General features: G+C 44.0%; 1 long non-coding RNA gene and 1 pseudogene across 1 annotated transcript; one reads left to right on the top strand and one right to left on the bottom strand.

Moving 5' to 3' along the window:
* Positions 1 to 8,350: 8,350 nt before the first annotated feature.
* LOC146809850 (uncharacterized) lies at positions 8,351 to 110,571 on the top strand. Its single transcript, XR_014966493.1, has 6 exons — positions 8,351 to 8,652; positions 20,574 to 20,635; positions 51,414 to 51,533; positions 79,662 to 79,811; positions 92,225 to 92,290; positions 110,462 to 110,571. It is a non-coding gene; the product is annotated as an uncharacterized LOC146809850 (long non-coding RNA).
* On the bottom strand, positions 105,942 to 106,408 carry LOC146809851 (large ribosomal subunit protein uL23 pseudogene; annotated as a pseudogene).
* Positions 110,572 to 110,895: the final 324 nt, after the last annotated feature.

Genomic DNA, 110,895 nt, shown 5'->3' on the forward strand with positions numbered 1-110,895 from the left:
CTCCTTGGACAAGGTTGCTCTATGTGAAACTGCCAAAATTAAAATGTGAATTCTACCTGTCACAGATGCTCTTATCTCATCCTACAAGAACTAAGGACAAAGCATTGAGCATTTGATTTCAGAGAGAGATATCCATAAAGGGCCCGATGTACGACCGTTTACTGCAGTCGTAACAGGAGATCGGCCCGTTTACGACAGCAAAAAAGGGTCCTGGCATGTGGCATGTACAAACGCTATTTTGCGAGTCACTGACTTGCAAAATAGCGTTTGCGACTCTCACTATTAGGAAGGGGTGTCCCTTCCTAATAGTGAGTCTCAGTGCAATCTACTATTGTTTTGCGGGCACAAAACACTTGCAGTTTACCACCTACTTCAAGTACATGGTAAACCACTCGGAAACAGGAGGGGGTCCACAGGATACCCCTTCCCCTTTGTGGGTGTGATGCAGCGCGGAAACCTGGGTAACGGGAATTAAGACAAAACCCCGTACCTAATATTTCCCCCTTCATCACAGACCAAATATCACATTAACACATTCACTCGTACAATCATTGGTGGGGCCCATAACACCAACATTCACACTTCGCTTCTCACTGGCCTGTACTTACGGGAGGAATAACTGTTTCCAAGCGCTGATATGAAAGGAATACCTTATAACCTATAGAGAGAAACTTATTTACACTTCTATACACTAATACCTTTATTACTGCACATCATAAATCTAAACATTAAGATACTCCTCCCACGTGATCGACGGATCAAATTAGTTGAATTGAGTTTAGTGATTTAGTCCAGCTAAAGCTTACTCAGAAATCCTGATCTACTTCCTTTCAATAAACGACCAAACACATTTACTTGTTAATCAATATTTTGGTTTATCTAAATAATGCAAGAATTTTAGTTCCATCTAGTAAATGTATTAATCATTACGCAAATCACAAAACACCATATTTGCCTATTCTGGCTATCGGTCGTCCTCAAAGTCATCAAATTTAGTCGTCAGCACGCTACAGTCCCAAAGATCAGGTCAAGGACCAGAGACGTGAAAGCATCAATTAATGCCCATAATTTTCAGGAAGTCCGTAATTCATCAAGAAATTGGGCAGCGATTCAGTCTGTCAAAGATTCAGGAATGCAGCAGTCTTGTCGCGTCACCGTCGTCTCCGTTAGCATGGAAATATGCCATTCAGCAGCAGAACTATTCCCTCTCTATTCCCTCTCTACTCTACCGTCTTTTATAATAAAAGTAATGACAAAATGTAACATTTGCTTAATTTGGGCTCTTTCGATTGGTTGGTTGAGATCGTCCGTTTCGGTTTCACACAGTCCATGATGTCATATTGTCAGGCATGATCCATCCGGTTCCTTGTATAAGTCCTTTGTTTGAACATTTGGCAAGCGTCCCATCGTGACCTTGCTTGGGTACACCGAGCCTGGGGTCATCACGAGGCTACTGGTACGGGTGTTTGGTGCAAGCACACTTGGTCTGCAAACTCGTGGAATGGTGGCCATCGCTTCGAGTGGGTCAGTCGGCCATCTTGTTTTTAGGCCCAAAGGATAACTTAAGCGAAACAAACACAAAAAGTAATTAAAACATGGAAATTACGAATAAAATGTTAAACCCTCACTAATTCCCCTATGTGCTCATAATTATCTAGCATATGGCGACATTTAAAGCGTTCATATTCACCCAGTGATGTCATCTGGTGCAACTTACGATAACGTCACAAAAGCAAGATATATCATGCGATATTCTATTTTCTAATATTAGTATGCGTACATAGGTTAATTATAAATTATTTAAGCCATGCAAAATGCAAATCCCATGTATGTTTTCATACATTAGTAATGTTGGTTAAATTTCACACAAACACATTAATATTATTATAATTAATAGATTATTCTAATTAGTATAAACATGCAGACTGGGGGGATATACAAAGTTTTGTACTACCCGCTCCATCAGGTGCTGACTAACATATTTTTTTAAAAGCAGGCAGTGGTCCCAGGGACCACTGCCTGCCCTTAAAACATTAATCTGAAAAGCTACATTTTTCTATCATAAATGCACTCCATTTTCCTTTAAGGAAAATGGGCTTCATTTATTTAAAAAAATGCTTTATTTAAAAAGCAGTCACAGACATGGTGGTCTGCTGACCCCAGCAGGCCACCATCCCTGGGAGTGCTTGCCATTCCCAATGGGGTCGCAAATCGGGCTTTCCTCATGAATATTGATGAGGCATGCAATTTGCGACCCCATTGGGACTCGGAAACAGTGTCTGAGACACTGTTGTACATTCACTTTTGCAATTCGCAAATTGTGAGTCGCAATTTGACGCAATTTGCAACTCGCAAAACTGAATGGTCGTACATCTGTCCCCTAGTGACAAAATTGCACAGAGTGAAACTAGAAAATCTGGAATGAATCTCGGCTTCCCTGCTTGACCAAATTGTGTGATCCTCAGCAAATTTTATTTTACCGAGCCACCTTTTTGTTCATTATCATACATCAAGACACCTTCGAAAACAAGAGTTCAGGGTGTGTGCTGTGCAAAAACCTGTGCAAAAACCTGTCTTTTTTTCTATTTTAGTAGACTATACATTTGTTTCCTGCATAAAAGCATCTAGCCCACATATAGGATGTACATGGCATCTGGCTTGCTTCTTAGCTCACTTATATCGTTATCTCAGTTCATGTTAAAAACTCTCACTTCTTATAAATACTTTTCAGTGCTGTGATATAACCTGAAATGCTAAGGAGAAACGTTTCTGTCTTATAGAATTTCACTTTATTTTTTTTTTAAACACTTTATCATACTCTAACATCTACTTTGTGTCATGGTTTGCATGCGAAATACTTTTAAGGCTTGCATCAGCTCTCCCTGTTTAGTACTCTACTTTGCCAATAAAATTCTGAACAGTCGAACAGCTTTTTAGAGGAGCCATGCTACCTCATAGAAACTACTAGTATGGTGTGGTAGCCCCTATTACAGAATTCACACAGAAAAAAATGGTAATAAACCCACTGCCATCCTCCTCAAGATCTCATGCAGTGGGACAGTAAACACCTCTCAACTATTGAGACAGCAATTAAACATTCGTAGGGCTGCTTTTAGTTCACAGATCATCCCTGCTCCTTATCTCTTAGAGACTATAGTCTAATAGAGTTGTGCTGCTCTTCCTAACGCTTCTTACACCGGAGCCTGAGGAGGCAGCAAACTTCCTTCAGGCTGCTCAATCCCTCGTTTCACAAGTGCAGCTTAATAGGGCAGTAGTCGCCCATTCAGGTGCTGTTAATACCTCCCACAGTGCACCTTTATGGGCATTAAGCATACACTGAGCTGTCCTGTTCGCCTCAAATCTCTGTCCTAAACTCCCAGCTTGGCTCTGCTCTCGAGGGTCTCACTCTGGTGATTGTCGCAGCCCAGGTAGGTGCAGCCTGATTACTATGATGACGTGGGCACGTTATAGGGAGATCATGAAATAAGGCACTATACTCTTGTTCACTGGTCTGAGCCGGAAGGTCACGAGCGACCTTGGCCCCTTTATTTATGCTCTCTGGCCACGCCAGGCCAGAGATTGATACATTGTGTGTGGGTCCTTCCGGGCCCGGGATATACTGAAATAAACTAGTCTGCTACATCCCATCCCAAATCAGGTCTTTTTCCCCTTAGTGTTAGAACCACGTCACCATGCAAACTCAGCCAGCTTGTGGTTCGTCGAGGGTTTGGCCTGAGGTTATACTTATAACAATGGTGGTTATTGCTCAACCCTCTGGTGGAGCTGGCTGTCTCTTCCTCACTGATCATCACTTGAGGGTTGCACTCCACCACAGTGGCAGATGGAACTTGACCTCGAGGAGAGTCATAGGTGAGGTCGGGTTCTGTGTATCCAAATGTAGTGTCAGGGCCTGATAACTGCTCGGGACCCTGCTGTTCGACACTTGGCCCGGGTACTTTCTTAAACCATGAGATGTTTCTGGTTATCACTTCTCCATTCCGCTCAACAGTTACGGCTGTCCCTTGGACTGCTCGCACAGTCCATAGCCCTACCTCATATGGGGTGCGGAACTTTCCTCCACTCCTACGATTCCGTATTAGGACCGTGCATCCTGGCATCAATGCTCGGGCTTTTGCCCGCCTTCGGTAACTTGGTTTGTCATTGTTCGTTGTTCTCCGAGCTTGGGTGTTTGTGGGGTTGTATGGCTCAGGCTTCCAGTTATCAGCTATCATGCCAGCATCAGCTATCATGCCAGCATCAGCGACCATGGAGACCTCTGTGTTGTGCAGTGAGGTGTACTGCGGTATTCCCGTAGAAACTTCTGCAGCTCAACTTTGGGGTCAGTGTGCTCAGCTACTGCTATGCATAGAATCTTATTGATGGTCCGCATAAAACGCTCAACTTCTCCATTGGCTTGTGGCCACTGCGGTGTGATGCGGTGATGTCTTAACCCCAACCGGGAGAGAAATTCTTTGAATTAATTGCCTTGAAATGGAGGTCCGTTGTCGGTCTTGATCACATGCGGTAGACCAAATAATGCACAGATTTTTCTCAATACTGCTTCCAGATGGTTGAATGTTGTGGATGGCATGAATTCAACACATGGATATTTCGTGTAGCTGTTGACTAGCACTGCTGTGACCCTCCCGTCAAGGAAACTCCCGAAGTTAAGGCTCAACCATGAGCAGGGTGCTAGGGCAGGATCCTCGGTTATCACGGGAGCTGGTGCTTCTGCGCTTCCCGTGAGTTGGCATGCTCTGCAGTTCCTGACTATATTATCTACGGCTTCCTCGAGTCCCGGGAACCACAGCTTCTCTCTCATCCGGGATTTCCTTCTTCCTGTACCCTGATGACCTTCATGCCCTAGTATAGTTGTGCGTTCTTGTAAGCCTTGAGGGATAATGATGCGCGATCCCCGCAGCAAGATGCTGCATTCAGCAATGCTGAACTCATCCCGGATTCTCCATATCTTCCCCAGTCGGAACCTGTCTGTTTCGTTCCAGCCTTGGACGTCTTGGAGGAAACCATTCCAAGATCCTTTCTGTATTGCGTCCATCACCCTTTTAATGACCATGTCTGACTCCATGTGGGACTTGATTTCATCCCTTGAGATTGCTTGTGGGCATGACCATTGGGAGATCATGTTGACAAACTCCTCTGTTTTAGGCTCCTGATCAGAATCCGCCTCTGCTGGCTGTGCTGGATGAAGCGACAAGAAGTCAGACGGATTCTTGGCTCCGGGTCGGTATACCAGTTCCAATTGATAGTGTTGGAGTTGTATCTCCCAATGCTCGATTTTGGGTGAGGGATGAAGCACTTTCCCTTTGAGAGCGGGAGTAGTGGTTGATGGTCCGTCACTACTCTAAACGGATGGCCGCTGACATACAAGTGAAAATGGTTGCAAGCCCACTTTATGGCAAGCGCTTCCCGTTCTATCTGGGAGCAACGAGCCTTGGTCACTGTTAGTGCTTTGCTAGCAAATGCCAATGGCGCCCAGGTCCCTGGTTCCATCTCTTGAGTTAACACAGCTCCTAGCCCCACTGGGCTAGCATCCACTATCAATTCCATCGGCTGAGTTGTGTCAAAATACGCCATGGTCGTGCTGGCTAGCAGTGCCAACTTTACTTTCTGGAATGCCTCCTCTTCCACTCGAGCCCATCGCCAAGCAGGGTCTTCTTTTGTCAAGATACGTAGTGGTTCTGCAATCGTGGCAAGGTTCGGGATGAACCTCCCGCAGTATGTCGCCATCTCCATTAAGCTTCTGACTTCTGAGGCCGTGGTGGGTGCTGGGGCGAGCTAAATCGCCTGCTATTTCTTGGGGTCCGCCTTCACTCTATCTTGACTGAAGACGTAACCAAAGAATTCAATAGACCTTTTGAAAAATTGGCATTTCTCTTTGTGGAGGGTCACTCCATGCTCCGCTAGACGTTTCAAGGTTGCTCTGAGCCGACGATGGTGATCCTCAAGGGTTGCTGAGTGAATTAAAATGTCATCACTGACATTGATGACGCCTTGCAATCCCGACAGGACTTCCTTCACTGTGTTTTGGAATATCTCAGCTGCTGAGGATATCCCGAAGTTTAGTCTTTTATACCTCCGTAGGCCCAGGTGTGTTGAAAACATAGTTATGTACCTGCTTTCTTTGTCTAATTTCAGCTGGTGATACCCAGTGTTTCAGTCCAGCTTGTAAAACCACTGTGACCCGTTAAGGTCTGCTAGTATATCATCGACCGTCAGCGTCAGATGCCTCTCTCTTTTAATCGCTTGATTGGGCATCCTCATATCAATGCATATTCTGATCTTCCCAGGTTGTCTGGGCTTCTCGGCGATAACCATGGGGGACACCCACGGGGTCGGACCTGTCACCTTTTCTATGACACTTTGCTGCTTGAGCTTCATCAGTTCCTGTTCTACCAATGGCCTCAGATGGAAAGGTATCCTACGATGTCGTAGAGCGACAGGTTTCACCGCCGTGTCAATATGTAACTTTATGGGTGGTCTTTTTATGTTCCTTAGCCCTTCGAATAGCTGTGGGAATAACTCCAGGATATCTTCGGTTTGAAGGGTTTTTACTGCGTTGGTGAATTTAACTAGACATAGGTCTTCAGCAGTATGACCCCCCCAAGCAGTATGTCCGCTACCCAGTCAACTATATGGAATGTTGTGGTGACTTCCTGGTCGTCTGCTTGGACTGGTACGGACATCTTGCTTCTCATGGGAAGTGGGGTCTGGCTTCTGTATGTGAGAATCTTCACCTTGGATGGCCTTAGTGCCGGCTTTGGTTTCAACGTTTGATAATGTTGGTATCCCATAACATTCACAGATGCTCCCGTATCAATAAGGGCTGTGACAGGTGTCCCGGCTATCTTAATGGCACATGTTGGTTGCGGGCGACGTCTTTGCTTAAGGTCATTCACGAATGACACGAAGTGGCATTCTTCCTTGCCCTCTGATGATGAGTCTTCCAGGTAGTGTCGACGGTGTGTTGCTAGAATTGTTGTTTTTGAGTTTGCGGGTTCATCCAGTGACAGTTGCTTCACTTTTCTGTATGGTGGTTTACGTCCTGAGGTCCCTCTGTGCCTAGCGCCTCCTCGGCACACACTCGTGAAGTGGTTGGGAATGCCGCATTTCGTGCATGTTTTTCCTCTTGCCGGGCAATTGTCTTGTGGGTGTTCTTCCTTCCCACAATATCCGCATTGTGGTTGTTGCGAATTCCTGTTGGGCCACCTCCCTCGTCCTCCGCGAGTTGTCGCACGAACAGCATCCACTCGCTCAGTCTTGATGGTCACTGCTTGTTCAGTTGTTGAGTTGAGGGCGGCTTCCATCGCAGATGCCCGGACATCTGAAAGCTCGTGTGATCGAGCTAGGATGAGTATATCTTCAAGAGATATGCGAGGTTGTCGAAGGATGAGAGTCCGCAAAGTTTTATTCAGGCATCCTTGGATGAGTTGCGCTCTCACTTCTTTCACCTGGTCATCCTCAGTGCACGTGCTGGCTAGCTCCCGGAGGCGAGTGTGAAATGTGTCCATTGGCTCTCCCTCTCTCTGCCGAGCTTGTCGTAGTTTAAAACGCTCGTAATCTGGGTTGAGCTGGGGTCAAAATGAGCATTCAATGCCCTGACCGCTGCGTCGTAATCCGTCTGTGGCCTTGTATTCGGTAGATGTGCAAACAGCTTATATATCTTGTCTCCCGCAAAATGCAACAGGAGTGACCTCTTTACTGCCCCATCGGTTTCTCTGGTGGCTATAAAGTAGTTGTTGAGGCGGCCTATCCACACCTTCCATCTGGGTGACGCCGTTGTGGGGTCAATTAATTCACTGAATGGAGGAAGTGCACTGACTTGTGAATGCAAATGAGTTGGTGGTGCTACAGGGGCAACAGGCTGTTGAGGTGGCACTGCCGCTGCTTGGTCAACCATGGCTGGTGCTTATTCTGCTTTCGTTTCTGTTACCCCTAGTTTTTCTCTTTGTGTGGTTGCAGTACAGTTCTGGAGGTTACTGCTATTATCTGGTGCTACTTTTAGCCTTATTGGGGTTTATTGCTGATGCTCAACTGGCTTGGAGTGTGTTAGTCACTGATTTGCTGCCATTTGCTGCACTGCATGCCCTTGCTCTTATGTTGGATTTATCTGTTGCTGGCTGTTCAGCCTTCTGCCACTTGCATTGCTTAATGCTTGATGATTTTGTAGTGCCTGATCATACCCACAGCGCTAGCGATGCACTCATGCCTTTCCATTGTGCCTTCTCTCATACAGCGCTAGCAGTGCGCTCGTGTTTGTCCCTTTTATTTACTTTTCCCTTCGCCGGGTCTGCAGGGGTTAATGCACATGCGAGCACCATCCTCGATGCAAAGTGTTTGACTGGCCGTGTCCGTGAGCAGCGAGCGTGTCTTCTCCCTCCACAAACGGGCGCTGGGTCTCTGCTTGCGCTTTGATGGTAGCGCTGTTAGCAACGCCGGTGACCTAGTTACCTCTGCGCTCCTCGGCACTTGCAGCAGCAGGGCTTCTTCCTGGGATAGCTGGCGCGTCTCCTCTTCGGGCCGCAGAGTGCTCAAACTCCGTCAGCAGGGCGATTTCACCACTTGTGGATTTCAGAGTCGCGGGGGTCGTGGGCATGACGTGATCCCACCCTCGTCGCCAGTGTCGCGGCCCAGGTAGGTGCAGCCTGATTACTATGATGACGTGGGCACTTTATAGGGAGATCATGAAATAAGGCACTATACTCTTGTTCACTGGTCTGAGCCAGAAGGTCGCGAGCGACCCCGGCCCCTTTATTTATGCTCTCTGGCCACGCCTGGCCAGAGAGTGATACATTGTGTGTGGGTCCTTCCGGGCCCAGGATATACTGAAATAAACCAGACCACTACAGTGATGAGGGAGTGCAGGCTCCTGCTGTATTCCCCCAGGCAGTTCGAATTTCCCCAGCCTTGCACCACCAGGGAGCTGCATACAGACACTTGTTAAAATATGGACAGCCTGGAACTCCTACCCGCACCTCCCATGGAGCTTGTAATGTCATTGCTGCTTCTCTCTCCATGAAGGAGTCTCAGAGGCTGTGCCTTCATATTTGTGTTCCAAATTTATCTCACACATACAAATAAACACTCATACACACATGCACATACACACACACACTGGCACATGCTGGCAAACAACAAAAACATGCTCTCACTCATACAAATGACACAAGGTGGAGACACACCGGGGTTAATCTTCAACACGCACTTCTCGATTCACCAAACTTCCAGTTTCAACAAACAAGGCTGCCCTCTTGTCTTTGTTGTGGCTTCTGATGGGGCATTAGGGCACATGACTGACAGGCCCAAATCACCATTATCTGACATGCGGCACTGCCATGTCAGATATGTATTGTGTCTGTGTAAGGACGGTCTGTTCCGGTCCACGTATGTCACATGCCCAATACAGCCCGGGGAGCCCTCTGCAGACAAATGATTGGCGAGATTGCGTGTTTTCATGAAAAAGCTGTAATATGGTAGCAATGAGATGCAGAGCGGGTAGTGATGGTTACGGGGGTTCACAGCCCTTGTGCTCCCCAAAAAAAGGAGCCACCACTGAATATGTGATATTAATATAGCTTAGAACTTTGGTTGTAAACTATATATTTTGCGTAATTGTATGAAGCCCAGAGCGAACCCACCAAGATAGCAGAGAGATTAACATTAGAGGATGAAATCTTTTTGATTACAGAGATCGGGGGCTATATTGTTCACGCCTTAACCCTGTTTGTCCCACAGTGCAGCGTTCACTAGGTGTGCCGGGTGCCAAGAGGGACAGTGCACTGTAGTGCCAGGGGCATAGCTTCCGGGGTGGTGTTACACCCCCCAATAAATACATTCTGTAGCAAATAGTTGGCTACACGTGCTTTAAATCGAGTATGGTGGCATGGTGTGTGTCAGATTTCACTTGAGATTTTTACATACACATACAGACAGAAACACACAAACACACAGACACACTTCTCAAAGTTCAAAAGGTCTTAAAAATGGTTATTTCACAAAACCATAAGGGCCTGATTTAGATTTCGGGGACGGGTTACTCCATCACAATGGTGACAGATAACTGTGTTCACCAAAATATAAATCCATTGGATATTATGGGATTTATATTTCGGCAGATGGGCTATCCGTCACCGATGTAACAAGTAATGTTCTCTGCTGAGATCAAAATCAGGCCTTAAGTTATAAATAACCCTCCAGTCCACCCTCCTCTCCCCTCTAATGCTCCTTAAGGCCTGGTCCTGCACTGATTCCTATATAAAGTATTTTAACCAGTGTGATTGTTGGGTAAGCTGAAACTCATCCCACCACCCAATCTTACATACCAAGCTACGCCCCTGCATATGGCATATGGTGATCTGCTCCCTGGGCAACCGCAAACTCACACCTGCCCTGGAGACAACACATTCAGTCAAGGTGGGCCTGCTGCTTGAAGCTGCTAGGCTGCTTTTCACAATGTTGGTGACACTTGAAAGGTTGGTGACTGCACTCAACTGGAGGGGGATGTCTGGGGACTTCCATTGGTTCTTCTTTTCCCCTTACAGGAGTAACCCTCAAGGGACATACTCACTGTGCACAACCTCTGTGTGGTGCTCATTTAGCACACCTGTCTTTGCCTTCTTAGCATGGAGCCACGCCCCCATGCTAGGAAGGGAACACAGCCTTGGCTCTGTGTTTTGGATGAGGCTGCCCAAACTGTTAAGGCCCCTTCTAAATACCAAAGTGCCCCAGGGGTGCAGGAAGCGGGCGCACAGGTCCCGGGCAAGTTTATGTAATAAGGCAGCTGATGTGCAGTATGTGGCATGGAAAAAAACAGCAATATGAAGGTATAAAAAAATAATTTAACAGTCATCTTCAGGCATTGTGTCAGTTTTTATTAGGCATCCATCACATGACATTCTGCCTTACGTTTGATCACAAGTGCAGATGATGTTGGAGAATTGGAATCCGGCACGCCTTCTCCGTCCAAGATCAGGACTCCTTGGTCAGGTCTAGCCCTGGTGTTCAACGTCTTACACCCAGCCAGGGCACGGACAGGCCGCGATATGGACACTCCGGGGCCGGAACGGACGTCACGTGGCGATTTACACGATGATGCGCTCACAGCCCGCAGCCCTCACACTCCGCCATGAGCGCGACCCAGCTCAGCCCACAGCAGCTCTATCACACCAGGTACAGCCTCCGGGCAGGACTCGATCCACTCCTCAGATGATGGGAGATCATTTAAGTGCTATTTACAGCAGCCACACTCCCGTTTACAGGCAGATTATAGACGGATGGTGGAGCCCTCTAAGAGAGCGGCCATTTCGCAGCTCGGCTAGACCACACCCTCATATTCAGAAGGTTAGTTACATATCTGGGACAGCAATGCCTAATGGCAGAAGAGGGCCCAGAGGACTAAGCAGCATTAGGGGTACTGTGTAAGTATGAACATGGGACAACGAACTGGAATAGAGAAAGGGAGGAAGGGAACAAATAAAGGGGGAGTGCAGAGTGACAGATGGAACCCCTGCAAAACATGTTGACTCCCAACAGTCACTGCAACAGTACTGGACTGGACTGGTTAGGTATAATTTTTATAACATGGCCTAAAAACGGTGAATTAAACAACCTCACATGAAGTGGGAATCAATTAGATTTGTGGTAATATTAATCCTTCGCAATAATTTAAATATGACTGAGGTAATGCTAAGCACCAAATCGACTTGTTACACAGAAGAAAATCCCATTTACCTCTTTATTTACAAAAATCCAGTGCATAATACGTATCATCTCAATTTCATTTCATTGCACAAGACACACATGTTCATATAAAGAATGCCAAGTTCTAAAACCTGAAACTCTAAAGTATTAATACCTGCACAATCGTTTTCCTATCTTTCTTAACTTCAGAAAGGGAAGGAACAGTCAAAATCTATTCACAGGCACATTTGAGGCATCTTTGTCAACATTCCTTAGGGGGTTAATATGGCAGTAGGATTGTTGCACTGTTTGGAATAAAGCGATACCAAAGGGGATGATGGACGGAGCGTTTCAGCAAATCAAACACTCACCCGAAACCGGTCCTAGGATGCTTGTTTCCAGTCCATGGAGGACCTGGCTTGGCAGTTCGGGCTGGACTGTTCACATGAGGCACAGGGTCAAGACTGATTTGCATATGGCTGGGTCCAAACTGGAATGGCATGGTGAGCAAAAAAACGATGGATTTAGGCCCAGATCTCTGTACTGGGGTGAATGCATGACATTGTTCTGCATTCTGTCCATCAACTGTTGTGTTTGCACTGTTTGGAATACACAAATGATTGGTGCATTCGGGTTATCATGAGTGTGCTTAAATTGTCATTGTTATTAATTAAGATTGCTACAGTATTAGTGCATTCACCATATTGAAATGGCCAAGTTAAATTAATGTATGTTCTGATGAAGAAGTCTCTTTATGAGAAGTACTGAAACGTTGACCAATATCCCTTAGCACTTGACTTTCCAGAAAATGAAGCAGTACAGAGTCAATTGTTGAGTCTTTTGCTGAATGTGGTACTTGGTATCCAATTTGAGAGTCTGCAGCACAGATGTCCCAGGGCAACAGAGGTAAAGTACCCTGATGTATAGGGATGGGGCTTAGTAATTTCCGATTTCCCTGAAATTATCTTAACCAGAACGTCTTCATTTACTTTCCTTTTGGTGTTTAGTGAAGTGCTGGAAGGTGTATATTGTAAACGCCAGAAGCAGTGCTTTGAGTACATTATAGAGGTACACACGCTTTTACTAAGCACATTGATAAATGATGTATGATAAATGATGAATATTTAAAGAGTGGGTATCATCTGTACTTAAGATAAATTTCATATTTGTGTGTGCATGCTGTGACTTATCTGTGTTTGAGTACACACCAATGACTGTATTTATTTATTTATAAGGTACATATGAGACATTATCCTGCCCATGTACGTCACATAACAATTGACACAGATGCTGTGCGTAAGCAACATCATATGCATCTTCTACTGTGAAGAATACTGTTTCAGTGTGCATTCATGATACATTTATTTTTTATTTTGGCTCCCTTCTGTAGCTCATCATTGTTGGTATTTCCCTGATAACCAATCTTATGACCTCAATGGAGAAACTATGATCTCTGTGCCATTTGAGATGGGTCAATAGAATTTGTAGTAAACCCACAAGTTGGGTGCAACATAATTAGTATTCGGAAGGTTAATTATTATTTCATTGCAGATACACAGGTGATATTCCATTGATGCTTTTGTCAGGGGCGGCTCCTCCACTACGGCGGAGGAGCGTGGCCCCGCTGCTTTCTCGCAGTGCGAGAAAGCCCAAACATAAAATGGTAATAACTTTTGGCTATTATCATTTTATGTTTCATTCCGCATTGCGGGGGTGCGGGTGGGTGGAGCTGCCCGGAAGGGCAGTAGTGATTTGCCCACTCCTCAGTACACATGACTGGTTTGGTCAGCCCTCTTGGGCCACCCAAACCACACATGCAGTCTATGCACTTCTCCATGCAGGCTGCATTGCAGCCAAGATGGAGAACATGCAATCACCTACAACCCCTGGCTGGGTGGCATCCCAACCAATCACAACGCACCACTGAAGCTTTGCGGTTGGCTGAGGGGAGGTAGGCTGCCTGCTCACTGGTCCTGCCGGAGGCAATAAAGCAGGAGCAAACCGAGCAGTGAAGACGCAGGACTGGGGAAAGGTACATTTTATTTTATTTTATTATTGAAAATCTTGGGGATATTCATCACATGGTGACAAAATTATTAGCAACACAACAAACATAATTCTTTTGGAACAGCTGAGCTCACTAAGCCTACATAGCGGCAACTGCCAAAAGGAAATATATACAACATTTTAGCTTTCATCAAAAAAAATCAGAGAAATTCACTGAGAACACCAAAGGTTAAAGCAACCTTACAGTTAGACCTTGTAAAACAAAACAAATCAATGCGATTCACCAGTTACAGTTTACTGAGCTAACTATAACGTTCACCCACAGCATGTACTGCTATGACCTCACATATTAATCATTTATGAAACATTGATGAGATCTCAAATGACCTAATGGATGACATCATACAATCATTGTGCCGATGTATCAAAAGGTGTGTGACCGCTAAGTAATTTAACACTGTAAAGGTATGGCCACACTTCTATTCACCTCTATGGGATTACCTCTTAAAGACTTCACATGCCATATAATATTAAGACAATAGTTTGGCAGGTATACATTTCTTACTGTAATTACACTTTCCTTCGGGACTTATGGACAGTGCTACATAGTTTAGTAAACTAGACTACACACATAGGCATAATTGCATGCACCATTACAGCCATAGTTACAACACCCCTACATTCTACCTTATTTGATAATCTGTAATACAATATTCAGGAAAGTTCTGGAAATAAACATTCATACTTTATAAGCATCCTTGCTACATAGAATGTGTCTATAGCAGCGTATTGCAACTATTTAATATAGGCATGTGCCTTCATATCCATTGGTGCTTTATCAATTGTATAAAAAGGTTTGGCCTTTCTCACAAATCTTTGAAACAGGCTTTGGCTCTAAGACTCAATAGATGTGTAGTACATGTGCTGGGTTTTTCTCCTCGTTGTGCATTCTCTGGGCTTGGTCAAAGGAGAAAGGTTTGTTCCTCCTGGTGGTTTGAGAAGGAAATTGTTGGCTCTAGCCCACGAGGGCCATTTGGGCCAAACTCTCACACAACGTCGGTTGAGAGATAACTTCTGGTGGCCGGGTATGGATGCTCAGGTGGTGGACTGGGTGGTGAATTGTCCTACTTGTAAGGAGGGCGAAAAGAGACTTAAGGTTGGTCCCAGCAACTCTCAAACTCACATACAAAACCCTGGTTCACCGTGGCACAGTATTTGTTTTGACTTTATTGGTCCAATGGGTGAACTTCATGAGAAGGACAGGTATGCCATTGTTGTTGTTGATGTGTATTCAAAGTGGTTGGTGGTGGAGTTCACCAACAACATTACGACTGAAAGTACGATTGAGTTTTTGGGTGTTTTGTTTAGAGATGAGGGTCTTCCGTCTGTGCTCATCACGGACAATGGTACACAACTCACCTCTTTGGAAATGCAGTCTTTCCTTGAGGGTTGTGGTGTTATTCATCATCGTACCTCCTTGTACAACCCTCAGGGTAATGGGATTTGTGAAAGGGCTAATAGAGTGGTGAAGGGCATCATTCAAATGGCTTCCTCTGAGGGTCTCATTGTAAGGAAGATGGTCAATGAGATGTTATGGGCCTATCGCACTACATCCTTGGTAGAGGGTCAACTGTCACCTTTTCAAGTTATGAGAGGGCGCACTCCTGGTTCCGAACTTGTTCCTGCTTGGATGAAGCGGGTGGTGTCTTTGCAAAAAAAAACCACTGCCGTTGTTTCTTCGTCCACTCGGCGTCCTTTCCGGGTGGGTGATTTAGTTAAGGTCAAGAGTGGTAGAATTGCAAGAGGGTTGTCTAAGTTCAAGGGTCCTTTCACTGTGAAGAAGGTCTTGGATAATTGTGTCATTTTAAACAATGGGGAGTGTTGGAATTTCAGACGAGTGGCTCTTTATGAAAGGGGTGGGTCTCTGGCCAGCGGGTGTGAATCTTCTTCAGGGGAAGGTAACAGTGGTTATCTTTTGGCTACTTTGCCACACGATTCTAGCTCTGTGTCTCCTGCTTCTCATGTGGTTGGTGGGTGGGGAGATTCGAGTTCCTCGGGTGTTCACTCTGCTCCAGATTCTATTCCTCTTCCTTTGCCTTTGCCACGGGGTCGGGTTCAAAGGTTCAGAAGAGCTCCAGCATATTTGCAAGATTTTGTGTGTTGAGGTGTTTTTTGTTTTCTTCTTTCTCTTTCTTTTTCTCTTTTCTTTTCATTAGAAAGAAAGAAGATGTGTAGTACATGTGCTGGGTTTTTCTCCTCATTGTGCATTCTCTGGGCTTGTGGAATGTTCCTGTTACTATGTTCTAGGTTGCTTCATGGTTCTGTGTTCTCTCCTTTGGCAGTTGCGTTTGGCTTCTGCTGTGGAGAGTCCGCTCTTGTGTTTCCCGTGTAACTAAATAAAGCAACCTGTAAAGAAAGCTGTTTTGGACATCGTTTTATCTACAACAAGATGCAAACAAGCATCTGTAACACAAATTTGTCTTGTTTAAGACTGAATAATACTTCTACTTTAACCTGTATTGATTTTGTTAGAATCGGGGTCTCCAGTTGGTAGTGATTTTCACCCTGTCCAAATAGGGACCCCTTTGCTAGTCAGAGTAAGGGAGTCACACAGCTAAGATAACCCCAGCTTTATCCCTTGGTAGCTTGGCTTGAGCAGTCAGGCTTACCTCAAAGGCAATAGGGAAAGCATTTGTGCATACACAAACAGTAATACAGTGAAAATGCTGCAAAATGACTCCACATCAGTTTAGAAACATAGTCAATACCTATCTGAACGAAAGAAGGCCAAATTGACAAAACTCCTACAGACACAATTCAAAATTTCACTTTTAAAAGATTAAGCAAGTTTTGTCAATAGGAATCAATGGATGCTTTTGTTTTAGCACAAATTACCTTATATGCATCAAAAATCAAAGAGGGTGCAGTTGAGGTGGCAGAAAAGCAAAGCGATGCATTGGTTCCTTACTACACAGTAGAGGGGATGTGTCTGTTCCTTAGTGCCAAGGGAAGTGATGCGTTGGTTCCATACTACTAGGCAGGGGAGGTGATGCATCGGTTTCCAGTCACACAGTCTTGGTTCCTTACTGCAGTGAGGTGTTGACGAAGAATTATTGCCCAGGGACGATGCGTTGAAAATTCAGATGCACTGCATTGATGCGACTGTGGGGAAGCAGACACTGCGTCAATTTTCTACCACAGAGCAGATGCCGCATTGATTTTGGGTAGTGATGCATTAAAAATACAGCCACTATGAGTCGATGTGTGGATTTTCTCCTTCAGATCACCAAATTCTACTACCAGGGGCCCAGGAATTGGATTTGGCACCACTTGGCAAGTCAGGACTGTCTCTCAGAAGAAGAGCCCATGTACTTGCAGGTGAAGTCTTTGATGGTCCTGAGACTATTTAACAGGATGCAAGCATGCACAAGCTATTGCAGAATCTTGGAAGCAGGATGTAAAAGGCAAGTCCAGTCCTTTCGCTCACAGGACAGAAGCAGCAGGCCAGTACAAACAAGCAACAGACATTCGTTCCTGCAGCATCCATCTCTTCTTCCTGGCAGAATGTCCTCAAACCAGAAGTGTTCTGATTTTGGGGGTGTCAGAGGTCCAATCCGTATACCCCTTTCTGCCTTTGAAGTAGGCAAACCTAAAACAAAATTCTTTAAGGTGCAAAAGTGTTAGAAATGGGGGTCTGAAGTTGGCAGAGGTAGGTACCTTTGTCCAATTGGGGACCCTTCTTCCTAGTAATGGTAAGGGAGTTACACTCCTACAATAGTCCCTGCTCATCCCTTGGTAGCTTGGCATGAGCAGTCAGGCTTATCTCAGAGGCACACAACCAACAGTAATACAGTGAAAGCACTACAAAAAGACACCACACCAGGTTAGAAAAATATCCAATATTTTTTTATATCCAAAACAAGACCAAAAACAATAAGAATCCAACATACAGTACTTTAAAAAAAATATACTTTGCAAGATATCCTTGAAATTGCAAAAATACCTAAAAAATCAAAGTTTGTATGAGTCGGTAGCTCCGTCCGGGGCTACTGCGCAGCTGAAAACCACAGACAGTTCCAGCCGACTGCATTGGTACGGGCCAGCGAAAGCGTGGACAGACTCAAACAGTATTTTTCTTGTTGCGGCTGGCATGATGGTACGAGCCGGTCATGGCAAAAGTCGCAGTTGTGCTTCCAAATGGAAGCGGTGCAGGGTGCGGTGCCCTGTTGACGCGGTGCAGGCAGCGGCTCGGTGGCGATCATCCAGATGGCGTCGGTGAGACCAAGGCTTATGGTGCAGGGCGAGGCGGTGTGCCATGCAGTGCTGGCAGGTTGCGGTGCAAGCGGCAGAGCAGGTTAGCGGGAGCTGGCATTGGTCATCCCAGATAGCTGTGTGGGACAAGGCGGTGCGTCGTGAAACTTGAGAGCAATGCCACAAGCCACAATGTTGAAGTCAGCAGCAGCGAAGGTGTCGGTGAGACCAGGATGGGGAAGTGAAGCAAGGGAGTGCGGGGTGCAGTACCCACAAATCATGGTGCACGCAGCGGCTCGGTGGCTGTGGCGTCAGTCGTCTTCGTCGGTGAGGCCAGTGTGGCGGTGCGAGATGTGGACAGTGCCTTCTGTGGTGCCCTCTGGACACAGAGTCAGCGACGAAGTGGGTGACGGGGTCGGTTGCATAGCCCTTCGTGTGGCAACTGAAACAGTGGTTCCAGATGCAGTACCCAGACGTTAGTGAAGTCTTTGCAGTCCCTGACACTTCAAAACAGGAGGCAAGTGCTACTTCAGGCCCTTGGAGATACTCAGCAAATGTAAAGAAAGTTCAGTCCAGTCTTTTTACTGCCCAAGGCAGAAGCAGCAACTGCCGGCCAACCTAACAAAGCAACAAACTCAAAGTGCCTTTGCTCTCTCAGGCAGAGTGTGTCTGTGCTTAGTCCAAACCAGTTTTGGTCCTTTCTGGCCCAGCTTCCTGGCAGGAGGTGGAGACAGCATTGTTCAAGGCAGACAAGGCCCATTCAGGTGCAAGGAAATCTCCTACCACTACTCTAAATTCAGCCCAGGTCTATTCAGCCCAGCCCTGACTCATCCAGACTCTCTGGAGCCACTGCCAATCCCCAGCCCCTGCCCCTGTCACTCCACAGCCAGACCGTCAATCCACAAACCCAGCAGAGGCACACAGTATGGCTAAGCAAGAAAATACCTAGAGTCAAGGCATACTAAACTCCATTTCCCTATCTTGTCCCAATGGGAAGTTATGCTTATAAGATATTAGAGGTAAAACTCCCATTCTTTCCTATGGGACAGAAAGCCTTGCAGTGGTGAAAAGCAAAATTCACCAGCAGGACATCTCACACCAGTACATTTCCTACCTTTAACATACACAGCACCCTGCCCACAGGGTTACCTTAGGCTTATCTTATGGGGGAGTTATATGTAAGAAAAGGGAAGGGAAGCTTAGGGCCTGGCAAGTGGGTGCACTAGCCAGGTCGACATGGCAGTTACAAACTGTGCGCAGACCCTGCATTGGCAGGTCTGCGATCCCTTTTCAGGTCTACTTATGTGGGTGGCACAGTCAGTGCTGCAGGCCCACTAGTAGCATTTAATTTACAGGCCCTGGCACACTCAGTGCACTTTATTGGGGGCTTACCAGTAAATTAAATATGCCAATCATGGAAACACCAATCCACATTAACAATTTCTACATATAGCATATGTACTTTAGCAGTGAATAGCAGTGGTAAAGTGTCCAGAGTTCTAAAACAAACAAAAACCGGACAGGATAAAATAGGAGGAAGAAGCAAATGTTTTGGGGATAAGGCCCTAGAAGTAGTTCATTTTAGAAATGTTTAAAAAATAGACCAATTTGAAAATAATAAAACTAGGGTATAGACAATCTGGCATTTCATTTATGTGTTCACTTATTGATAAAGTGGTTCCAGGAAATGCAAAGTCTGCTGTCCCACCCACCCAAATGTACTAAAATGAAGTACACTACACTGAGAGTCCAGTGAATCCCCAATTGGTATACAGAGGTAAAAGCAGATAATTCAAATGCCCTTTTTGTGGCAGCATGGGCAAGCAGCTAGGCTTATCAAAGGGTAGTGCTAAGCATTTGTTGAACTCATAGAGGCAATAACTGAGACACATACTCAAGAATAAATTTGAGAACAATTTATAAAACTAGTATTGACTTTTATGTAATTTTTAAGACCAAAAACGTCAATCTAAAGTAAGTACTTTAGAGGTTATGATTTTTCAAAGTTCGGAAAATATATCACTTTTGTGTGCAATTAGATACCATTGAAGTCAATGCGATAAAGTGTAATAATATTGTTTCTCATTTGTATATGATTTTGTACCTTAATGTAGCTTTGTATACGTTTCCTGTCTTGAAACTCAATAAAAAATGTAAACTACGAACTACAGAAGGGGCTGCCCAATACGCTTTGTGTCCCGGGGGCGGTATGTTTAACACAGCCCTTAGACAGGTATTACCTTTGAACCGATAGGAACTTGACCATAGCAAATAGATAAAGGTAACTATGAATGGCAAAACAAATATAAGCATCAAAGGTTTAAAAAATTGAAATCTAAGCTTCAGGTTCAAGATAAGACCCTGCTAGAGTACAGCAACAAAGGAGCAAGGTTTCTGCACTCCGCATCTATTAAATCCATGGTCTAGCAGTGTAAATACATTTTTTCTGAAATATCGAGATGCTGAGCGTGACTGACAATCAATGTGAACTAGCAGCTAAATCTATATTTTTTATATTATTTTAGATGTTGAAAGTGAAGTTAAAGAATCCTCTTGAATAGGAATGTAAAGTTTCTAATTTTACTGCCTATTTTTCTATCTGTTCTCTCTGTACTTAGATGCCACTGAAACTCGACTTGGCCTGACAGGGCAGATACGTTTTGAACATTGCAGCTCTAAAGTAAGGAACGATTTACTTACTGGCTACTGATTTAACCTTGACCAGGTGCCTACTAATGAATAAATCATGTCTAATGAAAGCTTTAAGGAAACTATTTTTTTATGTATAACATTTATGTAGTACATGCACAGTACAGCACAGCGAAACCTATCTCAAAGGGCTGGCCTTTAATAGGGAAGGGATGAAGGGGGAGAGGCATGTTTTTAGATCTAGCTTATGGAGGAATATAAGTCCAGCCCTATCCTGTGCATCACCAGAGCACAACCCCAGTGGTTGCCAGGGAGAAGAAGGCTTGTGCAGCGAGTTTTCTGGTGGCCAGCTGGAGGTCATTATGGGGGATGTAGATTGGCGCACATTTTTCTGACTTCCGTCCTATGTGTACATTTATGAATAATGTCCAGATATATGTATAATATATTCTTCACTCCATAGGAAAATATTTGGGGTCTCTAATGGGATGGAAGATGTGGTCTCTTTTCTTTTGTCCTGGTACCAAATTCGTGCATTCAGACTCCCCGCAGCTGACCTTGCAGTGCCCAGGTATAAAGCCCTGAAGTAATCCATTCTTGGATAGAGGATGACACTCTAAGAACTGGTCTCAATTTAGCACGTATGTGGCTTATATTTCAGGCAGAGCCATCAGGCAAACGTTTTTTAATAATGCGAGGTACATGGCGTCTCATGGTCACAATGTAGAAGGTGTATACAAGAGAGCAACAACACATGATGAGGCGGGGTAAGGGATTTTTTTCCATCTTTGTGTTTGTCCCAAAAAGAACTAGTTCTGTCTAGCACATTGATCAGCTAAAGACATGTGTTTCCCATCCAAAGATATGATATATGAGATGCTGGCCAGAAGGGCACACCATTTGTCTTGTTTCTTCTTGATTTATCCCTGAATCTGTACTTCAACAGCATAGGAGACATAAAGGAAACCACATTCTCCGATCATGGTCATTAGAGGATGTATGCATATGCTAAACATACACAATGATAGTCGTGAGCTTCGAGGAACTTCACAAGCAGTGACTGTCCATTTCTCGGTGAAAGATCCCATTTTTAATGTCAGCTTGGGCTGGGTCGGTAGGATCTGAGCCATACCATTGGCACCTTCCACCGCTTGAAAGCATTGAAGCCGTAGTGAGCGGTCGACACAATAGGACGAGGCAGACAAATCTAGGATTGAAAGCTAAAGACCCTCTTCAGTGACTCCTACACAGATAGTCTCAGTGTCCCCTATGACAGCAGATTCTATCCAGTGTCTGGGGTGGAACACGGAGTACTCTGCAACTTCCCTTCTGCTGTTTGTCTATGCTGAAAGGGGGGGTTATTATGGGCTGAGACCTCTTTCCACATATCGTCATGGGTGCCTTACTTAGCAGTCACCCTGATTCGTCCCGATCCCGGATGAATCTGATTTTCCCATTAAACGAGCATCGGCAAAGCAAATCTGTCTTGCTTTCCAATGCTTTGTGTTGTGAGCTGCAGGCTTTGTGAATGCCAGATGCTTTTAAAATGCTCCAGGATTGGCAAAGCCAATAGTGGCGACCAGCCATTTTGAAAGTCTATTTTTTATACTTTGATGATGGCTGCTACATTGCACAGTACTTGACTAACACTCATCCATCGCAAATATCCGTTGTATTAATGGTAGCAAACGTTTCAGTTATAATAAAACATTGAGAAGAGCATCCACGTGATCTCCATTTGGGATTCTGTGATCAAGCAGACGGCCATGCTGGCTGGAGAACCACAAGCGTTATCCTTGGACCTCATGTCAATTGATTCTTCCTGAGTGGCAACAGAGGGTCTGGATGGTCACCAGGTTACAGAAAAGCCACCTAGCAATGTGTTCTCTACGGGAACCTAACAAGAACTACTATTCTAATACCAGACTCATGACCTTAAGGAATGTGCCTGTCTTGTAAGTCTGCTCTCCAGTTTTAAGATCTGTGTAGGTCTGGTACAAAAAAAAGCTTCTGCTGCCTGACAGAGCTCATATATTAATAAATACAGAAGTAGATAGAAGTGCGCTTTATATCATCCCACTCAGCCGTTGCTCATGGAAAAGTGGTACACAGTTGGGATCATCCCTCAGGACAGCATAGTTACAGAAAAACAAAGGGTCAGCCCACAGGACAGCATAGTTAAAGAAGGGCGAAAGGATCAGCCCACAGGACAGCACAGTTAAAGAAGGGTGAAAGGGTCAGCCCACAGGACTGCATTGTTACAGAAGGGCAAAGGGTCAGCCAACAGGACAGCATAGTTAAAGAAGGGTGAAAGGGTCAGCCCACAGGACTGCATTGTTACAGAAGGGCAAAGGGTCAACGCACAGGACAGTGTAATTAAAGAAGGACAAAGGGTCAGCCCACAGGACAGCATAGTTAAAGAAGAGCGAAAGGGTCAGCCCACAGTACAGCATTGTTACAGAAGGGCAAAGGGTCAACGCACAGGACAGTGTAATTAAAGAAGGACAAAGGGTCAGCCCACAGGGCAGCATAGTTAAAGAAGGGCAAAGGGTCAGTCCACTTCAGCCTTTGGTTTTTGGGGAATGGCATTCCCATGTTGACCATTAACCTGGACGGTCCTTCGGTGTTTGAAGAGCCCCTCAGCAGGTGTGATGCCAGTTTGCCTCTGTTCTTGTGAGTTCAGCATGGGAAGGAGTGAGCATTGACAGTCAAACCAGTGCAGCTGGAAGACACTGCCCTGGCCCCACATACAGCTCACTGGAGCAGCATCAATGGCACTCACTGCCGAGCAGAACCCGTGACACTTTCTGGCACAGAGAGACTATTGGCCCTTCTCCATCTGCATCACACGCAGCGGGTCGCTGGCGCCGCCATGTCCCATTCTTCAGCACACACGTTTTTGGCAGTGCTTGCTTTTTAAAATTCGTGGCATTGTGCATCTCCGGCAGTTCTTTAAAGTAGGACACACGACAGTCTCCGTCGGCAAAGAAAACGTGTTTACTCTCTCCCTCCCTTGCCCAGTTGGCAATAACTGAAAGAAGCGTAGCATTTTAGTTCTGGTCTTCTGAAGTCTCAAAATGGCTTTTACTGTTAATGAAACGTCCGTCGTTGGCAATGCTTGCGCTGTGCCGCTTTCTTCTCCGTCACAGACTGTTCTCCCAACATGAGCGCCAGGCAGTGTTTTTCGTGTTCTTTTGGTTCTTGCATAGTTTGTGGCCAAAACTATTGTCATATTGCCTGTGGTGTAGCGCGCCAGGCTCCCTCTAGATGAAAAATTAGCAGCTTCAAACCTTTGTTTTGACCTACTTAGACCTCATCAATGTAGTATGCCACAGTGAGTAGGCACCCATGTTTGGGCACACCCATCATGCACATCTTTCTGCGAGGCGCAGCCGGCACAGAGGCACAGGAACTGGTGCAGGGCTAGCCACATGCAAAGCCCTGTCCCCACCACCCTCTGTGTGAATCCGAAGTCCTTGCACAACTGGCTCTGTGGTATGGGGGGAAGACAGACAGCCTGGCTTCACACACAGACCTGCATCCAAAGCCTAATGAACACGGGGGCTTGTTTATGAGACACTTGCATTACTTTTGCACCACGTAATGTGCAACATGTGTGACACAGGGCTCCCAATCCGATTTATAAAGCCACCCAAAGCCATCCTGCGTGCCTTTGAGTGGTCTCATAAATCTCAAGTAAGACAACGCAGTGCAAATCACTGCTTTGCCTTTAGCTGTGCTGAGGAGACATTCCATGGGCGTTGCGGCCTATTTTTCCAGGTACACCTATGGATTTTGATGCCGACTCAGATTTCTAAAATCATGTAAACCTTGGGAAGCATCAAATCTGTAAACCTCTGAGGTGAGGCATAGCAAGGAGAAATATGTTTATTTCTCCTCGTTTTTTCCTCTTTGTGTGTATGCTGCATTCTGCATGAAAATGCCTCTTTTTATAAGAGAAGGTGTCCCTTCCTACACAAATACAATCCAACATGCATGTTGGATCCAGGGTGCCTTTGATGGCACTAGACTTAAGAAATGCTCAAGTTCAGGGAGAAAGGACAGGAATGCACCTTATTGCATACCTACGGTGCAATCCTGCCCTTTCACTTTGGCATAGGAAAGCACATTAAGGTGCCTCACTGAGCTGCCCTATGCCACAATCCCATAAATAAGGTCAATGGTCTTCAGCTGTGTGGCCTGATTCAGCTGCATGAGAGCTGGTACAGGCACTGCACAAAGAGCCAGCTGTAAAAGGGTAAATACTGTGCACAGTCAGCTAGGAGCACACTAGGCTTGGTGAAATCTGTGTACAGCAGGTTTAAAGGCACAGGTCTGACTCAAAGCCAGTCTGCAGACCAGGCCCTGCACATAGAATCCATTTCACATGACTGATGGCTGTCCACAGTGGCTCTATTGGCACAGGTGCTTAGAGAGGGATTAGCTCCAGACCAACCCCTTCATTCAGAATCTACTCTCCATGGCTGTTCAAAGCCATACCTATAATTGAAAGGATTTAAACTGATGGAAGAATTTTGGTTATGATCATTACCTTCTTTCTTTGAGGTTGCTATTTCTTTCCTTTCTATGATAGTGTACAGCGTTAACATAGGACAACTGGTTGAACATGTCATTTTGAACCTTGTCTTCAGAATCACTATTGCGACCAGAACTCCTGGATGTGGCCAAGCAAATTAACACATGTTCTACTGCTACATCATTGGAGTCCATGCAGTCTTCCTATATTGGGAAGCTGTTCTCTGAAAACTGAGGTGCTGCTCTGCTCTGATAAGGGCCTTTTTAGTCTGTAATGTTAAGAAGGCATAGTTAAGGTTGACACCGCACTCCATAGGAAAATCCCAACTTTGCATGTTAAAAAATGTTGTGCCACCTTGACAAATTTCCAATAAACTTTGGAGAAGAGGCATGCCTTTCAACACTACATAATTTTAAAATGCTTCAAATGTTATGGGGTGGTTCTAAAATGTGTGATGTTTCTAAACCACATAGATTTTCTCATAGTAAATGTTCTGTGAACAAAACTCTGAAACTGCTGGAGGAGTCTACGCTAAATGTACACTGCACAACGACTTTCCCATTATTTGGTAGCTTTTATTGGTTTGCTAAAAAATGTTCCAGCTATTCCTGAGAAATACACCAAAGTCTGAGTATGTGCTGCACACCAATGAGTCCTATAAATTCAGGGCCTCATTTGGTGTAGGGCAGTGGGGCAAGGCACTTATCTGCAATGCCGTACGCCAAAGTGCAAGAGCAGTAATGCGCCGTATTACAGCATACAGTGCAATGCTGTCCTCTCTGCCTGTGCTGGTGCTATTTTGGCAGCCTAGTGGCAATGTAGGCACCCTTGCACCATGGTGCAATGGTGCCGCTGCTGCTACCAGCATTTTTTTTGTGCAGGAAGGGGCACCTTAAGGCACAAAAGCAATCCTACAAGGAGCTTTCCTCTTTCCATGTTAACTGCAGAATGCAGCACTCATGGAAAGAGGAAAAATGAGCAAAGTCGACCAGTATGGTTGAGAGCAGGGCTCAAGTGATCGAGAGGAGTCTGGGTGCATTGTCGGGCTTCGTTAAGAAGTTGGGATCAAATACGCTTGAACCAATCAAAACTGTCTACCAAGTAAAGACAGTATCTGCTGTCTCCTACGGGGTAGGCATGTGCGGTATGACATCCCTAGATCTATTTAAAAAATATAAGACAGATGTTTCAAGGGCATAGTTCGGCTCCCCAGATCATCCCCAAATTACATCAGTCACTTAGAGTTTGGATTGCCTTATGTGACTGAATGCATTAAGTTAGCACCAATAATGTTATGGCCCTCTATATGGTGCAGGGATACGGTTAGCTAAACACCATCTATTATTAAAAAAATTGCTTAACATAGATAACTCCCACAAAATTACTTGGCTTCAGTATGTGAAGTCAACCTTGGTTGCAATGGACATAGAGAATTCCACATTGCGGAAGATTCCAAAGCGTGAACTTAAGACCTCCTACTTAAATAAACTGCCTTTGATTGTCAGGAAGTTAACCGTACAAAGAAACATGTTACCCAATATCAATAAACACCTTCAATTCGAGGGGGGGGAATATTCTTATTTAGGAATCACCAGCATACAACAGCACAGATGCATTTTAATAAGATTCCAAATGAATTTAATCCCTCTGATGTTAGGTTTTCCAGCAAAGAAGATTAACAACTCTTTGCTGGAACTTGTCACTCTGCCCTAAGGTTTCAAAGCAGTTAGATCTCCACATAGTTTTAATTTTTAGTTTTTATAAAGAAGGACGTACAAGATTAATTCTCCCTATTTTGAGACGTCTTAATTTTAAGCAATGCTGTGTAGCATTTTACTTTTCAAAGAGACTCACCGACCCTTTTTAATGCTGGTCAATAGTTTCTTTTTGTGGGCCTGTTTTGGAAGAAGGAAAACATTGCACCTTAGCACTTTATAAATTGGCATTTTAAGATTTTCTCGTCCACAAGCTGTTATTGATTAACTTACTATTGTTCTATTGTATTGATTAGCTAAGGGCAAATCCCACCCTATTTTTTCTTATATGTGTTTTTGTACTTTTATGACCTGTATTTTAATGGATCGAATAAAGAATAAAGAAGGAAAGAGGAGAAATAAACATATTTCTCCTGGTGACGCCTCACCTCGGGAGACGTATGGATTGGACACTTCCCCAGTTTTACATAACTGCTGCAATGCCAATAGAACGCCTCCCAGGCTCAGAGTGATGTGATGCATCGATTTGCGCGGCGTCATCTCACTCATGATTTATGGCGCCACTCAGAGCCACACCAGATGGCTTTGCTTGGCTTCATAAATCATGCATTTACAACTTTCCATGGTGCAAAAGTGACGCAGGGCTCTCATAAAGAAGCACCTTAGTTTTATGTTGCAATCGCAGATAAAAATAATGAAAAAATAAGCAAACATTGAAATTTAGAAAGTAGTTGCACATGTGCAGTACATACTCATTTCCTCCCTTGGGACAAAAAAGGAAAGAAAAGAAAAAGCTGGAAGGGTAGGAGACCCAAATTTGCTATATGGATAAATGGACCAGCCGAATTATGCACTTCTCCCCATAGCCTGAACAACAAGCCTTGAAGAAATATAAATAAAATGTAACCTGGCCATGACCTGGGGAATGAAGAGGCTATAGATATTACCAATCCTAGCCCAAAAACAGGGTGGTTAATTTGCCCCCCCCCTCAATATTGCCTAATGGTTGTGGAGCAGCATGTGCATGTACCATCCTGCCCTGCCCAAGGATGTGGAGGGCACTGTTTCTCCTCCCACACAGATGAAAGACTACAGTAGGTTTCCTAATGCCCCCCACCTCCATTGCCTACACATGGAGGGGCATTTTCTCCTCTCCTCTGCTTTGCATGTTTATGGGTGTGGGATTAGCTAATACTATACCCCGAAATTTATCTCATGGCGAGGCAATGATTTCAAGCCCCTCCTTTCCACACTGTCAATGTGTTGGGGGAGTTTTATATTCACATTCACTAGTCTTGGCCAAGGGTAATGAGAGACATTTTTCATCTGCTCCTCCTCATCTTGCTTAGGAATGAGGGGAAGTGAAAAAATAGGATGGAGCAGCAGCCAGACGTCACACTCCTTCCTGACAGCTCAATGCTATCCCATAGCTCAGCTCTGGGAAAATTATGAGCACCTGATAGGAGTTCCAGTGCTTAGATCATAGTTGTCAAATTGGCAGCTTAAAATCTGTTTTTACCATTGAAGAGGATTTTTAATGACAATTTCATAGACACCAAACATGAAAGCTTACCTGTTTACCATAAAATAAATGTATTTATAAGATATAATAAGGCAACACAATGTTATCCTATGGTATAGGTAGGCCTTCCAGTAGTTACAAAACATCTTTAGGAGTTTTACACTACCAGGACATGAAAAACGTAACAATTAATGACCAAAGCTTATATCAAAATGCACCTTGGCCTATGTTCCATGGGGTCTATCTCTGGGGTGACTTATACGCAGTTGAGTTTAGGGCTTTGCAAGGGAGTTGTATTGCCAAGTAAATTTGGCAGTTTAAATCTGCATTCAGGCTGCGATGGCAGGCCTGGGACATGTTGTTAGGGTCTACTGAAATGAGTGGCACAATAAGAACAGCAGGACCAATAGTAGCATTTAATGTATAAGCCCTGTTTATATGATATTCCACTCTGCAATTGACTTATAAGTAAACTAAATCTGGTGTAAGCCAATTGTACCAGGTTTAGGGGAGTAAGCACAAGCATCTTGGCACTGGTCAGCAGTGATAAAGTGCACAGAGTCTTACGGTCAGAGAAAATGAATTCAGCAAAAGTGGAGAGCAAAAGGTTTTAGGGAAGGTCTAACACCCACAGTCAGTAAGGCACAAAATCACCATGACATACACACAACAACCATCAGATGGGTAAACAACCACTGTCACAGACCCACCATCAAAGATCTACACACTCCCAGTCACAAAGCACAACATGATGCACCCATTAACAACATGATACTCCAATACAACCACCGTCAAACACATGTACACTCACCTCTTGAAATGACAAATTAGTTGAGGCTGACTAATATGTTATAGCTGAAATCTTAATTCAAAAAGTAAGATAATACATTCACTTCATTTTCCCACCTATGCATATGGATGGAATGTGTTAGCTGTCCTCTACACTGTTAATAAGTGAAGTAGCTATACCGACCACCCCACACCTTGCCTACAAATGGGCTTATGCAAAAACAACAATTGATGGACAGAATGCAGAACAATGTAATTCATTCACCCCAGTACAGAAATCTGGGCCTAAATCCATCATTTTTTTGCTCACCATGCCATTCCAGGTTGAACTCAGCCATATGCAAATCAGCCTTGACCCTGTGCCCAATGGGAACAGTCCAGCCCGAGCTGCCTGGCCAGGCCCTACCTGGACTGGAAACAAGCATCCTAAGACCGGTTTTGGGGTTCCACTCCTCATCAGCCAGGATAGCTTGATTCCAGTGGCATGGAGAGCACGGACTCGGTGGACAGGGCAGGTCGATTGATGTGCATAACAAACGTAAACTTCCTAACATTGTAGGAGCAATTTGTTATGCTTACTCCACCGGGTACTGTTGATGCCTGGGGATTATACTGAATAGGGTAGATCCAGACATTCTAACCAATAAGCACCACTACTGTGAGTAATACCACACAGCTCATGTGATTTTTTCCTTTTTTGGTCCTGAAGAATCGCATGGATATTTGTCCAACAGCGAGAAACATGTTGACCTACACTTAACAGACCAAGGATACACTATATGAGACAGTATACTCAATCTAGTACCTTGCTCTCCATTTTTAACTAGAGTAGGAGACCCCCAGAATAAAAAACATATTTACCTCGGTACTCCCAGCTCTATTTTAACTCACCCCATCTACACAACATTGGCCCCACATCCGCACTTCACCATACGGCATTGGATAAAAAGATCTCCGTTAAAGAGCCCCTAATTTTAGGGAGCCCGTCGGGTATTGCACCACCGACCGGACGAGGAGCAGCCCAGATGATGAAGCATGACACCTGCAAAGGTGTGTGAGGGGATGACTATCCAAATGATGGACTCCCATTAATATTCCCTTTACATGGGGCCCATGGGACCACTGTCTTCCGTGATTCTATAACTTCTTCTTTACAAGGAACAGCATAAACTTATTCTTGATTACAATAGAGAGCACGGGACCCATGCGTCCCACTCGGGGTGACAAATGCAAAAACAACAAATGATGGACAGAATGTAGAACAATGTCATACATTCACCCCAGTACAGAGGTCTGGGCCTAAATCCATCGTTTTTTTGCTCACCATGCTTTTCCAGTTTGAACCCAGCCATAGGCAAACCAGTCTTGACCCTGTGCCCAATGGGAACAGTCCAGCCCGAACTGCCAAGCCAGGTCCTCCCTGGACTGGAAACAAGCATCCTAGGACCGGTTTCAGGGTTTCACCCCAAACCAGACAGGATAGCTTGATTCCAGTGGCATGGACAGCACAAATGGACTTACATATATAGCATTAATTATTAAATATGAGATAAAAAGAGAGTGAGCAAGAATGTTTGGTGCTGGTGTTCCACCTGTTCTTAAGTATTCCTTTTATTTGAATACCCAGGTGACACAATAATTAAGCATGTAAAAGCAGAACTGGTCATGTATTTGAGAAACCTGGAGGTGATGCATTTGAATCTCAGTAGATCCACTCAGTATTACATCTTTCAAACATAAACAAAATAAAATCATTGTTTGGGCTAATACTAATATTTGCAATTGTGGCTGGTGAATTTACAAAGTGGTGAGGCTTAAAAAATCTTTGATCTTGACTTAGCAAGACAGCAAAGAGATTTAACTAAATTGGTTCAGGTGAGTTTGGGGATCAGGGGTATTCTGTCCAAAAAACCTTTGACAAACAAACAGAGCGAACATCACAATTATTTCGTACATTGACCTAAAAATCCAGATACCTGGCTCAGCTTGACATCTTCTTTGAGCTTCGAGACCAAATAAAAACTGTGCTTTTAAATGACATTTGCCTGGCACTCACTCTTTAACTACAAGTACCAAGAATGGAATACATTTACTCAACCTATGATGTTAACAGGACTTACAGATACCCACCTAGCTGCTGAATTGCACAATGTGAAACTTAAAAACCAGGAATAAATCCCAGTTTTCCTGCTTGAACAAATCGTGCACTCTTAGGAAAATATTTTATCTCAGCAAGTCACCTGTTCTTTCATTATTGCATATGAGAGCAGCTTTCAATATCTCTTGTGTTAGATTTAATAGACTATAATGTTGCTTCATCGTATACTTAGAATCTAGTTCACCTATAGGCATATGAGGTGTGCATTACAACAGGCTGCCCTATCAGTATCCTAATGGCATTTACATTGGGGGTGAGGGAATGAGTGCTTTTAAATTCATGCTTAGATTCATGTTTAAGAACACAGGAAGCATTGTGGCCTAGTGGCTGTAGATGCCAAATATGCAGCATGGGGAACATGGGGAAGTAGTTTCAAATCATGACAAATCTCGCTGTGCTGAAATGAGTAGCATAATAAGTGCCTTTGTAAAGTGTCCTTGTCTTCTTGGACACGGTTCGCTCTATGTAAAACTGCCAAAAATAACTTAATCTCCCGGTGCCTAACAAAAATGAATGTGTCGCCATGTAATGCAACTGGTGCTATGTAAAGCGCTCTGATACCTGCTTTGGTCAAGTTTGCGCTATATCAAACTCTGTAAAATAAAAAATCTGTTACAGAATTCACACAAACAAGCTGGCTATAAACCCACTGCCGACCTCCTTAGGATTTCATGCATTGGTGCAGTAAACACCTCTCTACTATTGAGACAGCAATTAAACATTTGCAGGCAGTAATCACCCATTCTGGTGCTGTTAATACCCCCCACAGTGCACCTTAATGGCATTAAGCATACCCTGAGCTGCCCTGATTGCCTTATGTTACTGGCTCTGTTCTAACCTCCTCACAATGGTGGTGAGGGAGTTCTGGCAGCTCTCCGGGCTTGTGCTGTATACCCCCAGGTAGCCCGAATTTCCCCAGCCTTGCACTACCATTCAGTGGCGTACGGAAACCTGAGGGGGCCCCCCTGCAAGGTATGTGGAGGGGTCTTCTCTAGCGTCAATCAGGAGCTCTCCGGCCAGAGTACTGTGCTGAGGGGGCCCCCTGGGGCATGGGGGGCCACCTTTGCGGGGGCTGTGAGGGCCTATGTTACGCCACTGCCACCAGGGACCTACACACACTTGTTAACTATGGATAGCCTGGGAGCCTGGGACTGCTATCAGCTCCTCTCATGGAGCTTGTGATCTGTCACTGTGCTAAGGCATTGCAGCTTTTCTCTCCATGAAGGAGCCTGAGAGACTATGCCTTCATAACTGCATTCCAAATGTATCTCACACATACAGTGAAACACTCATACGCACATGTACATTCACACGTACTGGCACATGCTGGCAAGCGTCATAAACATGCTCTCGCTCATACACGCAACACAAAGTGGAAACTTACATGGGGCAGTCCTCAACACGCACTTCTCGATACCCAACTTCCAGTTCCAACATACTCTGGTGCCAGAGTGATGCTTACACCATTATGCTCAATCAGAAACTCTGACTGGGCAAAAAAGGCTGCCCTCTCACCTTTATTGTGGCCTCTGATGGGGCATTAGGACGAATGACTGACAGGCCTCAAATCTGTAAAATGTTAGAAATGAGATTAAGAGAAGGGAGTGATGAATGGGGGCGGGGTCACAGCCCTTGTGCCCTCTATAGAGGAGCCACCACTGAATATTTGATATTAATGTAGCTTTGAACGTTGGTTTGCAATTTTATATAGCACAGAGCAAACCAAAGAAGACAGCAGAGAGATTAATATTAGAGCATAAAATCTGTTTGACTACAGAGTTCGGGGGCTATATTGTTCACGCCTTACCCCTGTTTGTGCCACAGTGCAGCTTTAACTAAGTGTGCCAGGTGCAAAGAGGGACAGTGCAGCGTATTTCCAGGGCATAGCTTCAGGGGGGTATTATACCACCTGAAAAATATATATTCTGTTGTGATTAGTTGGCTACAGGTGCTTTAAATCAAGATTGGCAAGGTGTACATACACATACAAACAAAACACACACATACACAGACATACATTTAAAAGTCTTAAAAATTGTTATTTTACAAAACCATAAGGGCCTGATTTAGATTTCGGGGACGGGTTACTACATCACAATGGTGACAGATAACTGTGTTCACCAAAATATAAATCCATTGGATATTATGGGATTTATATTTCGGCAGATGGGCTATCCGTCACCGATGTAACAAGTAAGCAATCTGCTGAGATCAAAATCAGGCCTTGAGTTATAAACAAGCCTCCAGTCTGCACTCCTCTCCCCTCCTACTGCTCCTTAAGGTCTGGTCTTACACTGATTCTCGTATCATGTATTTTACCAGTGGGATAGCTGGGAAAGCTTAAAGCTCACCTCCCCCACATCTTACTGACCAAGCTACGCCCCTGCATATCGATGATTGTGAGCTGCTCCCTGGGCAGCCGCAAACTCACACCTGCCCTGGAGGCAACACATCCAGTCAAGGTGGGCCTGCTGCTTGAAGCTGCTAGGCTGCTTTTCACAATGTTGGTGGCACTTGAAAGGTTGGTGACTGCACTCAACTGGAGGGGGATGTCTGGGGACTTCCATTGGTTCTTCTTTTCCCCTTACAGGAGTCACACTTCAAGGGCATACTGGCTGCACATTTAGGACACCTGTCTTTGCCTTCTTAGCATGGAGCCACGCCCCCATGCTTGGAAGGGAACACAGCCTTGGCTCCGTGTTTTGGATGAGGCTGCCCAAACTTTTATGGCACCTTCTAAATACCGAAGTGCCCCAGGGGTGCAGGATGCGGGCGCACCGGTTCCGGGCAAGTTTATGTAATAAGGCAGCTGATGTGCAGTATGTGGCATGGAAAAAACAGCTATATGAAGGGATAAAACATTATTCAACAGTCATCTTTTCTCCTTACGTTTGAACACAACTGGAGTTGATGTTGGAGAATTGAAATGTTTTGCATTTTCCCAAAGATGCAAAGTGTAAGATGTATCTTTGTACTGGGGCATTGAATTCCAGACCTTGAGAGGCACTCCCAGAGAAGTCTGATCTCTTTTATTTTAATTAATCGGGTTTTCAGTTGAAAATTGTTTGTGTTTGCAGTGAGGCAGTACTTCCCAAATTAGTTTGTGTGCTTGGTAGTTTGCTGCAACCCTGTGCAACAATACCCCTACGACCCCTACGACCTCTATGTAGAGGCGAAGGTCTTGGTATGATGATCTAATGCTGTGTTTACATAATGCAGTTGAAATACGTCAATGGTACACCTAGTGCAATCTATGTATAATTGACAGAAACTAGGTGGTTGTGCAGCAGTGACTTGGAGGAAGCAAAAATGCCAAAACAATATAGGGGCATATCAACAACAACTGGCGATAATTATCGCTAAGCGCACTTAGCGCTAGGATAATTATCGCCGGCTAGCGTGAATTTTTATCGCTGAGATAGCGTGCTATTAGCAACGCTTATCTCAATAGCGATAAAAATCCTCACGCTAAGTGGCTAACGTGAGATTACCGCTGGAAACCCAGCGATAATCTCACGTTAGCTTGTTGATAGTGAGGTTCCGTGTGGGACGGAACGACACTTTTTGAGTGGTGACGAATATGGATGAGTTGGGTATCTACGAACCGCAAATGACGAGTATAGTGGGTGTACGCAGTTTCGCTACGCAACCACGTATGGTTCGTCTTATTTTTGGGTTTGTTCATCTGAACCCTCGGGTTCCATTTTAGATATGGCATCCATTTTGTTTCTTGCCCTCAAGTAGCCAGCGAACGGACTTTGTCCGCTTCGTGACCCTGGGACTCTCAAGCTTACACGAGGGACACGTGTTCCGTTGAGTATGACTTTTATGACGAGGGAAATGACACGACGAAGGCAGATGGCCCCGCTCAAGGCTCATCTTGCCGTGCCGGTCTATTGTTTCAGTCATGCATGCATTAGACACGGGGTCTCTGATCCCGTTATCAAGTTTCCTTTATTACTCCTAACACTCTTCTTTAACCTGTTGTGCATCCTTAACCTTTCTTTGCATCTGTTTTTGTCCCTTCTCCTAATGTGTTTATGGTCAGGATGGAATGTGTTTTATTACAGAGAAGATATGTTTTTACAGTTGGGAACTGGCAATACTGTTGTAATTATATTCCGGCCTCCTGAAACATGAACGCGACCCTTTTGAAGTTTATTGTGGGAACTGAGTTGTAATCTTTGTTCACCATACTGTTCTATGGGAGAAACGTGTATAAAAGGAGCGATCCACTTTTGCAAATTGAAGCAGTCTCCGAGAACCTACACGCTGTGTACTTCTTGTGACCTCTGTATCCCTGCAGTAAAATAAACGCTGATCTCTGACGTCGCTGGAAGTGTCCCGTGTCTCTGTGTTTGGTACGCCAGAACAGGTAACCCACGAAGGTTTCAGGTGTTGGTCCCCGGCACCGCTGGGTCTTAGAAAAACCCAGTCCTTCAATAGGGACAGACAAACTTAGCCATGATATCCTCCTTCCATAGGATATCATGGCTAAGTCAGAAAAATACCAGACGTAAAAAAGCAGCGTTAACCGCGGTTAGCGCTGCTTTTTTTGTCTCTTAACAGGGTTAGCGACATTCTTGATAATAGGAGAAATGTCGCTTAGCGACATTTCTCCTATTATTTTACTCTGGAACGCCCCCTTTGCATCTCATTAGAGATGCAAGGGGAAGCGTAGAGTAAAAGGGTGTTAACATGCAGATTTGCATGTTAGCACCCTGTTGTTGATAGGGTGCTAGTTTTATCTCTGCTTTTTTGGCCTTTAAAGCAAAAAAGCAGAGATAAAGCCCTTGTTGATATGCCCCATAGATGTCTGTCTTTCGCTAAATCATGATGCCTACCAGCTTTAAGTCTGGGTATGGCTGACACAGCATTTGTACTTCTTCCCTAGCTAAATAAAATGTGTCACATGACTCCACATGTTGGTGTAAGCATTTTCAGGTTAATTACTTATGTTGGACAGCATTGCCTCAAGGCAGAAAAGGGCCCACGGGACTAAGCAGCATTAGGGGTACTGTTTAAGTATGAACATGTGATCCGGAATAGAGAAAAAGAGGAAGGGAACAAATAAAGGGGGAGTGCAGAGTGACAGATTGAACCCCTTCAAAGTATGTTGACCCCCAATAGGCGCTGCAACACTTCTAGTCTGGACTGATTACGTATACCTTTCATTACACTGCCTCAAAAAAGGTGAATTAATCAACCTCCCACGAAGTGGAAATCGATTAGAATAGTGATAATATGAATCCTTCGCAATAATTTAAATATGACTGAGGTACTGCTAAGCACCAAATTGACTTGTTACACAGAAGAAAATCCCAGTTACCTCTTTATTTACAAAACTACAGTGGAATGAATACTTGCACAATCTTTTCCTGTCCTCTTAACTGTAGAAAGGGAGCTAGGAACAGTCAAAACCTATTCACGGGCCCATTTGAGGCATATTTGTCGACATTTCTTAGGGGGTTTAAATGGCATTGGGGTTGTTTCACTGTTTGCGATACACAAATGATTGGTGCATTTGGGTTATTCTAAGTGTGCTTAAATTGTCATTGTTATTGATTAAGATTGTTACAGTATTAGTGCATTCACCATATTGAAATGGCCAAGTTAAACGAATGTATGTTCTGATGAACAAGTCTCTCTATGAGAAGTACTGAAACGTTGACCAATATCCCTCAGCACTTGGCTTTCCAGAAAGCGAGGCAGTACAGAGTCAATTGTTGAGTCTTAGGCTGAATGTGGTACTTGGTATGCAATTTGAGAGTCTGCAGTACAGATGTCCCAGGGTAACAGATGGAAAAAACCCGATATATAGAGATGGGGCTCAGTAATATCTGATTTCCCTGGAATTCCCTTAACCAGACGTCTTCATTTGCTTTCCTTGTGGTGTTTACTGAGGTGCTGGAAGATGTCTATTGTAAGCTCAAGCAGCAGCGCTTTGAGTACATTATAGCGGTACACATATGTGTGTGTGCATGCTGTGACGTATCTGTGTTTGCTTCCAGAGTGCACACCAATAACTGAATTTATTTATTTATAAAGTACATAGGAGACAGGATTCTGCCCATGTACGTCACATAACAATACACACAGATGCTCTGCGTAAGCAAGATCATATGCATCTTCTACTGTGAAGAATACTGTTTGAATGTGCATTCATGATACATTTTTTTATTTATTGTGGCTACCTTCTGTAGATTAATATTGTTGGTATTTCCCTGATAGCCAATCGTATGACCTCAATGGAGAAACTGTGATCTCCGTGCCATTTGAGATGGCTCAAAAGAATTTTTAGTAAACCCACTAGTAGGGTGCAAGATAATTAATATTCGGAAATATAAAGATTATTTAAGTTCAGATTAACAGGTGTTATTCCATTGATGCTTTTGTCAGGGGCAGTTCCTCCATTAGGGCAGAGAAGCGTCGCCTCACTGCTTCCTGTCCAGTGCGAGAAAGCCCAAACATAAAATGGTAATAACTTTTGGCTATTACTATTTTATGTTTCTATCCGCATTGCGGGCGGGTGGGCGAAGCTGCCCAGGCAGGGCAGGAGTGGTTTGCCTACTCCTTAGTAGACATGACTGGTTTGTTTGGCCCTCTTGGGCTGCCCGAAACACTTATGCGTACTCTGCACTTTTCCCTGTATGCTGCATTGCTGCCTACATGGAGAACATGCAATCCCCTATAGCCCCTAGCTGGGCGGTGTCCCAACCATTCACAATGCTCCACTGGAGCTTTATGATTGGCTTAGGAGAGGGGAGGGAGTCTGCCTGCTTCCTGGTCCTGCTGGAGGCAAGAAAGCAGGAGCAGACCGAGAAGCATAGACGTGGGACCCAGAAAGGTATGATTCATTTTCTTTATTATTGAACCCCCCTCTCCGCGCCAGCCCCCCGTCCCTTGGCAACCCTCACCCATCTCCACCACCCCACGCACACTCGCACCCCCCCACCTGTGACCTATGCTGCCCACGACGGGCTTTTGTATGTCAGGCAATGTAAATATATCTATATTTGTTAGCCCTGCTAATCTGAAGTAATATTTCTGTGTGTTTAGGTTCCCAATTTGAGACATTTTGACACCGGGGTTGGGTAGCCTGGGGCCTATAGGGGATTAAGGAGGGGGCCGTGCAATACTTGGAATATAGTAATATTGGGCCCACTACCTCTGGAGGCTCAGGGAGAGGGGCCATGTGACCCCCCCACCCCCCGCTACATGCAAATTTCGTCCCTGGGGTGGGCTTCCGGGTGCCTTTAATGACTCGTGGAGAGGACCGCATGTCCCCACTTCCTTTTTCCATGCACACAGTGCTAGGGTTGGGCTCCCAGGGGCATTAACTTAATGAATGCAGCCCAGCCGCCATTTTCTTTCCTATCCTGCCCTATTGCTTCTATTTTTGCCAATTCGCTTTTCTTTTTGGCCCCAGAGGTGTCTCTCTGGGTCCCCCCCATGGAACCTAGGAGGTCAGGGTATCCGTACCATGCACCCTTATATTATTTAACATTTTTTACTTCAGGACAGGAGACTAAATCCTAGAGTCCTCTAGTGGCTGCTAGCAACATTTATTTGATGTTGCTGGCAGCCAATCAGAGCACTCGCTCCTAGTCCGACTCCTGTGGGAGCAAGATGGCGCAAGAGAAATAAAGCTCCCTGGGCCAATCAAAAGGCTCTGTTTTTACATTAGTGCTCCTGCAATAGTTTCTCAGACTCTCAAGGACCCAACAGTCCAGATATGCGATTATTTGTTAACCTTTATCTCTCAAAAACTATGGAACAGTTTTACACCAAATCACAAAAGTACAATCTGCAAACTAAGATCTAGCTTCCTGCCAAATGCTGTGTTTTTCCATCCAGCAGTTTGTTGTAGCCTGTCTTTAAGAAGTTTATGGAAAATGCATAGGGATTTTGTGTTTTGGGATTCCTCTTTATTCTCGGCCCCCACTTGATGGATCAGCATGAAATGTTCCATGCACAGCCTAGTCACAAAGCAGCACCTTTTTTGAAAATTTTAGGGAGATTCAACAAATGGTGCAAACATTACTAGCAACACAAAAAAACACATTTCTTTTGGAGCAGCTGAGATAACTAAACCTACCTAGTGGCAACTGCCACTAGGAAATATATACAAAATGTTAAGCTTTCATTAAAAAAAATCCTAGAAATTCACTGAGAACACCAAAGGTTAGAGCAACCTTACAGATAGACCTTGTAACACACAAAAAATCAATGAGATTCACCAGTTACAGTTTACCGAGCTAACTATAACGTTCACTCCCAGCATGTACTGCTATGACCTCACATATTACATCATTTATGAAATATTAAATGACATCATTGATGAGATCTCAAATGACCTAATTGATGACATCATACAATCATTGTGACGCCGTCTCATAGGGCTTGTGACCGTAAAGTAATTCAACACTTTTAGGTATGGGCACATTTCTATTCACCTCTATGTGATTACCTCTTAAAGACTTCACATGACATATAATATTAAGACAAGAGTTTGACAGTTATACATTTCCTACTGTAATTACGCTTTCCTTAGGGACATACGGACAATGCTACATAGTTTAGTAAACGACACTACACACATATGCATAATTGCATCCATCATTACAGCCATGCTCACAACACCCCTACATTCTACATTATTTATTAATCTGTAATGCAATCTTTAGCAAAGTTCTGGAAATAAACATTCATACTTTATAAACATCCTTGCTACACCAAATGCGTCCATAGCAGTATATTGCAACTATTTAATATAGGCAGGTGGCTTCATATCCATTGGTGCTTTATCAATTGCAAAAACAAGTTTTGCCCTTTCTCACATATTTTTGGAACATGCTTTAGTTTTAAGCCTCAATTATTTTAAACACACCTCTGTATCACACATTTGTCTTGTTTAAGACGAAAAAATACTCATACTTTGACCTGTAATGATTTTGTCAGAATCGGGGTCTCTAGTTGGCAGTGATTTACCCTGTTTAAGTAAGTACCCTCACACAACTCAGAGCAAGGAAGTCACACAGCTAAGATAACCCCTGCTCTCCCACTTGGTAGCTTGGCTTGAGCAGTCAGGCTTACCTCAGAGGCAATATGGAAAGCATTTGTACATACACATACAGTAATATAGTGAAAATGCTGCAAAATTAGTCCACATCAGTTTAGAAACACAGTCAACACTTATCTGAATAAAAGAAGGCCAAATTGACAAAACCACAACATACACAATTCAAAATATCACTTTTAAAAGATTAAGCAAGTTTAGTCCATAGAAATCAATGAATACATTAGTTTTAGCACAAAGTACCTTATATGCATCAAAAATCAAAGATGGTGCAATGCACAGGGGAGGTGAGGTGCCAGAAAAGCAAAGCGATGCATTAGTTCCTTACTACACAGTGGAGGGGATGTGTCAGTTCCTTACTGCCACGGGAATTGATTTGTGGGTTTCATACTACTAGGCAGGGGAGGTGATGCATCAGTTTCCAGACACACAGTCTTGGTTTCTTACTGCGGTGTAGATGAAGAATTTTTGCCCAGGGACAATGCGTTGAAAATTCGGATGCACTGCGTCGATGCGACTGTGGCGAAACAGGTGCTGCATCGATTTTCTACCGCAGAGCAGGTGCTGTGTTGATTTTGGGCAGTGATGCATTAAAAATACATATTCAAAATAAAACAGGCACTGGGAGTCGATGCATGGATTTTCTCCTTCAGATCACCAAATTATACTACCAAGGGCCCAGGAATTGTATTTTGCACTGCTTGGCAAGTCAGGACTGACTCTCAGCAGAAGGTACTTGCAGGTAAAGTCTTTGATGGCCCTGACACTTTTTAACAGGATGCAAGCATGCACAAGCTCTTGGAGAATCTTGGCAGCAGGATGTAAAAAGCAAAGTCCAGTCATTTCGCTCCCACAAAAGAAGCGTCAGGCCAGTACAAACAATCAACAGGCAGTCCCTCCTACAGGATCCATCTGTTCTTCCTGGCAGAAAGTCCTCAGCCCAGAAGTGTTCTGATTTTATGGTGTCAGAGGTCCAATGCAAAATGGGGGTCTCAAGTTGGCAGAGGTAGGTACCTTTGTCCGAGTAGGAATCCTTCTTCTTAGTCAGGGTAAGGGAGTTACACTCCTACAATAGCCCCTGCTCACCCCTTAGTAGCTTGGCACGAGCAGTCAGATTGTCTCAGAGGCAGTGTGCAAAGCGTTTGCATATAACCAACAGTAATACAGTGAAAGCACTACAAAAGGACACTACACCAATTTAGAAAAATATCCCAAAAAGTTTTACACCCAAAACACGACCAAAAACCATAAGAATCCAACATACAGTACTTTGCAAGACACCCTTGAAATTGCAAAAATACCTCAAAACCACAGTTTTGCGAGTCAGTGGCTCTGCTCAAGGCTAACACGATGCTGTAAACCACAGAGTCTAACAGTTTCAGCCAACCGCGTCAGTACGGGACAGCGAAAGCTTGGACAGACCTGGTAACAGTACCTTTCTCGTTGCAGCTGGCACATTAATGTGGGAGATTCGTTGCAAACAGCGCGGTAGTGTTGGAAAATAGAAGAGGTGCAGGATGTGGTGCCCTCTCAATGCGGTGCAGGCAGTGGCTCAGTGACAATCGTCCAGACAGAGTCAGTGAGACCAAGGCTTGCGGTGCAGGGCGAGGCGGTGCTCGATGCAGTGCTGGCAGGTTGTGGTGCAAGAGACAGAGGCAGTTAGTGGGAGCTGGGGTTGGTCAGCCCAGACGGCTGTGTGGGATGAGGCGGTACGTTATGAAACTTACGAGCAGTGCCCCAAGCCAAAATGCGGTCACTGGTGTTGAAGTCAGCAGCAGCGACGGTGTCAATGAGACCAGGATGGGGAAGTTAAGTGAGGCGGTGCGGAGTGCGGTGCCCACAGGTTGCGGTGCAAGCAGCGTCTCAGTGGCAGAGGCATCAGTCATCGTTGTTGGTGACTCCAAGTTTGCAGTGCGAGATGCAGACGGTGCCTTTGGTGCTGCCGTCAGGACGTAGAGCCAGCAACTGAAACAGTGGTTCCAGAAGTGGTACCCATTCGTTGGTGAAGTCTTTGCAGTCCCTGAGACTTAAGACCAGGAGGCAAGCTCTACTTCAGGCCCTTGGAGATACTCAGCACAAGTAAAGAAAGTTCAGTCTAGTCTTTTCTTTGCCCAAGGCAGAAGCAGTAACTGCAGGCCAACCCAACAAAGCAACAACACAGCAAAGGGGAAGTACTCCTCTTGGCAGCACTTCCAGCTCTACTTCTTGGCAGGTTCCTTGTTTCCAGCAAGCTCTAAAATTTGGGGTCTGGGCCCCAATATTTAGACTCAAAATGCCTTTGCTCTCTCAGGCAGAGATTGTCTGTGCTTAGTCCAAACTAGTTCAGTCCTCTCTGGCACAGCCTCCTGAAAGTAGGCGAAGACAGCATTGTTCAAGGCAGGCCAGGCCAGGCCCATTCAGGTGCAAGGAAATCTCCTACCACTACTCTAAATGCAGCCCAGGTCTATTCAGCTCAGCCCTGACTCATCCAGACTCTCTGGAGCCACTGCTCATCCCAGCCCCTGTCACTTTACAGCCAGACAGTCAAACCACAAACCCAGCAGAGGCACACAGGATGGCTAAGCAAGAAAATCCCTACTTGCTAAGAGTGTTATTTTCAAACACAGACCAGGAAAATCATACAGGCACACTTAACTCCATTTGTCTATCTTGTCTCAATGGGAAGTTATGCTTATAATATGTTATAAGTAAAACTCCCATTCTTTCCTATGGGAAAAATAGTCTTGCAGTGGTGAGAAACGAAATACACTGTAATTCACCACAAGGACATCACACACACCAGTACATTTCCTACCTTTAACATACACAGCACCCTGCCCACAGGGGTACCTTGGGTCTACCTTAGGGGTGACATATGTAAGAAAAGAGAAGGGAAGGTTAGGGCCTGGCAAGTGGGTGCACTTGCCAGGTCTGTGGTAGGCAGCCAGTTGCAGGTCTGCGATCCCTTTTCAGGTCTACTCATGTGGGTGGCACGGTCAGTGCTGCAGGCCCACTTGAAGCATTTGATTTACAGGCCCTGACACCCTCAGTGCACTTTACTAGGGGCTTACCCATAAATCAAATATGCCAATCGTAAACACCAATCTGTAGTAATTATTTATACAGAGAGCATATGCAGTTTAGCAGTGAATAGCAGTGGTAAAGTGCTCAGAGTCCTAAAACCAACAAAAAACGGTCAGGAACAATTAGGAGGTTTTGGGATAACCCTGCGAAAAGGGCTATTTCCAACAACAAGACCCAGCCTTTCCCTGAGGTAGCTCCAGACACATTACAGAGGGGCGGAGACAGCTTTGAGTGAGGTCAGGCACAGCCCTATTCAGGTGTCAGTGACAACTCCTCCTACCACTCTAGCTCAGGAAGACCCATTAGCCTGGTGACAGCCCATCAGGATAGGCAAGGCATACCTCAGCTCCATTTCTGTGACTGTCTAGAGTGAATGCACAAGAGCCCAATGTCAGCCAACCCAGAAGTGGATTCCACAGACAGGAAGAGGCACCGAATGGTTAAGCATGAAAATGCCCACTTTCCAAAAGTGGCATTTTCAAACATGCAATTTAAAAAACAACTTCACCAAAATTAGTATTTTTAAATTGTGAATTCAGAGACCCTAAACTCCAACTCTCAATCTGCTCCAAATCAGAAATTACACTCAAAAGATATTGGACCAACCACACGTACACACATTAGCTTTATGCTGTATATGACTATGGTATTATACTTAGTTCAGTAAAGGGTCAATCATGAATTTGTTTTTTAAACATTAGTATTTATATTATTTCAAGACCTAACTATAATGTAACAATAACCTTCTGTTTTAACAGTGAATTTAAAAGTGTTCCCCTGAGCACTCTTCTCTTATAGTCATCCAGTCATCCAAAGAATCAAGGTACCAGTCTATGAAGATATTTAAAAGTAACTACACGGAATGCTGAGGGACTGAGCCAGCTGGCAGAAAAGCAGGTAGGAGATAGGACAAGAAAGGTGCCCACTCCGCGGGAGTAGTGTGGTGCCTTTACGGTTTTTGTAAGGGTGTCCCGGGCTCCGGCGCCACAGGGATTGCTGGGGGACTGAGTCCCACCCCAGTCAGCCACTCGAAAAGTAGGTAGGAGATACGCCAGAAAAGGGGCCTTACATGGCCCTACGCTGAAGACTGGTGCTGTGGGAGTAGTGTGGTGCAATTACGGTGTTGGGAAAGCTGTCCCTGCCTCCCACGCTGCAGGGAATTATGGGGGACCGAATCTCACCTCAGACAGCCACCAGAGAAGCAGGTGGCAGATACGGCAAGAAAAGGGGCTTGGATGGCCCTGAGCTGAAGACCCGCGCTGCCGGAGTAGTGAGATGCCTTTACGGTGTTGGGAAGGCTGTACCTGCCTCCTGCGCTGCACGGAATGCTGAGGGACCGAGCTCCACCGCAGCCAGCCGCCAAGGTAGGAGATGTAACAGGAAAACCGGCCTTGGACGGCCGTACGCTGAAGAGTGAAACTCATAACAGAGGACTCAGTGCATCCAAATATGTACCCTCTTCACCAAAGAACCAAAGCCCGTAAAATGTGATAATAGTCACACCCGGTAACCAAGCATGAAAGTATAATTCTTGCCGGCATAGTACCACACCTACCTTCTCTGCAAAAATCTAATCCAGCCTGGAAACAGCAACACAGTGTGATCACTGGCTATATCTATTAGATATCTGAAATACATATGTAAAGCATATTGATAGAATACCACCAAAAACTTAAGTCTGAGAATTCTATTTTCAATTTAACTGCTCTTGTTATTAATGTTACTCAAGCCATCAGTGACTCAACACACAGTAGTCTCTCAAATCAGCAAACTTTTATCGGGTTGGGGTGTTCACATATCACATTCCACCCTGAATCACATCTAAAAACTAAGCCACATATAAAACTTTTCAGTTTATAAATAATGCAAACATTTTTTCACAGAATCAAGGCAAACTGTCCAACACTCACTACATTTACCTTCAGGACAGGGAAGTGGTCTGACTCCACTTGTAAGAACATGTATAAGTGGTGTTCTATGGGGATGCCATCTTGGGTCAAGGAGTTAAGCTTAGAAGGTTAGAAACCGGACTATGCCATAAATATTCTGATCCACATGTAAACACACTCCAATCTGATTTGCTGTGTGGGCACCATCTTGGAGCTATAGTTTTTGTCCAAATTTACGTAGTTGATTTATCAATTGCACAGGAACACATGTGAATCACTATCAAAATAAAGCCAGTGAGCCCAGGGACATATTAAGGATTTTGAAGGCCCTGGGTCAAACGTATTTAGGGGCCCCTGTTCAGAACATCTTTGAATTTATGATCCAATTTCACCTCTTTCATGTCCCTTTTGGCCAGGTCACACTCAATATTCTAAATGTTTTTACATCTAATATTCAGGAATAGTGAGGTGTGTTTTCAATATACACAACAGCAGTTCAACAATATTACTGCAAATAATCTCTGAGACACCCTTCCATTTCTCATATGTGAGGTTCTGTTTTGATCAATAATATGTTTTTTATGGGTATTTTTCTTATTCACCTGTAGGGAGTATGGTTTTAAGTGGTTGTACCTACAATTACACTGGAATGCATGTGAATCACTATCATAATAAATCTGGAGCGTCTCCGCAAATTATATTATCAGTATTGTATTTACCACTAACATAATATTAGATGTTTATCAGTAACGATCAGTCTTATTGAACAACCTGATGTTAAGTATTTGTTATAGAAGGACTAAGGGAGTTCAATAAATGGATCAATAAACAAAAGCACCTCTGTTCCTCAACTAAGCTCCCAAAGTAAACTCTCTTTCTGTTCTATCAAATTATTGTAACATGTTAACTACACAGTACAAAATCCTGAGATGGCCATAATTGCCTGTCTCAGGAATTTGTGTTATGTAGTTAACATCATATTACTTTACCCAGTGCTTAATTTGTGCCAGTGCTTGCCAGTGCTTAGCACCGGCACTTACTTTTCAGGGCCGGGTCTACACAAGTCTGCATGACTGGACAACATGTTTTATATGGTGTTAGCTTACTGACTCGGCGCAGAGTGCTGTTATAACTTCTGGGTCTCTCCCAGTGAGTGCTTCGTTGTGATATGTGAGCCGGAGACTGTATTGAGCAAAGAGTACTGCATAATTTCAGACAGTCAGTGCATCATCATCAATCATATATGTGTGATGGCGTCACAATGGCGTTAGTTCAGTGTTGCTGCCGGTGGTGGGCGGGAGTCAGACCAAGAGTCAGACACTGATTGGGTTGGGCCTAGGCTGGATTTGGTTGTGCACGCTGCGTGCAGATGTTTTTCCAATTGCCGCGCCCGGCACAACCACGTTGAGGGCAGGCTGCAGTGTGCAGCAGTAGCAACAGGCGGTGGGCCCAGTAGTTAATAAAGGTAGTGGCAGTGCCCCGCAGCCCCGGCCGACCATGAGTGTAACAGTAAGTACTAGTATGTAGCACGCACGCCATAAGCAGCAGTCATCATGCCAAGCATCCATTTACTTTTTTTGGCGCCGTGTTGGCTCCGACTCCATCGCCATCATCAAGATTCGATGATGCATTGGGCCTGGCTGGCCTGCTGTTGTCCCGGCCCACGGTAGTATGGTAACGGTACACTTAATAGCAGTACTGTTTAATAGAACACTTTTATCAGAACGGGCCAGGACCGGCCGGCCAGCCAGGGTTAAGTTGTTAAAGAAGCCTTGAAGTACACAGGGCCGGCCGGCCGCCGGCCGGGTTGCGGGTTTAAAGTTAAAGGCCCTGCCCGGCCCCTGCCTAGTTTGAACGTATGATTCATATCCTCCCTCAGTGCTTAAATTAACAGTGGCTCCGCTTTTACTGAATAATGCCATGAATAGCAGTATGTTGAGTAGGGCAGGAAGCGCGGCGCGCGCCGATTGTTTTCTGAATGCCACGCCCGGCTGGCACACCCTGCCGCACCCCGCCAGCCATCATCGGTCCCACGACGTTGAGGTTGAGAGCAGAGCAGGCAGCAGCAGCACACCAGGCAGGCCTACCTAACTCTATAATCCGGTCAGTCAGTGTAATAAATAAGGCAGTGCCCTGGCCGCCCGGCCCTCCACGGGAAGTAATATTATACTAACTAAGCAGGTCACTCCATGCCCATTGCCAAAGGAACGCTGCTTTTTTTTGTTTGAGCGTGGTGGCGTGACTGTCAGGCACTGTGGTAGCTCCGGCACCGGCTCCACAAGATTCGGTGATGCCTGCCCTCCCTGGCCTAGATGGCACTGGAGACTGGGACTGGAGAAGTCACGTAAGGAGAAGGGCTTATTGCATTGTTGGGAGACAAGACTGTGATGAGTGTGCTCCTATGGATGGTCACACTATCATTATCAAAGCTCTGGAATATTCTGTAGGGTCAGATTTACATTTCTCTTTTCCATCAGTGCAGAACTGCAGATACACTTGCTGCTGTGCCGACCAACTTTTGCTTGCAAAAATATTTAGCGCCGAAAAGTAGATGCAAGTATACCGTACAATGGCAGCTGCACACTGACCTAATTTACCGCTTTGCTCAATCCGTAATTTTGGAAAATTATTCACTATGGGCAATTAACCATGACTGGCAGTGTTGCAGCCAGGGTTCTGTGGAGTTAAGAAGTTAAAGGTTCTGCCCTGCCCTAGGCTTAAAGTATCCTCCTCCTCCCCTAACAGTTCATCTTAAGAGTGGCCAGTAATCAAATGTGCCATGAAAAGATGTTCAATAAACTGGTTGATTGCCTTCTTTTCTAACAGTAAGTAGTGCACACCTCTGGCTGGCACACATAATAAATGAGCCCATAGAGTAGACGTAGGTAAAGCTCTTTAATCGTGCCATTTGTGCTTGTAAAGTATTGTAATCGTACCTTAATATGTATTAAAGAAGACAATGTGCAAAAACAACTGACTGGAGTAGGTCCGTCAGCCTGCAATTTTCTGCATTAATTTAATTAGTTATATTGCATGACCTAGTGGCTTTCAGCCCTTGTCCTGGTGAGGGGGGGGGCGGTGCATGCTGGGGGGGCTAATGAATACCGTGCACCACCTGAGCATAATAGCATTTGATTAAACAGGAGGCCCCGTGGATAGTGGACTCCGTGCCACTGGCTTTCTTTGTTTCTTTATTTTTGGCGGAGGCTGGCAGAGCTGAATTGTCTACTACAGAAAAACCTTGGGCTTAATTACATTTATTTATGCCTCTACTTTCTTCACTTTATTATTACTACCAACCTGGTAGAAATAATATAAAGTGAAGAAAGAGTACCAGCCGCAGAAGCGTGGTAGCAAGGGATGTTGGAGGTGAGGTGAGGTGAAGTGAATAACTTAAGTTAGAAGACGGTAGGGAGGAAGGGTAGGAAGCAGAGGGAGACAGAGGTAAAGAGAGGTGGGGGCGTGGCTTGTCGCCGAGCGAATGGCGGCACCCGGGTGAGGCTCCGCGGTCCTTCGAGAAGACTCGACGCTTTGAGGTCAGCTGCTGCCCGTCTGAACCTATCTACGGGCTTCTGAAGGCTTCGGGCATGTTTTCCGGCCCCTGCGAACTTCTGTGGTGGCATTTTTATCCCGATGTGAGTTATCTGACGGTCCCGCATTTAGCGCGACCGCCATTTTGAAATATACGCGTGAGCGCGCATCGGTTCACAATGGTGCTGAAAGCTCATATTTACCCGCCAAAGTTATTTTGCCCTCTGCCAAAATCGTACCACTGCTAACTGGCAGCTTTTTATGAGGAAATCTGTGGCGCTTTGATGCTGTAGCCCTTTTCTTTTGTTTTTTTTTGCTATTTCTCCACATTTCTGCATCTCATGTATGCAGCATTCAGTTTGGTGACATCTTCATCTCTTCACACCACGTCCTCAGGAAGCAGCACCTTTCTACCACGGTATTGTCCTCTATTTTCAGCAATTTTTTCTAAGAGGGATGTTACTGACTAGCTCCTAACAAATTATTTTTGTGGTTTGCCATTTAATTAACTGCTATCTGTTTGAAATACTGGGAATACTAGTTTCAACAACCCCCTTTTTTTGCATTTGGCATATCAGCGCTTTGCGGTTGGCATGATAACTGGCAGCCAGAGACTGTACTGACTAGAGGAGTCTTTCCTCCTCCGCTTTGACAGCATTTTTCTCGCGCTACATGCCTTGTCTGTTGTATTTGGTTCCTGGTACATTACACTAGCACTGTCTCGGAGTATGCTAATTGTGTTTTATGGGTAGAACAAATATACCCGGCCCATCTTTCTCCAAACCAAAACGCATCTTTATGAATAATTCAAAGATTTTTTCTGAATTTTCTAAACTGGAAGTTTCTTTAGCTTTATTTGCTCAAAACCTGGATACCACAATGGAGCTTCCACCTACTGCTTCAGGGAAATCCAATACTAAACGCTTGAAAAAGGATCCTCCGTCGCCGCCTAAATCATCATCGCCAGTGTCAATGGAGCTACTTTTGGAGGAAATTAGAGCTTTGCGTCCATTTATGGAAGAGACTAACACTAAACTACAAGTATTAACGGACAACTGGTCTCAACTTGAAGCAATGGTTTCGTCAGTTGAACATAATGGGCCCGATTCACAGAACTAACTTAAGACAAAACCCTAAACTTACTACCATTTTGGTATTCACAGAAGGCACTTACTCATTTTGGTATTCACAGAAGGCACTTACTCATTTCGGCATTCACAGAAGTTAGGAGTCCTAACTTTAGGACTCCTAAATGCCTTCTGTGAATACCGAAAGCCTTAAAATTAGGATTTTTCTCAGTTTAGTAGTAGTACAGTTAGGACTCCTAACTTTAGGACTCCTAAATGCCTTCTGTGAATACCGAAAGTCTTCAAATAAGGATTTTTCTCAATTTAGTAGTAGTAAAGTTAGGACTCCTAACTTTAGGACTCCTAAATGCCTTCTGTGAATACCGAAAGCCTTAAAATTAGGATTTTTCACAGTTTAGTAGTAGTAAAGTTAGGAGTCCTAACTTTAGGACTCCTAAACTGAGAAAAATCCTAATTTTAAGACTTTCGGTATTCACAGAAGGCATTTAGGAGTCCTAAAGTTAGGACTCCTAACTTCTGTGAATACCGAAGTGAGTAAGTGTCTTCTGTGAATACCAAAATGAGTAAGTGCATTCGGTGAATACGAAAATGGTAGTAAGTTTAGGATTTTGTCTTAAGTTAGTTCTGTGAATCGGGCCCAATGTTTCCTCTTTTAAAGAGACCTGTGCCACTGTCTCTCATCTTCATTCTCAAGTATCTACACTTCAGAAACAGGTCGAGGATTTGGAAAATTGTAGTAGACGTAATAATCTACGTATTTACGGCCTGGGAGAAGGTCTCGAAGGGACAGACTCTTTTGCTTTTTTTCAAATTCTTCATCCCTAAGTTGCTCCATATGCCAGAGGGAACGTCACTCAATATTCAGTGAGCCCATCGGCTTGGTCGTCTTCGAGCTCACACTACACCTTCATCAAGACCACGAGGAGTCATCTTATACTTTCTCGAGTATACAGATTTGTTAAAGGTTTTCTCAGCGGTCAGAGCCTCTTCCAAAATCACATGGTCAGGCTCTTCCTTGTACTTTGCACAAGACTATGTTAAAGCTACCACTAACCAACGCAAAGCTTTTTTGAATATGCGAGCTGACCTACTCCTTGCCTCTTTAAAGTCAAATACAACAATAGAACAACTACATATGAAGATCCTCTGCGGCTACAAAGCTTCATCAACTCATGTAAATCGACCGACATGGATTCCTCTGGTCTTGTACCTTCTTCTTAAAGACTGCCATATTTCTCTTTTGAAATGCTGAATTCTCTCCCCCTCATTTCGCTGTTTGGCAGTTTAAATGTTGCTTTCTCCTGTTATTGGCATATTTGAAGAAGTGCACCCCCATAAATTTCTTGTTTGGGTTCTCATTTATTAATGCTCTTACTTATTGCTGTTTGAACTTGTTTTTATAAACTATTCTAATATTTGTTTTGCTTTGTTGCCACAGATCTCCTATCCTTGTTTTCTGATGTTTTCCCAACCCTCCGCCTCGCTGACCCCTGGATGTATCGTCCATTCCATGTGGTTCCATCCCCTCCCCGCCTTCATCTGGTCTCTCCTTTTGTAGGTATGTTTTCCTCCTATAGTTTTGTCATTTTTGTTTTTGTATTTTTCTTGTTTTTCTCCCCTTCATGCATTCTTTTTACTCTCTTTTTCGGTATTGTTATGTCTTTCTTTTTCTGTGCAATTCCTCCTGTTATTCCTCCTGATCTATTTTTTCTTTTTTTCGAGGTGGCTTTTTCTCAACTTTTCTTGTTGTCTACTTCTCTTATCTCACAACCAATTTCCTGTCTTGTTCATTTGCGTCATAATTCCAGCTATACATCCTTCTGTTTTTCAGCTCTTCCTTAGAGCACTGTCCATCTTTTTTCACTGTTTTCTATTTTCTTTCTCTCTTGCACTTGGGTCCTGGTAATTATACTCAAGATCTTGTTTTCTTTTACTGTCTTCTCTGACCCTCTCTTTCAATTGATTTGTCGTTATTCATTTCCCATGCTCTTCTTTTTTGTCTTCTGTCCTCTTACTTTACTATGCAGCTGAAATTAGTGTCCTGGAATGTTAGAGGGCTGAACTCCCCCATAAAACGACAAAGAGTTCTAACCCACTTAGCTAAGTTGCATGCTGATATTGTATTTTGCAGGACACTCACCTAACGGAGAGTGAGTCGTCAAAACTTAAAAGAGGTTGGGTAGAAGATGTTTTTTACTCTAACGGTGATGGTAAACGTAATGGTGTCATGATGCTTTGTCATAAATCACTCAATTACTAATTTATATCAAAAGACACTCATGTAGAAGGTCGCTGGCTTCATGTTAAATTGATGTTGCAGGATGTTCCAGTCTCATTCCTAAATGTCTATGGTCCAACTGGTGGTGATTCCTCTTTTTGGTTCTCAATTTCCCAACAGATTGCCCTCTGCAGGGAAGATAATTTTATCCTAGCAGGGGATTGCAATCAGGTTTTTGATCCTTTTATTGATCGAAACTCCAACGTTTCATTTATCCCCAACAAATCACATAAATCTTTCATCCATGCTATCACACAACATAAACTCTGGAGGTTGTGTAACCCCACCACCAGAGAGTACACTTTTTACTCCCCTGTGCATCATTCTCAAACATGCATCGATTACTTTTTCGTTTCTCACCATCTTTCACAAGCACTTTTGAATGCAGAAATAGGACCTATATTGTTATCTGATCATGCCCCAGTTTCCATTGATTTGGACATTTTACCCAAAGTCAATGCGCCCCGAAGATGGAGATTCAATAATTCCCTTCTTTTGGATCCTGCATTCTCTTCCTCGTTTTCGGCCTTTTTTGATGAATACTTTTCCATAAACGATACTATCTCATTACCTTTCTCAACTATTTGGGATGCCTTTAAGGTCTCAGCGAGGGATTTTATTATCAGTTTTGTGACCAAGAAGCGTAATATTGCACGCAAATGCTCGAAATCCCTCTTTCATGATATTAAGAGTTTGGAGCATTCTTTTTATACATTCAACTCAAAAGACCTTCTTGATGCCCTTATTAGAGCAAAACTAAAATTTAATAAGGAATCAACCGATAGTGCCTCATTTTACCTCCTGAAGTCTAGTGCAAAATATTACGGTGGGCAAATTAAGGCCGGTAAAACTTTAGCTAATTACTTGAAAGTTAAACAAAACAAACTCAATATTGATTCTATATTTGATGATAACTCCATCTTAAAATTTAATGATACGGAAATTCTGAATGAATTCGCCCTTTTTTACAAGTCACTGTATGCTTCTGAAGCGAACCCCGCTAACCATATTTTTTCAAATTTCTTTTCAAACATACACAAAACCCAGCAAAACCTCCCCGATTTCCTGTCTTTGGAAGTAGACATCACACAACAAGAACTTTTGGCCGCACTCCAACATTTACAAAAAGATAAGGCACCTGGACCAGAGGTTTCACTGTCGAATTTTATCTTCATTTCTATAAATTATTAGTACCTAAATTACATCTTTTGATCAACTCCTTCAATTCTTCGGGGAAATCGTCAGGTTCTTTCTCAGAAGCTCATATATGTCTGATTCCTAAGGATGGCAAAGATCTGAAATATTGTAAGAATTACAGACGCATTTCACTGGTTAACATAGATTACCAAATTTTTTCTAAAGCACTAGCCCTTCGTCTCGACCCTATTGTACCAAATTTATTGGGTAGGGAGCAATCCGGTTTTGTGAAAGGGCGAGTCATTAATGACAATACAAGACTGTTTTTTAATATTTTATCCAAAGCCCCGCATTTTAAACATCCTCTTGCTGCCGTAGCGCTTGACGCGGAGAAAGCATTCGATAGAGTTGAATGGAAATATTTATTCTATATTCTCTATTGGTTTGGTTTTGGTCCAAAGTTTATAGCCCTAATCTTGTTTCTTTATTCCAGCCCACGTGCCGCTGTATGTGCTAATGGCCTCATTTCACCGTTTTTCGACCTTGGTAGAGGTGTGCGTCACGGCTGCCCCCTATCTACTTTTCTCTTTAATTTAGCCCTTGAGCCCTTTCTCTCAAGGATCCGTCAAAACACACAAATACACGGCTTTCAGACCCCTGAAACTCATGTCAAACTGGCAGCTAACGCTGATGATATTCTACTTTTTATTTCGAACCCTAGCAAATCAGTTCCTGCCTTTCTGATGGAAGTTCAATCCTTCTCACTGATTTCAGGGTATAAGCTGAACAGCGATAAGTGTGAAATCTTACCTTTGACTAAATTCACTTTTAAAGCCGATTTCACCCCAACGAATTTTACTTGGAAATCCTCTCAGATCAAATATTTAGGTCTGCATTTCACACCCACAATCAAAGACACAGTTACTTTATGTCTGAATAATTGTATTAAAAAACTCTCTGAACTCACTACCAAATGGCACCCACTGTACCTCTCTTGGTGGGGCCGTTTATACACAATAAAAATGATGCTCTCCCCCATGGTTCTATATATTATCTCCAGTATTCCGGTTCCCATCCCTCCAAAATTATTCAAATCGATCAATTCAACATTGTCTTCCTTTCTATGGAACAATAAAAACCACATATGTCTCTTTCCAAGCTAATATGTCCTAAAGTGGAGGGAGGGGTCAACTTTCCCAATTTTCCTGCCTATCAAAAAGCTTTTTTATTAAGACAAGCCTCCTATTGGCTACTGGACCCTGCGGTGGATTGTCCCTTATGGGCATCGGTTGAACGTTCGTTTTTGTCCCCTTTTTCCTTTCAAGAATACCTCTCTTTTTCCCAAAAACCCCAAACACTTTCCACTCCCCTATTTAAATTTACTTCCAAACTTCTTTCCCCTCTACTCCCTTTAGTTCCTGACAATCTCGAATCCTTTCTAGCCTCCACCATTTGGCACAACAAAATGTTATTGATAAACAACAGACCCTTTTATTGGAAGTCCTTGAGGCAACGTGGATTGATCTGGGTCCATCAATTATTCTCAAACAATGAATTTGTTTCTTTTCATTCGCTTCGTCAGTCTTATAATTTGCATGCCGCTCTGCTTCCTAAGTACCATCTTCTGTGTCGTACGGTGCTTGGAGTACATGCTCAATTAACCAGTGATTCCAGTACTTCACATATTGCTGATGTACCTACTGACCTATCCATTCTTTTACGTACTAAACCTAAAGCCTCTGCTCTGTACGCCCTTCTCCAATCAAGAGGTATCTCAAGACAAAAATCCACAACTGAATCCACCTGGGAACGAGACTTTAATGTGGTATGGTCCCTACCACTGTGGAATAAGATTTGGACTAAAATACGCAAAACCTCCAGAACAGCCAGTTTAAAACAAACATTGTTTTACATCTACAATAGGCTCTTAATATCTCCTCACATTTTAAATAAAAGATTTCCCACTGTACAAGGCACTTGTTGGACCTGCACATCCTCTGATGCTGATCTGTTCCATATGCTTTTTTCATGTCCTCTTGTACATAATTTCTGGAAAAAGGTCTGGTCTCAAATTAACTTAATTTTTGGCACCAGTATTCCGTTCTCTATTAAAGACATTTTCTTGGGAAGCCTCTCACCAGTCTAGGATAAATGCGAACTTAATGTCAGAATTGTTGATTCACTAACAGCAGTTGCTTTTCAGCAGATAACGAGGAACTGGAAAGACTTCACAAAGATCTCGTACAAGGCTTGGCGGTATGATATATGTGATCATCACAGACTGGATACTTTTCTTTTGTTTCCTTTACAAATGGCCATGAAGCGAATTCAGTTATGGTCACCTGTCACAAAATGTTTTGATAAATGTGCTTTGCAACACCTTTTGCCTAATCCATCTCAGCAGGAAGTGCTTAAACCCCCATGACTCTTTTTGATGTTTTTCTAGTGTTTTCTAAATATGGTTTGCGTTATACCTGACGTTCTTTTCGTTCTGGTTCTTTAAGCTCCCTTTTCACTTGTATTTTTATGCTGGAATATTTATGTGATATAGTGTTTTATGATCAATAATCTATATTGTATATTGCCACCTCTTTACCTTTACCTTTAATAAAATTTGTTTCTGAACTAAAAAAGAGGTAAAGAGAGGTGAGGTCAGATACCGAGAGCAAGATGAAGAAGATAAATAGAAAGACAGGGTGTTGAGGGAGGGATAGGTGGAGAAAGACAATCAGAGTTAAAGGCAGACAGGGGGTGGAGCAGGGCTTTAAGTGGGATGAAAAAACTGGGGGTCTCTCTAAGGGGTGTGGCCAATGTAATTAAGGGCATGGCTTAAAAACAGGTATGCTAAAAATCTGTGCTTAGCATAGTGTGCCGCCCGACTTGTACTTTGCTGTTTCTGTCATTGCATCCAGATATATGATACAACAAGTAACATCATACCTGCAACAAGTCAGGACTATTGGCTTTGTCAATGGGTGTTAACCGCGACTATGGCTTGTACATAATATTGAAAATGCTTCCATTTACAGCCCTGGTGACACCACGACAATGTTGCTGCTCCTGAGTTTCAAAAGGTGAAGGGAAATCCAGAGAGAAAATGGCTCTCTTTAAAGGATTTCCTTTCCCCTAGAATGCTCACCTGGTATAATGTCATGCCATAACTTCTCCACTAGTGATAAGTGCGCAGTGTGAGCACGCACACATTGATGTGCCTGCTGTCACTGCAGTCCGGAAAAAAACGACAGACTGTGCCAGGGCACAAAACAAAGCCCGCTGGAGACCTGTTTCAAGGCCCCCTTTAAAAAACTACATGTGCTCAGCACCGGTGAGACCTAGCCCACTTAAAGCCCTGGGGTGGGGTGAGAGATTTAGAGAGATAAAAAGAAGCAAGTAAGAGAGAGAAAGTATACTGGGGAGGGCCTTGAGAGGTGAGGGCCAGATTAATTGCCCACTTTTCCTTGAAGAATCTGTAGGTGACAAACCACCCCAATGTATACAACGTTGTGTTCCTCATCCTCTCTTCAAATGCAAATGCCCTCCAGCCCAGTTGATGAGTTGATGAAATTTAAACCCTGGTGGCTTCAGCCATGCATGCGTGCGTTTGTAATCTGTCAAGACAAGACTGCCGTGTTGTTTAGTGCTGTGCATCAAGCAGCAGTATTTATGTACACACATGTATGAAATGTTCATTATTGATTTATAACTTTTAAAAGTTTGCAAGCGCAAGTAATGCACATAACTAGTGATGGCAGCACATGGCAGTGGGGGGCAGGCCACAGCTTGTGATTCACACTTGGGAATCTTCCACTGCTGCCACTGCTTTCTCTGAGTCTTGTTGTGTAACTTTTCTTTGCGTTAGGGAAGCTTGCGCTCTTGTTGTCAAAGCTATACCTGTGTTATATGCTGCCGAAGCCAAAATGATTTACTCAGTCTCTATGAGGGAGAGGGCCCAGGGGTGCTCCGGTGTGGTGATGCAAAGAGGTGGAGGTGGAGCATGTGTACAATTATGGGTAGGTTTCCCTCCCACACACAGGTAGCTGCGTGCGTGTTGTATGTGCATGTTGCCTGTGTGTGTTGGTTTGTGTCTGGCTCGGGTACTTTGAAGCTGAAAGCTAGTAAAGTCTATATCTAATTCCCACAAGCCCAGCAGTTCTGCTGCCTCAAATTTCCATAGAGCCATTTTTAAACTGTGGAATTTAAAATTTTCTGTATAGGTGATACAATGTTTTTTTCCAATCCTGACCCAGTTTGCTTTTAATACAATGAAATTCCACGTACTGGAATGTCGGGAGCTCCTTTTAGGACAATTGAATGCTGATGACCAGTAACGACTGGTATAGATCTAAAACATTCCAATGTTTCCACTATTCCGGTTTTTGCCTTCTGTTCCTTGCTCCCCTTGTTTGTTTTAGAACATCATAATGTCATTGGGCAGAAATGCTGCTCTAACAGCTTTATTAACCTTCTGTGTATGCCAATACCACTTTTTAAAGGGCCACCCTCTCTCTTATAAGCCTGTGTTTTATTTGCCAGGTAGTGAAGTCCTTCTGCTCTCCTTGCAGTGTGCACCCTTTGCCTAGTAACATTAACAATGACACCCGCCGCAAAGCAGACAAGGTTTCAGATTCCTATGAATGCTATTTTCATAATAGCAGTCAATTTAGTGTAATTATGAGTGGCATTTCAACAACTATGAATTACACTTTCTGGCGAGCAAAATCAAGCAATGAAGATGAGAGAATCATACAAGTATGAGACATTGCACCCATTTGTGCAATGTGATTGTCAGAATCATACGCTTTGAGCTGAATGATTTGAGCACCTGCACTTCATATTTTACAAATTAAGCACTGACTTTACCTTCAGTGGTAAGTTATAGTTAGTGTTGTCTGACTAGCAAGCTGAAAACAATGTGTAATGAGGGCTGCTACTTATGATAATGTGAAGGTTATGGATAAATGTAAATAAAAGTTATAACTATACCTTTAGATGTTTTTACATTTTGTGTAGTTTAAGCTTGGCTTGTATAGGGAAAATAAGTTTTCTTAACTAAAACTCAGCTTTAACCTTTTTTTATCATTATCAATGTTTTTAACATTTTTATATGTTTCAAGACGTGGAATCCATTGCTGCAAGTGGAGAGTTGATATGTGGAGTGTCGTGCAGTTCAATGAAGGAGTGTTTTAAAGTATATTATCATAGACTGGAGTATTGTAGATTTTAATCGAGTGTAGTAGAGTGGAGTAGAGCATCACGTTGTAGCGCAGTGTAGTGTAGTAAAGTGTTATCAAGTGGAGTGGCATGATGTCTCATATAATGGAGTCAAGTATCGCAGGCTGGAGCTGTGAGATGTACAGTGGAATACCATGCAAACAGTACATTAGGGATTTGTAGGCTGTCATAGAGCGGAGAAAAGTGTTTTAGAGGGGAGTAGGTTGAGGTAGAGTGTCACAGAATGGAGTATCATCAAGTGGATTATCGTAGAGTACAGTGGAGGAGAGTGTTGTACAGTGAAGTGCAGTGTCATATGGTGGAGTGGCGTATAGTAGAGAGAAGTTGAATGGCATCCTGTTGAGTCTCATACAGTGTAGCACAGTGGAACAGAGTGGAAAAGCATAGAGTGTTATAGAGTACAGTAGAGTGAAGTTCTATACAGTGGAGTAAAGTATCACACAGTGCAGTGGTGTAAAGCGGAGTATAGTACAATGGAGTAGGGTGGGATATAGTGTAGTAATGTGGAGTATATTGGAGTGGAGTACACTGGAATGGGGTAGTGTAGAGTGGAGTAAAATGTTATAGAGTGGAATAGCCTTTCGTATACTATAGTGGCATGGAGTGCAGAAGAGTGGAGTGGCATAGCATACAGTCAAGTAAAGTGTCATAAATGTACGTACTGTGTTGTACGGTAAAGTGTAGCATTGGAAAGGGGTGTAGGCTAGAGTAGAGTGGTATGCAGTTTAGTTGTTTTTGTAGAGTGGAGTGGTGTACAGTGCAGAACAGTCTTATAGAGTGTTGTACAGTGGAATGGCAGACAGTGTTATTGAGTACAATGGCACTTACCGGCATAGAGTAGAGTGGCATGCAGTGGAGTAGAAATGCAGTGGAGAGGAGTACTGTGTCAGAGTACAGTGGAGTAAAGTGGGGTGCAGTGGCAAACAAAAGAGTTGAGTACAGTGTCATTTAGTGGACTTGAGTATCATAGAGTTGAGTGGAGTATTGTGTTGTACAGGGACATACAGTATAAGACTGTGTTGTACAGTGGAGTGAAGGGAAGTAAAGTGTTGGAGAGTTGCAATAAATGTAGTAGAGTGAAGTAAAGTGAAGTTGTAGTGTGTGAAACAGTGGAGCTGTGTAGAGTGGATTGCTGTATCGTACCGTAGAGTGAGGTAACATCTCGTACAGTGAAGTATATTAGAGTGGAGTCGTATAACGTAGTGTGGAACAAAGTTCAATAAAGTGTATTGGTATGTTCTAGAGTAGAGTGGTATGGAGTGGAGAGTACTGGCATATCGTAGGTAGTAAATTGTTAGAAATTGGGTTGGTCTCGTATAGTAGATTGTAGTGCTGTTTTGTATAGAAAGATGTGTATAATGGAATAGAGTGTTATACATTGGAGTGCACAGGCATAGAGTGGAGTATAGAGTTGGACAATGGAGTGTACAGGGATAGAGTGGAGTAGAATGTCATAGAGTGCCATAAAGTGTGGTAGACTTTTATAGAGTGCAGTTATATAGAGTAGAGGAAAGTCTTATACAACGAAGTGGCATACAATGGAGTGGTGTACACTGTAGTTGCATAGAATGGATTACCGTAAAATGGAGTAGCATGCAGTAGGATAGCATACAGTGAAATACTATACAATAGAGTGTAGAACAGTGGAGTTGCATAAAGTGGAACAGCATAGAACGAGTGGTATAGAGTGGAGTAGCGTAGAGTGGAGTAGTGTACAGTGGATTAGCCTAGAGTGGCATGCATTAAAGTGGCACTGCGTAGAGTCAAGGAAACGGTTATAAATTGGAGTGGCATCTCATACAGTAGACTGGAGAGCTAGGTCAGAAAGTGTTGGAAACTGTCATGGAGTAGAGTGTTGTACAACAGAGTGTACGGGCATTGAGTTGAGTGCAAATTTGGACAGCGGCATGCAAAAGGATAAAGTGGAGTACAGTCTAGTAGACTGGCACAGAGCTTAGCAGGGTTGTATAGAGTGGAAGCAAATAGAGTGGAGGAGAGTACACTGGAGTGGCATAGAGTGGAGTAACATAGAGTAGAGTAGCATAAATTGGAATAGCATAGGGTGGAGTAGCGTAGACTGAAGTGGAGTAAAGGGGAGCGGCGTAGAATGTAATAGCGTATAGTGTAGCAGTGTGCATTAAAGTTGTGTAAAGTGTAATAGCGTGCAGTGGAGTAGAGTGCAGTGGCATACAGTGAAGTGGTATAGACTGGAGTGGTGTACACTGGAATTGGGTGGAATGTAATAGCAAATGGTGGAGTGGCGTACAGTGGTGTGGTCTTCAATGGAATGGAATAGAATGCAGTGGGGTAGAGTGGAGTGGTTTACACTGGGGTGGTGTAGAGTTGAGTAGCATACAGTGGAGTGTCATACAGTGGAATAGCATAGAGTGGAGTAGCATACAGGATAATAATGTACAGTGGAATTGCATATGCTGGAGTAGCATAAGGCATACAGTGTAGTGGTATACACTGAAGAGGCGTAGAGTGGACATGTGTAATAGCGTGAAGTGGATTGGCATACAGCGGAGTGTTGTGCAGTGGAATGGCATATAATGGAGTGTTTTAGACTCAAATGGTGTACATTGGAGTAGGGTCCAATCGAATACAATAGAATGAAGTGGCATAGAGTGGAGTCAAATGTCATAAACAGAAGTGGCGTAGAGTGGAACAGCACACATAGGAGTGCTGTGGAGTCAAGTGGCTTATAGTGGAATAGAGTAGAGTACAGTGGCATCCAGTAGAATGGCAAATAGTGGAATAATGCATAGTGGAGTAGTGTCCAGTGGAGTGGTGTACAGTGGAGTGACATAGACTAGAGTGACATATAGTGCTGGTGCATACAGCATTATAGCATAGCGTGGAGTCTCATACAGTGGAGTAGCATAGAGTGGAATAGGGTATAGTGGAGGGGCTACAGTGGTGTTGACATTTAGCTGCAACGTAGATTGTGTTGAGCAGAGTAATGCAAAACAGTGAAGTGCACTCCCTGTGTTTCTCCAAATTTACCAATCAACAAAGGGCCACGCATGATGGCCTTGCATTCCTTTGTATACATGACTTAAGTATTGCATGGCCCAAGCAACTCCAAAAATTACGCAAGGGTAATGCAATCAAATAATACAGGTAGGCATAAGTGACTACTTTGCAGCATACCGTGGTACATGGCGATGAGAAGTCAATATATAATTGAGTAATGGCTATTTTTTTGAGAATTAAAAGGCAGCTATATTGTTTTTATTACACTTTGGCTGTGTTTAGTGTTAGATCCTTTGATATAGGTAAATAGTTGGCCCCTACCTATTGCCATTTTTATTGAAGTAGTAATAGGAAGAGGAATTTAGTCATATTTATTCAGAGTAAATATGTTTAAAGTAATGTATCGCAACAGGTTCACAAAATTAAGGTTAGCAAAAGCACTGCAGTGACAGATATCACTACGTTTAAATGCCTTAGAACTTTAAAAATACTTACTGTACTTAACTGCAGTACTAAAAGACATCATCTCTGCATAGTATTTTATAATCCTGCCAAATTTCATGTAAATCCATTCAGCCATTTTCATGCTATATCAAATACAATAGTCAATGGAAAATGCAATGGTGGAAAAATGTGTTTTGGGACCCCATTTTATCTTTCCACACCTTAAACCATTCACCACAAAAATGTACATTATCTCAAAATGTAGAAAATGCTAAAGGACTGGAAAGTTTTGTGGTGATTCGTCAAATGGGCGGAGAGTTATTACGGATCTCTTATCCAAGGAATTCATAACTTTGTGAATTCTAACTATAACTAGAGTGGCAATTATATTTAATGTGATTTCTTTTTTTTATCTATTGTGTTTTTTACATATTTGTTTAAATATTTACATAATTATGTCAACATAAATATGTCTTTAAGTTCTTCATGTAGTAATTCTGAAACTTTAAACAATTTAAACAGTCTAGTTGATTTGGTGGGTTTACTTGCTACTTTTAGTAGATTGTGCTAAATATGAAGCCCAAAGTGAAGGAAAACCAATCATTTATCTTATAAAAATTAAGATTATTTGCTGCTCCTAGTGGCCAATTATCATGTACACCATATAGTAGTTTGTGTAGCTCACTGATAGGTCACTTTTCCATTTTGTTGCACAGGAGCACATAAGGAAGATGTTTTTTTGTTTGGCTTGTTGGCCACAGTTTTATTTTGTGAGTCAGAGAGCATGCAAAGAAAACTTTTGTAATTTAAGATGTATTCTATTTGTTATGTGTTTGTTTATAGGTTTTCATTAGCATGTGCCAATAAATTGGTCTTTCAGTTGTTCATGTAGTAAACCTGAAATTTTAACATGTACTCTAGTTCATTTTTGGGCATCCCTGCTACTTTTAGTAGGATTGTGCAACATATGGATCCCAAAGTGAATGAAAGGCAATCATTGGTATTGCTGTAAAATTTAAGATTATTGTTTTCCTAGTGGGCAAATATCAAGTCCACTAAATAATAGTTTGTGTGGCTCACTGCTAGGAATTTTCTTTTTATTTTGTTGCCCAGGTACATATAAGACAGATGGTTTTCGTTTGGCTAGTTAAAACTGTTTTTTTTGTGATCCAGAGAGCGTGAAAAGAAAACATATGTAGACTGAGATGTATTCTATTTGTTATGTATTTGTTTATAAGTTTACATGCAACCATAAAGGGGTCTTTCAGTTGTTCATGTACTAAATCTTAAAAGTTACATATGAGGTCTAGTTTATTTTTTGGGCTTCCTTGCTACTTTTAGTAGTATTGAACTACAAGATATCACTAATTTACTTAACCTTATAACTTTAAAAACACTTAAAGGTCGATTTCAATTTTTTTAGGAAAGCATTCAGACCAAATCGGTTCTGGAATGCTTTCCAAACGACTCGATCGTGGGAGTCCGACCGAGCGATGTTGATGCATACGGATGCCTCTGGATACGATTCAGTCGGAATCCAATTCACTTCAATGGGAGCCTGTGTTCTGAAAGAAAACACATGCTCCCATTGAAAAAAGGGGTGGTTGGGGAAAACCTTGCACCCTGTGGCAGGCCACACTGCATGGTTTAACAGGGGGGTCCCTTGGGTACCCCCATGGGCCTGATTCGGAAGGCTCTGTGTGTAGGCGTGCCTGCTACAGGCCCCCAAAGTCAGAGTCCAACAGCCGATTCATTTCATAACAACTGATTCGAAAAGGCTGCCTGAATGGGTGCAAATATATTAGTGGACAAAAATCAGAGAAATACCCATCTCTGGTCACCTCTGCCACTCTGTAATATATAAGGTTACAGTTAGGTTCTATTCAGGTTCAGATTTTACACACACAATACAATAGAAATTCAGCAGTTATAAGTATCTCAAGTAACTATAACTCAAGCCCTATGGTAAGGATAACTCTCATCCTCACCATGCACATATTTCTCAACAATACTTTCACTGCAAATGTAGCAGTGATATTATCAATGATATCATAGAAGATGTCATGCCTGATATAATAGGTACAAAAAAGTAGGGGGGACCTAATAACCCTCTAGCACCTGGGCTATGCCACAAAACATATGATAAAGGAGAAAAGCTCTAGCAGGACAGATGAGCTGACTTAAATAACAAACCACTTATTATTTGTGGTCTCTGGCAGAATAACGTGCCTTCTGTGATTATTTCATGTTCCCTGGCCGCTAACTATGCAATCATTTATTGACAACTGTAAAGGTATTGCTGTGCAGAATCAAGGAAAATCGCAGGATGGTATTATTCTTCAAAATGTTTTACTTAATAGAGTCATATATCTAATAGTCAAATAGTGACATATTAGAATAGTCAAATAGTGAGTTACAATTCATACATTCATATTACAAAATCAATTCAAAGTAATAAACATTGATAACACAGATTAAAGACAAAAGTATAGGAAAAGAGTCTAGAGAAAATAGGTGAAATAGTTATCTGGGAGTATGGGGCTAGACCAATGTATAGCTATAGAAGGATGTGCCAATAGCAGGTCAAGCTGAGTAAATTTATACCTCATCTTACACTCCTTCTGGGGGGTGCACAGAAAACCCAGAATGTAATGAGGGACTGTCATCTCCACTGCTACTCTGGTCACTCTACATATTACCCCATACACCTCACCCCTTTATGGCGGAAGCTGTGCACAACGCCAAGCCACATGGCAATAATCTGCGTTTGTCATTCCACATCTAATGCATCTCAGTATTCTCACTGGGTTTGCTCTATGTAGCCTGCCGGGGTCAGATAGGCCTGATGAAGAAAATAAAAATGCACTAATTTAAAGTGGATATTGCTTGCTACATCACGCATTTGTGCATGCACCCAACGCCATTCTCCATTCGTCAGTGGAATATCTACCTCTCTATTCCAGGTCTCCTCCCCTTGCCACAAATGTCATCCTATCCGCTTTCAGTGCCACATTCCAGGATGACCCCAAGGACATGTGATCATTGATGCTCCTCCAGAAAGTTGGGCCAAATCCCTCACACAGTGCTTGAGATGCTAGCATACTGTAGGAAATTACGGCCGTCGACCCCGTAGTGGGTCTTTATCTCTGTTAAGTCCATGAAGTTACCATTCATATACAGATCACCCGCCCTCTTGCATACCCCTGTGATCCAGCCCTCAACATTCATGGCCTCATGGATATGCCCGAAGGGGCACAACCACCATTGCAGTAGGAGTGGGTCATAGGGCACCCTCTTAATAACCGTACTAACCACCATGCCCCATGCCCTAGCCACATTCGCAACGCAGAAGGGGGTGTCTGGCAGCAGATCCCTGCTGCACATCAGCAACTGGGGAAGCTGATCATCAACGCAGTTCGTGCTAACAAGTTTTTTCCCCCAGTTTGGTCCCCATCGCACAACATCGCCGCATACTGCAGAAGACCAGACACATAATACAAATGCAAATCAGGAAGCTCCAGTCCGCCCTCACTCAAATCCAACTTTGGCATGTCGAGTCTCACCTGGCTCCTCTTCCCTACCCACATCAATTGCACTAGTAGTTTATCGACTCATTTAAACAAGCTGGAGGGCAATGACCAGAAGGAAATCTGCATCGAGAGGCAGCAGGGGAGGAGAACCCTTTTGCACAGGGCCACCCTACCCATGACTATTAATAGCAGCGTGGTACAAGAATACTGCAATCCCTTCAATATTTTCCCCATATTTAGAGCATACTGGAGTCCGCTATTGTGGGTAATCTGAATACCTAAATACAGAAAACTATGTGTTTCCCATGTCATTGCCACATCCGGAAGATGGAACACCTCTCTACCCACCAGTCTTTCCAGAGGGTAAAGAACCGTCTTATGGCGATGGACTCACAACCCGGACCCTCCACTAAACTGCTCCTGCAGTCGCATCAGGAATGGGATGGAGTATGCCGTGTCCTTCAAATATACAAGCATGACATTCACGTACATGGAGACAACATGATAACCTTTCCCTATTGAAACACTCCAATCAGACAGCTGCTCCCTTAGAAATTTAGTGAGTGGCTTCATAGCAAGCACTAACAATAGCGGGGAAAAGGGACAGCCCTGTGAAGTGCCCCTTTCAATACAGTATGGTTCAGACACCTGAGGCCCCAATCGCATGGGCAAAGAATAGAACAACCGGACACATGTCACAAACTAGGAACGCAACCCCATACTCCTCAAGACCTCCCACAAATATGACCATGCAGGGTGTCAAAGGCCTTCTCGATTCCCAATGACACCAATTCAGCATCAATTGGGGACTACTGCATTGCATGCATTGGATAAGCCAGTCGCACAAGGTTCAATTAGTAACCCGTCCCGGGACAAAACAACACTGGTCATACCCCACCAGATGCGCAATAACCCTTCCCAGCCTCAACGTCAACACCTTCGCTAGCAGTTTCACATCTACTTTCAACATGGACAAGGGCTCTATGAACCTGGATCCACAGGGTCCTTACCTGGCTTAGGGTGCCTGATAATAATTGCTTTCCGCATATGCAATGGCAGCTCACCCTTGTTTTGGGACTCTAAGAGGGTTTTCAACAGTGTTGGGAGAAATGTGAGGACACGCACCTGGTAATATTCCACTGGGAGCCTGTCAGGTCCCAGACATTTCCCCCTGGTAATCTCTCAAAGTGTCTCTAACAGGTGAACTAGTGTTGTGTCCCCACCCAAACCCTCTGCCTGCTCTGCTGTTAGACGCTGCAATGCTACCTGCACTAGGAAGTCGGTAACTGTTGAGGCCATCCCTCATAGTGGGGCAGAGTAGATACCAGCAAGGTGAGCATGCAACCATCCCACCACGGCTGACTAGCCCACATTTATCATGCTGTCAGGGGCTCAGAGGGTAAAGATTGTAGGGGGAGGGAGCTCCCTTCTAAGCAACCAAGAAAGCATGAGCCCTGACCAATCTCCCTCCCTGTATAGGAGGGAGATTGGTCAGGTTGGAGATACTCTTTTTGGACAATACTGTCCAGCCTGTCCCAGATCTTCATCGCAGTCCTATGTGCCTCTGACAGTGCTGCATCATCTTCTTTCCTTCCCTGCGTTTGACTCTGTAACTCAACTAGCCGCGATTCCATCTCACCCAGTTCCATCTCACCCACCACTCTAGCTTTTTTCTGAAGCCATAGGGCTTACCCAGGCCAGCCCCTCTGACAAACATTTTAATGCCTCCCATTCCATCCCATGTGCATTGGTCGATCCCCAATTGGTCCAGAAAAAGCCCTCCAGCACCTTCTGCATATCCATGGCATATTTGGGATCTCCCAAATATTCAGGTCTGAATCTCCATAATGGAACAGCAGGGCACAGCCCCCACATCCCACACTCCAAGAGCTGCGTCGCATGGTCAGAAAGGAACCACAACTGATATGACATGTTCCTGTTGTCCGGAACACCCTCACCAGCGACAAGGAATCTATTAACCCCTTCCGTGCTCAAGACGGCTCCCGGCCGTCCTAGCACCCACCCACAGGGGAAGGGCTGGAGCTCCCCCCATGAGCTGCCCATGTACGTGCCCCCACCGGGGATTGGCAGGGGAAGCCCTTCCCCTGCCTCCCCCGACCCCCCTTCCGCATCATCAATGACATCAGCGCGCGAGGCACGCTGACGTCATTGAGGGATTCCCAACGCGCTGGAAGCCATTTGCTTCCAGCACGTTGGAGAACACGGAGGTAAGTTTCTCCTCAAGGGAGGGAGGCAATTTAAAAAAGAGGCATCAGGGGAAAGGAAAGGGTTTTCCTTTCTCCTGATGCCTCTTTTGAGCATTCCTGCTGCACGATCTTGCGATTGTGCAGCAGGAATGCCCACTAGACACCAGGGATTTTTTTTTATGGAAACTGATTAACTGTTTGTGGGGAGCGGCCCCTTGGGTAAGGGTCGCTCCCCTGTTTGGGGGCAATTTGTTTTGGCTGTGTCTGCCCCCCTAGGGAGCAAATCGCAACATTTTCTTTAAAATAAAGTGGCCCACTAGACCACCAGGGATATAATTATGGGGAGTGGCCTCTTGGGCAAGGGTTGCTCCCCTTGGGGGCGTTGTTTTTGGCTGTCTGCCCCCTGTGGGGCCAGATCCTGCCCTATTTATTTATTTAGTGACCCACTAGACCACCAGGGATTATTTTGTGGGGAGTGGCCCCTTGCCCGAGGGGCCACTCCCCCTTGGGGGCAATGTTTTTGGCTGTCTGCGTCCCCCTAGGGGGGCAGATCTCGCCATTTTGTATGTAGTTGCCCACTAAACCACCAGAGATTAATTTGTGGGGAGTGGCCCCTTGGGCAAGGGTCGCTCCCCCTTGGGGGCAATGTTTTTTTGCTGTCTATTCCCCCCCTAGGGGGGCAAATTTCACCATTTTTTATTTAGCGGCCCACTAGACCACCAGGGATTAATTTGTGGGGAGTGGCCCCTTAGGCAAGGCTCGCTCCCCTTTGGAGAGCATTAATTTGGCCATTGGGGGGGCAGATCGGCAGATTTGTTTTTTATATGGCCACTAGGCCGCCAGGGATTGTTTTTTGTTATGTTGGGGAGCAGCCCTTTGGGCCAGTGTCGCTCCCCTTTATGGGAGAATGATTGGGGCCACTTCTGCCCTCTTTGGGTAACAGATCAGCAGTATGTTTTTATGCCCATCTGCCCCCAAGGGGGACAGAAGCCACTAGACACCAGGGTTTTTTTAATTTTGGTGTTGGGGAGTGGCCTCTTGGGCAAGGGTTGCTCCCCTTTTACGGGGGTGAAGATTATATTTATACTGTTAGGCCCACCTACCCCTTAGCTTGGTTGGTGGATTGTGTGCAAACTAGGCTGGTGCATTATTTGCATATGTGATTGTAATGTTTTTTTCTCCTTTTTATTCTAGTGTTATGCTATTGATTCCTGTTTGCGGTTTTGGCAGTGGTTGTTCTGCAGTTTTGCGTAATTGCATTTAAAACATTTTTGGTGTGTTTACTCCAAATGAGTATTATTGTCGTGTATGAATGATTTTTTTTTTAAGTGGTGTCATAATGGCAGCATATTTGTTAGTGTTCCGAGCATGAAATTCTTTGCGATGTATTTTGCATTGTCATATGTGTAATTTTTTTTTCTTTTTCTTTTTTAGTGGGATATTGTTGATCCTTACTGTCTCTGTGCAGAGTAGGTGGTGGTGAGTCTAGCGGCGTCTGTCAAGTGAGTGGTATAGTGTTGGAGTATATAGGTTTTTGTGATAAAGATATATTTTGTTTATTTCTTTTTTTACAAAGGGTTTGTTGTTGTTGACTTTTTTGACAAGTTACCTTTATTAGTAAGCATTATGGCTAGCCATAGAATGACTGCTCAGCAGGTGGTTGGTATGCTTTTTGAATCTTTCTCTGAGCAGGATTATGAGACTGACAGTGTGCCTGAGGGAGAGGAGCGAGGGGAACATTCAGGCAGTGAGTTTTCTCTCCACATGGAATCATCGGATGATGAAGCTAGTCTCAGTGCCATTGAAACTACTCTCGGTGTGGATGAAGCTACTCTCAGTGCGGACAAAGTGCCTGTTTTAGAGGAGGACACTGCTGTGCCGATGGTGCAAGAGGCATCTGGATTGCAGCCTGAGGCTGCTAGACTTCCTACTGGAAGTGCTGGACTCTGGGTTGATCCAAACATGGTGCAGCCGGTGTTGCCTGCCTTTAGTGGTGCGGCAGGGTGTAGAGTGGTTTGTGAACATTTCTTGCCTATACAGTTTTTTCAGTTGTTTATGGATGATGTATTTTTGGGTTAGATTGTTGAGCAGATTAATTTGTATGCTGAACGGTTTTGAGAGAGAACAGTGCCAGACTTAGGCCCCACTCTAGAGCTACCCAGTGGATACGTTTTTGGGTTTGACTTTATTGATGGGTTTGATAAGGAAGCCGTCCATGGCTTCATATTGGTCTACCAGTCCCTTGATGGCAACGGCCATATTTCCTGCAATTATGACTCATGATTGGTATTTACTTTTGCTTCAGATGCTGCATTTTGTTGATAATGCTTTGGCATTGCCATGAGAGCACCCTGACTATGACCGTCTTTTTAAGATTCGGCCTGTTCTTATTCACTTTGTAGATTGATTTTCAGAGATCTATACTCCAGGGAAATAAATATCTATTGATGAGTCTTTGGTCCTGTTCAAGGGCCATTTGGTTTTTAGGCAGTACACGTTCTGGAATTAAGCTGTATATGTTGTCTGAGAGTAGGACAGGATATGTTTTTAATTTCCATGTGTACACTGGTAGGGATTCCCCTATTGACCCCCCAGGTTGCCTGTCCACTTTTGGAGTTTCAGAGAAAATTGTGTGGGATCTTGCTAGAGGACTGTTTAGCAGAGGCCACCATTTGTACCTTGGTAACTTCTACACTGCTGTGCAATTGTTTAAGGAATTGTTCAAAGTGGACACTTTTCCTTGTGGCACAATCTGCTGTAACCGTAAAGGTTATCCAAAAGAGCTTGTTTGCAAAAAACTTCAGCGAGGACAGTGCAGTTCCTTGTGTAGTGATGAACTACTAGCTGTGAAATTTGTGGACAGGGGGGATGTGTAAATGTTGACTACCATCCATGATGAGAGTACTTCACCTGTGGCTGTTTGGGGTCAGATTGCTGAATTGCGCAAATCTGTGTACATTTTAGACTACAATAAGCACTTGGGTGGTGTTGATAGAGTAGATCAGAGGTTGGAACCTTACACTGCTATTCGTAAGACTTACATTTGGTATAAGAAGTTGGCCATCCATCTCTTCAATTTGGCACCTTGCAATGCTTTTGTTGTGTTCAAGGAGTGTTCTCCTGCGTCAAAGTTGACTTTTGTTCAGTTTCAGGAGTCTGTGATAGGCAGCCTTCTTGTTGTGGAACAGGCAAGTGTTCCTAGAGTTGGAGTGGTGGAGGATGTGGCTAGATTGAAAGATCGCCACTTTCCTGATTTTATTCCTCCCACGCCCAAAAAAAAACAATCCCTGTAAGAGATGTAGAGTCTGCTTGCGAAGAGGTGTGCGGAAGGAGGGTCGTGTGCACTGTGCCGATTGTCCTTCTAATCATGGGCTGTGTGTGCCCACATGTTTCAGACTGTATCACACTCAAAAGAATTTTTGGGAGCAACCATGTGTCTAACAGTGTACTGACTGGTCTGTGTGGTTTTATATAGTTGTTCAGTTTAACGTTTGGCAATAGAATTATGTCTTTAGTTACTGCTGTTGTTTTTGTAGTTCTAGTTTTGTATTTAGTTGCAATTTGTTTGTGTTTTCTTTCTTGTTTAACCCCTTCGCTGCCAGGCCTTTTCCACTCCTGTGCCACGCCCTTTTTTGGCTATTTGGATAGTGCGCGCTGAGGCCCCTGTAACTTTTTGACCACATAAGGTATCCATGCCAAATTTGCGTCCTTTTCTTCCAACATCATGGGGATTCTGAAGGTACTCAGGGTTTGTGGATTCCCTTGGAGGGGTCACAGAAATGAGCCAAAATACAGCAAAATTTAGTTTTTTGGGGGGAAAATGGGAAAAACGGGCTGCAAATGAAAGCTTCTGGGTTTTTCCCTGCAAGTGTTATCAAAAAAGGGTTTGTGGGGCTGAAATCACCATTTTCCCAGCTTTTAGGGGATACCAGACTTTTGTCAGAAACCTAAAATTTTTTACACAGTTTTGGCATTTTTCTGGGACATAGCTTATTTTTGCTATTTTTTGTGCTTTCGACCTCCTTCCAGTTAATGGTAGAAATGGGAACAAAAGCAACAATGGATCCTGGAAAGCTATACATTTTGGAGAAGTAGATAAAATTCTGAATTCAGCAAGGGGTCATTTGTGTAGATCCATCAAGGTTTCTTTATAGAAACTAACAGTTAAATATAGGATAAATTGAAAATTTGTTGAAAAAAAGCGCCTTTTGTGTCAACATTTTCACCTGTAACTTCTTGTAATTATGACAGCTCTTCAAAAGCAATGTACAGTTACATCCACTGGACATTACTGGTTGTGGGGATATATAGGACTTGTAGGTTCACCAAGAACCCGACGAACCCAGAGCCAAAAACTGAGCAGCAACTTGCAATGGTTTTTTATTATGTACCGGGTATATAGTAATTATTCTGTAAAAATGTGTACATGGAAAAATCGGTATGAAAGACACCTATGTATTTCTGAAATGGGAACAAAATATAGAGTTTAGAAACAGTAGATATTTGCACATTTCCGAATTTGGGAATACTCATACTAGCATGAGAATTATCAGTCATTTTTTAGAAAGGCTTCTTTTTTACACAATGTGTTTCATTTGGAAGGCAGAAATGCATCGAAAGTCAATAGGTAATAACAGTTCCTTTACAAATCTGAATTACCCTAAGTCTCCCGATAAAAATGGTACCTCACTTGTAGGGGTAGGCATAGTGCCCACGACAGGAAATGGCTCAAAACCCAACGTGAACACACCACATTTTCACAATGCAAAATTACCCTTTTTTAGCAAAGTGCCTAGCTGTAGTTTTTTAACCCTAGCTCTGCCGGCACCTAGGGAAACCTAGCAAACCTATACATTTTTGAAAACTAGACACCCAGGGGAATCAAGGATGGGGTGACTTGTCTGCCTCCCACCAGGTTCTGTTACCCAGAATCCCTTGCAAACCAAAAAAATTGCCCAAAAAAACACTTTTCCCCCACATTTCTCTGGTGGAAAGTTCTGGAATCTGCATGGATCCACAAATTTCCACCCACCCCGCGTTCCCCAAAATCTTCCGAGAAAAATGGTACCTCACTTGTGTGGGTCTGCCTAGTGCCCGCGACAGGAAACGGCGCAAAACACAACGTGGACACACCTCAATTTAGCTGTGAAAAATGACCCTTTTTTGGCAAAGTGCCTAGCTGTAGTTTTTGAACCATAGCTCTGCCGGCACCTAGGGAAACCTAGCAAACCTATACATTTTTGAAAACTAGACACCCAGGGGAATCCAGGATGGGGTGACTAGACTGCATCCCACCAGGTTCTGTTACCCAGAATCCCTTGCAAACCTTAAAAATTGCCAAAAAAACGCATTTTCCCCACATTTCTCTGGTGGAAAGATCTGGAATCTGCGTGGATCCACAAATTACCACCCACCCCGCGTTCCCCAAAGTCTTCCGAGAAAAATGGTACCTCACTTCTATTGGTCAGCCTAGTGCCCGCGACAGGAAACGGCGCAAAACGTAACGTGGACACACCTCAATTTTGTAGCGAAAAATGACCCTTTTTAGGCAAAGTACCTAGCTGTAGTTTTTTAACCATAGCTCTGTAAATGTTGACTACCATCCATGATGAGAGTACTTCACCTGTGGCTGTTTGGGGTCAGATTGCTGAATTGCGCAAACCTGTGTGCATTTTAGACTACAATAAGCACTCGGGTGGTGTTGATAGAGTAGATCAGAGGTTGGAACCTTACACTGCTATTCGTAAGACTAACATTTGGTATAAGAAGTTGGCCATCCATCTCTTCAATTTGGCAACTTGCAATGCTTTTGTTGTGTTCAAGGAGTGTTCTCCTGCATCAAAGTTGACTTTTGTTCAGTTTCAGGAGTCTGTGATAGGCAGCCTTCTTGTTGTGGAACAGGCAAGTGTTCCTAGAGTTGGAGTGGTGGAGGATGTGGCTAGACTGAAAGATCGCCACTTTCCTGATTTTATTCCTCCCGCGCCCAAAAAAAACAATCCCTGTAAGAGATGTAGAGTCTGCTTGCGAAGAGGTGTGCGGAAGGAGGGTCGTTTGCACTGTGCCGATTGTCCTTCTAATCTTGGGCTGTGTGTGCCCACATGTTTCAGACTGTATCACACTCAAAAGAATTTTTGGGAGCAACCATGAGTCTAACAGTGTACTGACTGGTCTGTATGGTTTTATATAGTTGTTCAGTTTAACGTTTGGCAATAGAATTATGTCTTTAGTTACTGCTGTTGTTTTGTAGTTCTAGTTTTGTATTTAGTTGCAATTTGTTTGTGTTTTCTTTCTTGTTTAACCCCTTCTCTGCCAGGCCTTTTCCCCTCCTGTGCCACGCCCTTTTTTGGCTATTTGGGGTAGTGCGCGCTGAGGCCCCTGTAACTTTTTGACCACATAAGGTATCCATGCCAAATTTGCGTCCTTTTCTTCCAACATCATGGGGATTCTGAAGGTACTCAGGGTTTGTGGATTCCCTTGGAGGGGTCACAGAAATGAGCCAAAATACAGAAAAACTTAGTTTTTTGGGGGGAAAATGGGAAAAACGGGCTTCAAATGAAAGCTTCTGGGTTTTTCCCTGCAAGTGTTATCAAAATAGGGTTTGTGGGGCTGAAATCACCATTTTCCCAGCTTTTAGGGGATACCAGACTTTTGTCAGAAACCCAACATTTTTTACACAGTTTTGGCATTTTTCTGGGACATAGCATATTTTTGCTATTTTTTGTGCTTTCGACCTCCTTCCAGTTAATGGTAGAAATGGGAACAAAAGCAATAATGGATCCTGGAAAGCTATACATTTTAAAGAAGTAGACAAAATTCTGAATTCAGCAAGGGGTCATTTGTGTAGATCCATCAAGGTTTCTTTATAGAAACTAACAGTTAAATATAGGATAAATTGAAAATTTGTTGAAAAAAAGCGCCTTTTGTGTCAACATTTTCACCTGTAACTTCTTGTAATAATGACAGCTCTATGAAAGCAATGTACCGTTACATCCGCTGGACATTACTGGTTGTGGGGATATATAGGACTTGTAGGTTCACTAAGAACCCGACAAACCCAGAGCCAAAAACTGAGCAGCAACTTGCAATGGTTTTTTATTATGTACCGGGTATATAGTAATTATTCTGTAAAAATGTGTACATGGAAAAATCGGTATGAAAGACACCTATGTATTTCTGAAATGGGAACAAAATATAGAGTTTAGAAACAATAGATATTTGCACATTTCCGAATTTGGGAATACTCATACTAGCATGAGAATTATCAGTCATTTTTTAGAAAGGCTTCTTTTTTACATAATGTGTTTCATTTGGAAGGCAGAAATGCATCGAAAGTCAATAGGTAATAACAGTTCCTTTACAAATATGAATTACCCTAAGTCTCCCGATAAAAATGGTACCTCACTTGTAGGGGTAGGCATAGTGCCCACGACAGGAAATGGCTCAAAACCCAACGTGAACACACCACATTTTCACAATGCAAAATTACCCTTTTTTAGCAAAGTGCCTAGCTGTAGTTTTTGAACCATAGCTCTGCCGGCACCTAGGGAAACCTAGCAAACCTATACATTTTTGAAAACTAGACACCCAGGGGAATCCAGGATGGGGTGACTTGACTGCCTCCCACCAGGTTCTGTTACCCAGAATCCCTTGCAAACCTAAAAAATTGCCAAAAAAGTGCATTTTCCCCACATTTCTCTGGTGGAAAGTTCTGGAATCTGCGTAGATCCACAAATTTCCACCCACCCCGCGTTCCCCAAAGTCTTTCGAGAAAAATGGTACCTCACTTGTATTGGTCAGCCTAGTGCCCGCGACAGGAAACGGCGCAAAACGTAACCTGGACACACCTCAATTTTGTAGCGAAAAATGACCCTTTTTAGGCAAAGTACCTAGCTGTAGTTTTTTAACCATAGCTCTGCCGGCACCTGGGTAAACCTAGCAAACCTATACATTTTTGAAAACTAGACACCCAGGGGAATCCAGGATGGGGTGACTTGACTGCCTCCCACCAGGTTCTGTTACCCAGAATCCCTTGCAAACCTAAACAATTGCCAAAAAAAAGACTTTTTCCCCACATTTCTCTGGTGGAAAGTTCTGGAATCAGCGTGGATCCACAAATTTCCACCCACCCCGCATTCCCCAAAGTCTTCCGAGAAAAATGGTACCTCACTTGTGTGGGCCGGCCTAGTGCCCACGACAGGAAACGGCGCAAAATGTAACCTGGACACACCTCAATTTCACAGTGAAAAATGACCCTTTTTTGGCAAAGTGCCTAGCTGTAGATTTTGAACCATAGCTCTGCCGTCACCTAGAGAACCCTAGCAAACCTATACATTTTTGAAAACTAGACACCCAGGGGAATCCAGGATGGGGTGACTCGACTGCCTCCCACCAGGTTCTGCTACCCAGAATCCCTTGCAAACCTAAAAAAATGCCAAAAAAAACACATTTTCCACACATTTCTGTGGTGGAAAGTTCGGGAATCTGCGTGGATCCACAAATTTCCACCCACCCCGTGTTCCCCAAAGTATTCCGATAAGAATGGTACCTCACTTGTGTGGGTCGGCCTAGTGCCCTCGACAGGAAACGGCGCAAAACGCATCATGGACACACCTCAATTTTGCAGTGAAAAATGAACCTTTTTGGTAAAGTGCCTAGCTGTAGTTTTCGAACCCTAGCTCTGCTGGCACCTAGGGAAACCTACCAAACCCCCACATTTCTGAAAACTAGACAACCGGGGGATTCCATGGAGGTATGGCTTGCGTGGATCCCCCAACGTTTCCTTACCCAGAATGCCCTGCAAACCTCAAATTTAGCTGAAAAAATCACCTTTTTCACACATTTTTGTGTGGGAAAGTTGAGGCATCACCGGGCTGACACAAATTTCCTACCACCCAGCGTTCCCCCAGGTCTCCCGATAAAAACGGGGCCTCACTCGTGTGGGAGGCACAAGTACCCGTGACAGGCAAGGGCCCAAAACGTATTGAGGCGACATGAAAATTGCCTACATCAAAACGACCTGGTTTTGCAAGGAGGGTCACCTGGGTTTTTGGCCCGGTGCTCGGTGGCCACCTAGGGGAACCTACCGAACCCACACATTTCTGAAAACTAGACACCCGGGGGATGCCAGGGAGGTATGGCTTGCGTGGATCCCCCAACGTTTCCTTACCCAGAATGCCCTGCAAACCTCAAATTTAGCCCAAAAATTCACCTTTTTCACACATTTTTGTGTGGGAAAGTTGTGGCATCAGCGGGCTGACACAAATTTCCTACCACCCAGCATTCCCCCGGGTCTCCCCCTAAAAACGGGGCCTCACTCGTGTGGGAGGCCCAAGTACCCGCGACAGGCAAGCGTCCAAAACGTAGTGCGCCTCAACAGGCAAGGGTCCTAAATGTAGTGCGCCTCACTACGTTGTGGGCCCTTGCCTGTGGCGGGTACTTGGGCCTCCCACACAAGTGAGGCACCGTTATTCTATCTATTGTTATGGGTTTTGCTTCCGAAGGGGGACAGGAGATGTGCACGTGTACGGCATCTCTTTTGCTGATGAGATGTGCATGCGTACAGACAGACAATGTGCACGTGTACGGCAGCTCTTTTACTGTGCGGTCCACGCACCCCTCGTTCCCTTCCCTCCCTGGCTACACGTGCATATGTTTGTTTACAGCAACCCAAGATGCGGCAGAGGAAGAAAACAACAGATAAAATGTTCCATACGGCATTTTGAGCTGCAAGAGTAAAGTAATTCCGTTGCAGCTTCATTTACCTGATCCAGCATAAACAACCAGAAAACGGAAGCGCCACAGGGAAACGGAGTACCTTTATACTAATTACCCATACAGTCGGGGAGACAGGCACCATCTAGCTATGTCTGATGGTGCGCTCTATGGCATTAAGGCAAACAAAATAACAAATGATCCCTCGTTCACTTCCTGATTTTCGCCCACGGACGAGGCCATATAACACGTTCCTCTGCCCTGTTTTGTCATCTGTCAGTGGAGCCAACCGCACACTCCACCGCCTACCGAGGACCTACCCCATCTATTCGACAGCACTGCGACCTGTGCTGGGCCCTCCCTGTGCACCCCCATTTCTACCGGCGCATCAGCATATCCAGCCGGCTGCCCCCACAACTCTCTCCCCCTTTCTCCCTGCTGAATCCCTCTCAAGACGCACCGCTCCCCCCAACCCAACCTACTCCCCTCCCTCACCTCACACAGTGCAGCAGCACTACGCTTGCATTTTCTCCTAAATTTAAGTGAAGTTTGCCTACTGCATCACTTCCTCTGCGTACCCCACCCCCACACCGACCATAATTACAGGCACATTGGGGCAAGGAACCCTTACGGACCCACTCCATTGTTATCGGTAAAACTCCCTCCAGCGCCGCCTTGTTCCCCTGCCTTACCCTCGTAATTAGACTCTGCCCCTCCCCAAGCCACCGAAACGAGGGCCCCCATGCCCCTCCACTCTAACCACTCCCAACCCTGCTCCAAAGTCGGCTGCCCCGATACCACAACCCCCGCCTCCCGCCACTCCTTGCCATTGTGCAACCCAAAAACGCAGCTCCAGCTGGCATCTGCTGCAGCACCCAGGAGAGCACCAGCCCCCACTAGGACCAAACAAGTCATGCATACAATAGAGCAAGTGCCTGCCCCCTCAAATACATTGTGCGAGTACAGCACCCACCAAGACAAAACCAGATTCAAATGCGTGCACTTCTCCACATATACCTTCTATGGGAGAACACCAGTACCCATCAGGACCAAACAAGTCCCGCAAACATTCCGCTCCTGCCCCTCCCAAACATTTGCGTGACAGTGCCATGGATCCTAGCCAGCGCCCTGCGCACCTTATCGAAAAATTCATTTTTTTCAGAAAGCCTCGTTTCCCTCCCCCCAACCCTGCCACCAGACCAATTACACGCCAGTGTCCAGTGGGCAGAGCCCGGCAAAAACATCTCTCCTCCCTAAATGGTGCCGAAATCACCACCCTGCCATTCTCCGGCACCTGCGCGTATCTGGCAGCACCGATGACGCCCACCCCACCCACTCCCCACCTCCCGATCGTGCCCACCCCTGTGCAACCCCCTGCCCACCAAAACATTCTTGCACTCTCCTCCACTCCTGCCTCCAGATGCCCACAAGGGTGTGGGGGGAGAGGACCAGTAGCACTGCGGGACAGGACACACACTGCCAGCATCTGGATATATAGTCAACCACGCCTCCCCACCCACCACGGCAGCCTCAGCTCCAATGTGCATGGCTAGGCACGGCAACAAAAACAAGAATCAACACCACTCCGTTCCTCACGCAGGAAACGCACACCACTCAAACCCCGTTCCATCTGAGGCACAATTGGAGCAGCGTGCCACCCCTCCACCAAAGCTCCCCAGCACCCCGGCACAAGCCACATGCACTCCCCCTTTACACCCAACTTCCAGAGGTCCTGCACCAAACCCTCGCTCTGGACTTGGGTCTTAGGTCTCTGTGCTGCTTGTCGTGTGTGGCCAGCAAGTTTATATGTGTTGGCAGTTCACCCTCGGGGGCAGAACACCCTCAAGAACAGCTGCACTTGCTCCCTGTACCCATCCTCTGTGCCCGGTTCACTGCAGAAAGGGCTCGGGCAGGCCCGTGGCCCATGTGGGGGAGAGCTCACCGATGCAAAACACAGAGTCCCGCTAGTAGTGCAGTGCTCGCCAACTGAGATGCTGGATGGTTGCTTATCAGGTTCACTGTTTACTCTTTGGCACTATAACTTTGCTCGTAATCGGCAATTGCTGTGCATAATGTTCGATCGCCTGCCAGCAGCAAAGTGCATCATGCATAAACATATGACGGGGTGCTGCTTCTTTAAATACCGACATCGTGTTTTTTTTTTCTTCCAGTGTCTTCGGTGCCCCTGCTTTCACTACCGTGGTGTGTCACCCCCCCCCTCCACCAGCTGTATTGAAAAACACTCTTGAGAAGGACTTTTTGCGATGTATGCTGTTTCTGTATATACCGACCCAAGTTCTATCAAGTTACCCAATCTGGTAGTAAGTTGATTTATTTTAGAAGCTGGTGTCATTTATTTAAGTTTTCAGAATTTTAGTTGTTTGGCATGTGTTTTTTTCCGTCTGGCCTGTGTCACTTCCTCCCTTTTAAATAACAAACATGTCCTGCTTCCTTCTTTTCTAAGCACCCTACAGGCTCATCTTTTTAGCGCTATATAGAAATGCAAGAATAATTACAGTGCACCACATCCAGGCACAACACTCAAAACAAATAGACATGGGTAAAAGACATTGCCATTTACAACGCTAATTGCTCTAACTCTCGCAAATGCGAGACCTATTGTATTGCAAATGCTTGTTGTGAGTGTTGTAATGTGTTGGTTTCGTGCCTGGTGGTGTGAATGGTCTTGTGTGTATCACGTATGAAGGTGTGTGAATGGCCTGTAAAGCGGTTGGTGCCTTGCTGTGGCTTTTACAGCTCCCGATCTGTGAGTCACTGGTTCAGTTTTTTGTCCTTTTAATTATTGACAGTGCATTTCATTTTTGTGAAATCTCTTGTTAATAACATTTCATATACTGAACCATCACTCGCCCTCGTGCAAAACCCAACCAGTATGTGTGTGTGCTTGAGGAATAGATTGCTGTGGAGTAATTGTTGTCTATTTAGTCTCTCTGCCAAATTGTACATTCCATCTAAGAATAACCTACCGACTGTAGATATTGTCGTAAACTAAACACCCATGGGAGTAAATGGTGATGTTTCTCTTGTGGATACCAACACGTTATCTTACCTACAATGTCCTGCAAACCTCAAAATGTCTGTCACATTTTCATTGCATTATTGTGGCAACATTTTCACGCTGCTGAAAGAAACAGCAAATTTCCTACCTCGCCTTTCTCCGAGTATCCCAATAGAAATGGTACCTCACTCGCGTGGGAGGCCCAAGTACCCACAACAGGCAAGGGCCAAAAACATAGTAAGGCGACATCAAAATTGCCTATCACAAAACAAACTGGTTTTGCAAGGGGGGTCACCTGGGTTTTTGGCTCCGTGCTCGGTGGCCAGCAAGGGAAACCTACCAAACCCACACATTTCTGAAAACTAGATACCCTGGGGATTCCAGGGAGGTATGGCTTGCGTGGATCCCCAACGTTTCCTTACCCAGAATCTCCTGCAAACCTCAAATTTTGCTAAAAAAGTCCCTTTTTTCACACATTTTTGTGTGGGAAATTTGTGGCATCACTGGGCAGACAAAAATGTCCTTCCACCCAGCGTTCCCCAGGGTCTGCAGATAAAAATGGAACCTTACTCGTGTGGGAGGCCAAAATGACCTGCTTTTGCAAAGAGGGTCACCTGGATTTTTGGCCCCGTGCTCAGCGGCCATCTAGGGAAACCTACCAGACCCACACATTTGTGAAAACTAGACAACCGGGGGATTCCAGGGAGGTATGGCTTGCGTGGATCCCATAAAGTTTCCTTACCCAGAATCCCCTGCAAACCCCAAATTTTACTGAAAAAGTCACTTTTTTCACACATTTTTCTGTGGTAAAGTTGTGGCATCACCGGGCTGATGCAAATTTCCTACCCCTCAGCGCTCCCCAGGGTCTCCTAATAAAAATGGTGCCTCACTCATGTGGGAGGCCCAAGTACCCGCAACGGGCAAGGGCCCGAAACGTTTTGAGGCGACATCAAAATTGCCTATCTCAAAATGATCTGGTTTTGTAAGGGGGGTCACCTGGTTTTTTGGCCCCGTGCTTGGTGGCCATCAAGGGAAACCTACCAAACCCACACATTTCTGAAAACTAGACACCCGGGGGATTTCAGGGAGGTATGACTTGCGTGGATCCCCCAACGTTTCCTTACCTAGAAACCCCTGCAGACCTCAAATTTTTCTGAAAAAGTCACTTTTTCACACATTTTTGTGTGAAAAGTTGTGGCATCACTGAGCTGACACAAATTTCCTACCATCCAGCGTTCCCCAGGGTCTCCTGATAGAAACGGTGCCTCACTCATGTGGGAGGCCCAAGTACCCGCGAAAGGCAAGAACCCAAAACATTTTGAGGCGACATCAAAATTGCTTATCGCAAAATGTTTTGGGCCTGTCGCGGGTACTTGGGCCTCCGACACGAGTGAGGCACCATTTTTATCGGGAGACCCTGGGAAACGCTGGAGGGTAGAACATTTGTGTCAGCCCGGTGATGCCACAACTTTCCCACACAAAAATGTGCGAAAAAACAGATTTGTTTTTCAGCCACATTTGAGGCTTGCAGGGGATTCTGGGAAGGGAAATGTTGGGGGATCCACCCAAGCCATACCTCCCTGGAATTCCCTGGGTATCTAGTTTTCAGAAATGTGTAGGTTTGGTAGGTTTTCCTAGATGGCCGCCGAGCACAGGGCCAAAAACAAAGGTGACCCCTTTGAAAAACCAGGTAACTTTGAGATAGGCAATTTTGATGTTGCCTCAATAAGTTTTGGACCCTTGCCTGTCGCGGGTACTTGGGCCTCCCACACTAGTGAGGCACCATTTTTATCGGGAGATCTGAGGGGACGCTTTGTGATAGGAAATTTGTGTCAGCCCGGTGATGCCACAACTTTCCCACACAAAAATGTGCGAAAAAAGTGATTCTTTCAGCTAAATTTTGCAGGGGATTCTGGGTAAGGAAACTTTGGGGGATCCACACAAGCCATACCTCCCTGTAAACCCCCGGGTGTCTAGTTTTCAGAAACATGTGGGTTTGGTAGGTTTCCCAAGATGGCCGCCGAGCACGGGGCCCAAAACCCAGGTGACCCCTCTTGAAAAACCAGGTCATTTTCAGATAGGCAATTTTGATGTTGCCTCAATACATTTTGGGCCCTTGCCTGTGGCGGGACTTGGGCCTCCCACATGAGTGAGCCACCATTTTTATCGGGAGACCTTGAGGAACACTGGGTGGTAGGACATTTGTGTCAGCCCTGGTGATGCCACAACTTTCCCACACAAAAATGTGATATTTTCAGGTAAATTTGAGGTTTGCAGGGGATTCTGGGTAAGGAAACGTTGGGGGATCCACAAAAGCCATATTCCCCGGGTGTCTAGTCTTCAGAAATGTGTGGGTTTGGTAAGTTTCCCTAGATGGCCACAGAGTACGGGGCCAGAAACCCAGGTGACCCCCTTTCAAAACCAGGTTGTTTTGTGATAGGCAATTTTGATGTTGCCTCAATACATTTTGGGCCCTTGCCTGTCGCGGGTACTTGAGCCTCCCACACAAGTGAGCACCATTTTTATTGGGAGACGCGGGGGAACGCTGGGTGGTAGGAAATTTGTGTCAACCCGGTGATGCCACAACTTTCCCACACAAAAATGTGCGAAAAAAGTGATTTTTTCAGCTAAATTTGAGGTTTGCAGGGGATTCTGGGTAAGGAAACTTTGGGGGATCCACACAAGCCATACCTCCCTGGAATTCCCCAGGTGTCTAGTTTTCAGAAATGTGTGGTTTTGATAGGTTTCCCTAGATGGCTGGCTAGCTCGGGGCAAAAATCCAGGTGACTCTCCTTGCAAAACCCGGTCATTTTGAGATAGGCAATTTTGATGTTGCCTCAATACATTTTGGGCCCTTGCCTGTGGCGGGTACTTGGGCCTCCCACATGTATGAGCCACCATTTTTATCGGGAACCCTGAGGGAACACTGGGTGGTAGGACATTTGTGTCAGCCCAGTGATGCCACAACTTTCCCCAAAAAATTTAGTGAATTTTTTTTTTTTCCAGATAAATTTGAGGTTTGCAGGGGATTCTGGGTAAGGAAACGTTAGGGGATCCACGCAAGCCATACCTCCCTTGAATCCACTCGGTGTCTAGTTTAAAAAAAATGTATAGGTTTGCTAGGTTTCCCTAGGTGCCGGCCTAGCTATAGCTAGGTACTTTGCCAAAAAAGGGTCATTTTTCACTGTGAAATTTCCTTTCATGGGCACTAGGCCTACCCACACAAGTGAGATATCATTCTTTTTGGAAGACTATGAGTTTGTGGATCCACGCAGATTCCAGAACTTTGCCCCACAGAAATATGAGGAAATGTGTTTTTTTTACATTGTTTTAGGTTTGCAAGGGATTCTGGCTAACAGAACCTAGTAAGAGGCAGTCAAGTCACCCTATCCTGGATTCCCCTGGGTGTCTAGTTTTCAAAAATGTATAGGTTTGCCAAGTTTCCCTAGGTGCCAGCAGAGCTAGGGTTCAGAAACTACAGCTAGGCACTTTGCCAAAAAAGGGTAATTTTTCACTTTGAAATTGAGGTGTGTCCACGTTGTGTTTTGTGCCATTTCCTGTTGCAGGCACTAGGCCTATCCACACAATTGAGGTACCATTTTACTTGTTAGACTTTTGGGAACGTGGGGTGGATGGACATTTGTGGATCCACACAGATTCCAGAACTTTCCACCACAGAAATGTGAGGAAAATGTGTTTTTGGGAAAATTGTTTAGGTTTGCAAGGGATTCTGGGTAACAGAACCTGGTGGGAGCCAGTCAAGTCACCCCACAGATGAGGACCTGTCTATAATAGAGCTAGGTACATCACCTATTGTCATTAATGAAGCCAAGATCAAAATGACCCCTCTGCCAGACCCCCATCTGCTACTGTCTACAACATCTCTCAAAATGGAAACAGAACTAGGACAAGAGTCAGGACACTTAGAGGAGTTCTCCAACATGGACTCAAGGGATCGGGAAGAATTATTGATAAATCCTACCCAGCAAACACCTGTCGGGCCCATGCTGGAATCTCAAAATCCTTCCACATTGCAGAACAAAGAGATGAAATGGTATCAGAAAAGGGAGGCCCTGTCACCAAGGTCGGATTTAGAAAACTCAACCAAACATCATCAAAAATTGAACTCAGAAAATGTCTGGACAAGCCTACTTAAAACACTGCAACTTCTGGTTGAAGCCCTCCAGTACCAATCAGATAAAATGGACACACAGCTGACTCTATTAAACAGGCTGTGTTTGTGGTGGCTATCGACGAGAAACTCGAAGCTTTAAACATGTCAAGTCAGGGAGTTAAACTATGGGTGCGGCTCGATAGTCGCACCCATAATATTGAGCAACCTATGTGCACAAATAAAAGACTCAACATGGAACACTAGTGACCCTAAGCCAAAGGGCGTTTTCTCTACTGAGTACCAAACTGGAACCAGAACAAGCACATATGGAGCGGGAAACTCAGCTCCTAAGCCCTCAACTCTGAAACCACCAAAAAGAGGCAACCCAAAAAATAATGGATGTAACAAGCCTCAGGCACCAGTATCTGAACCCACCTGGAAGTTAATGGAAGAGTCGGATGTCCCAGGAGCAACATCAAACACCAAACAAAGGCGAGCTCAAAGGAGAAAGGGCCGAAATCAAAGATCCATTTCTAAAAAGGAGGATTTTGCTCGTCTCTTTAGATTGACATCTCCCGAAACATCTGATCTTCCAAATCAACTATTTGCAGCAGAAATGGGCACAACTCACACAATCTTGTTTTACGCTGAAGAAGGGGTGGCCCCTGACTCCAACCAACAACTCACCACCACAGGCCCATCAATGCAGACACAGCCGGCTGAAGGGGAAGGAACCTGCTCAACCTTGTCCAATAAATCGCACAGATAGGAAGGTGCACATGAAAACCAGAAATGCAGCTCGAAACCGGATGCAGCCTTTATACAAGGGCACTTACCCAATTCAACATTGGCAGGACTCACCGCTGAAGCCGACAAACACCACAAGACCACCTTCCCTATCGCTCAGTCGGATCACCAATCACCAATTATACGCTCATTACAGTTTCCAAAATCAGAGGAGACGAGCGTCCCGCAACCTGTACAGACCCAGAACATGACAACATAAGAATCAAGGCCGCTGCCACGGAGGACACGGGCAACCCGCCTGGCACCACGCTGCCCTGCACTGGGCAAGTAGCGGATATAAATCTTAACGATGGGAGCAAGGCAGAAGGAGCAACAACCCTAGCCCTAACCCTACCAAGAACCAATAACTGTGAGTCCATCAACTGGCAACAACTGGACAATCAAGTGAATATCCCTAATAAAAACGGGAAAACACTGGAGTTCATACCAGTATATTGATCAAGAGGGGCATACAACATGCTAAATAGAGGGAATATACTGCTGCTACTGTCACATATACCTTCTTTATAAGAGGTAACTTATACAGATCTGAACTCAGTGGACTTTGTTAATCAGGCCGACCCCAAGGGAGGTGAGGTCACACAGACTACCTGGACACTGGCAAGTATGGCACAAAAAATATTACTGTAAAGTTCAACATTCGGAAACTGGGGCATAAAGATCAAACCTATTAATACACCAGGCTACCCCGAGCCACTAGCCCAACAGCGTGCAGACTGAAGGTCAATCAATCGGGCGACACGGATATATCGTCCAGAGTTTCCACAACAAGGAATTTGTCTTGAGGGACCGAGATGGCCGACAAGGACAATTACTAACCAACCAAGAAACAATTGACAGATCAGCAGGCACAATCGACCAGGAGGAGAAATCCATTTATTACAAATATGTTCATGGAACATCAATGGGCTAACTAGAAAGGTGGCAGACCGGGACTTCATAAACTATCAAAGGTCATTCCACATCATTGCCTTACAGGAGACGTGGTTAACTGATCTGCCACACTTACAAGGCTACTTACGCTTCTTTTCACCAGCACTAAAAAAGGCAAGATACGGACATCTGCAGGGAGGCCTGGCAATCTATGTGATAAATACATGTACAACCTCAGCTCATGTAGTTGGGTTGATAACACCAGAATCCATAGCCATAAAAATCTCCACCTCATTTGGGCCATCAGGGAATGGGAACAAGGTAATTGCAATAATAAACACTTACATCCACCTCAACAGGAAAATCAAGGATACAAAAAAATTGGCGAACTTTGTAGAGCTCTGCATGAGTGAGATCAAAACACCAGATACAATACTCACAGGGGATTTTAACCTACATCTACTTGGCTCATCATTAGCGGAGGAAGAAATGACACAGAACCAGCTATGGAACATCCCACAACAGCGCAACAATTCATCAGAACTACCTACAAAAACCAGCCAGAGCCTAGTAGAGGATCTTGAACATCTAAACCTCAGAGCTGTGAATGGTAGAAGCATAGGCGACACTCCTCCGGCACTCATTCATCATTCACTAACCAAAAACACGATGCTAGACTTTACGTTTTTGTCTCTTACCTTTTTAATGAATTCTTTTCATTCAGTATAGGTGACAAAGCAGACAGTGATCACCGGCCTCAGGAGCTCACTCTTCGCCCAAATATGCCAAAACTCATGAAATGGAAGGGTCAGCCAGGTATGACCACCACAATCAACTATAGAAACATAAAAGTTGTGCAAGCGACGCAAGAGAACTTTCAGCAAGCAGCAACACTTTTATTCTAATTCCATAAAGGTTGCAATGCGATGGAGAAATGGACAAACTATACAAACTCCTTGGCAAAATCATTTGCCGTCCCTATTAAATCAAGGACACAGCAAAGCTGTAGCGGTGTTAGAACTGGGGTCTCTAGTTGGCAGAGGTAAGTATCTTTGTCCAAATAGGGACCCTTGCTTCTAGTCAGGGTAATGGGGTACACACTATTGATAACCCCTGCTCACCCTCTTGGTAGCTTGGCATGAGCAGACAGGCTTATCCCCAAGGCAATGTGTAAAGTATTTGAACCAACACTCACAGTAACACAGTGAAACACCACAAATGGACACTACACCAGTTATTATAGAAATATAAATATCTTTATATAGCTTAGGCAGATCAAAACAACATAAAAATCACATACACTCCCATTTTCTTCTAAATGTATTTGTACTTATATAGCGCACTTCTACCCAGGGGTCTCGTAGCACTGTATACATACCGCTGTGGCACCCTTCCTGGTTTTCCTGTGAGATGTCCACTCCTGGGCACCCCCAAGATGAAGCCAGGCATCCTAGCGCTGTGGGGACCATTGTGGAGATTAAGCAAGCTATTGCCCAGAGTTGCACAGTGGGACCCATGATTAGAATAGGCACCGAGGCGAGAATTATCAGATCCGGGGAAATTGAATCCAAGAGCCGCCGAGGCGGGAATTGAACCCTGGTCCCGGGCCAAACCTCTGCATCAGGGCCTGCCACTCTAACCATTGAGCCACACTTCTCCACTAAAATTAAAACTAAAACGGTTATCTGGTGGATAAAGTTCACTGTGGTAATGTTCTCTTTGTGACAAACGTATTGGTATGCACCAAAAACACTTGTGTGCCCTCTTAGTTACAAAATAAACTTGTAGCACTGTTCATGGTCTTTATCTATCCCAGAAAGTTCACTTGCAGCACTGTTTGTTAGCAGGTTTCCTTAAGACAGGAGAAATAAGAAATGCTCTCATCTGTGGTACCGCTCTGGGGAAGTGCGGTCAAAGTGCCCTTCAAAGCGTTTCTATCTTTAGTGGTGATACGTCCCTTCCCTCCAGTACACTCTCCGGTAGAACTGGTGCTTCTGTATAAGGTGAGGCCCCCGCAGTACTGGTAGTCGGGAGGGCTGCCTTCCACGCTTACTATGGTTCGCGATGACCCCGCTGCACTTGCATCCACCCCAGTGCGCTCGCACAGTCACCCGCGGCCTCCACCAGTTCCAGGCTTCACAGACTCCCACTCTACTGCTAGCCTTACCTCGGAGCTGATGTCTCCACTGCTGCAGGTGCCTCAGGTCGATTACAGCTGCTGCATTGACCAAGGTGGCCTTTCAGGGACGGCGGAGCGGAGCAGTCTTCCAGATTCTGAGCGTGCTGTCTTCCTTGGTTCCACGCTGATGTCCTGCTGGGTGATTCGCACACACCGTGGCTGGGCGACGAAGAAGAGTCTCATTGCCAAGTAACGCCTCGCAGCGGGGTCTGCTGCCACGCTGGCTTCTCTGTTTACCCTGGCAATCACCGGCTGCAGACATGCGCCGGCGGCAGTGAATCCCACACAGCTCCTCATAGCTGATGGCCTTTCTGCTTACTTTGGTGATCACCGGCTGTAGACACGGGCCGGCAGTGGTGAATCTCACACAGCTCCTCGGAGCAAAGATCATGGAGATAGTCACAGGCATCTGCTTGTAGGATACGAAGGAAAGCCCTCCTCTGTAACCAGTGCTCCTTGTAGTACACCAGTCGCGTATAAGCACACGCACAAGCGCTTCTTGGGATCTTGGAAACAGAGAGTATGTGCACTTTAGCACTGAGTAGCAGTGGTAAAGTGCCCAGAGTCCAATAGCCAACAACCACAGGTCAGGAAATACAAAAGAAGCAAAAAGTTTGGGGATAACCCTGCAAAAAAGGCCTTTTCCAAATTCCAACTTTACCAGGATCCAAAAGTGTAAAATTAAGATCAATAAAAAACACTATTAATTATACATTACGGCAGGTACGGTGGTCGCAAACTAACACCTTATAACTAGCTGAATTACAACAGCAGAAAAAACAGCTGAAACTAGCGATTTGGGAGGCCAGGAGAGACAATAAAAAGATTTACCCACCCAACACATGAAGGTCTGTCTTCAAATATATCCAAGGAGGACTAGGCTACCTACCTTGGAAACCACTTTCACGAAGAAAATATCTTATTATATATTGAGACCAGCTCAGAGACAATACAAGGATAAATGCCGGGATTCATACCCCCAAATGATCACCTCAAAATGATAAAAAGCTACATAAAGAAGGGAAGGCAAGAAGGGGCGCCGGCCACAAATGGAATACCACCTGTGCTTTATATTTAAAATAAAGATTATTGGGCTAAAGCACTTAGGCCACTGTCCATGGAAGTAAGGCAGACAGGCCTACTTCTTTTGTCCTGGTGTGCCTCGATAATTTCACCTATATTTAAGTTGGGCTATAAGACTATGCCTAGGAACTATCGTTTAGTTGCCCTTTTGGATAATGAGGCAACATTTTTGCAGGCACTCTGCTGGACGAATTGCAAAACTGGGCAGAAGACAACTCAATCATACCCTTAAACCAAACTGGCTTCTCCAAATCTATTGAAACGGTAACAGACATAATCACCATGGCTGTGTTAATAGATAAGGCAGAGACTACAAAAATGCCACTACACTTATGCTTTATCGATTACCGGGCCGCTTTTGATCACATGAGCCGTAACAGACTTTGGTCAAAATTGGCCGGCTGGGGCATACCACAGACTTTATTAAACCTGCTAATTAATCTGCATACTGGAACCTGCATCCAAGTTAAGTTGGGGGACAGGTCAGCGTTATCTAGGAAGATACCAACAACAAAAGGTCTCAAGCAAGGCTGCGTGCTGGCCCGACCCTATTTAACCTATTTCTTGCAGACCTTATCCCGCTACTAAACACCAGCAATTCGCACTCTCCAAAAGTTGGAAATCTAGCTCTACCATGTCTACTCTATGCTGGCGATTTAGTTCTGGTCAGCCAAACGAAGGTGGGTCTACAGAATCTTCTTAACACTACACTTGATTACTCTGAGGCAAATAATCTGAACATCAACTTGGAGAAAACCAAAACTATGACAATCAAAAATAATTCCAAGTACACACCTGTCTGGTTTTGGGGCAAGACCCACATAAACTCAGTAAAAGAGTATACATTTCTGGGGGTGATCATCGACAAAGGGGGGCATTTGGCTGCCCAAAGGGATACAATCAAAAAGAAGGGAACAGCCCTATATTCATTGAGAAACCTGAACTCCAAACTGAGTGGCCCCTCGCTTGCCCCACTGGTCGAAGTAATACGGGCCAAACTCCTGCCTACAATTACCTATGGGAGCGAGGCACAGAGGGGAAGGGACTCCAAAATCTTGGCTGGTGTGGTTGCAAAAGTGTACCAACAAGAGTCTCACCAGCACAGATTAGGCTCGAGTTTGGTGTTCAAAAACAAACCCTTGCAAGACAAGGTGCGACAGTTATTTTTTGGGAGAAAGTAAGAAAATCAAAACCAGGAACCGTAAACTGGTATTTGTGGTTAGAACTACAACAAAAAAAACATCATTAGCAACAAAATACCTACTAGCAAGCCTGACCACCCTGGGCCTCCTCAAGCTTTGGGAAACATCTATTAGCCAACGATCCCAAATTTTGAATGCTGTGCCCTGTGGCTGAGATTTATTGATGATATTTTCATCATATGGAAGGGTGATATTGAGTCAGCTAAAGAATTCATTTGCAAATTGAATGATAATGAGTTCAACATTGCCTTAACTGAAAACATAGGGACTACAGAGATTGAATTTTTGGATGTAAAAGTTGAGATTGTTAACAATTCCATTGAAACTAAACTTTTCCGTAAAACCACAGCAGGTAACAGCATTCTCAATGCTACAAGTGCCCACCCACGGAAGCTAATATATAGTATTCCGTATGGTGAACTATTACGGGCAAAACGAAACTGTAGCTCTCTTAGCTTGTATGAAAAAGAAAAAGATGCCATGATTGGCCGATTTAAAGAGAGAGGCTACAGCACAAAAACTATCTCAGAGGCCTGCAAACGAGTAGAATTGGTTACACGGACTGAGCTCTTGCATCCTAACAAATCTGAATCAGCCACTGAAACAATCAGATTCATTACTACCTATTCAGGTCAAGCCCAGTGTATTCGTCGAATACTAAAAAAGAATTGGCATGTTTTACTAACGGACAATAATCTTCAGAAACACCTTAACAGTTGTCCCCAAATTACATTTCAGAGAAGCAAGTCACTTAGGGATGAGATATGTTCCAATTATGTTACCAGCAAGGATGTGAAACCAGGAACTAACTGTCCTGGCTTTCGGTGCTGTAGAAAGTGCAAAGCATGCAAAAACAGTTCAGATTGTAAGACACTTACCCTTACCAACAGTGGCAGAGAATTCAAAATCAAGAAAGCTCTGAATTGCAACCCCACATATTGTATCTATGTACTTATGTGTCCCTGCAATAAGGTCTACATTGGGAGCACTATCCACTGTGCCAAGAATAGAGTGCTAGAACAAGTCAAGAGCTATCCGACATCATAATAGACAGTATCCAGTGGCTAGACACTTCTTTGAATATCATTCTCAAAAGGAGGAACTATTGAAAATGGTAGTTATTGACGAAGTTCCAATTGGTGTAAGAGGAGGCAACAGACAGCTAACATTACGCCAATTGGAATCAAGATATATCATTGATTTGGAGACTATGTCCCCCGTGGGATTGAATTCCAGTGAGGAATTAGTGGTACATTTACGGCAGTAACACATCAAATTCGCATGAATTCCAAAATCTTTTGAATTCCTGGTTCATCTTCTGCAATTAACTTTATGGTGATGTATATAGTGTGATTTGACCAACAGAATCTTGACAAAAGCTGTGTGTTTCTATTTTTTAACAGTATTTCAAGCAATGTTTTTGCATAAATTTCTTCTCTTTTTTGTACATCTTTCAGATGGGGTATTTCAGATCAGGCTAATCATGTTGAAGCAAGTACAAGGGAACACAACGTTCTAATTAGGTTGCTGAGTATAATTTTTGCCCACTTGGGTGCAATTTCAATTGATATACAATACATCATGTATTCTATTGTATATATAATGAGGATCTTCACAGTGACATTTTCATGTGGAAAAACTTTTGCTACAATCTAATTAGTTTCATGATGATGACAGCGTTATTTTGTTGTTTATATGTACAGCCCACTTGGGCTTAATTTGCTTTTGTTCTCTTTAATATTAAGAAAGAATACTGCCATGATTAGATACATTTCTATTGAAATTTTACTGTTCTAAGATGGCCACCACTGAATTGCAAAGACATAAGCTTTAAACTTTTTGTCCTTTTACAATGTTTATTACACTTAATAAAAAAGATGCTGTCTGCGTTAGCCACAGCGTGAGCAAGGCGAAAGCTGAAACGCGTTGCTGGTGCAGTCGGTATCATTCACTGCATTTCCAAGGTGTCCTGGCGTTCTTTTACAAGTTTGAAGAACTGTGGGTCTTTATATTTCAGGGTACCGATACCCTGTGCGAGGACCGCCCTACATTGACAGCCTCTTTACATTATCGGGATTGGTATTGATATATATATATATATATATATATATATATATATATATATATATATATCAAAACAAGAATCCGGTCAGGGTAGAGGCTGTCAATAGGGCGGTCCGCGTTCAGGGTACCGGAAACCCTGTATCCATTCATCCAACACCTTCCATATTCCAGAAGCATCACGGACACAATGGCAATTGCAGCAGTAAGTTTATTCAGGCTGCACAGCAACGTGTTTCACCTTACGCCTTGATCACGCTAAGTGATGGGCGTTTTTGCACATATTTTTAAATGCAGTGTCAAACATAAAAGACAGACAGTGAATGCTAAAGTGACAATGTGAAAATGGCGGCCATCTTGTAATGTATAATTTCATATTTAAATAACCCCAATTTTGATCATTGCACTGATTATACACAATTAATAAGGAATACATGATTTAATATTGATCACATTTCAATAAAAGTTGCAGTATAAATGAATATTAGTGAATATATGAAAATGATTATACACCTTATTCATTTCCTCCATTGAAAATTGACATCGTATATATGTCAATTTCACTCATTTAGTTTGGTACAAAATCCCTATTCCTAATAGTTAAGTCATGAAGGTCTGTTATGTAGTAGGCTTCTATATATTAGAGACCATTGTATCAAACAAGTCTTCTCACTATTATAAACTGCATTATGTTCGAAATCGAGTTCGCAATTCTGCCCAAGTGGGCATCAATCCACACAATACACCAATGTATACAATACCATTTCTCCTATCGTGCATTGCCATTATTCAATGATTGTTGACATTAGAGATTATCTCAGATGACCATGATGTCTCAATAATTCATATTGTGCAACTTGAATGTTATATCTCATTGTTGATATCGTGATGTGAAAAGGATCAAAGTTATTTTGATAGCCAGCCAGCAAAAAGTGCAAAAAAACCTAAAAATGAAAGAACACCAACCTAAAATACAATTAAAATCCATTGATTTTCAGCAATTTAAATATCCTATTTTTACTTCTGCAGATGTACAGACAATTCTTCATTGGAGTTCAAACCCAAAGGGGCCATAGTTTCAAGGTCTATGATATACCTTGACTCCAACTTGCGTAGAGTTAATAATCTATTTCCACCCGGACACTTTCTGCCACAGCATCAATAACAACCATTTTAAAAAATTTCTCATTCGGCATATGTTTGTCAAAAAAGTGTCGCGCTACAGGGTATTGTCTGTTGTTATGTCGGATAGCTCTAATATGTTCCAGTACTCGTTTTTTGGCACGATGGATTGTGCTCCCTATAAAAGCCTTATTACAGGGGCACATCAGTGCATAGACGCAATACATAGTATTGCATGTCAAGATTTTTTAATCACAAACTCATTTTTGCTACTTAGGATATTCAATGTCATGCAATCAGAGCTGTTACTGCAAGCTTTGCAGTTCCTACAGCACTAAAAGCCTGCTCTGCCAATTTGTTTGGACCTGCTTGCCCAGAATAAGTTGTAATGAATCTAAGCGTGTTTGATTCCTTGGTCTTTTTATCCGGATGTAATAACTGAATTTGTGTGACTGCCTCCACCTTTTTACAGGCCTCAGAAATAATTCTATTTCCATAACCCCTTTCTTTAAATCGCTGTATCATGATCTGTTTTTCATTTTGGTACCCCGTCTCAGAACTGCAATTACGTTTGGCCCATAATTATTCGCCAAACGGAATACTTTGTACCAATTTTCTATGATGTGAGCTTAACGCACTGACAATGCTATTTCCAGCTGTCTTTTTTCGAAATAGTTTAGTATGCATCACACATTCTTTGATTTCAATTAAAATATCCAAGAATTCAATTTCAGTTTTACTTATTTGTCCCATAAAAGCCAAATTAAAACAATTTTCATTCAGTTTCAGGATGAAGGCTTTAACAGAGTCAATATCCCCGTTCCAGATGAAGAATATGTCGTCTATAAAGCGCAGCCACAGGACACAATGATCGAATTCTGCCATTGGTGCCACCACCTGGTTCTCCCACCAGCCCATGACCATATTGGCATAACTGGGGGCAAAGCAGGTGCCCATGGCTGTGCCCTGTGACTGGCAATAGACAACATCATCAAATAAAAAATGATTATTTGTTAAGCAGAACTGTATCATAGTCAAAATCATCTCTGAGTGCCCCAACAATGATACTGATTGAGTTTTTAAGTAGTGTTTTATGGCTTGTAAGCCAAAAGCATGTTGAATACTGGTATAGAGACTACACACATCTAAAGTTACCAGTGTGTAGTTCAATTCCCAATGTATACCATCAATGATGGTCAAAAAGTGTGTCGTATCTCGCAAATATGATGGTAAAGTGACCACATACGGTCTCAGGTAGTGGTTAATAAAACAAGATGTATTCTCCAGTAACGAGCCCATTGAAGACACAATTGGCCTACCTGGTGGGTTCACAGGATCTTTGTGCAGTTTTGGGAGTAGATATAAAATCGGGATTTTGAGATAGTTAAACTCATCCCATTCCAATAAGCCCCTTTCCCGCCACATATATATATATATATATATATATATATATATATATATATATATATATATATATATTCACTGAAAAAACCATAGGTTTCACACATGTTATAGTTAGCGGAAATTTTACTGATAAAAAACCAATGAAATTCCCCCGTTATAGTTAGTGCAGGCAACTATAACTCACGCGACCGCAATCCTCTGCTGATGCTAATACTGTATTTAGACACTTATTTGCCCATGTCTTCTTCCATACATTTTTAGCTATACATATATTACAAATATTTTTTTTTCATAAAGACACATATGTCATCAGCAGAAGATTGCGGTCGCGTGAGTTATAGTTGCCTGCACTAACTATAACGGGGGAATTTCATTGGTTTTTTATCAGTAAAATTTCCGCTAACTATAACATGTGTGAAACCTATGGTTTTTTCAGTGAATTTGCAAGGTTTTTTAAATGCTAATTCCTAACTATAACGTGTGTGAAACCTATGGTTTTTTCAGTGAATTTGTACGGTTTTTTAAATGCTAAGTTACTTTACGCCATTCGTGGCGTGCGCGCCCACTTAACGCAGTTCGTTCCGTGCGCGCACGGTGCGCTTCGCGCACCGTGCGCGCACAGTGAGCACGCGGTGCGCTTCGCGCACCGCGCGCCCACTTTACGCAGTTAGTGCCGTGCACGCATGGTGGGCACGCGGTGCGATGACAAAGCAAGAAAGCACGTCAACAAATCTGTTTCTGCTTTCCTCCGTGACTATGGTATGGGTGCCATTTACCACAACAACTTGCGTTATGACATGCAAGACATTTATAGAGGAGATGGTGTGCACTTCAATGATGAAGGGAACAGAGTCTTCCTCTTGAACCTTAGACTCTGCATCGGTACTTACTTGTAGGTACCACTAAAAAATCATTTCATAAACACAACGGCTCTTTTTAGAGCCCCCTAATATCTAAACACTTAAATCTGATTTTCATTTTTTTTTTTTTTTTTTTTCTACCGTACGCTTACCGTAAGCTTACCGTACGCGTACCCCGTGATTTTTTTTAAAATCAATAAATGTTTTCTTTGTACTTTACAGTCCTTCTTTGACCCCCTCACAAATGTAAGGGGGTCTGTAACTCTCCTCATTGCCCCCTTTTCTTGTTTTCACTCTTTTTTTTCTGAGTGAAATACACAAAATGGCGGCCGCCGCTTCCTGGTTTCGGCCGATTCGAATGTTTACTAAGATCTAAGAGCCAATCAGAATCGCGCTCGCGCACGCCACCGTACGCTTACGGTAAGCGTACGGTAAGCGTACCGTAAGCGGGCTCAGATATATATATTGATTTAAAGGCTATTTTCTCAGAATCTACTGAACAGATTTACACCAAACCTACAAAAGGCACTTCCTTGACCTAGGGACTACCTCTCTGCCAAATTTCGAGTAATTCTATTCAGCCGTTCGGGCTGTAGCTCGTTCTAAAGGTCCTATGGAAAAATGCATGGGGAAAACGCGTTTTGGGACCCCCCTTTTATCTCAGCCCCCGCTTGACGGATCCCCCGAGACTTTCAGGGTAGGAGCGGAGCGTAGCGCCCCACCTATTTTGAGAAATTCGCGAGGATTCATCGACCGGCGCCAAAGTTATTCAAAATAGAATGTTGAGGTTTTCCTATGGAAAAGGGGTCCTAACTATAACTACCTACTGGCGACCGCCAGTAGGTAATATATATATATATATATATTAGAACTGCCACCTTGGCATGGGTCTCCCTTCCATTTTTGTTGTTGCCTCTTCTGTTTTTGCTGGTGTTAGATGCTTTGGGCACTGTGCCACTGCTGTCCAGTGCCACAGTGCAAGTGCTCCCTATTGTGCTCCCTATTGTAAATTGATGTATGAATTTGTGATTTCATGATTGGTTGGTTTGGTTTACTGTCAGACCCTAGTACAGTGCACCAGGAGTGCCCAGGGCTGGTAATCCAAATACTGCTGGTGGGCTTGCAGCACTGGTTGTGCCACCCCCAGAAGCAGCCTGTAAAAGTGTGTCTAAGGCCTGCCATTGCAGAGCCTACGTGCAGTCTGGTACTGTCATGCTGACTGGGCAAGTGCACCCACTTGTCAGTCCCTAAACCTTCCCTTTTCTTCATATTAGACATCCCTATGGTAGGCCCAATGGCAGGGTGCATTGTAAGTATAAGGTGGAACATGCCCTGGTGTGTGTGGCATGTTCTAATAGTGAATTACAGCCATTTTCGTTTTTCACTATTGCAAGGCTACCTGTAGTCCATAGGCCAGAATGGGCAGTTTGATTATTACATCTTATAATCCTAACTGACTCAGGGAACATGGTAGAAATTCGAGTTTAGTATGACTGAACTCAGAATGATAAAATACATATTTTAGTGAAGTTGGTTTTAACATTCTGTGTTTGAAAATACCACTTTTAGAAATTAGGCATTTTCTTGTCTAACCATCCAAACCTGCCTCTGCTAGGCTGTGTATTCCTTGTCTGGAGTTTGAGTGACAGGGGCTGGGGATTCCAGGAGACAAGGTGAGTCAGCACAGGGCTGAATAGAGAGTTCTGCATCTAGATGGGTGGGAGGAGTTGCACCTGGGACTTGAATAGGGCTGTGCCTTCCCTTCACAATGCTGGCTCCACCTCGTGTGGTGCGTCTGATATCTCTGCCCTGCACTCTGAAAGGAAAGAAGGAGTCTTGTCAACAAAGTGCTCCAGGACTGACCAGAACTGGTTTGGACAAGGCAAAGGCCTCTCTGCCTTCAGAGAACAAAGAGAACAAAGAGAAGCTTGTTATAAATATTGGGACCCAAACCCAAGAACGTTAGATCACTTTGGTAAACAAGAAGAAGCCTTGGCTGAGGAGTAGAACCATAAGAAACAGAGGAGAGACTACCCCTAAGCTGAAGTGCTGCTTGGAGGATTGGCCTGCAGTGGTTGTCTGACTGCCAAAGAAAGGAGAAAGGACTTTGTGTGCATTTTTATTCAACTTGTGAAGGATCTCCAAGGGCTTGGAAAAGAGCTTGCCTCCTGCTGTAGTCTCAGGGAAAACAGACTTCACCCACCAGCTCCCCAAGAGTTCTTTTCAAGTGCCTGCAGTTGTTCTGGACTTTTTGAGGACTTGCATGTTGCAAGGAGCTGGAAGCACAACTCAAGAACAAGAAGCGTGTCGCCGGAGAAGAGGATTGACGTCGCATCAGACGCTGCCGCATCACCGGGAAGCGTGTCGCAGAAGAATCGTGAGTCATCGCAGGTCCACCGAAGCGCCTCACATCGCCGGAGAAGAGGATCGAGGTTGCATCAGATGCCGCCACTTCTCTGGGAAGCGTATCGCAGGGCCTGTCACGGCTCATCGCCGGAGAAGAGGATCAACGTCGCATCAGGTGCCGCCACATCTCTGGGAAGCATGTCACAGGGCCTGTCGCGGCTCATCGCTGGAGAAGAGGATCGATGTCCCATCAGACGCCGCCGCATCACCAGGAAGAGTGTCGCAGGGCCTGTCGCGGCTTGCATCATTGTGGAAGCAACTCGCATCGCCAGGGGAGAGGATCGATGTCGCATCAGACGCCGCCGCATAACTGGGAAGTGTGTCGCAGGGCTTGTCACGGCTTGCATCGTGTAAAGCATATTGCATCACCGGAGAAGAGGATTGACGTCGCATCAGGTGCCGCCGCATCACCGGGAAGCATGTCGCATCAAGAAGAAATCGCCATCTTTGTTTATTTGCAACGGATCTTCAACGCATCACCGTCCTTGCAACACTTTCGCTGCTCTGCGTGTCGCATCTTAAGGTACATTGAACTGTGAGTGTCGCATTTACCATCTTAAGAGAATTAAGCTAAATTCTACAATTTTAAAGTAACAGTATTGTGGATTTTTGTTGTTTGTGGTCTTGTGTTACATCTATATAAAGAATACTTATTTTTGATATAAAACATGTGTGGTGCCCATCTGTAGTGTTGTCACTTGATTACTGTATGTGTTCACAAATGCTTTACACATTGCCTCTGAGATAAGCCTGTCTGCTCGTGCCAAGCTACCAAGGGGGTGAGCAGAGGTTATTTTAGGAGTGTACCCCCTTACCCTGATTATACGCTAGGGTCCCTTTTTGTCACAGGTACCTACCTATGCCAACTAGAGACACCAAAATCTAACAATATACATATATATTTTCAAACAAACAAATAATAATATTATCATCAATCAAAAAATATAAATAGAAAAAGAGCAAATGTGAGGAAATGCTGTAGGCCAAGTGCAAGCCCCATCAACTGTGGCCGCCTTCGAGGACTCATCCCAAAGCATGTCAGCACAGTTATGTCTTCAGTAGGAAAAGTCTTGAATAGACACAGGGAAACTAAACCCAGAGGAGACACCACTTTCAAGGCAGTAGCTATATCTTATCAAACATTGGCACAGTAGTCCTTTGCACACAACCCCCCAACAGCACTTCATTATCACACCATGCAGACCCCTGCAGGGCCCAAGAATGTACTCTTGGTCTCCTCCTGCATCTCTGAGCCAGCACCAGATGTCGCAGATATGATCATTCGACCAGTGCCCTTGCCTCCATCCTCTCCTGCTTCTGCAACTCCAAATAGTTGGTGCCATCAGTCATCACCACCACTCTTGTGCCTGATCATGTCCTCCTCCTCTGCCTGCTATGCTTCCGTTGCTGTGTCACCAGTGACAGTTCAGTCCTCACTACATCCCACCTTCGCACCGCAGCTGGCTCCTGCATCCAGTCCCCACCTCGTATCTCAAGCCAGTCCTATGTTTTTATTCCGATGCTGTGAAGAAGGAGGTGCGGCCATCGTGAATCACCTTCAGCTTGGCAGGGTACAACAACATATACTGCAGTCCCTTGGTGGACAGTTTCTGCTTAACAGCACGGTATGACTGCCTCTGCAATTGTACTGCTCTAGTGTAGTCAAGGAAAATACGGATGATCACATTACTAAATTATGGGGCCCCCTGCTTCCAAACCATCTGTAGGATTCCTTCTCTATCCCTATAGTTCAGAAACTTAGCATTAATTGTGTGGAGGGGACTCCAGGCTGCAGTGGCGGAGTCAGCAATTGTTGTGCCCTTTCCACAGTGAAGAAGTTGGAGAGCTTGGCAGTTCAGAGCGTCAACCTGATCCATTCTTCCAGAAAGACTTCTGCCCACTCTTCTCAGCTCACTCTGGAAACCCCACAGAGCTCCATCCTGGCTTCCATTTTGCAGGAAAGGGCCTCAAGCCTGCCCAACATCTTCTTCAACTGAGTTACATCCTCCCTGAGTTCGGTTACTTGACTCTCTGTCTCAGTGGAGCATTCAGCCACCTTATGTAGATCCGACCTCAACTGGTTCACATCTATGGCTATCGTCCCCACTTTAGCCTGCACCGCCAGACCTCAGGCCTCAATGGCTGCCAATATCTGAGAACCCATGGGTTCTGGCAATTTTGTGTGTTGGGGTCCCTCCATTGTCTGCTGGCCCCTTCCAGTATCTGGTGCAGTCAATTGGTCTAGTTTTGTTTGCTGCATAGGACGCACAGCCTTTTCCTTGCCTTTGATGTGGCACCACAGATCCACCAGCTAGTGTTCCAGTCAGCGACAATCCGTAGAGACTGCAAAACCAGCCAAACCACACCAAGGGATTCATTATCAATAGCAGTCTTAGTGCAGGCCTCCAGAATGGCTGTATCTGGTCATGCTAGGCAGGCACCTGTCTCGTCTCACACTCCCAGTACACCGGGCAACCCCACACCACAGCATCCGCTGCCACTTGTATACCCCTGCATCAGGTCCACATGAGCTCCAACGGTACCCAACCAGGTCACCGGAAATAAAGTAAGGTGTCCACCCCATAATGCAGCCACCAGTGCCAAAGAGAGCACCACATGATCTTGCCACAGCCCCGCACACAGACCAGCAAACATCAAAACCCTGAGTCCTCCACCAGGCATAGCTACCATTCTGGAGCACACAGAGCGCCAGGAGGTTAGCCAGTCTATGCTGCAGGTGGGAGGCAAGATGCAGACAGCTCCAAATTGTTTAGGGGCTGGCTCACGCCCACTCAGGGGACCGGCAATGTAACCACAAGGTCCAAGGACACACAAGGCTGCTGCAGTCCAATGTACAGGCTAAGGAATGGGACTTGTGCCCCACTCAATTATCACCTCCCCTTCTTCTGAACTGAACCGTGAGCATGGGCCCCAGTCCCTCTCCTAGCACATATTCTGCCTCCACGAAGAGCTCACTGTGTGTCTTCCTGGACAGGCTGTAGGCTTCTCAGGAGGCCCATCCTCAGCCGTAAAGTGGCCAGCAACAGCACCGCAGTTCCGGGGCTGAGTCAAAATCCACTGCGGAGGAGGGGGGTGCCGTTAGATCCTCAATAGCCACCACCCTCTTTCGAGGACCATGCTGTCCCCAGCTGCACAAGGAGAGCCGATTCGTTCATCTGCAGACTTTAAGAGGGGGCCAAATAGCTGCGCTAGCACTCCCCCTTCCCAGGCCAGCAGGGGCCACCACCAGGTCCAATCACCGGATTCTGCTGCACAACCCACAACAGCTCTGGTCACATCCACCAACCGGCATACCGTCCACTGCACTGCTGCATTAGATGAGACCCACATCTCGTTCCCTCCGTCCGCAGGCAGAATACAGTCCCACAGCTCCCCATAACCACCTTGGGGGCCAATATCATGGCACAGACAGAGCCCCTGCTCACAGGAAGCAAGTAGTCACAGAATGGGGGCACGAGGCAGCAGGAAGCCCTGGGACATTTTACACAGGTAAATAGCAAGTGTTCAGTGCTGCAGCTCGGCTATCTTGTTGGCCGCTCCCCCTGAGGTAAATTGTCTCTTAAAGAAAATAATTTCTTCAGACCTTTTTCATAGCTTCAGCCCTATTTTGAATTTTTCATTTACTTACCTTTTGTGAATCTTGACAAAAAACATTTTACAATGGTTATTCATTCGTTGTATATTTTATTGAAAGCTTGCATTAATTTGGGTCCCACTTTGTCCTGAGGAGCCAAGAATGAGAGGCTGAAACATGCTGACTTTTACTACTTAGGACCAACACTGTTCATTATAAAGAAAGGAAAACATTCATTTTTTGTGGACCATAGAACTAATATTGTAGCCAACGCTAATTGGTCTACTGTAAATTGTTAGTTGTTTCCTATAGATGGTTTATCAAGTTTTGGCCCAAAGAAGGGTTCACTATCCATTATTTGCGGATACCTATTTCAGCTATTTTCTCTAGACATTTTTCCTATACTTTTGTCTAAAATCTTGTAAATGTTATCAATGTTGGTTACTTTCAATTGATTTTGTAAAATGAATGTGTGCATTTAACTATTAGAAATATGATTCTATTGAGTAATATGTGTGTTAATTAGCAGTGCAATGCAAGGGTGTGAGTTGTAGTTAACTTAGGGCACGAGCTTTAGAATTTGTTGGGTTTTTAGAAGTATACATTTTGCAAATGTCTGTCTTCACGTAATACAATGTCCTAATTTTAATGGTAAAATGTTAATGTTATTCAGATATTTTTTAGGTAGAATTGGGCTCTAGTTTTGTAGCCCAAGCAACCTTTTGTTTTGGTTTCAAACAAAGGTTTTTTAACTATATTGTATTAGAGTCTGTAGCTCAAAAGAGGTAGTAGTAAATAGGGTGCAGGTTGTTTACAGAAAATAGGCAGCATTATATGTTTTTTTCCCCAGTCTTTTGCCGGGACCGTGGTACTTTCTTGGGAGTACTGCAGTACTCAGCAATAGTAAGCAAGATTTGGCTAGTCTAGAAAAAAATTTCAATCAGTCAGATGGATGGTTTGTAATTCGGCTAATTTTTGTTGTGGGTTTGAACTGATCAAAACTTACCCAGTTGTGCTGCTACTTCTGCTTTTTCAGCGGGGATTTTGCTGATATGGCTGAAGGAGGTTAACCTGCTGCTGCTCAACATGCATTAGTGGAGGCTATTGTAATGGAGGAGCAAGAGTTGGGGCACAGGAGGAAGCTGGAGCAGTCAGGTGTACAGCAAGTCTTCTCCATTCCACGAAGGGAGAAGAAAGTCAATGCCCAGCAGCTGACTTGTTGTTTGTGCAATAAATTTATCTCTTGTGGAACAGGACAGCAGTACTCCCTAGGGACAATGGGTATAAAGAAGCATATGAGCGCCAGGCATGCCAACTCTTTGGCACAGGCAAAAACAAGGAGGCAGTTGGATTTAGCCCAACTGGAGATGGGAACTTCAGCAGCACTTGGGGATATTCCGCTGGCTGCTGAACCTTCCACTTTCATAATGCCACTGAACCATGGCTCCACCCACCATTCCATCACCTGGGTCGCAGGTTGCTGTCATCTGGCAGTGCAATATTGTAGAGCCATATTCATGGACTGTGACTTACTATCTTTACTTCTAAACAGTTATGGTCGCAGCGGAGAATGACTTAAATATCCATCGCGAGCTTGTCACGGCTTAGCGCTGTCCTCCCGAAAACCTTCATTTTTTTACAGAGCTGGTTTCTTTATGCCTTGTTCCGTGCGTGTTTTTTGTTTTCTTTTATAGTTTGTCCTGTTAACCTAGAGTTTATGGGCAAAACAAATACTTCTTGTTGGAACTATTTTCAAAATATCTACAATAAAGAGCTGAGTATTATTGTTAAGTTTTAACTTACCATTATTGGTAGTAATGCATACAATCAAACAGTAAATCAGAAGGTGAGTGAACAGTACGCAACAACGTCTCAAAAAGTATGTACATATTTTATGTAAATACTATCATTACTTTCTAATTAAGCAATGTGATGTTTTAAATTCAATTGAAATACTACATTGCAGAACTTAAAATAAAGATTATTTAGCATGCATCGATATTAAAATAAACATATTTTATTTAGTGTGGTTCAGATGATGGCAACTGGAAAGTTGCTAATGTATGTCATCTTTTATCACCCACCAGGGTGTAGAATTGCATTACATTTTATTCACCATGAAACACTAGAGAAAACATAAATCAAATGGACCGTGAAACACCCTAAAGAATACTGTGCTAGCTCAACTGTGAGTTCCACTGTAATTGGTAAAGCTGTTCCTCATTACTATCTTCATTTCGTATCTAAATCAGATTTCCTCAAAAGCCATCAACCATGCTAGGCCACATGATGATGTACTTACTATAGGTTGTATGCAATGTATTTAATCCATTTTTCACAAAGGTTCTGTTTTTCACCAACAATTAAAATGTAGGAGTTAGTATGAGAAGGCAACAGTCTAATGCATTTTTGGGCAAACAGTGTTTTAAGGTTAACGTAGTGCCATTGCATTCAGTCCATCCTGTATTGTTTCTTAGATATATGGTACAATGGCCACAATTAGTGTTTTCTCCATGGTGGTAAATAATTGCAGGACAATTGAAAATGTGTCTGGATATGGAAATTTGAGTAGCAGTGACATCTGTAATTATGGTATGAATGTTTGCATTATCTAGAGCACTTCTTCGTATCATTAAACATAAATACTCATTCACAATAGGAAAAGTTTGACCAGCTTGGCTTGATATATATTAAGATATAGGCCGATATTCAGAACATGTACATAAACTATGCTCCTGTTGTAGTCTATGATCAACACTTGTTTTAATTTCCTCAAATATTGCATATTGATCACAATGTAATTGTGATAATATGTACTCAAAGTTGTCACAGTCCTTACACATTTATTCCATAGCTATTGTTCTTTCATTTGTTGCCTCAAGTGGGTCTGCTGGACTTTGATTGGGAAGATTATTTGTACTTGCAATATCATATAATATTTCCGATTGGATGTTTTTTCCATCTACTATTTCTTCATTGCAACATCAATCTTGAACTCTGGGATTGTGATATTAGGTCTGTAGTTATTAAAGCCTTCCTCATAAAATACACATTTTCCAACATTATTTATATACATATAAAATTGAGCAACTTTATATAGTGACCAGTTTTCCAATAAAGGGCTTCTGTTATGTGTCTATTAAATATATCTTTGATTTTACAGGATCAAAGTGAGCAAGATATTCAATTTCTTGGAAACTTTTTAAAAATCTTCTTCATGAGGATGCTAATCCTAAACTAAGCCATGAAATAGGGCAAGATTTAGCACATAAGTTATGTTAATATTGTGTAAAGCGCTCAGACACCTAAAAGGAGTCTTGGCACTAGCTGAGTTTACAAAGGAAGAGAGAATGCCCAAACGTGTGAGAATGTTTAGTACAGACAAAAAACAGGTTTTCAAAGACCCCCTAAAGGCCAGCAGAGTGGGCATAGCTTTGATGTCTAATGGGGGCAAATTCCATGCTTATGCTGCTCCAGTACAAAGCTACTGCCTCCCCAAGACAAGCGATGAAATTTAGGTACTGCTATTAATTTAGCAGATGCTGATCAAAAGGAAGTTCTTGGCATGTACAAATGACAGCTTTTAAGAAGATAATCTGGACCTTTGCCATGCAGTGCTTTGAACGTGATACAAAGCTCTTTGAAGGTGATTCTGTGCTTGACTGGAAGCCAATGTAGTTTCCTGCAAACTTAGAAATGAACTGTACTGGCGTCTACAGAGCAGGTTTAGATGATGCCAATTTTGTTGGCTACATCCAGTGCATCGTAGTCTGGAGCTAGATGCACATTTGCCTTTTTCTTGACATTGGGCTTAATAAGAGTGTTCACCTGGCAACGTCAATATCATAAAGCTTCTTTACAGCCTATTTGATCTATTGTTTGTTAGCCTTGACATCAACAATGAAGACCAGCATGTTGTTATCTTCAATCTTCTTCATGGCAGACTCCGTGGTAAGTGAGAACTTGATGATTGCATAATGGTCAAGTTTGTTCCTACGAGGAGCAATTTTCCTGGGATAGTTCAGTTTCCTCCTTAACCTCAAGGTCCTCGGCCTCCTAAAAGTGGGGGCTGTCCTAATTTTCTTCTTCTTGAGACTGTGTAACCCCTTAAGAACAGCCTTTTTAGCTTTAAAAGCCTTGGATTAAGCTTTGGTTTTAACAGGGACAGCTTCCTTCTTGGCCTTCGGTGCCATGTTGGAGGGGGAAAACTAGTAAAGGATTGATATTTAAGAATTTTAAACTGAAGTGGAGATGCTGCATTTGGCAATATTTGCAATTTTTTTAATGACTTACTGATGAGCATTAAGATATAGCCCATTACAGTAGTTGATCTTTGCCAAGCTATCACAAACGAGGTAACATCTATTTTCTGCAAATTGGAAGGAATGGAAGGCAAAATCTTTTTCAACAGCCTGAGAGTATGAAAGGAGGTTGCAGTAACTGCATACGCTTGATCAGAAAAAGTAGGTGTGTCATTGAACTTGACTCTGAGGGGAGAGGAGATGTGTCGAGTTCAGATGGCCACCAAGATGTGGACCAAAACAAAGGTTTGGCTCCAAAGATCAAAACCCCAGTCATTGCTACATTCAGTTGAAGGTAGTTTATGCCTCCATGCAGTCATTGAATCTGGAATCACTTCCTGAGTCCCCTGGGCCCAATGACACAACAATTTGCGTGTCATTTGCATATGAGATTAGGGAAAAATCAAATGATTTTATAAGCTCAGCCAGAGGTGAAACATAGATATTAAAAAGTGGCCGGCTGTGCGATGAGCCCGGCAAGATTCCACAAGGGAGAGAATATATAAAGGAGGTAAAGTCTCCCAGATTATCTGTTTGTTCTTGATCATTGAGAAATGAATTTCCAAGCTGCCCGACACCCCTATTTTGCTAAGTCGATTCATCAGCAGCCCATGATTAACTGTATCAAAGGCTGATAGATCATGCAGCACAAGCTCTTCTTCATTGGTCCATATCAATTCTGATCGCCTCAGAGGCTTTAATAAGAGCTGTCTCCATGCTGAGTGGAAACCAAATAACTCTAGGTCTGAATATTGTCGATCAATTGCCTATTCAACACTTTCCTGATTAGTTTAGCTGGTAAGGTAAGGTGAGAAATTGGCCGGTAACTACTTACAATTTGTGGGTCGAGAGAGGGTTTTTAATTAGAGGCAGCACTGAGATTTTCTTCCACAAAGTGGGGGAGAGGCCTGAGACACAAATCTGATGAAATATGTGTGTGTCAGAGTGGTAGCAATTGTTTGGTAATGCTGGTTACCTTAGGTGGATTGGGATCACATGGTGAACCAGATTTTGCTGACCCAATCAGTTTTATGATCTCCATTCTTGTAGGAGCAATTAAACTCTCAAACTTTTCAAATGTAGCCTGATGAGGCGGAATGGCAAAGTCCAGATTAGCTCCTGCAATGAAGGACTTAAAGATTTTATAGATGTCCTCTACTTTGAGGTGAAAAGCCTCTGCCAGGGTGTTACAAAAGGACTAGACATAGTCCTTGAGAGAATTGGAAGTGATAGAAGTTTTTAATGATTGAGAACAGTTCTTTGGAACAATTACTTGCTGCTTTAATTTTCCTTGTGAAAATGCTGCTTTTTCTTTGCGAATCTGCACTTTGTATATAGCTAAACAGTTTTTATAATGGACCTTTTTCTAGTTCACAATAGGCAGTGCACAATTTTTTTCTTGTCTTCTACAGTTCTGCTTGAGGATCCGAAGGTCCTCTGTGAACAAAGGAGCATATCAATTCTTTCTTTTTATTTGAGATCGTTTAACTGGAGCCAGAGACAGAGACACATGTTCTAGCCCAGTGATACTCAGAATATGGCCCATGCTGCCCCCTGGGTTTAATGGACTTAGACTACCATTAAAAAATGTTCAATAAACAGAATGCATTTCTTTAAAGATTAATTGTATTTAAAGAAAGGATGTAAGTAGAGTGTACTGCATCCCTTAACTTTGGGAACACCTTCATTTCCAAAGACAGCAAATGTATAAAACAATGATAGTCTCTTAAAAATTCAAAAAAGTGTATATTATTACCCTGCAGAAATATTTCACCTTAGTAAATTGGTTTATACAGTGCATTCAGAAGTATTTAAGATAAAAATGATACTTTTCAAATTGGAATTTAGAAACATTCAGGCTCCCCTCTGACAACAATGCAATTAGTGATTAGATCCAACCACAGGCAAAGGTTTAGTACAGCACTCATCCCGAAGTCATGTATTTTGAGGTCCTCTCCCATGTGACAATTAAGCCCAGGTGATAAACTTCTCACCGCTCGCGGAGTTTGCAGAATTCGGAGTTCCGGCATTCAGGCGCAAAGCGGAGGTTTTCTTTCTGTTCGCATTCTTGAGTTTTCTTTTATGGTCAACCGCGAGTGCCAAGACTCTCGGGCCGCTTGCGAGCACGTGCGAGACTTCTCACACTGCTAGTGAGCTCAAATGAGACTTCGCATTCATATAGCCGATTGTGATTGCAAATTGAGTGGTCAAGCAGCTTTTCTACTTGAGAATGCAGTTGAGAGACATTTGGAGTGGATTTTCTTCTCAGTTGTTTTTGTTGTGCAAGAAACCATCTTTTAAAAAAAAAAATCAAACCTGTAGGAAGTGCCCCAGAGACTCCAACTTCCTGTTCCTGTCCAGCAGGATCCTCCCAGCGCTTTAAAGAATTTTAGCCCTGTTAACTTTCGTTTTTGGCATTGCTGAATTGATGCTGTGTTCTCTGTGCTGCCATGCCTCTTTTGTCTGGCCACTGTCTGTGTGTATGTGTGTTTGGCATAGGCCACCATTTGCCTTTGTTGTTTGGTATGCCATGTGGGCAGGGGCCATTTTGTATAGTCAGTGTCCACCTCAGGCCTGCATGTGTTTTTTGTTTTTATGGCCTCCTACTTGTTGTTGGTCTGACCATGTGGTTGGTGGAATTTTTGTGTTGCCTGCCAGTGAGCTAGTTCCATAGGCCTGCATTTCTTCTTTGTATGTGACCATGTATCCTTGCTGGTTGCTGTTGTTTTGACCATGTGGCTGGCAGCCATTTTGTATAGCCAGCCAGTGTGCTTTTTGCCTCAGGCCTGCACGTCTTCTCTGTTTGTGACCATGCCTCCTTGCTGGTTGTTGTTGTTGTCTGACTATGAGGCTAGTGGCCATTTTGTGTAGCCAGCCAGTGTGCTTTCCACATAGGCCTATATGTCTTCTCTGTTTGTGGCCATGCTTCCTTGCTGGTTGTTGTTGTTTTGACCATGTGGCTGGCAGACATTTTGTGTAGCCAGCCAGTGTGCTTTTGCCATAGGACTGCATGTCTTCTCTGTTTGTGAGTGACCATGCCTACTTGCTGGTTGTTGTTGTTCCGACCCTCTGGCTGGCAGCCATTTTGTGTAGCCAGCAGGTGTGCTTTAGCCATAGGCCTGTATAACTTCTCTTTGTTCCTCAAGCCTCCTTGCTTTCTGTTTGACCATGTGGCTGGTGGCTATTTTGTGTAGGCATCCAATGTGATTTTCCCATGATTTTGCATGTGTTGTTCTTCTATCATTATGTTGCAGCCATTTTACCTTGCTGGTTCACTATGTGGTCAGTCTGTGGCCATTATGTGTCGGTAGCTAGTGTACTTTTGCCATAGGTCTTCATGTCTTCTTCTCTTTGTTATCAATGCCTTTTTGCTCTGTGTTGTTGTTGTTGTTGATGGCCATGTGGCAATGGCAGGCAGCCATTTTATGTGCAAAGTCAGTGTGGCCCGTTACTATATACTTGCATGGATGGTTGAGAAATTAGATAGCAGTTTAATGAATTAAAATGAATGATATGCTTGAGGATAATGTCACTTATTTATAATTTTTTATTTACATTTTTTAAATTATTTCTAGATTTTTTATACCATTTTCATAACATCTGGCATCAATGATGCAACCTCATGTCTGCTATAGGTGCACAACAGCAGTCATTGTTTAAGGATTATTCTATTGTCATTTGTCCCACATGATGCATTACACATAAAGCAGACAGCTACAGCTGCATTGTCTTGTTGTTGTTGCTCTTTCTAATCCTTCCTGAATTTACACCATGAACATTTATGTTGGTGTAGTTTTCCCTTTTACAAATGAACACTGTATGCTATTGTTAATTATTTCTAATAACTTAAGTAACCACACTAAATGATATTGTTTGTTTGTACTACTACTTGAACTGCAACAATGCCATGTTTCACTGATATTTTTCTTGCTTGTTTACTTTTAGATTCCCAAGAGAAGAGACATCACTCACAGTACTGCCATACAAAAGACCTGTGCATGACGTGAAGCGTGACTGACTATGCAACACGGTCATCTCTTCAACGTGTTGTGAAGTTAAGTGCCACTGCCAACTGACAGCTTCAAGATGGCCCTACAGAAAGGTGCTGCCAAGAAAGTGGCAAGTGGGGAGCAGAAGAAGCATATTTCCACCTCTGGCGTGCCGCCCACAACCATTTTCAGAACAGTTGTGCCTGCTCTACCAACCTCCAGCAAGCAAGCTGAGAGCAGCACTCCTGCATCAACAGTACAACCCTCCCAACCAAAGCCCAGGACCATGTCTGTCAGTAAGGCAGCCAAACCAATCACATCGTAAAGTAGTGATGTTGAATTGGATTCGTCCATTTCACAAAGTAGTACACAATCGCTTCAGGAAGCACA

This window comes from Triturus cristatus, chromosome 7 (assembly GCF_964204655.1).
Source record: "Triturus cristatus chromosome 7, aTriCri1.1, whole genome shotgun sequence".
NCBI classification, from domain to species: Eukaryota; Metazoa; Chordata; class Amphibia; order Caudata; family Salamandridae; genus Triturus; species Triturus cristatus.